Below are 144,179 nucleotides of genomic sequence, written 5' to 3' on the forward strand. Positions count from 1 at the left end.
TTTATTGAAAAGCTTGAATCTTACCACTGGCAACAGAGTCATTGTCTTGACAACCACCTATCTTTCCTTCAAGTGAAAACTGTGTTCCATGAAGCAAGTGGCTAGTTCAGCTGGCAACTCAAACTATCACACAAGTGGTTTTTAAGGTGATGACTGTCAGACTGTCAGGGATAGTATTGATCCCAAGTGCTTTAAGTATATTTCCCATTTCTTACATGGAATACTTCTTTTAAATACTCAAAGTCAAGATTTAACACAATTAATTTTTATGCTTCATTAGGACATTCTGAAATGAAACTGGCTTATTTTCTTCTTGTAGTGTGTGATAGTAGAGAATGCAATGACTATTAGTAGTAGAGTTGGTGCCACTTCCTTGATAGGTGGGTGCTGAGACACCAATAGTTTTGTCCACTGCTACATTTGGTACCAGGCATGTAAATATGAAGTTAGTGAAAAAGGCCAATAATGTCTTTATATTACCATGAAAATAGTTGTGAATTTTTGGCGCCCCAAAAAAGAGTCTCAGGGAATCTTTGAGATTTACTGGTAAATATATTACTGTATTTGTAGTTACATTAGTGATATTCTAAATTTTCAAGCAGGACACTAGATTCATTCCCTTTTTGTACCAGTTTTTAAAATAAAGACATGCTTTTTTAACATCCTCTAAAGGCTACCAATTAGGGTTTTATTAAAATATCATAGGGATTTATGAATTTAAACATATTTGATCAGTTTCAATTCATTACACTTATGATCATGATTGATAATGCTGAAAGTATCTGGTACGCGCTTATTGAGTTAGTTGCTGAGTCCTTTTGGCATGTCTAGCATTCTTTGATAGATAGTTTGCCTTCTGATATGACAAAGCTCTCCAGAATAATCTTGATCATTTCCTTCCCAAATCTGGAGTCAGGCTTTTGTTGTTGCTTTGTTTTATTTTGATTTTCAGGCATTTCTTTAAAGAACCATTGTTCTTTTTAGTGAGAAACAGTATTAGAAAATACAGCTTAGGTTTTAGAGGTCTCATTACCATAGGGTCAGGTTTTTTTCTAAACTGTTTTGTATACAGAGCTAAGAAATTTTTTTTTTTTAAGATAAAATACACCATGAGTTCATATTGACATTGTAGATTAAAATTTAGGACCACAGAGTTCTTTGGTTTTTTTTTTTTTAATTTATTGATCTTATAACTTGTTCTCCTTTCAGTTGTGCCAAAAATATTGGATCTCAACACCAGAAATTACTCATTTGATTTATGCCACATTATATACATAACAACCTCTGCATAATAATTCAAATACTACCAACAACAGTCTCATAACGGAAAACAATTTACTATCTGTCACTGTTCTTTTTTCCACGGCAATCCCATCAGATGTGTGTGGTCAAATTTCTACTTTAAAAAGACTCCTGGATAGCTCCTGTCTATGTAGTTATGCCACTTTATATATAAAACAAACAATTTCATTTATTTTGTTTATTTCTAATTTGGGGAAGTTACCTTTCAAAATTTTAATTTTATGATTATGTTTCATGGTTTCACAGTCAAATCTATGAAACAAAATTATTTGTAGTCTAAGTCCTATCCTCATCCCTTCTACATTTTCTATCCATCCATCTCTAACTGGGTAACCGTTTCTGAAATTATAGGGCATATATTCATACTGCCTCTTCCTTAAATAAAGAGTAGCATGCTATAAGAACTTTCCTCCAACTTGCTTTTTTTTTTTTTTTTCTTCCCCAAATAGTGATATATCCTGGAGATCACTCCATGCTAATGCATGGAAATAAACTTCATTCCTTTTCACAGTTGCCAACTATTTCATTGTGTTAGCTTATTCCATAGCTTATTTTGTCAATCCCTTATCGATGGACATTTGGGCTGGTTCTAATGTTTAGCTAATAAAAGGAGTGCAGGGATGAATAGTCTTGTCTGTACTTAATTAAAAATATTTTTTTCACTAATATTATTTTGGGGACAGATTCATAAAAGTAGGATTGCTAAACTGAAGGGTAAAAAGAACATGAGATTTGCTGGATATTGCCAAATCCCCCTCTATCATTTTTTGTTTTGTTCTGTTTTGTTTTCTCATCTCTCCACCCAGCATTATATCCTCCACTTTGAGATACTGACACTGGGACTCAGCTCACCACATTTCTGCTGTCCCAGTAAGCACCCTGTTCAGTTTTGGTAACAGTGTGGTAGAAACAGACTACATGGCAGGAAAAAGGAGATCCTCTTCCTGTCAGGTCACCCCCAAACAGTTTTTCATCCAGTAAGGGTAGGAGATACCTTCTAACTTTCTATACACCTAGAAACCTCTCTGAGTTTTCCACTCCAGCCAGTCTCCAACCAAACCTTGGCTCGTGGGGCATCCTTTGAACAGCTGCGGTCCCTACACCAACCAGAAAGTGCCCTTTCCTCAAATGTCTGATTCTAGCTCACAGGGTCCTTTCTCCTAACAAATCAGGTAACACACTTTCACACCTTTCTCCTAACCAATCAGGTAACACACTTTCACACCTTTCTCCTAACCAATCAGGCAGCATAACTTTCTCAGGATTCTGGGTCCCAGCTCAGCAAGGCTCCCCTTCCATGTTTCTGCATTCTATCAATCCCAACCTGTTTCCTTGGCTCCTCAACTTTTAGGGATAATAGCTACCTCCCGGAATTACTACATTATGATACTGCAAGATATATTTTTTGTCTTTTAGATTCAATACTTGGTTAACAGTTCTCTTTAAATTAGATAATGTGAACTTTATTTTTCTGAGTCCGACTAGCATAGAAGCCTTATCAGCTTGCATTTTTACTCTTAATCCGTGAGAATGTTTCTTTCTCTATAGCTTGGCAACAGAGTGTGCTGCTAAACTTTCAGATTTTTACGCATCTGTTAGGTAAGCCATGGTTTCTCAGTATAGCTTGAATGTACTTTTCTTTTATATTTGGGGAAGGTGGAGAATAGGTCAAATGGATATCCATCTGCATTATTACTCGGAACTGTCTGTCCCACTTTCTCATAGGTCTTCTGACTTTTTCCTTCTCTATTTTTAGATGTTTTTTTGATATTAACTCTATCAGTCCTTGATTGTCATACATGTTATAAATATTTTCCTACAGGGTGTCATTTGTCTTTTTACTTTGTTAATGGCAGTTGATTTTAAAATTTTTATTTTATTTGTTTGCCATGCATTTTTTTATAATTTATGTAATCAAAGCTATCAATTTTTTCCCTGTCACTTCTGGAAATTGAAGCAAAATTAAGAGTCTTTCCTATGCCTGGGTTATAGAGGAATATACTTATGTTTTCTTTTAATAAGTATATTGTTTCATTTTTAAGTTTCTGATCCACTTGGAATTTATCCTGGTGTACAATATAAAGAATGTTTCATTTGTATTTTTTTCTGGGCAGATCCCTGAAGACCCCCTCTTTTTGCCCATGATTCTAGCAAGTTCTTTGAGGTCAAAAGACCCTAAGAGCATGCTGCCACGACCATGACCATCCAAGGGGGTCTGGGCTCACTCAGACAAGATAGCTGAACAACCCCAAGGGAGAGTCTGAAATTTGACTTTGGTGAAACTGCTATAATTTAAAGTTTTAAACTTGTAGTCAGAACATGTACTATTACCAGATTTGTCAACCACCCTTTTAGGAATGGGGCTTTGTTATTCTAAGGATCTGATGCGCCACTCAGCATTCATAAATAAAAGTCTAAGATTCCTACATATATCACAAATGATCTCAAAAGTCAGAATTTCAAAACTGCAATGCACACTACCTATCTCCAAATCCGGAAAAGTGACAAGAAGTTCTAACTGTGTGCCAATGTCTTCTAAGTAAAGGATTGAGAGTTTTAGAGCATATATTCCAAAAGCAAAAATTTTTTTAAATATTTTATTTTTCAGTGATCTCTACACTCAAACTCCCAACCCCAAGATCAAGAGTCACATGCTCTACCAACAGAGCCAGTTAGGTGCCCCCCCCCATGGCAAATTTAAACAAAATAAGAAGGAATAACGATTTTTTAAAAACCACACGGAATTCTTTTGCCTCAGAAGAGATGAGATACAACCTCTCAGTCATCGGGAGCCAAGTCGCTCTCAGGAAGTAGCCTCCATCAAATTGTGTGCCCCAGCTCCTGAATGGAAGCCAACTGTTAGATGGGAACAACTAATATTTATTCAATTTGTACACCAGATCATACATTCGTGTTGTGATTACATAAAAAAGTTGCATTTGTCTGAAATAGATTTTATTAATATCATTTCACTTGTATGAGATTCTCCAACCTAACTTTAAGGTAATTTTGCTAACTTGGATTAAAAAAAAAAAGAAGACGACGAAGAAGAAAGAAAGTCCTAAGAGCTGTATATTGCTACTTAACAAAATATTCCACCTATCATTTTTACCTTAGGAGACACTGGACTAATGCTTTCCCCCTCTTTGTGGGTGCATTAAAAAAAAAATAGACCATTTGGGGATTACCAGAGATTAGAGGATAAGAATTTTTAAAAATGAATTTTGTTTTATTGTCTATCACTATTAGCTTCTTGCTTGGCTCTCTTTCGGTGAGTGACCTCCTGGTCTCTGACTTCTTGAACATTTTTTCTTTTTTATCCTTTGTTCCTTCCTTAGAGAAAGAAAGGCCTGTTATAATAGAAATGAGTAATCCAGTGGTATCCCGCTGCTACTCCCTACTGCTCCTTGTCTCTCCTTCTTGCATATATGTGTTGTCACACACAAGTATAATGTATACAGCTCAGACATTTTAACAGACGCCTCCACCCAGCCTGCCCCTAATGTAGTTGCCTCACTTCCAGCCGCTGGAGAACAGATTGCTCGTTACATCACTCAAGCGTATTGTTCTCATTTCTCCCTATAGCATATGTTCCTTCTAGATGATTTTTAGCTCATAGTTGGGGAGAGGCAAAACATATTCTGCATTTTAAGATTAATATTATATATCCTTGACTTTTACAAGGATAGACAACCTAGGAACTGACGTTTAATAGATGTTAATGGAATTTAATTTTTACACACCCTATGTAAGAACATTTATCTTTGAAATAAAATGCTACGAAACCTTCCGTGGTACTAAGAAAATTTCAAAACACATTATTTTTCACTCTATATCTTTAAATCAAGCTACAGAATTTGAGCAAAGTGGAAAAGCTGTTTCTTGATATTTAAAACATGAATATAATTATCATTAATTTATTACACTGAGAGTATCAATGGGCATTTTGCCAGAGTTATTACCAGCACAAAACAATTCTAAAGTGGTGCCTAAAAAAAAACTTTTTTCACAACCTACTTTTCCATTGATTTTCATTAGGCAAGAAGTTCTTTCTGCAGTAAATAAATGAATAAATAAATAAATCTGGCTCCAAACATATTAAATAATAAACGGCATGATAAATGTTGCATAAATTTTTATGTAAGAAAAAAAACTCTAATAAAGCAATACCACTCAGAAGTACTTGTAAAATTATAGGTACTTGACAGTGCGTGTTGAGTAAATTAATTTGTTCTAAGGCTATGCCTAGGAGCATAATAGCCACTTGTTTTTATAAGTACATTTTTGTCTGGATGTGAAATATAGTTCAATTTTAGATTTTGGTTAATGTTATGATTCATAGAATTTAGATAATTAAAGATATTAGAAAATATCACCTTTGTAATCTTCCTAATTCATGAATGAATATATAAAAAACTATCTATTTATCCCCTACATATTTAAAATGCTGAAACCTCTCCAGTTCCAATTAATGAAGAAACCCCTTCTCTTTTTCCTTCAGTGACTGGCACTGGAATGCCAACCTAATAAACATTTGATGAATAAATGAATGGTTTTGACAGAAACCAGGCACTTACAGAAAAAACGAGGTAATAGGGCAACCTTGCGAGGAACATACGAGGAAACAGATCTTGTTCTTGTCTTGGTTCTGTCATGGGCTAGCTGTGTGATCTTAGGTAAGCAACTTGACCCTCTTGAGCCTTGATCTCTTCCGTGTAAATGTGGATGTCTGAGATAATCTTGAAGGACCTCCTACTTTTCAAACCCCAGTTCAAATCTTAAAATTAGCCAATCATTCTTGCCAGTTTGACTTTGGACTTTAGCCATGGGTAGAGACACATTTAGGCTATAAAACCTCAGCATTTGAAATCGCATTAGTAGCCTCTAAAACTAACTCTGTTTAGGTTCACTGGGCTAAGGCAAGCAGTAGAAAGACAGGAGCCTGGGTGGCTCTGTAGGTTAAGGGTCTGCCTTCAGCTCAGGTCATGATCTCAGGTCTTGGGATCCAGTCCCACACTGGGCTTTCTGCCTAGCAGGGAGTCTGCTTCTTTTCCCTCTGTGCTCTCCCTCTCTTTCTCAATAAATAAATAAAGTCTTGGGGAAAGAAAAAAGACAGAAGCCTGAGGGTTCACACATAAAAGATGTGAGCAAGTGTAGGAGACAATAGCAGTAGAAGGATATCTACAGAAAGCATCATAGTTCACAAGTCTCCAGATAGCAGGTTTTCTCTAGAGGTAACAGTAAGTTTTATTTATGTCTGATTAACAACTGATTAATTTATAAAAGGTTTCCCTTCCGAAGAGAGCACTAGAATGCTTTATTTCCTAATTGGATGGTGACTTTACCCATAAATAAAAGAGAATCAGTGCTGCTTATTTGAGTATCAGTTTGACATGGTAGGTTTGTTCTTGTCTCCGTCCTGATTTACTGTATGACCTTGGGCCAGTCATTTATCTTCCTCCAAACCAGTTTCACTAATTGTAAAATGGAAATAAAAATACTTGCTGCCTTCACAGAGGATTAATGAGACAAGGTGAATGTCTAAGCTCCCCAGGGGAAAGGCTGTATATAAGTAAGCAGATAACGGCTAAGCAGAAGTGCAGGGCTTTCCACAAAACTTGGGAAAGAAAAAATCCACAACGATAAAACCCTAGGGCTTTAAGTTTCCTAGTCTACAAGAAAGGGGGCTCTCCTCTTAGAAACGGTCCAATTTTTCCTCCAGCATACCCTGGAGCCCGGGAAGGTCAGTTGCCAGAAGACAGGCGCTGAGTTTATTCCTCCAGAGTTCTAACCCTTTCTCCTCCGTGAACAGTGACATCCTGGGAGGCAAATTAGTGTTCTGCTTCCTCAATTTCTTCTTCTGTAAAATACCGGTTATAATACTTAGTCACAGACAAGGAGACGCAAGCATGGATGCCTGACATACAGTGAGCTCTAAATAATTATCTCCTAGGTCTTCAGCAGCATAATTCAAACTGCTGTAATATTTTCCTCCTAAAAATCAAAGGCTCTGATGAAAGAGAGTTGGGGAATAAAGGTAGACGTGATGTAACATTTGTGATTTGAAAGGGGCTCAGGGAACTAAAATAAAGCTTTGATTCAGCTCACTTATGCTGAATAATATGTGTTTGGACAACGCCTTAAAATTCGCGTGTGCGACCGCCAGGGGACACTGTGAGTCTGCTTTGGCGCTGGAGAGGCACCAGCAGCGCGGGGCCGAAAGGGCTGGGCGCTTATAGCATCCCAGCACCCTGGAGAAACACACCCCCTAGTTCGGGCTCGGGAAGGCGTGGCCTTGATGACCCAGCGGGGGGTGGGGGCTGACAGCTCTACGCTCGGGTTCCCCTCCGACTCCGCAACAGGTTTCTTCCCGGCAGGTTCTTCCTGGCGGTTATCGTTCCTAATGTGGGATCCGCTAGTGTCTGAGCTTGGGAACCCAGACACCCTTCCTCTACCACCCCCAAACTGTGGGGAACATTTGGGGTGTGCCTCTGCGTCGGGTGTAGGCAAAAGAGTCAAAGCTGTCTTTTGGTTCTTTAAGAGATCTCTGTCCCTAAAGGGGTTAAGCTCTTCTGATTCAGGAAAAGAGGACCTCCTCTCCCTAAAACAAAACAAATCAAACAAACAAACAAAAACAAAAAGCCCAAAGCGCGGTTTTGGAAAGGACTCTGAAATCACCAGTTGTCCGTCTTCAAGGTCCGGGCCCCCGGATGGCACTCCCCACCGGGATTCCTTCAGGGACAGCGCCCAGTTTAGGTCCTGAAACACCTCAGGTGCGAAGCTGAATCGCCCTTCTGCGAAAAGAAGACAGTGAACTTGCCCCACCGAGTACCTGGACCAAAATGATCTTAGCCCAAGAGGTCAGATGATTAAGGAAATTTAGGCGATGCACTTTATCTGTTCCACCTGCCGATCGGGTCCCCACGCCCAGGCGTTTGCCCAAGCAGCAGCAAGACAGGCGAATTGGGTTGATTCTGTTCCCTAGAGAGAAAGTGCCGCGGGCGGAGATGTCCGAGCGTCTCTAAAGCGAGGGGATGGTAGCGTGTCAATGTCCCCGCGATCCCGGGCGGGAGGAATGAGCTCTTCTCCCCAGGCTCCAGGACGCAGCGCCTGGAAGCGACCCTGGGGACAGCTGCCCGGGGAGCCCGGGCAGAATTCACTGTGGGCGGACCGGACTGAAAGCACAGTGGAGACTAGGGTCAAAGAACCTGGCAGATAGTACGGGGGGAGGGGAGCGGAATGCGCCTGCCGAGGGGAAAGTACGACCCATCCCAAACTTTCGCAGACTCGGGGGGCCAAGGAAGGGCGAGCCAGGTAGAAGCACCAGCTTCTTCCGCAGCCCCGCGCGCCCAGCTGCAGTGAGAAGGGGCGGCACGCAGCGCGGGCTGGACGCGGGCGGCCGCCTGGTCGCACCCACCCGCCGGGCTAACGTGCCACCGCGCGGGGCTCTGGGCCGGCGTCCACGGAAGAAACCAGACCGCTCCCGCCTGCGCGCCGGCTCCGAGGAAGGGGCGTGTAGCTCGGCTTGGGCGAGGAGGAGGGAAACTTGGCCTCGCAGCCTCGCCCGACCAGGTCGGGCGGCGGGGGTGAGCCCGCCGGCTGAAGTCGGGGAGGCTAGGGAAGAAGTGAGCGCAGAGCCGTCCACGACTAGAGAAATCGGCTTAAAAAGAAATGTACAAAGCGATCCAAGGCCGCCGCGGGAGTCCGGCAGCTTAGAAGCCACCCCCCGCGCACCAGGAGGACGGCAGCGACTCGCCCTCTCGAAGACGAGGCGCTCCTGGGCGGCCGCGGGTCTGCGCGGAGGAGCCGCCTCCCCAGCGTGGGGCGCGCATTCAGACGCCGGCGGCGGCCAGAAGCCGAGATGCGGCGCGGGGCTCCCGGCCGGTCCCGGGCCAGCAAACTCGCCGGCGGCCCCGCGCGCCGCTGACCCCGCGCGAGTCCGAGGGCTGTGCCGGCCCCGCCCGCCTCCGCCCCCTCCCGCGCCCGCCGCGCGCCCCTCCCCGCGGCGGCAGCGGCGGCGGCGGCGCATCCAGGGGCGGCGCGGAGCGGCTCGCCCAGCCGCCAGTGCCTGCGAGCTCCAGGCTGCTTGGGGAATTCACTTTGCCGCTTGGACGCTTCTCCCTCCTAGGGCTTCTCCTGGTGGCTCTCCGGCTTCGACCCTCCCCTTTTCCTTTAGACGGAAAACTTCGCTGCTGTTTCTTTTTCCCCTTGGAGGACAGGATTAAAAGTTCCCAGAACTGGTGCTGCCCGTGCCGCTCGGGCGCTGGAACAGCTCTTGCCCGTGGGGTTCCGGTGCCACCATGTGCACCAACATAGTTTACGAGTGGCTGAAAGCGCTGCAGCTCCCACAGTACGCCGAGTCCTTCGTGGATAACGGCTACGATGATCTGGAGGTGTGCAAGCAGATCGGGGACCCGGACCTGGACGCCATCGGGGTGCTGGCGCCCGCGCACCGCCGCCGCATCCTGGAGGCCGTGCGCCGGCTGCGGGAGCAGGACGCCGCCGCCGCCGGCCTCTACTTCACGCTCGAGCCGCAGCCGCCGCCCGCGCCGCCCGCCGTCGCCGTCCCCACCGGCCGCCGGGGGGAGCCGTGCGGCGGCCCGGCTCCGGGACCCCGCGGGGACCCCCGCGGCCAGACGGCCGCCCCCCGCAGCAGGGAGCTGGTGAGCTACCCCAAACTGAAGCTGAAGATCATGATCAGGGATAAGCTCGTCCGCGACGGTATCCACCTGAGCAAGCCCCCGTACTCCCGCAAGGTAAGGAGGCGCCGCCCGGACCGCGCGGGGCGCGCGGCGGGAGGGGACACGGCCCAGCCGCTGCAGCCCATTCCAGGTGACGACGGGGAGGCAAGGATGCTTGGGGTACTTGGGATCTTGTCTCTTTCTGTGTTCGCTCTTTATGCTTTCTTTCCTGGTGTCACCAGCGGCTGGTAAGGCAATATCCCACACCCAGGAGTCAGTTCTAAACTAGGACCAAGACTCCGCTTAATGTCTGGTGCTCTACTGTGGAGAACTGGACGAGCGACCCTACTCCAGGAGCAAAGGGCAACTCCGGATCCCCCCCACTCCCCGTAGCAGGGCTTAGGTCTGAAGGGTACTGGAACGGTTAGTACTACAGGCGTTCCCTATCTTTTGGAGAAACTTCCAAAGGGAAATTGGCCAAGTCTTCAAAGAGTGGGAAATCGGACCCTGTTGCTATCAGTTCCATACAGTCGAATGCCTTCACTGCTGCAAATTTGAAAAGTGAACCGCTGACATGGACATTCTGGGGGAAGAGTTAAGTGTCAGTCCACTTGGGGTAGTTTCTTCAGCTTAAGTACAGGGAGGGAATCCGTGCTAAAGACATTGGACATAATGGGGCCAGTGAGGGAGTACTGCTGAGCTCTTTGCTGGGTCACCAGTTTAGTTTACTATTAATCCAGATGAGACGAAGAAGGCACAACTCTTAGTTCTAGAAAGTCTGAGTGGACTCCCCTTTGGGAGGAGAGAGCACAGCTCAAGGAAGTGAGATTTTCTGTGGCCAGTGAGGAATCCCTGGGGAGGAATCACAGGGAAGGAGCTGGGAGTTTATGGAAGCTACTGAAATATGGACTTGGGCGTAGAATAATTAAGTAACAGAAAGTCTTGTTTTCATACAAGAGCTGTCCCTCCAGATAAGTGTGTAGGCTTCTGGAGTCATCCAAGTAGAGGGTCCTGCCTTGAAAGAGAGAACTAGGCACCACAAGTAATCCCCAAGCCTGCTTGGAGTTTCCCAGGAAAAGGAGCCCCTCACCTGGAAATCATATAGAGAAGCCCAGAGGGAAAAGGTGGTGAAGAAGCTATAGCTGGGGGCGGGGGAGGGGGAAGAACAGCTGTGAACAGGGCACCTGAACAGGGAAATGCGGATTATCAAAATGTTTTGTGCTCATCTTAGTCACTTGAGTTGCTTTATATTCTTAATTAATGGTCAGAACGTCTGGATTTAAGGAAGGGCAAGTGAAAACTTTCTAAAAAGTGGTTAAGGTAGATAAGAATGAAGGGTTTAATATTGTCCATACGTTATCTTGCAAGAAAGGTAAGCAATTCAGATACTGTGCTTGGGAGTATAAATTTGTTTTATAAAAATAAATAGGGCAGGTCTGAAGGACAGTTTGCCTCAAGTTAAACACATATTTCAGTTACCCACTCTGTGTTACTGATGTGTGGCCCAAACGGGAAGACAGAGGAAAGCACACTTTTCCCAAGCGTTAGTTACGGCTGGTGTGGATGGGCGGGCTGGATCATTAGTATAAGGCTCATTCCTGGAGATAGCGGGTCAGAGGAGTTCAGCCCGGTCACACTCTTGTGATTTGCTTCCCAGGAAGTGAATTGGGTGTGAGCTGAGAAAATGTGAGCATGTGGGCACACGGTAAGGGGGTAAGGGCGCAGGTCGAGGTCTGGCCAGAAAGGGCTATAGAGAATAAGGTGTGTCCCTGGGGCTTGCTTATTTTTCAGGACCAGAGCTGTGATCAGGCAAGGGGGGCAGAAGAGAGGGTGGGCTGGAGTGGAGAGTGGTGTTCAGGAAGTATCACGTTTTGGTTCTGATACTTAAAAACACAGGCATAGATAGCAAACTTTAGAAGCTGAGAAAGATTCTTGTATGGACATGAAATGTGTGGGTGTAGGCTTCGGACGGTACCCACCTGCCTAGATCAGCGTGTGATATGGTAGTGCGTTTGAGCAAGTGTGATTTACACAAGAAGATTTCACCTTGTGTCGTAATACTGCTTTCTTTCTGTGTAAATACTTCAGTCAACTTCTATATGAATCCTATTACAATGTTTGATCATAAAGATACACCTAATTCACTTCCTGTACACACTTAATTCTGGGTCTTGAACAGATGAAAGACGAGAGTGGGGGCAGAAGTAGTTTCGTACCTCCATTGGTATTCTGCCCGTGAATCAAAAAAAAAAAAAAAGATGGCAAATTAAATTATAAAAAAAAGAAAAACAAAGTTCTATTCCTGTATTTTCTATATCTGCTATAAGAAAAACCCAGTTTGTTTCAAGAAAAACACAGAATAGGAACTGAAATATAATTACTGTATCCCAAACTGAGCATTCAGGTATATAGTGCCAGATCACATGGGTCATTCTGAATTTGTTGCTTATGTGTGCATTGCCTCTAAAGTTTTGTGTCTTAAATTATTTGAGAATTGTCTTCCGATGCAGCTTGTTTCTGTGTAGATAGTGCCAGGACTTTTCTTTAAAGTGTGATCCACATTATATATCTCTGGGTTCCTTGGCTCTGTCATGATCAGAATGTGTAGCTGTTCATTACATGCATCGGGATTCTGCTTACTTGAGCGAGCCTCACTTCGCCTTTATAGTCATTTGCGTCATCAATTCCTGTGATTTTGTGTGTGTGTGTGAGACTATTGGATGGCTTGAAAGTGGATTTATACCCTGGATGGTCAAGGCAGGAATAGCAAATCTTTATAGAGGAAAGTAAATTGAGGAGTTTTCCTAAGAATGACCAGAAAGGGCTTTAGGACTGTAGAATTTGCTTCAGGAAGAGTAAAGGTTTGGGCTGTCGTGCTGCTGGCCTGGCCTCATCTTACCAGGTGCTGCCACTCTCCCCTCTTAGGTGAGTCGCAGTGTAAGTAAAAGGTAAGTTTCTTTTTGTTTTCCAAAGACAGTAATTAAAATCTAAGTTCAAAGTAAATTCTCCTTTGTTTTTCCAAAGACAGTAATTAAAATGTAAGTTCAAAGTAAGTTCCCCTTTGTTTTCCAAAGTAAGTCTGCAGCTTTGGAAAAGCAGGAGCCTGGAAAGAACTCTGCTTGAAATCAAAAAGCAGTAGACAAGTCCCTTTTCTATCCTGTGTATAGCTTCTGTGACTGCTGTGATTGCTGCCTTAGCAGGATGGGGATATGTTTCCATAGGGTAGGAATTAGATAGAGCTCTGTGCATATGATCTCAGTTCTTCACCAGGCTTCCATACAAGCCTCAAGGCTCTAGGTTACTGTGCTTGGCAGGATGCAGAAGCCCCGCTCTCACGGAACTTGGGGTGTAGCAGGGAAGACCTACAGTGGAATGAACAGTCATGCTAAAGTGGGATGATTGCTTCAGTGGGGAGTGCATGATGCTGTGGGCAGGTGCATCTGACTTCATTTACAGGGAGGTGGGTCGGAGCAGGCTTTCCAGAACTAGCATTTAGTCAGAGAACCGAAGGTTAGGAAAGTTTGGCCCTAGAAAGAGCAGGGTTCTAAGATAGAACAGTATGTGCAAAGGCCAGGAAGGCAGGAAGTTGAGTGGGCAGTAGGAATTGAAGGGAACTCAGTCTGCCTGGAGCACAGAATGCTTGGAGGAAAAGGCAAGAGTTGGAAAGACACTCAGTGGCTGGTCCTGGATGGCCTTGACCTCCTGTTTAGGAATTTGGAGTGTATCTTGAGAGGGAGCTGTTGGTGGATCCTGAGCAGAGGCAGGGTGAACAGTTAGGTTGTTGGAGAGTCCAGGGAGATTTGCAGGTGGCCTGGACTGGGGGAATGAGTCGGGGAGGAGCAGTGGAGGTAATTGAGAGGTGGAATGGACAGAACTTGATGACGGTTTGGATGACAGGGCTGTGAGGGGAAAGCTCGGGGTGACATGCAGATTTCTGGCTTAGGATTGCAATGCTATTCCCTGACGAGGTAGAGGACCTGAAAGAAGAGCACATTTGGGGAGAAAGATGTCGCCTCCCGAGTATGTTTACTCCTTTAGAAATCCACTTGCGTTCCACCTGTTCATCCTCCCCAGAACCCCTGGCAGCCACTGATCTTTCTCCTGTTTTGACGGTTTTGTCTTTCCTGGAACATCCATGGTTGGAAGCATACAGTATGTAGTTCTTTCCCTGGGTAATGTGCACTCACTGGTCCTGTGTGTCTCCTTCTGGCTCAACAGCTCATTTCTCTGAGTCTGAATAGCATCCCATTCTCTGGATGTACCATGACAACCTTCTAATGAAGTCTGGCTGAGAACACGGACCTAAGGCTACGGCTGGAGAAGAAGGGAGGCTAAGTCAAGGGAAGGGTTTTGTGGAGTTACTTTTCTGAAGGATGAGAGGAGCTCAACACTCCTGTCTGAGTGTTGGTGGCAGAGAGCCAGAGACAGGGAGATGTCCCACAGGCCAAGGTCTTGGAGGAGGTGGGAGGGAATCGTGCCCAGAGCCCTAGAAGTGGGTAGATTTGCTTCTAGGGGAGAGAGGTGCGTCCTCCATAGTAGGAAGGAGCAGAGGAAGGATGGCTGAGGTAGGGTGACATTGAAGAGCCCTCGTGTGTCTCTCTGACCATCTGAAACCAGTGAGGGGGGAGGTGGAGGGATTAGAGGTGCATGGATACACTCAATACAAATATTGAGTGCTATGATCTGGTGCGTATGGCTATACCTAAGCATAAACATGAAGCAGTAGTGCTTCTAGGATATACGTAAGCCCACGTATATAGACGGTGTCCTTGTCGTTCTCATGTATGGGGTGCAGGTGGCAGGCTACGCGTGAGGCTGTATCAAGCCCTGGGCTGTGTGGCAGCACTGGGAAAGGCGGTGGGGTAGGTGGGAATACTGCGGGGTTCTAAAGACGTTGTGTTTACTAGCAGACTTGGAAAAGCAGAAAGCAGGTCTTCGGGCGGATAGCGGATGGGGCAGGCTTCTCCACTTCTTCACGTGAAACATATCTCCTTGGCATGCATTACACTTTAACACTCTTTGAGTTAGTATAACCTTATTTAATAATGCTGTAAGAGCATTAGGCTTCATTCCCACCTCTGTGTGAATCTAATTACATAACAGGACTCCCGTGGTAATAGGTCTGTTAATGGGTGTTTGGGGAACAGGGCCCAGGATGAAGGAATATGGAGACAGAGGTGGCATGAGGGCTTCTGTATCTGTGCCAAGGTGAGGATACAGAAGTGTGTAGAAAGACAGAAGCTGGGGAAGAAAACTTTGGAGTTTCGCCTTGGGTCCTGGCAGAGCTGAAATGACAATAAATATTCCTCCCCCAGAATTCCTCTGCCTTCATGATGTTGTCGGAGACAGATGGGAAGCTGGCAAAGTTCAATTCTCCCAACTCAAATCAATATCCTCAAGTATCCTCAGCCTGGGCAAATGAAGATCCTTCTAGGCTTTTGTGGTTCTTAGTCCCTCATTGGAACATGGTGAAAAGGAAGGGCCCGGAAGGAGGCAGCTTTCCACACGCTGTTTGTAGCTGACTTTTTGGAGAGTTTCTAACATTTAGACTCTTAGCCAGCCAGCCATCCGTCTGCCCATTCGCCACCTTCAAGAATGCCAAGCACCCTGTTCCCATGTTGGTTCAAGGCCTCCAGAGTCCCCAGGTGAAATTGGAAACCAGCCCCTGTCCACAGAGGGCAGAGAGAGACCAGAGAGAAAGGCAGACCAGTCCGGATCGGCAGCTGCCAGGTGTGATAAGCAAGGAACTGACGTGAGAGGCTTGTCTGGGGCAGATGCACAGTGAGGAGTTCTCTGGAGCTCCTGGACCTGCCAGCCAGAATCTTTTATTTTTATTTATTTATTTTTATTTTGCTGATCTTTTTTTAAAAAATTGTGTTATGTTAGTCACTGTACACTACATCATTAGTTTTTGATGTAGTTTTTTATTCAGTTTTTGCCTGTAACACCCAGTGCTCCGTGCAATCCATGCCCTCCTTAGTACCCATCACTGGGTTCACCCATCCCCCTACACTCCTCCCCTCTAAAACCCTCAGTTTGTTTCCTGGAGTCCACAGTCTCTCATGGTTCGTCTCCCACTCTGATTTCCACCCCCTTCATTTTTCCCTTCCTTCTACTGATGTCCTCCATGCTATTCCTTATGTTCCACAAATAAATGAAACCATGTGGTAATTGACTTTCTCTGCTTGACTTATTTCACTCAGCATAATCTCCTCCAGTCCCATCCATGTTGATGCAAAAGTTGGGTATTCATCCTTTTTGATGGCTGAGTAATATTCCATTACGTATAGGGACCACATCTTCTTTATCCATTCGTCTTTTGAAGGCCATCTTGGCTTTTTCCACAGTTTGGCCATTGTGGACATTGCTCCTATGAACATTGGGGCACATATGGCCCTTATTTTCTTTGGGGTAAATACCCAGTAGTGCAATTACCAGCTCATAGGGCAGCTCTATTTTTAATTATTTGAGGAACCTCCACATTGTTTTCCAAAGTGACTGCACCAACTTGCATTCCCACCAACAGTGTAAGAGGGTTCCCCTTTCTTCACAACTTCTCCAACATTTGTTGTTTCTTGCCTTGTCAATTTTTGCCATTCTAACTGGTGAAAGTGGTATCTCAGTGTGGTTTTGCTTTGTATTTCCCTGATGACTAGTGAAGTTGAACATTTTTTCATATGTCTGTTATCCATTTATATGTCTCCTTTGGAGAAGTGTCTGTTCATGTCTTCTGCCCATTTTTTGACACGATTATCTGTTTTGTGTGTGTGGGGTTTGAGGAGTTTTTTATAGAACTTGGATATCAGCCCTTTGTCTGTAGTGTCATTTACGAATTTCTTCTCCTTTCTGTGGGTTGCCTCTTTGTTTGGTTGACTGTTTCCTTTGCTGTGCAGAAGCTTTTGATCTTAATGAAGTCCCAGAAGTTCATTTTCGCTTATGTTTCCCTTGCCCTCGGAGCCGTGTCTTGAAAGAAGTTGCTGTGGCCGCCAGAATCTTAAAGGTCTCTAGAGAGGTTTTAACTGGGTATAGTCCCGTACGTCATTCAGATGATCTCAGTACCACATTACGCTCTCAGGTCTGTGTTCTTGAAGTGCCTCCCAGCATGGGAACAGTGGGAGTAATACTCATTTTAAAGGTGGGGAGGAGGTGAGGAGGCTCTGATGGCTGGGGTCCAGCTCTGGGGTCCACTCGTGGTCATGTTCCCTCACTGACCTTCTTCAGCAGCTAGGCCCTAGGTTATCGCAGTGAACCAGGCCGACAAAGGAGATGGATGAACTGGACAGATATGGTTCATTCTTAAAGCTATGGATGTGCATGTGGGGGGCCTAACCCAGTATCTGATGCGTGGGAGGAGTGCCATATAAAAGTTGAATGTGGGGCATGAAGGCAGTCTGGCTGAAACATGTCACCCCATTGATCTCCGGGGTTGGTTTGACTGTTCTGGATGGCTGGGTGGGTGTCCGCTCCCCCCTTACTGCTCTGCAGGCCTCCCTCCCAAAGCCACCAGCACTTGGCCAAGAGAACTATCTTCCCTGATAGAGGGGGACCGTTCTTTGGTCAAGGGTATACAAAATGTTGCGTTCCCCTGCTACAACCTCCAAACAAGCTCTCAAGGTCCATTTGTAGGAGAACATAGGGTAGGTCAAGCTTCTAAGATGCCAAATGCATCCAAATGAGGCCCTGTGCAAGGCAGACTGCCCTTGGAAACAAACAAAATGGTTGAATGTTGTTTCTTTTTTTTTATAAAGATTTTATTTATTTATTTGACAGAGAGAGATCACAAGTAGATGGAGAGGCAGGCAGAGAGAGACAGAGGGAAGCAGGATCTCTGCCGAGCAGAGAACCCGATGCGGGACTTGATCCCAAGACCCTGAGATCATGACCTGAGCCGAAGGCAGCGGCTTAACCCACTGAGCCACCCAGGCGCCCCTGAATGTTGTTTCTATAAATGCCGAGAGTTGGTGAATTTTGCATTTGTGTTTGTTTTAAGTGTTAAAAAAAAGACCAACTTCCATCAAAACTTGAAGATTATCAGTGATGAAATTTAAAATCAAAGTATGTTTATTCATTAAGTATTTTCGAAGAACTGGGAATGAAAATGGTAGTTGGGCAGGTTATTTTTAAAAAGCAAACCTCTGAGGGCACATGGATGGCTCAATCAGTTAAGCGGCTGCTTTCAGTCCAGGTCATGGTCCCACGGTCCTGGGATGGAGGCCTGAGTAGGGTTCTCTGCTCAGCAGGGAATCTATTCCTCCCTCCTATTCAAGTTTGCTCTCTCTCCCTCCCCCTTTTTCTCTGTCAAATAAATAAATAAGTAAAATCTTAAAGGGGGCGGGGGGGAAGCAGACCTCTGAAGCAGAGCCATGACTGCAGAATTTAAGAAGGTGCTCATCATCAGGGGCACGCAAGTCTGGGCCCTGCTTGTGAGCCCGCTGCCCTTAAGGAAATAAATCTGTCATTATGAAATACCAGGTATTTGTGGGCGTTGCCGGCAGCCCTCCAATCACATGCGAGCAGTCACCTCCCATGCTTCAGACCCGTCTGTAGCTGCAGTAGGCGGTGGGCTCAAACGTGCCAAGCCCCCCCACGGGCCCGTATGTTTTCTGTGCGTTATGGCAGCTTGGGGAGCTCCTCCAGGTGGGAGAGCTCTGTACATCGGACAGGTCCTCTCTGCCGACACTGTGCTGTGGTGGTGAAGAGCCCAGGCTCCAAACCAGACTGTGGGGTCCGGTTCCAGCTCTGCTCTGTGCTCAGACACTTCAGCTCTTCTGCAGTAAGTGGACAATGCTAGTGACTGCTTTAGGAGGGCCTTATGGAAGTGAGATGAACTGAGGACTTACTAGGCTATAATTTGTATCGGATCCCAGGGGCTGCTGTCATCAAGTACCACAAAGTAGGTCTATAGAACGACAGAAACGTATTCTCTCACAGTTCTGGAGGCTACAAATTCAAGGTCAAGGTATTGGTAGGGTCTTGCTCCAAAATCCCAAGGGTCTTCCCTGTGATTTACCTATAGGGGCCACCAAAACCTGCAAAGCTCATCTCTGTATCTGCAGCTGCCACTTCAAGCACCCCGGGGTCTGCTGGGGCAGATGGCCCAGGACGTGGCAACACGGCTGTTACTAGAGCCTTCTCTGGTTCCAGCTGCACTCTAAACCAGCAGCTTTCCTAGTGTCTCGGTCAGTGGGCTGGGGTAGGGCATCCCAATGAGGGATAGGGTGCCTCCAAAGTCCAAAGAGGCCCGTTTAGGCCTTGTGCCTCTTTTTTGGTTTTGAGGGGTGGGACAGATGCAACAACTTATCCTCACTTAAGAAAGGATATCTCAGTATGCCCCCCAACCAAGGGCCCCTGAAAATTTCATCCAGGTAGGAGGCCCCTCAGTTTGTGTCAGACGTCTCACCTTCTGACATGCAAATCTTACAATTAAGTCTAGAGTAGTCACTACTTCTTGTTGCCAGGTCAAAGCAGCATACTGTCATCAATGTAATGGACCAGTGGAAGGGAAAGGTGACCAAGAACCCTGCGAACTAAATTGTGGCATAAGATGGAGACTTCATATACCCGCTGGAGGTAGGACAGAGAAGGTAGAGCTGGCCTTGCTTGGTACATACTGAGATACTGAGAAAGTAGCACTGACCGAATGCGTAACCTGGCTCATGGTAAGTGCTCACCCGAGTTAGCTCCTGTTACGCCAGATCTAACCTTGCTCAGATGGTTCAGCTTCCATCCTAGTGGTCTTACGTCAGCTGTGTATAGAAAATCCATTGGCTCAGGTTTCATTCCTGATGATAGGCGTGTTTGATAATTAATCATGACAGATTTTTAAAAAGATTTTATTTATTTGACAGAGAGAGAGAGAGCACACAAGCAGGGGGAGTGGCAGAGGGAGAGAGAGAAGCAGGCCCCTTACTGAGCAGGGAACCCGATGCGGGGCTCAATCTCAGGGTCCCAGGATCATGACTGAGCCGAAAGCAGATGCTTAACCGACTGAGTCTGAACCCAGGTGCCCTAGTCAGTGGCAGATTTTTTTTCCCCCAGTGGCAGATTTTTATTACAAATGATGCCTAGTCATTTATTGCCTGAGGATACAATAATGAAAATAATTTTTTAAAAATAAAAAATAAATAAATATATACACACTTCAGAATTTAGACATTCAAAATGAGATTGTAATCTTCAAAACAGTCACCTGGTAGAGCACAGGATTTCCATTACTCAAAACCTTTCTGAAGGTCTAGTGCCTGTAGAGCACTTTTTAGAACATGGTCGGTGGGGGCAAGCCGTCATTCTTAGGAGGATCTGGTTTGGGGTACACACCTAAAGTGATTTGGAATCAAATCTGAGAACTGTGAGTCATGATAGTCAATAAAATATTGAATGGAAGACAGAATCTGAAAAAATGAATTTTGTTTGGTATGACTTCTAAAGTGGTTTTAAATTTTGTGATATTTATAATTCTTTTCCTACTTTTGGATTCTTAAAAATATGCTCTTACTGTGTTTCCATGTCATAAGTATGGAATACCTCAACAAAACACAAGTCAATTCCCTACATATCTGCAAAGAGCAAGGCATTAGTTAGGGACTCTCCCAACAGATAATTAGTGTAACAGATAATTAGTGCTTATGGTCCTATAGGGGAGAAGTTAAGTAAACTGTGCATAGACATGAGTAAACTGCAGCACTCTCTCAGTTAATCTTGATTTGGGTAGTCTCTTGGTGTTCTTACAGCTTTTCCTTTGCTTGTCCTGCTGTTTTTAGAAAGCTTTGCTATACCCTGTCATCTCAAGTCTTAACAGAGGTCAGAGTTCTCATTTTCTGTCTCACCCTTGAGTACAAAAAAAGATGCTTAAGGCAGGGATACCAGGGTTAAGAATGTTCTCATGGGCATGCCAGGGTGGCTCAGTCAGTTAAGCATCTGTCTTTGGCTCAGGTCATGATCCTGGGGTCCTGGAATGGAGTCTCACATTGGGTCCCAAGCTCAGAGGAGTTTGCTTTTCCCTCTGCCTTCTGTTCCCCCTGCTTATGCTCTCTCTCTCTCTCTGACAAATAAATAAATAAAATCATTAAGAAAAAAAAAAAAAAAGAAGGCCCTCATGAACTTTATATGTGATCTTAGGTTATTGCCTAAGGTATACTATGACAAAGAAAGAAGAGTTAAGTTTTAAAAATACCATTCTTTTTAGATTTTTTAGAATGCTCAGATTTCAGTTCACTGGAAGTATGTTCTGAAATGAATTTTCCTAAAGTAAGGTAAGTCAGATGATGTAGACTTGACCAGGGCCGGTTGTTGAAATAGAGAAGGATATCCTAAGGTATTTGGAAGAACATTGCCTATAGTGAGGGAAAATTCCCCAGGAACCATGATAGTCATAGCCCCTCAAGGTTATGGCCTGTTTAGAGTTAGAAGCAGCATTGAGTCCTTGGCTTATTATTGCTACTCTCTGAGTTTGAGTTGATGGTTTTTTAACAGTTATTTTCTAAGTTTTATGAAAAAAATGTTATTTCAGATCAACTGCTGATTCAGAATTGGGAGGCCTGAGAAGAGTAAGGAGGAAATTCTCCTTTTCAGTCAATGCAAAAACTATTAAGGGTAAATAATTGTGGATCATGCCAAAAGGCATTAAGGATACAATCTGTCTTACATAGAGACTAAGTGACATCTAATTGTTTAAAGAGATTTCATTACTGCTGCTAATTGAAATAAATGGTCTGATGAGTTCCAAAAACCTTACTGTTAGGTTTCCATAAAGTTATAAATACAAACAGAATAAGACCTACTTCATTTGAAACATGTCTGAAAGATAAGGAAAACAATTGATATGCATTTTTCGTTTACCCAAATCATAACAAACAGCAGTTCCAAGTTTTAAGATGTTTGTTTTCCCTAGAACTCAGAACTCTATAGTAAGACTAGAGGGATACCCACTGTATTTGACACAGAGTGTATAATTTTAATACCCACCCCTAGAGACAAAATTATTTTAAGTAGTGGCCATGAGATAAAATAAAACAAATACTTTATTTCTTCTTGAGTTTTAAAACAATTGGCAATTAAAATAAGGAGTACATTTTGATTTTAAAGTATTCGAACCTTACAGTAAATGTATTATCTATGACATAAAATTTGCACTTAACGAAACTAAAGTATTATACTTTATAGTTTGTGCTGTCTCACTGCTTTTGAATTTTCAACACAAATAAAAACTCAGAGTGGCTGCAAAGGAATAATAAAATCGAAGTCCTTCAAATTTTGTTTCTTTGTTTTTTGCAAATCATGGTTCTTTTCATTGTTGATTTCAAACTTACTGTTTACTTTCGGGATATATAATTGTACTATAAGAAAGATTTGACAATTTTCACAAACTTATTCTAGGAAAGGACTCTTGTAAACCAAGTCTGTGGGTTGGTGCCAACTGTGTAAGAGTTCTCTGAACATAGCGCTTATTAAAAGGACAGGTAAGGGGCGCTGGGTGGCTCAGTCGGTTAATCGTCTGCCTTCGGCTCAGGTCATGATCCCAGGGTGCTGGGATCGAGCCCCTCATCGAGCTCTCTGCTCGGCGGGGAGCCTGCCCCCCCCCCCCCGCCCCCAGCCTGCCTCTCTGCCTACGTGTGATCTCTGTCAAATAAATAAATAAAATCTTTAAAAAAGTAAAAATAAAAATAAAAGGACAGGTAATAACAAGATGCTAATTAGAAGTGAATGCACATACCATTAAAACTCAGCAGTAAGGAACTGCAGCATTTACAGTTTCGACCGAAGATTTTTTAGGGAGCAGTGTTTTACCACTCCTATTGTTTAGAATTGTCTGGAGGGCATGTTTATAATTAAAAGGTTTATTTTGTTTTGGGGGACCTCCTTACTGTCTGCAACTGGGGTGAGCTCTTTCCTCTGCCCTGCCCTGGAAGACGTAAGGAAATGTGATCATTTTAGTTTAAGAGAAGCTATTTCTTCTGTAAAGTGGTGCCGGTGTCTCTCTCACAGGGTTGTAGAATGAATGAAATGGGATAATTTCTATCAAGTCATTTTGTAAGTTTTAAAACAACTTTATAGATTTAGCGGGTTCTTATTGATGGGGGTACGTCTTTATGTTTATCAAAACTTGGAAAACATTTCTTTTATTTTTTTTTAAAGATTTTATTTATTTATTTGACAGACAGAGATCACAAGTAGGCAGAGAGGCAGGCAGAGAGAGAGGAGGTAGCAGGCTCCCTGCTGAGCAGAGAGCCCGATGTGGGCCTCGATCCCAGGATCCTGAGATCATGACCTGGACCGGAGGCAGAAGCTTTAACCCACTGAGTCACCCAGGTACTCCTTGAAAACATTTCTGACTGAAAATCAATCATACTGAGTTGAAACTACTTGGAGAACACTGAAGCAGATCTAGAAGAAACTGAAAATGGTCTACATTACAATGTCTAATGCTAAAATGTATTTTTTTTTAAATAATTTAGATATAAGAATATTTGTTTTATACACGGGCACAAATCTCATAGTACCCTGTTAGTGAATGAGGGGAAGGCTGTTTCCTATGTTTCAGGTATCATTTGAAAAATGGTTTTAATACAAGACATAATCTGTCTTAGTTTAGCACCATAATTTAATTTCTAATCATTTCTTATTGGGTTGAAACCTTACCCATATTATTATTGATTATTATAATTTTTTATCATTTGAAAATGTCATGTTTGAGAAATACTATTTCATCATTCTTTGAATTAGATTTCTTAGATTACCAGGTTACATAATTTCATATTTGTAGCTTTTAATATTTATAATTATGTGTTGCCAGTTCATGGTGCTTACCTGTTTTCTTCTGTTGTCTCAGACTACTCCCAGTTGCTTTGCAAGAGCTCTTTATATATTAAAGAAAATAATCATGATTACCTAGAGGTTGCAGAGATTTTTCCCAGAATGTGGTTTACCTTATAATTTTATGGGGGTTTTTTTGTATGCACCAAATTTAAAAACTCATATATAGTCTACCTTATCAATAATTTTAGCAATTTCTTTCAGACTGGAGGAATAAAAAAGTGTGAACTCAGAATTGAGTTTGAATTATTTTTTACCATTTACTTGGACAACTTATTTAATCTTTCTAAACCTGAGTTGTCTCATCTATAAAATGAGTATAACATTACCTACTTCTTAATCTTATGATTATTACGTTCTTCTCAGGATGAAGATCTTATCTTAAATTGTTAGTTCACATCCTTACCAATCTGTTGAGGCTAAATATTCTTTTTTAATTTCAAAAAGCTCTTTAAATCCCCACAACAGATGTAATTTGTTTGCCTGCTATCACCATCAAGAATATTTGGTCAATTTATGATTAGCTTTTTAGGTTTTCCTTTTTTTAAAATAGAGAAATATAGTTAGTTCTATTTTTATGATCATTTTTATCCTTATAAATCCCTTTCTTGAGTACAAAATCAGTTCATAATTGCCTATTTCTCCCATTATTCTTTTGTTGTTTGTTTCATTTCTGCACTGTGCTCTCTCACCCACCTGAAATTTATTTGGGCACATGGCATAGGGCAGAGAGCTCTAATGCTCTACATAATCCTACATAGATGACTGTTATGTCATGTACTTTTCAGGAATTCCAGCTTTCTGCGTTCTTGCCATACTCCAAAATTTAATGGAAATGCTGTAAGTATTTTGTTGTTACTCTGCCCCAGGTTATCAGTCTAAGATACTCCTTATGGTGTTAAAAATTCATCTTCGTTTTTTCAAATTGGGTGGAAATTTTTACTGGGAATGGATATCTGATTCTAGTAAATATCTTTTCAACAACTTAAAGTAATGGAGAGCGCTTTTCTTACTGGGCTTAATGTCGCCATGCAGTATTGCCTTAAGAGATTTCCTGTTGGGGTGCCTGGGTGGCTCAGTGGGTTGAGCCTCTGCCTTAGGCTCAGGTCATGATCTCAGGGTCCTGGGATTGAGCCCTGCATCCCATGGGGCTCTCTGCTCAGCAGGGAGCCTGCTTCCCCCTCTCTCTGCCTGCCTCTCTGCCTGCTTGTGATCTCTCTTTGTCAATTAAATAAATAATAAATCTAAAAAAAAAAAACAAAAACAAACACCAAAAAATAAAAGGGAGAGAGTGATTCCCTAAGAGTTACCATCCTTCCATTGCTAGGAAGATGAAGCAAATCCGGAAGCGATGTCTCCTGTAGCATCCAGAGTTTGAGAGGAGGGATATATCCTCTTATCCCAGTTTATTCTGACATTGTTTTACATTCTGTATCTTTTCTCTCATGCACAATGGTTGACATTTACCTTCAGTTTGGTAACCCCTCTGACGGTAATTGTCATGACATTATTACAGTTGACTCTGTGCCTGGAGCTTTGTGGGAGCTGTGGTCCTCAGCTACATAAGCACAGGAGGCGGCCGCAGTGGGGAGACGTGGGAGGAGCACTGCAGCCTTGTGGCTCAGAAGGTCACAGCCCTGTAGTTGTGGGTAGCTACTTCGTCTTCTGGTTTGGGCAGACATTTTTTTTTTTTTTTTTTTAAAGTCAGAGCTTTTCTTTTCTTTTTCTTTTTTTTTTAAAGATTTTATTTATTTATTTGACAGAGAGAGATCACAAGCAGGCAGAGAGGCAGGCAGAGAGACAGGAGGAAGCAGGCTCCCTGCTGAGCAGGGAGCCCGGTGCGGAACTCGATCCCAGGACTCCGAGATCATGACCTGAGCCGAAGGCAGCAGCTTAACCCACTGAGCCACCCAGGCGCCCCTGGGCAGACATTTTGTATTTGAACCACAGGGTAGAGACCTTGAGGAGGGTGGGGGGTGGGATTTAACTCAAAACCCTATTGGTTTTACTGTTTTTGAAGAGTTCTCCACCTTGTCTACTCACTGGCACCCCCACCCTGCCCCAAGGCACCTGCTCCCTTCCCACCCGCCTCCCCACCCCCACCGCACCAGGCCTTTTAGTGGAAAATACAAAGGAAGGCTGCTTGCCAGATGCCATGTGAAATTGAAAACCTTGTAAAAGAAATTGATAAGGCATTCATTTTAATTTGAGTCTTTGACTTTGCGTAGGAACAACAGCTCCGTGTGGAATAAAAGATACAATTGATAGATGCAATAGGAAATACTGTCCTTGATTTCATTTAAACATTCCTTGACAGGTCAAATAGAAAGATTTTTTTAAAAGGTCATTGAAGCAAGAATTAACAGTGGGGTACAGGAATATTACATTTCTGCAGACAGTACCTCTATCAGGTGCTGAATTCAGCTGGGTTTGCAGAAATGGCTGCACCCAGCGCTTCCCAGGCTAGCCATCAATCTCGAAATAAAGATAGAGCCACTTTAAAGTAACCATGTATCAACACAGAATGGAACACTGCTACATTATGAACCGCTCCTCTGGGAAATTCTTGATTGACAAAAGTAGCGCTGCATTAAGTAGTAGCAATATTTTCATGGCCAGAAAGTAATAAAGCTATAGATAATCTTTATGAAGAGAAGATATTTTCCATAAAGAACTGCCACACAATCTCAAGACTTGCTTCCTACGGTACCCTGCTCAGGTGAAAGGTAGCTCTACCTAAATGTGAAAGAAAAAAACTGATAATTTGAGAAGTTGTTAATTGCATCCAAGGTTGGTGTTATAGTCAGTGTCATTTATGAGGCAGCTCAAGAAAAGATGATATTAGGTGCTATCTGGGATGGCACAAATCCACTGTCTCTCTGGCTTGATTAGGCTTATATAGTGGGAGAAAATTCAAGATATGCATAATGCTTCCATTAGAGATTAAAGTTGTGTCAGAGGGTCTGCAAAGCAATTTTACTCTTTTGAGATCTACTTCATTACAGAAAGGTGTGGAGAGTTGGAGGTAGGTCGGGGGCATTAACTTGGAGTTTTTTGCGGTGTCATTTTAAATCAGAGTTTTACTGCCACTTCTTGGCACAGCAGTTTGGACCAGTGTATAATATGACCCCTTGTATTGATATACTTATCTTGAAAATGGTGGCGAACCAAATCTTCTGATCTTTTTCTGATCATTTATTAAAACATTGGGATAGTAACATGCTTGGACTATTGAGCCATATTAGTCCCTCTCTCTGACAGGAAGTACAGCATTCTTTGTCACCCCCAGTATTGCTCTTTTGGGATGAACACGCTAAATTATATTAAAAATGTTTTGTGAGGAAAGAGGGAGAGTGCTGTTCTTTTGGAAGCAGGCAGACTGAAAATGCAAGAGCTCTTGGGGCAGTGAACTCAGTTCATACTCCCAAAACCTTATCATTGTGCTTTGAGTTCATTAATTACAAAAATTAGATTTATTCTTAATCCAGCCATATGGTCATTAGTTACGGATATTTTGATTCTACTCTTCACATCTGGAGGGGACTTCTCTTCTTACTTGATCCTCCTCCCCCATTCTCCCCGTGGAGCTTAGAAAGCTAAAATATAATCTTCCATGCTAACTTACTTGTTCAGTCAGACTTCCCCAAGTTAGGATAAGCTTCTTGCTGTTGGTAACTTTTTCAGATAGAACATAAGGAAATAGCTTTGAAATACGCAGATAATAATAATAACTGATCATGGTCAGTATTTATGATTTGTTGAGTGCTTTACCATAGCATTTCATTCAGTCCTCATTACAGGCCCCTGTGGTCATGTTTTCGTCATCCCTGATTTATAGGTGGGAAAATGAGGCCTAAAGAGCTTATGTAACTTGTCCAAACTCACACGGTTAATGCATCTTATCTGGGAACCAGGTGTACTGACCCAGAGCCCATGCTCAGTATCACTGTGCCGTTCTGACTCCGACCTTGCTTTGGGGATTTGGCAGCTGTTCTTCAGTTCCTAAAAAACAGCTGTGGGGGAGGGAGTGGGTATGTCTTGAGATTTTTAAATTACTTTTTATTTTTTGTAAAGATTTTATTTATGTACTTGAGAGAGAGTGAGAGGGAGAGCATGAGAGGGGAGAAGGTCAGAGAGAGAAACAGACCCCCCACTAAGCAGGGAACCTGATGTGGGATTTGATCCCGGGACTCCAGGATCATGACCCGAGGCGAAGGCCGTCGCTTAACCAACTGAGCCACCCAGGTGTCTAAGATTTTTAATTTTTTTTTAAACTTAATAACATTGTATTTAGTGTAGATTTCAAAGACATTATGCTAGAATGAATCCATGTTTTATATACCACTTAAAGAGAATTCCTTCATTCCTTCAACATGTATTACAAATAATCATCAACAGAAGGAAACTGGAAAGGTCATATGTAGATTAAATCACACCAATTTGGGGGAAGAAAGTTCCTGTTAAGCTTAAGCATGGAGTGTCTTGTCCCGTCTTCTGTTACACGATGACAGAGTGATCGGCGATCATCAGCTGTGTGTGATTGCTGCTGTGTGTGAACAAATATTGGTTCAGCTCTTCAGGAGTTTTTGCCATTTTAATGCCTCTGCTAAATCCGCACCTTGGAATTTTAGTTTAAAGAACTTCTTAATATCTAAGGCTTGCTTTCTTTTAGATAGAGGGGAGAATAATATAGTAATCAGGCATTTAACTGAGCGGTTCTTTTCTTACACAGAATACTTCTAGAAGCTAATTGGAGTTGCTTCCTTAGCCTCCAGCAGTTTTTCAGTACTCATAATGGCATATTTGGTGTTTGAGGTAAGATTTAGAAACAGTTGAAAGTCATTTTGGTAGATGAGATAGCTCGTGTGTAGTCCTGTTTTTAGTACCACATTGCAAACAATCAAATAAAAATAAAACAAATATGTGGTTACAAAGTGATAAGGCTGCTTTTCTTAGAAATGGGCATTTCCAGGGGGAAATGGTTCATTAATATTTTGATCATGTAGGTGGTTTCACTGTTGTAATAAGCATAGTCTCCCAAAAAAAGTACTTTCAGAGATACTTTTTTTTGGCAAATAAGTCTCGATTTGTTTGCTTAAAAACAAACAAACAAACAAACTACTTAACCCTCTGTAATAAATATCCCCTTTGAATAATGGTCTTATTTCGCTATTAAAATTAAGAATAAATATATGAAATTCAGTGGCTAGCAGTTATAAACCCGGGAAACTCATTCCCTTCTAGGCCTTAATTGTGAGAGGGGGAGTAAGCCTGTTCTGAAGAATTAATTGCCTTGTTGTACAGTTTCAGTAAGGTGGAGGCCCATGTTACATCTATGAGCATACTGTGGGTTTTAGTGCAACTATGTCTACAATATCTTCGGATCATCTGAGAAAAGTCACATGCTGAATAGTGGCTTTATTGTGTTGGGAAGAAAGGAAAGGGGAGTTTCAACATAATGAGAAAGTACTTGGTTATCCTGTTCTATAGAATCAGTACTTACTACAGGATCATTGTTTTAAATGATCTTGAACTCTATAATTCTCCTTTCACACAGGGTGTAGAAAGCCGTAAGAAGACATTTCTCGCACTTTAATCTTGAGAAAAGGATGGATGACCTATAATATCTTGCGTTTTTTCATCCCATCAAAGACCTGAGGTCTAAAAGGAGGCAGATGATCTAAATTCCAAGGAGAGAAGAGACACATCATTGTTTTGTCTTTGGCAGAGCCCAGGAGAGGGAGGGTTAGCAGCCATTAAAGCAAAAATAAGGAAAACAACTAAAATTTTTGTGAATTTTTAAAGGCCAAGTATGGGCTGGCATGATCATTTCAAATTTTCAGGAACCCCAGACATGGAAGGTCTGTATCCACTTGTTGGCTCTTGACCACAGGCCTCCATTAGATGCTTATGAGAGAGATTAGAAGTGCAGTAGGAAACCAGAGAGAGCCCCTCAGTGGCACAGACTGACTCATGATGACAACTACCTTTGGGAGGTGGGTAGAGTCTGCTAGTGTCCTGGAACATTTATCATAGGACATAGAGGCTGTCACACACAGGGGCAGGCAAGAAACCTGCCCAAACACCTGGACTGAGGCAAAGATCAACAGTTATTGGGATAGCTGTAGAAAAACATGCTCTTGCTCTCTGCATTGACACTAGATAGATCCCATCTGTACCAGGGGAGGGGTGGGAAATCATTTGTGCCTGAGATCCGAACTGATATACACAGTGATCTGCTGTAACTGGGCGGGTTGGGGGGTGTGTTTGAACTCAACACCCACCAACAATGCTGGGTAGAGACTGGCTGTCATTCATGCTTGAATGAGGTAAGAATGCCGAGGTAATCTTACTGCTGAAGCTCAGGTCCATGGGGTCTATCAAAGACAGAGGCTGCAGCAGAATAAAGAAAACCTCTCTGACAGGACTATGAGACTTCCATGGAGTAACAATCCAAAGCTGGGGGAAGGACAGGGCCCCTGGGAGAGACCCCCTCTGTGCTATAAGCATGGAGGGGGAACACTAAGGAAAAACCATCTGTCCCTCCAGGCTTCAAACAAAACTCAAGGTGGCTGGTATCCCCTGCTTGAGGAATTCATGGCCTTTCCTGAACTGAAGGTTCCTATAGCAACTGCAAAATCCAAAGCTTCCTCAACTACTTTAATTTTGACACAACCACTCACAAAGCCTGACAGCGCAAGAGATATGTCCATTCCAGAAGTAAATTCATTTTACCTCGGTCTTGGCTGTTCATTGACCATTATGGTCTTTTGCATTTAATAAAAAAATTACAAGACATGCAAAAGAAAAAGGAAAAAAAAAAAAAAATGACCTACTAAGAGAAAAAGCAGCCTGTAGAACGAGACCCAGAAATGGCTAGGATATTGAAACTACCAGATAGAAACTTAAACAATGGCTATGAATTATAAAGTATAGTCTGCTAATGTGAGATGTTAATAATAGGGGAACTGGGTGAGGGATTATAAGGGAATCCTCTGTACTGTTTTTTCAATTAAATCCAGAACTGTTTTGAAAAATAAAGTCAATTTAAAAATTATATTGTTAAAGGATACATTGAAAATATATTGTTAAGGAAATAAAAGGTCAAGCCAGAGACATGGAGAAAGACTTTGCTAAAGCACATATCTGATAAAAGACTGATAAATAAAATACATAAAGAACTTTTACCATTTAATAGTAAGAAAAAAAAAAAAAACAGGTCCACAGGAAATTGGACAAACATTTGGACCTTCAAAGAAGAGTCATGGATTTCAGTTGTGCACATGACACCCACTATCATTAGTCATTAGAGAAAGTAAATTAAAACCACAGTGAGATATCATTAGAATCACTAGAATTAAAAAGCCCATTAAAACCAAGTACTGTTAAGAATATAAAGCAAGTGGAACTCTCACACATTTCTGGTATGGTTGCAGATGATCCAACCACTTTGGAAAACAGTTTGGGACCTTCTCATAAACGTGAACATAAATTTACCAGGCAATCGCTCATAGCCGTCTACCCAAGAGATACTAAAATAGATGTCGCTACAAAGACTTGATGTGTATATACATAGCAGTTTTGCTTAAAACAGCCCCAAACTAGAAACAACTCAAACCTCCATTTACTTGTGAATGGAAAAACATTGTCATATATCCTTTCTATGAAACACTATTGAGCAAAGAAAAAAGGAACAAATCACTGCTACTTACCTAATGTGGATAAACCTCAAAAGCATTTTGCAAAATGAATGAAGCCAAACACAAAAGAGTACATGGGGTATGAGTCCAGTTGTATGATATTCTAGACTGCAGAATGGGACTGTGGAGGGGCAGGTAGAAAATTTTTGAGATGAAAATGTTAATATATCTTAATTGTGGTTATGGTTACATGAATTTATACATTTGTCAAAACTCATTGAGCTGTATAGATAAAACCAGCAAATTATCATGTACAAATTATACCAACAAACCCATTCAAAATATGGTATGAAACTCTAGAAGAACATATAATAGGTTTTCAGAAAATGAGTGAAACGGAATTTTAAAAACTTTGACCATCTCGGATAATGCTATCATCTTTGAGTGAATAAGTTCGAATAAGTTACTTCACATATTAGTGCTTTATTTTCCTTATCTATAAAATGAGATACCAGTCCCACATCTTGGTTTAATTTTTTTTGAGAAGATGAATTAAACACGACACATAAAGGGCTTCGAAAAATTTCCAGAATTTGCAAAGTACTCAAATGATGCTGTCCGTGATGATGTTAATGTTGCTTTAGCTTCTCTGTGTATGAGCAGGCTGAGATGCCTGAGATCTGTGAGTTGCAGAAGAACTGAACTAAAAACTTCGATGATTGTTAGTATTTTAGTTTAAAATTGATGTTTGCTTGTACCATTGCATAGAATCACTTTTGCAATCCATTCAAAGTTCAAATTAAAACAAGGGTTTTGTTTTGTTTTTAATTTTTTATTGAGCACTCTGTATGTCAGACAGTGTGTTAGGTGGTGAAATTACCTTAAATAAGACTCAGCCTGGGCCCTCAGGAACTTTTTGTGAAAACAGAGTGATCAGTAGGAGATTACAATGCATTGACTGTGATAAGCTCCGTGAGGAAGTGTAGGAGCCTGTTCTGGGTCTGTGGCATGGGCATCCAATCTGGAGTGGGGAAAGATTTTATGGGGGAGGTGATGATGTGGCTGAACCCTAGGGAGTGTGTGTTGGAGGCAAGTTGGCTATCATTTTGGCCTTTGTGGGAGTGGGAATACATTTTTTAAAGTCCATGGAACACTAAAACAGAAGGAAATAAAAAAACAAGAAGCCCGCTGAATCTATGTAAATAGTGTTTGATCTCTTAACAATTGATATACAAAGTACAGGCAGCTAGAGGTTCCAAGGGATATGACTCTAACTTTTTCTCATTTGTGACTTGGCATTGTTGTTAGTCACAGTGGAAAGGTCAAACTTAAACCAAGGCCATCAACCTCCTACAGAGAGCTGTTAAGATTTTAATTGAGGTGTGAGCCATGGTGGTTGGTTCCTATGGAGGCAAAATCAGCCAATGTCTGTGTCAGTCTGATGAAGACAGAAACATCCGTCAGCCTGTGTGAGAGAGGACTGGTGATTCTCAGAATGTGTGCTCCACGAATTGTGCTTCTTGGCAGGATCTGTCTGTTGATATGCTTATCTACAGGTGGAAGAAGACAGGATGGAGAAAGCCAGCATGCCTTCTGGAGAGCTGGGTGGTTTTATGATGGCGATAAGGCATCAGTCTCTAAACCAATCTTCTAAGTTCCTAACAAGCAGATACAGGTCCAGCCTTCTGGCTGTTATCCTTGGATATGCCACAGAGACTGCACCTGGCTGCTTTTTGACATTTCATTTGTGTCATCTACACACCACGCTCTTCAGATGGCCTGTTAGAAATGAATTCCTGGGGTAGAGTTCAAGCGTGATGATATAGGCTTGTTGCAAATGGGGGACAGTGTTTTGCAGAGAAAACATTGTAAACTTAGAAATGCTTAGGCTCAGGGGCACCTGGGTAGCTCAGTCAGTTAAGCATCTACCTTCAGCTCTGGTCATGATCCTGGAGTCCTGGGATGGAGCCCCGAGTCTGACTCCCTCCTCAGTGGGGAGCCTGCTTCTCCCTGTCTCTCTGCCCCTACCTTCCACTCCTGTTCTCTTTCTCTTTCTCTCAAATAAATAAAAATCTTTAAAAAGTATATCTAGGCTTAGATTTGGAGAGTTTCATATTTTTGTTTAGTTCTACACCTTAGCATATTACTGCTTATTCTTAATTAATATTACTAATCACATTTAGCAAATACTTATTAACCACAAATGTTAAGTGTTACATAGGGAATTCAAAGATAACTGAAGTTTAATTGTGTCCTGATGGAATTTATAATCTGGAGGGAGATCTTTATCAGTTTCAGTATCTGTATCTAGCCACATGGGTGCGCGTACACATACGTTCAGAGATCCATACATAATAAATATGTAATTAACTAAATATACAGAACATTTCAATATGATGTAAATGCCAGAGTGAGATATAGACAGAATTCTATGGGAACACCAATGAGAAAACTGCTCATTTTGATTGGGGCTTTCGAGGAACTTTGGAGAACAGCTGGAATTAGAGGGATCAGTAGGGTTTCACTAGGCAGAGCCACAGTGCGGACTAGGAACTGGAAGCTGAGGGAACTGGATTGAGTTCTATAAGGATCTTGTCTAATTTTTTTTAAATCTTGTCTATTTTTATAAACTTTCATGTATTTGGTACCTTGCTGCAAGAATTTGTTGATTGAATGAATGCAGGATGCAGCATAAGCAAGTCTCAGAGTCGAGAGAGTACATGCTATAGCTTGGTGAGTGGCCCATCGTGGGTGGTGGTAGGTTGGGGGCCAGTGGTTATATGGTATAGGGTAAAGCATTGGGTGGGTCTGAACTGTTGAGAAAAGTCCCTGTAGTGCTAGGGGTTTAGAATTTTATTCCACTCCGTGGGACCTGTCAGACATGCTTGACCTGGAGAGTTACTTAAACCTACTCATTTTACCAAGCTCCTTCATACTTTTACTCTTCTTTGAATTCTTTCTGGTTCTCCCCTCATGAGTTCGTAATATCTTTTTCCATAGATAACCCCACTGATTGTGTCCTACCCAACTCACTGTCTTCTGGCTTTGGTTTATAAAACTCTGGTGTGTGGCTCCAGTGGTAATCAATTTTCCTGATCAAGAGCATGTACTCAGGAACAGGGTATCCTGCAAAAGGGTGGATGTGGATTTACTTGCTGACCGTATTAGTTTGCTAGGGTGGCCGTAACAAAATTCCATAGTCTAGGTGGAGTAAGCAACAGAAATTTATTTTCTCACAGTTCTGGAGGCTGGAAGTCTGAGATCAAGCTATCAGCAGATTTGGTTTCTTGAGGTCCCTCTTCTCAGTTACGGATGACCATTTTCTTGCTGTGTGTTCACATGGTTGCCCCTCAGTCTGTTCAGTCTGTGTCCTAATCTCTTAATTTCTTCTTATAAGGATGCTAGACCTATTGTTTTTGGACCTACCCATATGGCTTTATTTTACAGGAAGTATTGTTTGAAGGCCTTATCTCCAATATAGTCACGTCCTGAGGCACTGGGTCTTAGGATCTCAACCTATTAATTTTGGAGGGGACACAATTCAGCGCATTACAGTGACCTAAGGAGTTAATTTCATGATATATCACCTGGCAGGAAGTCATGATGTTGTGTTTTAAGCCAATGGGAGTTACATATGGTTGGAATCTGAGCTTGAATCTAAGACTTAAGGAAGCTAATTGCTCTGAAGTTGATGAAACTAGATTGTTGCCTAGTGAAGGTGGTCTCTTCTGAAGACCCCAAGCCCTACCAAATCCAGAAGCAGTCTATGTTATACTAGTATGAAGTAAGTTTGGAAATGATGAACACAAAGCCATAGCATAGTTGCATGACATCTGCTAGAGAATAACTAACTAAACAAGTATGGATGATGGGATCTCCTGCTCTCCAGTCAGATGCCCCTGGCTCTGTAACTTTCATTGTGTATGACCTCAGGCAGGTGTCTTAACCTTCTCTGCCACTCTCTGCTTACCTATAAATCAAAGATAATAATGTATTCTACCTCATGGACTGTTCTGAGGATTAAGGAAGAAAATCCACAGTACACAATATATAGTAAATGCTCAGTAAGTTAATGAATCTAATATGTGTTCAGTGTTGTCTATTAAAGACAAAATGGTAGATCGGCTCACAGTCATGTTAGCTATAGAACTGTAGCAAAGTATTAGTCTTTGGTAGTTACGCTGATGCAAATTGAAGAAATATTTTTCGTCAAGTTGTCAATCCTGTATTCCAGGTGTTTTAAAAATGTCATAACGATTCTTATAGTTTATTTGATAAGCTATTCTATAGCCTTGTCAAATCAAGTGTACTTTTTATTCTTGCTTATACCCCAGTGATATTCAAGAATACTTTCCTCAACCTTAATCCAACAATTTGGTGAATACCAATTTAATTTAATAATTAGCAGAACAACCAGTGAGATGCAGACCTTGCAGACAAGGGCCTTGCTGTGAATGCTGAGAGTGACCAAGGAGATGCAGACAGTAGGCGAACCAAGTGTCTGGGTGGAGGTGAGGTCTTAGTGAGGTGCAGGCCAGCCCCGTGGCTCCCCAAAACTGAGAGAAGCGGCAGGTTCTGGGTTTGGAGCCTGGGAGTTTTGCATAATCAGCCTTCTTTGCAGTTTCTGCTATGTGATGTCTTAATCTGTTATTCTGAGAACTACAAAGTCATGGTGCACAGATCCAAGTTAATCCAAGTTAACCTCTGAATTTGGCCTACTTTCATCCAGAATTAGTCTTACTTAAAATTGTAAACTGTCTTGACTATAGCACATTAAATAGTGCTCTGTTTATAAAACATAGACCTTTTTTCTTTTCCTGCTGTAGATCATTTCTGGCTTGAGAAGTCTATACAAGAAAACCAGAATATATATTTCAATTATCCCAGACATTTAAACTTTGGAGGATTTAAAAATAATTCTCTTTCTTTCTTTCCTTCTTTCCTTTGCTTCTCTTCCTTCCTCCCCACCCCTTTCTTTCTTCCTTCCTCTCTCTCTCTTTCTCTCTTTTTTTCTTTCCTTCTTTCCCTTCCTTCCTTCCTTCAATTGTCGAGCTCAAAGAGGATCTTGAGGCTCTAAAATGCTCAATTCATTTTGTTCTAGTGTCTTAGAAAAACACTTTAATACTTGTTTATATGAATAAAGTTCAGTCCACATGTGAGATCCACACTAAAGTCATGATAGTATACATAATTTATATAGATCCTACAAATTATAACATATATAAGGATCATATAAATTATAGAAGTGAATTTGGCTGAGGATTTATAATATTCTGCCTGAAATTGCAGGTAATTATAATCTTGAACTATTAGCAGGATAATTGCTGTTTTAAGTCTTCTTTGTTCCTTAAGATGTGAGGGCAGGCCCATGTCTTCTTCATCTCTTCAGTCCCAAGGCCAGACACCATGCCTGATACTTGACAGACACCCCATGAGTGTTGCACTGAGTAGAATGTATACAAAGAGGACACTCATGTCCATTTTCTTCTTGCTCGTTTGTGTGAATGAACGTATTAACCAACATTCATGTCACAACTGTTCTCATTGTCTTAGAGGTTGGCTTCTAATACAAGAGTTCAGCCCAAATCAATAAAAGCACTCTGTGGGAATCAGGTGGAGATACGGAATTCACAATAAGGGGTATTCTATATTTTATTATATATTTTTTGTCAATTGTGTGTTACACACCCTTTATATCAGTAAAATTTATAAATATATGAACATGTATATGTGCATATACTACCACCCCTGTCCCTGCAGTGAGTCAGCTTTCAAATATTTAGCACTGCCCTACTTATTATTATAGTTACTTTTAGGATTTTGGGTCGTAAAGGTTAACTTCCATTCTTCTGAGCTGAAATTCAAGGGAGTGGTCTTATTTTACTCTCCTTGCTATATGCATCTGCAGTAGAGCCTGGCCCCAGGACTGGTCAGGCCTCGGACAGGGAAGGAGTCTAGCAGCACTGCCAGAGGCAAGTTGGTCACATTCATGGCTCAGATGCCAGTGTGGGAGCCCACATCAAGCCACAGAGTCCAGCAGTGGAGCCAGGTCTTCTGGAGATGAGGATTATAAAATTGAGGGAGTCCTGTTTAAGGAACAGAGTATGCAGTGAGGTGAAAGGCCTGGGAAAAGCCCAGGTAAGCCCTGAGGCTTCAAATTCATGGCAGACCTGCCTTTGATCAAGGAAACAGAGCATTTAAGAGATCAAATAAGCTTGCAGACTGAGATGGGAGGACAGACCAGCAGGATTCTCAAGAAGGATGGAGCTTGAGGGAGTCACAGTGAACCCAGCAGGAAGAATCGCCCTGTATTACAGAAACAGAACCAGTAGGGTGGGGGTGGCAGTGGGTGGGGCATGCCTGGAAAGAGAAAGGAAGAAGGAGAGAGATTGGTTGATTTTCAGAAATAGATTTACACAACTTTGGGGGCTGGCAAGTCTGAAATCAGACTTCCCTGGGCCTCCAGTAGGCTGGAGGCCCAGGAAGAGGTGATATTGAAGTTTTGACTCTGAAGGCTCTCCAGAGATGGAATCCCTCCCCTCTTTCCTCTTCAATCTATGCTCTTCAGGCCTTCAACTGATGGGATAAGGCCCACCCACAGGATGTAGGATAATCTGCTTTATTGAAAATCTGATTTAAATTTTTTTTTTTAAAGATTTTATTTATTTATTTGTCATAGAGAGAGAAGCGAGAGTGAGCACAGGCAGACAGAGTGGCAGGCAGAGGCAGAGGGAGAAGCAGGCTCGCTGCCAAGCAAGGAGCCCGATGTGGTACTCGATCCCAGGACGCTGGGATCATGACCTGAGCCGAAGGCAGCTGCTTAACCAACTGAGCCACCCAGGCGTCCCAGAAAATCTGATTTAAATTTTAATCACATGGGGGCGCCTGGGTGGCTCAGTGGGTTAAGCCGCTGCCTTGGACTCAGGTCATGATCTCAGAGTCCTGGGATCGAGCCCCGCATCGGGCTCTCTGCTCGGCAGGAAGCCTGCTTCCTCCTCTCTCTCTGCCTGCCTCTCTGCCTGCTTGTGATCTCTCTGTCAAATAAATAAATAAAATCTTAAAAAAAAAATAAAATAAATTTTAATCACATGTAAAAAAGTACCTTTACAGCAACATTTCCACTGTTTTTGACCAATAACCTGGGCACTATAGTCAAGCCAAGTTGATATATAGAATGAACCATCAGAAGCCCAAGGACAAGTTCTTGGCCTAGCCCAGGACAAAGGGTGCTCCCTGAATGGAGGAAAAGGACTGCAGTCAGGTCCCTGCTCTGCTATTGGTACTTTAATTTTGGGTCCTGAGGTAGAGGAGCCCCTTTAGTTTTCCAGCCTGTGTTTTTTCTTGTGCAAAATGAGAGCCTTTGCAGAGACATGTATGTCAGAGGTGAAAAGACTGGAGTCTTCAGTTGTTGTTTTCTGTAGATATGTTTTTTGAGGCAGAATCTTACAAAGAATCTCAAACTTGAAAACAGAGTTAGAAAGAGCTTGTCTGAGGGACTGGTGAGAATAAGCGACAGGAATGACCCTCTCCCCCTACGCCACCCCCAGCAGGTGTAAGGATCTCTGATTTTGATTCTAACCCTGTTCTCCCATCTGGGTTTTCTTTAAGCCTATGAACCAGTGTCCCAATATCATAGAATGACAAAAGCAAGATTTGAAGTCACATTCCTTCCGGCTGAAAATTCTTTTTATTTATGGAAAGGTATAGTTTGCTCTTGTTTGCATTGCTTTGCTTCAACACATGCATTTTAACATCTAGAAACATTTTAACATCTAGTTTCAAATGAGAGCTCATGGCAGACAAGCCTGCTCTGGAGAAAGTACTCATGCAGTAAAATTTGAATTAAAGACATTAATTGAACTGATATGGAAATGAGAAAATTTTAATTTTTAAAAGTTGCTCTTTGAATCTTTGTATTAGTGTTTGTGTGTTTGATTTCTTTGGAGCCAAATTGGGTCTAACTACCAGAATACACAATAGTTAGGTCTACGTAACTTGAGAAAGCACACTTAGTTCTGAAATTATGCAAATGTTAAGTAGTTAGAATTATGGACAGGTTTTTTTTTTTTTTTAAAGATTTTATTTATTTATTTGACAGAGATCACAAGTAGGCAGAGAAGCAGGCAGAGAAGCAGGCAGAGAGAGATAGGAGGAAGCAGACTCTCTGCTGAGCAGAGAGCCCGATGCGGGGCTCGATCCCAGGACCCTGGGATCATGACCTGAGCCGAAGGCAGAGGCTTTAACCCACTGAGCCACCCAGGCGCCCCTAGGTTTTTTTTTTTTTTTTTAATACTTTGACACAGAGGTATGGTCTCTGTTGATAAACTTATAATTGACAAGGAAAGACAGAAATTTGTTAAATATTAAATGCATAAATTAAAAGAGAGCTTAAGGCAGCAAAGATGAGGGATTGGATGGTTGTTAAATGAACTAAATTTAGAATAAGGAGAATGGGGAGCATCTGACTGTTAATTGCTAGAGCATGTGACTCTCGATCTCGGGTCATGAGTTCAAGACCCGTGTTGGGTGTGGAGATGACTTAAAAAAAAAAATCTGGGGACGCCTGGGTGGCTCAGTTGGTTAAGCAGCTGCCTTCGGCTCAGGTCATGATTCCAGCGTCCTGGGATCGAGTCCCGCATCGGGCTCCTTGCTCAGCAGGAGCCTGCTTCTCCCTCTGCCTCTGCCTGCCATTCTGTCTGCCTGTGCTTGCTCTCTCTCTCTCTCTCTGACAAATAAATAAAATCTTAAAAAGAAAAAAAAATCTGTAGAATAAGGAGAATGAATTCTTTAGGAGGGGGTGATTTGGGTATTTCTAACAGAAAGGATGGAGTCAGATATTGATATGAATGGGGAGGAGCAGCAGAGACAGCCTGCAGAGTATAAAATATAAGCACACATGCAGAGTGGGATAGGACTGTTCAAAGGAGCAAAATGCTCTCTTTTTAAAAGGGATAGAAAAAGTATTTAAAATTCAGATGCTTAAAGTAGATTAAGGCCCTTAAGGTGCCAGCATACTGTGAATAGAAAATTATAAGACATATCATTTACAAAAAGACTCCCTATGGTGGCACAACCTTATTGAAAGAAAATTGTTGGTTTTGCAGGGCTGTAAGATCTATGGTGGACATCAGGCAAATTAGTAAGAGGCAAAATATAGAAAATTTGCTTTTAATAGGATGATTACATTGCGTGCTTAGCCAGGTGATATAGACAGTAAATAAGAATGCGAGTACATAGGGAATATAGAAGAAGCAGTTATTACATCATTAGCCATTAACCTTACAAGGTAAGTTATGTGCATAATATTTTCACCCCTCACGATGGCTTCCGGTACATCCTGTGTTCATTTCTCATAGGCACACAGATAATGTTGCCATGATTACCCTTTCATGAATTTAGTGACATACCTTTGTCATTTTTAGTAAGGAGATTAATGCTGGGGTCTGTAATAGTCCCTGTTGTCCCATTGGGGGAGACTTTCATTGGCTGGAGGTGGGTGTGGCACGAATTAATATTTTTTGTGGATGGTATATTTTATTTTCCTTTTTTTTTTTTGTTTTGTGTATTGTGGTTTGCTTGAGAAAGGTAAAATCCTGAATGAATAAGAAACCATCCACAAGTTTTGCTTCAGAACCGACTTCCCAGATTTGGCAGGATAAAATGTTCTTACTTACTGCTCTAGATAAAGCAAACGCTTTCAAAGTTAATTCTGAATAGCTGAAATTCTTTGGCAACAAAATAATTCTGAATAGTAGTAGAAAATTTATGGATTTCAATTAGAGTTTGTAGGGTATCATAATTCCAGTTTTATATTCCGTGCAGTTCAGTGTTTTGGATTTTTAATGGGGCCAGTGCAGTAATAATAAAAGTGATTCAAAATGCACCCAGTAATTACAGAGATTTGCTGTTGCTTTTGCATTAGAAATGATGATGATTTATGCTCAGTGAAATTGTGGTCTGTGGTTCTGTTTAGGATATTCTTGGCTTATTAGTTATGGTCAGTGATTTAAAGCTTCAGAACTATATTAGAGGGTTGTAAAATTATTTATTCTTTAATAGATAATAGTAAATTTGAAACAGACGTTAGGTTAATTATAATCTTGTACATTAAAGAATATGTATTAGCCCTTTGTCACTTCCTAGGTCTTTGGAAAATTCATTTCAAGTAAGTGGAGAAATGGGTGATTGGGTTGGACAGCCTGGCGTATTCACTTCCGCTTCCTGGTTTATAAATAGTTAACACTTTCCTGAGTGTTCGGGAAGATAATTTTTACTTCTTATTGTGTTGCTTTTGTTCATTTTAAACTCATCCTTGCTCCTGGTTCACATTGCAAAAATCAGGCTGAAAAGATCAAAGAGGTAGACCCCCTTGCCTGATTGGGGGGGTGGAAGCCATGGGAGACCAGGAGGGAGTTAAGGAGGAGCTCACTTTCACTTGGCATTGCAAGGAGTTCCTCATTGTTTCTCTTGCTACTCCGTTATTTCTATCCTTAATAATTCTTCTATAGGTGTACATTTACACATGGATATACACACGTTTATGAACACACACACACACATATACATATATACAAAAGATCAGGATTTATATGCTTCACATTATAGTTTTCTGTAAGAAATCATCCAGTGTAAATGTCAGATGTGTCAGAATTTCTTTTTACAGTGATTAAATATGATATTCAAATTCCTGTGTTAACATTCTTGTGTAATGCTTGAGTGTTATACCAAATCAGGAAAAAGTGTAAGATAAAGAGACTCCGTCTAGACCTGTTAAATCGAATCAAATGAGAAAATACATGTGTACTCTTCAGGCTAAGTTAAGACAGTAGGTCTCTCCTTATCTGTGGCATTGCTCTCTGCGGCTTTGGTTAGCCATGGTTAACCGCGGTCTGGGGGTGGATGATCCGCTTTCTGTGGTAGCTTTAGGAGGTTAGTAGCAACTTAATGCCTCACTTGGCCTCATCGCACTTTAGCCTCTCACTTCATCACAAGAAGGGTGAGCACAGCAGAATAAGGTACTAAGAGGAGTCGGGGGAGACCACATTCACATAATGGATAGAGGGACTGGGGTATTATGAAGCTATGGTGTGATAAGAAAATACCCTCCCCTCCAAATCTCAAAACCTGAATAGAACCAATACTTACTCCTGGCTCCTGCAAAGTCCAGTGTATGTTGGTGGAGGCTTTTCTCCATCCAGTGATTCCGAGACCCAGGCTCCCTCCAGCTACTGACCTGTCACCTCAACATAGGGCCTCTTCAGGGACAAGAGAACTGGATGTTGACTCACGATATATTTTTTTTAAAGTGTGGCCTGGAGATGACTTCTGTCATCTCTACTTCCATCCTACTGTCAGCAATGCCATCAAATGCCCCCCCCACGCCTATTTTTAGGGGAGGCTGAGCACCATGGAAAATAAGAGGGTATTAGATGAGCACTCAGCATTTCCCTGGCTGTAGCATGTAAATGCTTTTGAACTGTTTGCATGTGATCATGTGAATTTATAATTGGAAGAATGCCATAAAGTCATGGCAAGGATGTCATGGTAAACAATGTCAGGATCTCCCCTCTCTTTCCCTCTCCCCGCCACGTGCTAAGAATTAGAAAGAAGGTCAGTTGGTTGTATCCAGATCCCTGTCACCTGTGGCTTGATACTTTCTAGTTTATCCTAGATGCTCTACCGCTTTCCATCCTTGAGGGTAGTTGGTGGCCCAGCACTAGTCTAACATGGCAACTGGGCAGGTAAATGATACAGTGTTTCCCATTGGTCTGCTCTGCTTTGGGTTCTGGTTTTCCATCACTGACCCTTCTCTCTTCCCCAGAGAATCCCCTTCCTTTCAGTAGAATGAACTGCACCCATCCCAAAGGCTGGACGCGTCATGCAGTGTTCATCAGTAGAACACTTAAGCTGATAATCTGGAAATTACTGTCCTATTGCTACGTGACTAATTACCACAAACTTAAAGGCTAAAAATAACTCTCCTTTATTATCCCAGAATTGTGTATGGCGGCCTTCTGGGCAAGCCACACTGGGTTCTCTGCTCAGGATCTTGTAAGGCTGGTCAAGGTAACAGCAAGTCTGGGTTCTTCTCTGGAACATTTGGGGAAGAATCTAAGTTTATTAAGTTGTTGAGAGAATCCAGTTCCTTGCAGTGGTAGATCCAAGGTCCCCAGTTGTTTTACTATCCATTAAGCGTGGACCACTTGGCATCAAGAGGCTATGTGTATTTACTCTCAGGTCGCCTCTTCACCTTCCAAGCCAGCGGTGGTGGCTTGGGGCCTTCTTGTACTCTCAATCTCTCTGACTTCCTGTCTTCCAGCCAGAAAAACACTATGCTTTGGTGAAAACACTATGATTAGATTAGGCCAACCAGAAGCATCTGCCTCTTGTCTTGCAATGCAACCTAGTCATGGGAGCGACCTCTCATGTTTGCACAGGGGCCACCCATACTTGGAGGGGAGAGCCTTGGACAAAGGCAAGGGCCCTCGAAGTCATGCTTAGAATTCTGTGTCCTCTATGCCTTTAGGCCAGGAGAGGTTAGAAAGGACATTTTTGTTTAGCAGAACCTGTATTTTTGCCCAACTGCTGTTTTGAAAGGTAAGAAATCTTTCTACAACAAAAGCTAGCTATAGGTAGGGGAAGGGGTGACTGGGATTTGTGAAAAGAGTGGGTGAATTTTCTTTCAAAGGCTTTGTGATATACAGAAAATACTTCAAAAGAAACTTAATTTAGATAACGGGCATATAAAAAGGGTACTTGGTTGATTTTTTAGAACTATAATCATAAAATTGCATTTAATAAATACAACAAGAAAAAAATGGAGTAATGGCCAATTAAGTGAGAGCTTTGGTGGGGAATGAGAAGTGGAGAGAAAGCACAGAAGGTAAAATTCATTCAAGGATCTTAATAGAGTAACAATAGCCCTTATGGGATAATGCTGCTAACTACTTCTGAAAACTATGTTGCGATTTGCCGTAAATGATTTCATAATTTTCTTACATATTGCCTGCTCCAAGAGAACATCATTTAAGAGCTTGGCACCCCACCCCTCACTACCATGTCACTGCTTTACTGTGTTTACAGACATGTGGCAATTTGTAATTATTTTGGTTCTTTGCATGTCTGATTGTCTATCCCCTGCACTCCCTACCCCCTCCCTAAACGGCACACTCCGTGAGGGGCGGGGGCGGGGACATTGGCTGCTTCAGATTTCCCAGCCCAGTGGCTAGAACTGTGCCATGCCCATCGTGGGCACTCAGTGAGCGTGGACTGAATAAATACAGGAATGCAGTGGTTTGCCACCCTTTCCTCATTGGTCTGTGAGGCGGATGGAGTTAGGTGAAGGCCTGGAGGGTTACATTTTTCATTCCCAAATACGGGCTTCCTTTACTTCACTGAGGCCTGTCTAAACTTCTCCCTCTTGGTCATTTCATCGGATACAGTTCTGATGCTTCCTAAGTGTCTGCCAAGAACTTGACGTCTCTGGTTAGCAGGCTGGTAGAAAAGCACTCTGTAGGATGGGCAGGCCAGTAATACTTATCCATAAAGTAAGCTGGACTTTGTCTTGTCATTGTAGTGCTAACCTAGCTATTTAAAATTGTCTCATTGTTCAGGCTAGGTTGTTTAATTTGGGAAAAAAATAAAAGATATTCTGTGAAATACATATACTCTTCAGGTAACTTGAATATAAAGTTATAATCATAATGTTTTCTACCAACTTTGCCCTGTAAAGGGAATATGGGGGATCAAAGCCTAGTCTCAGCTCCATCATTAATCTGCTCCGAAGTCACTTCATTGGTGATTTCTGAGAGCTGACCTATCTCGGCATCTATAAAATGAAAAATAAAATATGGCATAAAAAGTCGAGGATTTCTAATGTTTCCCTGTGAGGAATCACCCATCCTCTTCCCCCCCCCCCCTCATTGTAAAAGATCTGCTTTATTTAATTGGGACTTAGTATTTCTAAATACTGGCTGTCTATACGCTCAAAGGAAAGACGGTCCTATAAGAGAATTTGCACAGGGTTCCCTGAAGTGATTTCCTCCTCCTGCCCCTGGTTTTTCTCCCTGAAAATGAAGGCAGAGTATGAGAGATTGTATCCCTCTATGCTAAGTCATCCCTCCAGCATTGCTCCCCTCCACCCGCTGCCACCCAGGAGTATCCCGTATTCCGCCCTCTGAATGAGCACAGGCACATGGCCTGTTTGGGTCAATGATGAGTGAGTAGAAGGTCTCTTCCAGGCAGAACTTTACAAAAATGTGCATGGTTCACACATTTAATCTTCCCTCCCAAGTCACAGTGACTGGCCATGTTCCTGACAGAGACGGTTGGGTCGGCTCTGGTCCTGGCGTGAAGAACATGGCACAGAACCATAGTAACCCCACACTGGATTTGTGGCTTGACTGAAAAACAAATGTTTGTTGTTGTAAGCCATTGGCATTGTGGAATCGTTTGTTACAGTAGGCACAACGGCCCCACTGGACTGGTACACATGCCTGATACTTGTGTATAGCTGGTTCTCACGATCTCCGCCTGAGTTCATGTTCCAGCCACTGCTAAGCAAGCAGTTCTGCCCAGGCTTCCACTAGCAGCATGTAGGTGAAGCCTGAGTATCTTTCCTTACGTCCAGGGCCTCCTCTGGTTTTGTCGTGCTCTGCTGTGGGAGTGGACTTAGGACTCACGTGTGGAAACAGGAATTGCAGGGAAATGAACACCCACGAGGCAAACCTTGACAGATGGCCAATAAACTCTGAGGGATGAAGGTTTCTCTCTTTCTTCTCAATATGCATGGCTCTGGGATGCATTTCCTTTGCAGGATTGAACCTAAGTGGCCAGCCCCGTGGTGAATCCTCCTGTTGGCTTTCCTTCCTTTATTTCCCTTTCCCTGGCCCTTACTTTTACTCTCCGGAATCACATTCCCAAATAAATTGCCTGCTCACAAACCTTTGTCTCAGGCTCTGTTTGGTGGGGGAAGAGGGCTTCTCACCCATCAACCTTCATTTAATCAAACCAGTCAGAACGCTCTCCACCATTGAGGTGAATTATTTAAGTAATTCAGCGGTATAAAGGATTATACAGTGTATTTTTAGAAACTTACAAGGTATAAACGCTTTGTTACCCAGCCTGGAAGTAATTGTTAGATTTGCTGACCCCAAAATAAGACCTTCTCCTCCAAGATTAACCTCTTTTTATTAGTTCTGGGTCTGTCCCAGTGCCATTACACACAGGTCTTGGCTGGGAAGAGTCCGTGGTTTTTGAGGTTCCTTGATTTTGTGGAATAGCGTGTTGTGAGGCAAATGTTTAAGTGTTAAAGCAGAACTAAGGTTTGGGTTTCTCTGTTGTTCTCTGGTGCCTTGTTGCCATTCAGCCTGGATTCAGTCCCCTGGCAGTGCCCTGTGGGGTGTTTGTCTGGCATCATGGGAAATAACACCTTGTTTAGGAATCAAACCAGCCAGGTTCCCATAGCACGTCGGCTCTGTTCCTCCTTTGCCTCCTCATCAGTCTGTTCCTTAGAAATCTTAAAATAGCAGCATGATAGAACCAGAGGCTATCTTAAGATCATCTAACCAAATACCTATTTCATAGGTAAGAAAGCAAGTCCATAGAGGTTAAGGAAAATGATCCATTTTGGTGGGGCGGGGGGTGGAGGGAGGATATAATCTTGCCTGTTAAGAAGATACCATTCTTTTTTTGACATAATTAAATTCTTGATTGTGTTGCTCCTAAATGAACCATGAAAATCTAAGCACTTACAATGCAAGTGTGATTTTTAACTAAGGCTTTTTTTCCCCTCCCATCTGAATGTTAAGGTGGCAGATGCATGACTAATCTTAGCTGAATCTATATTAAGGAATCAGCAAGGTGTCTTTATTTAACTTTCATGATCTGTGAATATAATGTAGTGTTAAATAGCATGATTTTGCGCATTATGCCCTAAAATAAAAACAATTCCTCCTTTAAAGTGATAGTAAAATGCAGCAATGTGAAAGGTTATTTTCCACTTGGCCTCAAAGAGAATGAGAGGTACCCAAGAAAAGAAGGTGATTGCAGCAGATGTGTATGTCTATTTTAAACACTGTTTTATCTAGGGGACAAAATTCAGCACTTGGACTTGCATTCTGGGTCATGCAGGGGAAACTCCTGTCAGCAGAAGCGGGGCGGGGAGTGGGGGGGGAGTACTAAAATCCCTTGTTATCCTGGTTTTGAATTTTCTGAGAAATATCCAATGCATTGAGCCTCTGTGTTTTTGCTTGGGAATGTTTCCATGGAACTGTATTAGTTCCAGGAAATTTGGGTCCTTTCTATTATCTCTGGAAACAGGCACGGTTCCTGCAGAAACTACATGGGATTATCTGTTTCTCTGTTGAACGTCTTTGCTGCAGTGTGTTGGATTCCTGAAGGAGTAAACAGTGAAACATTCTAAGGTCCAACTGTGGAAGGTTGTATGGAGAGTAAAGCAAGCTATTCTGATTTCAGACATAAAAAATGTTGCCCTTTTCCCTTCTTGAAATACTGCTCTATAGTCTTGCCTGGCATATGGTAACCAAGACAAGAAAGTTGCGACCACCAGTGTTATACTAAAGTTGGTTTTCTGGGGTTTGACTTTTTTTGGTTAACCAATTTTCATTCTAACATACCTGAATGTTTTCAAGAATGCAATTTTAGCTTCTGATGATTCTAAATGGGGCGTGATCCAAAGAACGCAGACCCTTGAGGAATTAATCCAAGAGTCTTGGGACCTCTTTGGGTACCAGACATTCTCAGGGGATCTCTATCTAAATAATATGTTCTGTTTAAATGTGTTTGAAGGTGTTGTTAAATTCTTGGTCACTTTTTTTTTTTTTAAGATTTTGTTTATTTATTTGACAGACAGAGATCACAAGTAGGCAGACAGGCAGGCAGAGAGAGGGGGAAGCAGGCTCCCTGTTGAGCAGAGAGTCCGATGTGGGGCTGGATCCCAGGACCCTGGGATCATGACCTGAGCCGAAGGCAGAGGCTTTAACCCACTGAGCCACCCAGGCGCCCCAAATTCTTGGTCACTTTTAAAGCAATATTTTTTTTTTCAATCAAAGGGCAGTAGGAAAGTAAGGAAAGTATAACAGTAAGATTATTTATTTTTTATTCGCACGCTCTTTTTTATTCACACGCCGTATGAGTGTGGGGGATTATGTTTTTAAAATAATTAAAGATGTCTTTATGCTTGAACAAGCCAAGAACTACTACTCTGGTAGTTATGTTCTATAGGGCATGCTTCACAAAGCTAAATGAAATATTTAAAAGTTAATGGCTAGACAGTGCTTAAAGCATACACATTATTCATGATTTATTCTAATAACGTTTGTGGATGACTAAATGCCGCCACACATATATTTTGTTTTTTTCCCTGAAGATGTGCCTCAGTATCTGTGCCTCCTTGGGGGTGGGTTTATAGAACTCAGTGATTGAAAGGAGAAATCGAGTTCTATGCCTTTTATGGAGTGGGTGTTAGAAAAAACACCCAGACGCTTACATGGGCTTAAACAGCTTGCCAGATACTCTTCTGAAACCGTCTTAAAATATTAGTTTGTGTATAAGCTTACTCTGAGATGGTGGGACTACTGTTGTTCCCATTTTATAGATGGGAAACTGAAGGACAGAATGGTTAGGTTCTGTACCCAAGGCCACCCATACGGAAGTAGTTAACCTGGGGTTTCATTTCAGGTTCAGACTCTGGTCCTGCACTATTTCCCAGCCCTCCCCAACCCACTACCACAGAGGATGTCCCTTCTTTTCTGGAAGAAAGGGATAGGTGGCTCCTGAGGAATAGCTGAAGGGCAGGCTGGTTTGGTTTGAGGTAGGATACCCTATGTGTTGTCCATTCCCCATCCCTAACCCTCAGCATCACACACGCACACACACACACACCCACACACACACACACAGCCACCTGGGCTTTCTGGACACAGTGATCTTAGGACTACCTTGTACTGTAACTGTGAGGTCCTTTGATCTGGGCTTTGCTCCCAAACCTTCTGGAACCGTCACTTCAAACAGCAAGTATGTTGTGGTAAAAGACCTCCAGCGTATGATGGAACTCAGTCGTGTTGCCGTGTTTTGCTGCATCAGGGAACCCACGGATATGTGTCTTCAGAGTTCATCTGGACAAGGCCAGAGTCTTAAGGATTATTCCGATGATGTTCTAAGTCCTGGTCCTTTAAAGTGATCAGTGGAGGGTCACAGAGGCTCTGCCTGATGGCATCAGTGCGTGTGGCCTTTGTGAGACATTTGAAAGCGCCCCTCCTTTCCCTTGCCCAAACCAGAGGGGAGGTGGAACAGTAGCAGACAGCACAGATGCCCCGGACAGTCCTTCGTGCTGGAGGCACTGAACATGCAAATATGCTTTGCGAGGAATTGCTAAAGAGGATGGTGGCTGTTGCCTTGCTTCCCTGCCCATTCCAATTTGGCAGGTGAGGCCAAGGCCGAGTGGAGCACGCTTCAGTGTTCGGGAAGCCGGGATGGGGTGCCAGGAGACCACAGTAATTTCGATGCAGCAGGCTGGCTGTGTTCACGATTGCCCGAGTCACTTCAAAAGCTCTTGTGGTGAAAGCTGGCGGGCACAGTCCCTTAGAGATGCCTCCCCCACCCCCCCAACCCCCCACCACCGCACCGCCTTGGACCAGCTATCTTGGCAATCTCTCTCACCAGACAGGAGAGGAAAGTCAACTTGCTTTCATGGCAGGAAGGCTCCAGTCTTTCCAGTTTCATGGGGCCAAGGCTGATGCAGAGCCAGGAGGGTAAATACAGCTCAATTATTAGGAAGGAGCTTTTATTTCAAAGGGTGGGATTCTGTTCTGGACTGCTGAGCTGGTCAGAGATTTGCCGGTGCTGATTTTGTGACATCTACCTTGCCTCTTGCATCTGTAGGTGGTATGGAGCATTGGTTCCCAAAGTGTGCCCCACAGGCCCCAGGGGTTCTCCGAGATCCTTTTAGGGGTCTGAGAGGTCATAATTATCTCATAGCAACACTGTGACCATCTTTGTCCTTTTTCACCTTGTACCAGGAGCACAAAAGCAAGAGTGAATAAAAATGCTGGCTCATTAGTGCCAATCAAGGCAGGGACACCAAACCGTGTTATTAGGGTTTATTGTGTTCCTTGCCTATACATGCCCAGAAAATCCCTTTTCCTTAAAATATCTTTGATGAAGCCATAGAAATTAGCAAGTTTATTAAATCACAATCTCTGAGTACATTTTTTGAAAAAATATTCTGTGTAACAAAAGGAGAATTGTTTGATGGCAGGGTGCCCCAAAATAGCCGCATGTTGGCATATTGATTACTTTGAATTAAAGTTCCATGAGAAACAGCTGATGCAAGAAGGATGCTCTCTGAGTGTCCTTTGTCTCTCTGAAAACAGAAAATAAATCTCCATGTGAATGGTCCCCTCTGTGTGCCAGGAGGAAAGGAGCCATCCTTATCACCAGAGATTGGGAGTTCAAGGCCAAGAGGGTCTATAAACAAACCTTGTTACTTATTTCCTAAGTTTCTGCCCTAAGCCTGAACTTCTTTGCCTTGTCAGTTCTTTACACATTTATTGTTTCTTTGTCTAAAAGGTATAAAAGCTGCCTACTTTTGTCACTTTTTTGGGTCTCATCTCTTTGGGGCCTTCATACAAAATTAAGTTAAATTAGTTTTTCTCTTGTTAGTCTCATCTTTTATTACAGGGGTTTTCTTAGCCAAGAACCTAGAGGGTAGGAGGAAATTTATTTTCTTTCTCATCCATACCCGTAAAGGCTTCTTCTGCAAATGGAAGTCTGTGTGAACCTTGTCTCTTTGCAAACCACGTCTGCTGTTGTTGGAGTTGCTAGCCTAACCTGCTGCTTTATTCATTGGACATCATTTTCAGTTGAAAGAGTAACTAAGAAACAAACCATGGTTATTTAGACTTTGGTAAATAGCAGATATATTCACACAGTGAGTGAAGAGTATTTGTTGTTAATGGTAAAATTTGAATATTCAAGTAAGAGTTCCATTTTGGAAAACCCGTTTATGTCGCTGTGAGATTGACAGTTTTCCAATTCTTGAAAGCTTTTTTTTTTTTTTTTAAAGATTTTATTTATTTATTTGACAGACAGAGATCACAAGTAGGCAGACAGGCAGGCAGAGAGAGAGGAAGGGAAGCAGGCTCCCTGCCTAGCAGAGAGCCTGATGCGGGGCTCGATCCCAGGACCTCTGGGATCATGACGGAGCTGAAGGCAGAGGCTTTAACCCACTGAGCCACCCAGGCGCCACCACTTGAAAGCTTTTTTGATGAAATGGGCAATCACATTAACAAATTTGCTTTTTTGATATCAAATAATGCTCTGTGTTAAGGTTTAGAAGATCAGCATAATCCAGGAACCCGCCATTTTCCAAATGACCAGTACATGATGTGGGAAAATCATATATGGGAAGAGGTCCATTAACAATAAATAGACCAGGGATATTAACATAGTAGACAGAGTATGAAAAATTCGTTGATGTGGTTTCAGGTTTCACAATGCAACCGACTTTTAAGAAGTTGCTTGACAACTATCTCTTGTCAAGTTTTGGCATGTTATCAAAAATAATACCTACAATTATCTATCTAAAACTATGAAAATAATCTTCCTTTTTCTGATGACACATCTGTGTGAGGCTAGACTTTGTTCAGATACTTCACCTATAAAAACATTGCCACAGATCAAATGTGGAAGATATGAGAATCCAGTAGTTTGTTCCACCAGCTATTAAAGAAATACACCAGAATGCAAAATAATGCCACGCTTCTTATTAATTTGGAAGGAGGGGAATGTATTTTTTGTAAAAATCTTACTTAGGTTAACATGTAATGCATTTTCTATTTTTATTTTTAAATGAATTAAATACTTTAAACATGTCTCAGTTGTTATCTCAAATACAATAAACATCAATAGTTATAACCCACAGAAACAAAAGCTCTTTGGAATCCTCAGTGGTTTTTAAAAATGCAAATGGATCCCAGAACCAAATGTTTTGAGAACTGCTAATATAGAGTATTGTAGGGTTTTCCAGCTAGAGAGATCCTGTCAGACGAGTCAAAAAAATATCTTCTAGGTTAGGAAGAGTGATTGTTTCATTATATATCTTTCAATGTATTAATGAAAATTATTTACATATTTTCCTCTTTAAAATGAAAACCTTGGGGCGCCTGGGTGGCTCAGTGGGTTAAGCCGCTGCCTTTGGCTCAGGTCATGATCTCAGGGTCCTGGGATCGAGTCCCGCATCGGGCTCTCTGCTCAGCAGGGAGCCTGCTTCCCTCTCTCTCTCTCTCTCTGCCTGCCTCTCTGTCTATTTGTGATCTCTCTCTGTCAAATAAATAAATAAAATCTTTAAAAAAAAAAAAATAAAATGAAAACCTCGTAGTGACCAAATATGCTTACCTTGCACATTAAACTCTCATTCGTCAATAACTTATATCAAAACAGAAAAATATGGGCAATTATATTCAATTTGAACTTATTAGAAATACAAATATCCACATACATAGTGTGTTATTAGTAGAGAAATGGTGGCAAATAGCCACTGAAACCTTCTCTTGTCCTGTAATTTAAAACAAATCATAAATATTCAAATAAATAATAAATAAACCTTGGACATTAAGCAAAAAAAAGAAAAGCAAGCATCTCAGATTCTGATTATTTTCTATTTTTGATGCTGTAGCAAGTCATGGTTAAATCTGTCTGATTTTTTATATACACAGAGTCCATGTATAAACATAGTGTATAGTTTTTAATGTATTTTTTATAAGTCCTGTTTTTCTTACATAATTAATTTAAATACTTTGCATCATTTATTTAATATGAAGAGGCCAAGTTTTCCTCATATATTATGAATGACATTAAATATAATATCTAAGTAAGCATTCTGCACAGATTTTAATGTTCTGAATAAAAATACCTTTTGCCTAAAGTCACATTTGCATGTAATGCCAAAAACAATGAAGTGATTAAAAATATTCCTGAGAGCATTTGAGAAATTATATATTTCTGTGAAAGGGTTCTCTATTAGTTTCTGAGGGCTCTGTGACAAAGTGCCACAAATGGAGTGTCTAAAATCAACAGAAGTTTATTCTCACCTTGTTCTGGAGTCCAGAAGTCTGCCATCAAGGTCTTGCTGGAGCCATGCTCCCCACAGAGCCTCGAGGAGAGAATCCTTCCTGGCCCCTTCCAGCTTTGGGTGGCTCAAGGCTTTTCGTGACTTGGTTTATGGCTACGTGTATCTGTGTTCTCTGCCTCTGTCTTCACAGGAGCGTCTCCTCTGTGATGTCTCTCTGCTTACTGTCCTCATAAGGACACAGTGACCGGATGTAGGGCCCACCCTAAATCCAGGATGATTTTATCTTGAGAGCCTGAACATCCTATAGAAGCCCTATTTCTCAGTTCACATTCTGAGTGATGTGAACTTTGGGGAACACTATTCATTTATTACACATTCCCAATCAAAAGTGCTGGGGAGTTCAGACATACTTTGATAAGGGTAGGCTTTGCTGCTGGACAGACCCTGTCTGTCACCAATGAGCCCTTTGACCCAATCAGGTTATCTACACTGTGGAGCCTCAGATCCCTCATCTGTAAAGCTGGGTCCGTGTCAGGCATCACACGGGCTTATGGTGAGAAGTAATGGAGATCACGCATAGATACACGGTATTCTCAGCCCGGTGCCTGGCACAGAGGAAGGTCACTAAATAAAGAGAAGTATTTGCTCACTATTGTTAGGCCAGGAAGGTAATAATAATAATCATAGTATTTACTATAAACTTACTGTTAAGGGCAACTGTATTGGTGATACTTATAATAAGGTTAGCGACTTAGTGCTAATGGTGTCTTCAAAGACCATCAGTACCTAATCACGGATGATTTTACTGTGACACTGTAGATGAGAAAGAGAGATGGAGAGATGAAAACCCTTAAGTGAGCAGCCCGTGAGTTTGGTTAGAAACAGACATTACTGTAGAACAAACATGTTCTCCAAAATCGCTATGTTGAAATCAAATACCCAGTATGATGGTATTTGGATGTGGGGCCTGTGGGAGGTGGTTGGGTGATGAGGGCAAAGCACCAAGATGGGATGGGTGCCTTTATAAAAGGTCCCCCAGAAAGCTCCCTCACCCCTTCTGCCATGTGAGGCCATGGCGAGAAGATGGTGTCTCTGAACCAAGAAGAGGGCCTTCACTAGACACTGAATCTGTGGGTGCCTTGACCTTGGACTTCCTAGCCTCCAGAAATGTGAGACATTTCTTCTGTTTATGAACCACCCAGTCTCTGGTGTTCTGTTCTATCGGTCCACATGGACTGAGACAGTCATCAACAGGACTTTCATCAAGAGATGCACCAAAGGGGCACCTGGGTGGCTCAGTCGGTTAAGCCTCTGCCTTCAGCTCAGGTCATGATCGCAGGGTCCTGGGTTCCAGCCCCACATCGGGCTCTGCTCAGCGGGGAGTCTGCTTCCCCCTCTCTCACTGCTTGCAGCTCTCCCTGTTTGTGCTCTCCCCCTGCCCCCATCAGATGAATAAATAAATCTAAAACAAAACAAAACAAAACAAAAGAAAAAAACCCACCATATGTGTTAGGAAGACCTGCATTAGAGGACAGAACGTTGACACGCAGCGCATTCTAGCATTTATTCTTATTTCTGTTCTGGATTTGTATCAGTCATTTCTAGGCCTGTGTCCTGATCACTATTTGGGGTAGTATTTGGAGACTTTGAAGCATAAACAGAACTCTAAAAGCCCATTTTACTCTAATTCCATGTATAGTCAAATGCAGTGCAGCTGTCATAGTGACCTCGTGTCACAGTCCCCCTGGTGGCTGTCTCAGACTTCTTCCCTCTCCTTAAAGCCCTACCCTGCCCCTCTCATCCTTCGCTGTGCAGATAGCCTCGGCTTGGTGCTTCCTGAGAACTAGCAGTTCCTTGCTCCTTCCCTTTCTGTCCTTCCCATCAGAATGTCCTGGCATCTTTGCCCATCTGATCTTTCCCTCTATTTCTGATGAGGAATGAACCCTCTCCCTTCTAAGAATAATCCCTCCCCTGGGTAGCTACTCTTATCCCAAGTAATAATTTTGATCCCATAATTGCCCTTTTGTTTTCTGGCATTTGGTCTCTCTCCGTGGAATCCTTGCACTCAGTCTGGAAATATACCTTAGCTCCCTCTTTGTTCTTAAAAACACTGTCCCCTCCAGCTACCATTTCTCCTTCTTTAACTGTACTCAGCTTCTTCAAAGTGCGGTGACCTAGCCTCAGCTGCGTGTTGTGACAGCTGTTAATTATTATAAAATTATTGAAAGAACAATACGGAACTCCCAATAGTTAAATCTTGGTAATTTCTTCCTGGTAGAGATAAAATGTTGCTCTACCTCTAGGCAGTGAGGATGTCTAGGGCCTATGAGCCTGGTCTCCTGGAGCTTGCTACTCCTCAGACCACAACCCTGTGTGGTGTTCTCAGTGTGGGGGAATTTCGCATATTCAGAATATTCAATGATGAGTCTCACAGAATGATTTTTAGAAATCGGGAATTTACATAGCTATTCTGTTGGGTAAATTATAAAATCAGTTAATGCCCTGAGGCTAGTATAAACAAAGACACTTTGGTGTTTTAACCTCTGAATTTGTTCCTGAGAGTTTGCTGAATAATAAGCGGGTAGGAAAATTTCCAGCCTCCCTGGTATAGTTTCCATTTGCTGAAAACCTGCAGATAAGTCCTGAGTGAAGTTTAGAACCCATGTGGGTTGAGAGGAGGGAGTGAGAAGCGTGCTTGTGCCGTTTATTTTAGCCTACTGAATTTTTTTTTTTCAGGAACTGGGTAGTAAATCGGTACTTCGCAAGGACACACCACAGATGAAGACAGATAGGAGAACTGCACAGAAGAGTTTATATAGCATTGGGGGTTTGTGTTAAAAGTAAAAAAACAAACAAAACAAAAAAAAAAAATAAAAAAAAAACAGAGAAAAAAAAAACCAATATACGTAGATCATTCTGGATTAGGTCAAACATTTTTTAGTCTTGGACAGAAAGTCCCTGGGAAATTTGCCCTGTATGATTCCTCTAGCAGAAAAAGGACATGGAAGCCAGCTAATTTTTTAACATAAGAGGGCATCCTCCAGCTTAGTGGGGTCTGGGAGGTGGCTTAGGCCTTCCCTAGGGGACCCTCAGAAGCCTTTTGAGGAACTGAAAGGTGACCATTACTGGTAGAGTGGATATATATCGAAAAGTTTTTCTCTGTTGTATAGGCAAAGGAAAATATGCTCCCAGCTGACTTGCTAGTATTTTCCATAGAAACTTAGTTTACTGAGAAATTATACATAAAAATTATACTGTGGATGATTCAATCAATCAGCAGTAGTATATATATTCCCACTGGAGAGACAAAGAAGTATGCAATGAGTTTCTGCGCTTGGAGAAGTTTAGAGTTAAAATGAAGCTGGATTTAAGCCCCCCTCTTCTAAGCCAATTCTAACCATCCTGGGTTCCATAACGAGAGGCAATGTGTTGTGGCTGCATGTTGGTAAACTTAGCTTGAGAAAGTCATGGCATAAAAAAACCTTTCTGTCTTGTCACCGGACCACCCACAGATTCAACTTTGTCCCCTTTGTGTCATCCAGAAGGAGAGAAGGTAGTATTTGTACCATGAATCTTAATTTTTCCTTATGAGATGGTTGTCCCCCGCCTTTGTAAGGAATTATATGGGATATTAATGTACACTCACTAGTTGGGGGTGTTTATCCCAGCAACCAAATGCAGAGAATTTCTGTCTCTTGATTCTATGTCTACAATGGAGCTCTATCCTTTAGAATAATAACACAACAGAGAAATAATTTTTATACGGGATAGCCTTCATATAACTCTGATTGTCTTTAGTTAGTGGTGAAAAATCCCAAGCTAAAAAGAGTAACAGACTTGAAATCAGTTAAAATTCAGAATAATCACCTGAGGGAAAAAAATGTAATCTCATAAATCTTCATTTTTAACCACAGGACAATAGTCTCTTTATTCATTCAATAAATTTTGCTGCCCCTCTCTGTTTCTCAGATTGGAACTCTAACATAGATTAGAATTGGCAAATATCTGTGAAATGAAAGGATTCCCCCACTTCCCCACCCCTTGCCCATAATAGAACGAATATAACTGAGAAAGTCACAGTTCAGTTCAAGAATTAGGTTTGTGTAGCCCTAATATAAGAACTCTGCTTGACACTGCTTTTATTTTATTTTGTTTCTTTTCAGCCTTTCAAAATTCATTGTTTATGCACAGTACCCAGTGTCTTGTTCAAAGACAGGGGGAGAATGAGGCCACTGAGCTAAGAAACTTTTTTTTTTTTTTAAACAATATTTCCCTAGAAATAGGGAGCTATAATTTGGAACATTACGAAAAACCCAAAAAAACAACAAACAAACAAAAAAAAGCAAACTACTGGCCTTCATTATTCACAAGAGCAAGACTCCAGGAGCACTGATAGAACCAAAAATATAACCTGCTATTTATTGTTCCCGAGGTTGGCTTTCATGATTTCGAGAAAGGACCAGAGTTGAGATAATGCCATTCATGATTTTTTTTTTTTTGTCAACCTAGTACTGTATCCAAAGAAGCCTTTTGATAGATACATATAAGCAGATTTTTAGAGAGCTTCTCTCTTGGTGGGCGTATCCCCGATAATTTAGAGGAGGAAAGGAAGTATGAAAAAAAGCATGGTGAGGTGAGAGCAGCTCTGTGGAATGAGGCCAGCCTGGCGGTGCCTGTCTGCCCCTAAGACTTAAACTTACAGCTGTTCTCTCCCGAAAGCCAGCCAGAACTTTAAAAACCTGTTCATTGCTATTCCACACGAAGAGTGGGATCTATCAGGCGACGTTTCCTTGTGATCATGTGGCCACGTGCACTGGGCTCATTACTGCTCTCCGAGACTGTTCTTGCATTGTGAAAACTCTCCTTGACCCAGCTGTGGAGAGCCTGTTTGTCTGCCTCCCACCTTCTTCCCCAAAGTACGAAAAATAGCCAAATGCAAGGCTGGGCTTGTTTAATGAACGTGATTTGTTTTTGTTGAACCAAAGGCACAGGAGGTTTCGCAGGCCATCAGCTTGATGCTAGATTTGTGAATGATTCTGCGGTCCACATCTTTAGAGGGGTTTAATATGGAGGTGTCTGTGCTTGCTGGTGATAACCTGTCCAAAGGCATTTTCTTCACTTTCAGAGATTCCTAGAATAAAAATGACCTTTTAAAGGTAGATGAGACCATCTTTCTGACGTCCAGAGCTCTATCTAGCATGGGCAGGCACCTGAGAATCTTCCATTTTAATAAGATTGTCCTTCCGATTTGGCCTCTTACTTCCCTCTGTGACTCTTCCTTGATCCTGGCTGTGGTCCTCCTGCCATCTCAGAAACCCCTAATACTGTGACCTGAGGCGCTTTCTGCTTTCTCTCTCTCTCTCTTTTTTTTTTTTTTTTCAGTGCCTTCTCTTGCACTGTATTGACTAATACAGTTTTTGGTGGAATACCTTTTCATTCATTCACCTGTTTCAGCATTAGAAACTGGACTGACTTGAGGTGCCTGGGTGGCTCAGTTGGTGAAGTGTCTGACTCTTGATTTTGGCTCAGGTCATGACCTCAGGGTCATGGGATGGAGCCCTGCATCAGGCTCTGCGCTCAGCATAGAGTCTGCTTGGGATTCTCTCTCTCTCTCTCTCTCTCCCACTCTGCCCCTCCGCGTGCTCCTATACCCTTTCTGTTTCTCTCAAATAAATAAATCTTAAAAAAAAAAGGAGTCTTGCCTTCTTTATACTAGGGTGACTTCCCTCCTCTACAAACTTCCCCTTGTTCCCCACCGAAAAGTTAGTTTGTCAAAACAGATTGAACATTACTTTTCCACAGTTTGTAACTGAAGGTGATTTTAATAGAGGCACTGCTTTAGATATGAGTTTATTTGAGTGATTATTTGAATTTAGTAATTAGTGGTATGAATTTATTACTTAATAATATAGAAAAAAAAGACTCATAAAGATCTTGATTCCCTGGAGAATAGATAGTAACACTTTATCCTGAGCATGGATATTAACACTTTTTCTCCATTTAGATGTAGTTGTTGGATGATACTACCCAAACTAATTAATAATGACATATTAGTTAACATATTGCCATCAGCAGGTGGCTATTTGAACAGGGGTGAAAATGGCATGTGCTAAAACAAATTGTTGTACCCTAGAGAAATGTGCAGAATTATTTTTTAAAAAGATTGTCTTTTAATGGTGTCTACAATGTGTTTTTTTTTTTTTTTTTTTTTTTTTTTTCACTTAACACAGCTTTAAGAGATGAAACTGGGGGTAAGACTGGAGAGATAGCGACTAGAAACACAAAACAAAAGACAACAAAATTGATTCAACCTTTACCAAAAGCTTTTCGAATTGGAAAACAAAGTGAAACAAGTCAACAGTGGAGTCCAAGTGACACAGTCCGCCTGTCAGATCAGAAATCACACAGAAGACTCAGGGCCCCTCCTTCTACCATAGCTCTCTCTTGCTTTCTTCCTCCCCTCTGTCTATTCTCAATCTGTCAGGGGATTTGGGGCAAACGGCAACATATGGGCAAGAAACTGTAATCTGTGGTTGGCTTTCAGTTTCCGAGGCATCACCGTGACAGCGAAGGGGTTAAAACTGTCAACACCTATCAGAGCTCGGCGATAATTAGTGTAATAGGAGGCCCAGAACATTGGCACAGATGACCACACCACACAGATGAATTCTACCAGGGTCCTGCTTTGTGGGAAGTCATTCTTCCTTTCTTCCAGCTCGTGTGCAACTATGCTTTTTAAATGCCTATGTGAAGAAAGTTGCTGTTTATGCATACAGATGATTCTAGTTAAAGATGATTGTGACTCTTTTTTATTTCAGAAAGTGCTCTTTGAATTAGTGCTTACAGATAGATCTGTACCCTCTGAGCACAAGATATGTGGCCCGTAAAATGTCTCCAAGTGTGTCGATGCTTGCTCTGTTAACCAAGGATGCTCGGATGTCATAGGGAGGGGTGTGATTTAAGGAGAAAAACTGTTGCAAGATATACTTTTCATTAATATTCTTTTTTTACTTTCTTGTTCTTACAAGAACTGTAAAAGGAAAAACAGAACCTTTTTAAATAAGACAGGTTGGAAAAGAATAAAATACATTTTTCATTTAGTAACTTCAAGGAGAAAATGGATAGATAAAAAACAGAGACTTAAAGCTATTTTTTTCAGGGATGCCTGGGTGGCTCAGTTGGTTAAGCATCTGCCTTCAGCTAAGAGCATGATCCCAGGGTCCTGGGATCGAGTCCTGCATCGGCCTCCTTCCTCAGCGGGAGCTTGCTTCTCCTTCTGCCACTCCTCCTACTTGTGCTCGTGCTCTCTGTCTCTGTCTCTCTCTCTCTGACAAATAGAGTCTTTAAAAATGCTGTTTTTTCAGAAGTCCATGTGGTAACCAGAAAGGGACAATTGTGACTTAAAAATAGGAGCAGCAGTTGGTAGAGCATGTGACTCTTGATCTTGGGGTCATGAGTTCAAGCCCCACACTGGGGGGTCAAGTTTACTTAAAAAAAAAATAGGAGCAGGAACCCATGATGGACTAGGGGAAGAATGGGTAAAGGAGAAACCTCAATAACCCCGATATGTTCAAATCCACAGGTCCCAATGGCTGGCATCCTAGAGTACTTAATGAATTGGCCGAAGTCATCACAGAACCGCTAGATATCATTTTTGAGAACTCGTGGAGGACTCATGAGGTGCCTGAAGACTGGAAATGGGCATATTTAGAAACTTCTTTCAAAAAGGGAAATGGATGATGACCCTGGAAATACTCAACAGCTTAACTTTTTGCTTGGAAAAATTCTGGAATAATCAACTTAGTACACTGGGTAACTAACTTATAATAGCTAGAAACAAGGCAGTAAAAACATCATACATGAAGAGGTACTGAGTTTGGTTTTTGAGATCAGGTCTTGTCCTGTTTTGGGGATCCTCCCCTCCATTCTCTGAATTCTTGATGGCTAAGATGTTTGGGTGATAACTAATTTTAAGTGTAATTCAAGACAAAAAGCAGGTTTCTGGCATTGGCTCATCATTACGTCATTTCCATATGAGCCTTTAACTTGAGAATTAGGGCCTTTACTTTTATATTTTAGCATACATCTTTTTTTTTTTCACTCCATATATGACTGTTTTCATGGGTTGAGATATTTTATATGATTCTCTATAGAATAGTTTGGTGACAGAACTCTTATTTTAAGGTGCTTTTCATAGTTATTTTGTGTATAGGTAGGATCATAGAGCTGATGAATTGAGGAATATCAGCAAGGGGAAAGGGTTTGTTCTGACTTCTAGCGTTTAATTTAACCTGAAGTGTAGTGTTAGGACCAGGAATGGCATCTTGCTCTCACAGACAACTGAGCAAGATCAGCTGTGTAACTTGATCTCTAGTTTTCCTCACTCCTTGGGGACTGTCATGGCCATTGCTGTTCTCCATCCCCCCTCCCCCCACCCCAATCAGGTTTCTGATGTCAGGCCCATGGGGGCAGGGAGGTCAGCAGTGGCAGCCATTAGGAGCCCTGCATAACCACAGCCCAAAAGGAGAGTAGAATAGAGTGGGGGAAGGACATCAAGACACATCTGGAGTCTTTCTAATTCTTACTGTGCCTGCCTTTGGCTGTGGGTAGTTTTACTTCCTGCTTAGAAAATGCAGCCATATTGATGGGACCAAAAAAGTAATTGAAAGGAAATTATCAAAGAAGGTCCAGGTATACCACAGGCTGGGGTGGGGGGCGGAGCACGGCTAGGCAGCTTCAGAGAGCCCATGAGCCATTAGTCCTGTTACAGAATCTTTCCTGCGCTACTCGGAAGTACACACGATCTGCTAAAGTTTATCTCAGTATTGTGAAGCTCAAGACTAGGAAACTCCCAAAGGAGAAGCATCTTATGTTCATTTTCTTCCTGGTGTGTGCTAGTCTCTAGGTGAGCAGTTTAGGTCTCCAAGGTCTTTAAAAATGTAAGGTTTACATAGTTTATCTACTTCTAGAGATTAATTTTGATACTGTAGAATCAGTCTCATTCTTAAATGCAAACGCAAGGAAATGAAGCTTGCGAACATGTATAAATGGTCCTTTAAACTGTATGTAGCTTGCAGATAAGTGAGGATTAGACTCCAATCAACCTTTCATATATATTTTTTTTAATTTTTAAATTTTTTTCAAGTGAACCAGAGTCTTTCAGATTTCCAGGCTGGATTTTTCTTTTTCTTTCTTTCTTCTTTTTCTTTTTTTTTTTTTTTTAAAGATTTTATTTATTTATTTGACAGTGATCACAAGTAGGCAGAGAGGCAGGCAGAGAGAGAGGAAGGGAAGCAGGCTCCCTGCTGAGCAGAGAGCCCGATGCAGGGCTCGATCCCAGGACCCTGGGATCATGACCTGAGCCAAAGGCAGAGGCTTTAACCCACTGAGCCACCCAGGAGCCCCTGGGCTGGATTTTTCTTAAGGAGTGGGGAGTCTGGATAGATTACAGATAAAATTTATTGCGATAGTAAATGGCTTCCTGTTCAAGACCCCATTTCCAGGTGCAGCATCTTGGCAGATTTATTTCACAGATGTGCATTTACATGCATTTGTTGAACTGTTGCTAGAAAGAACCCAATATCTGAAAAATCTATTATTTTCACCATTGGCATTATAATGCAATCTACTGTAACCAAGAAAAGGGACTCTGGTCATTTCAAGTTTTATTTTCTATTTGTGTAATATCTAAGTGCAGTTAACTTGCTGAATTTTGGATTTCTTGGTGTCTGCTATTGGAATTTGAAAATAATGACATTTTAACTAAATTAAGAGTCACAATCTAGAATGCTGAGTCAGCCAATGGACTTGAAAGACCTCTTACCTAAAGCCAGACAGAGAAAGCTTTAAGCAGAGAAGTATTAAAGGAACCCCTCAGTTCCTTTTGCATCAAATCAAGGTCAGGCAAGAGTTAGAAGATTAGAGAAAGGAAGTAGTCTTACCACGAATTGTATCTGAAGACAATTACTGTTAGGATGAGCAATTTTTTTTATAGCATTTTAAATTTTATCTAACATTCATGATATCCTTAATAGGGAAAGGTAAACAAAGTTTCTGAGGGACAAATATGTTATCAGAATTAGAGGAGCATCTTGATTTGTATTTCCTAGAACATCAAGAGACATTAAGTAGAGACTTTTACTTCATGACACTGAGGAATTTGGAGGAGTATAGTAAAATTTTTGTTCAGTTCATCTTTTAACAAAATTTTGGGGGTGAGGAAAGAAAGATTTTATTTACATAATATATCTCTTGGTTCAGGAAATGCAAGGCCTCCTTCCCACCAAAGGAATTGAAGCAAATTAGAATAGCTGTACTCAAGTGGTTTCTTTGTCCCGAGAAACTTACAGCATCTTGGTGGTGTAAAATCAACAAAAATAGTAAGCCTTGAGTTTTGACTTTGGAGATCCTCGGATCTTAGTTCAGATTTTGGAATCATGTCGATTGCCTCTTCAGGTGGTGAATCTGTTTGGAAGATAAACTACAGTGTAGCATGGGGAGTGGTCTTGAATAGTTGTTGAGCCCGTCAAAAGCTTTTTATCCTTGTCCATAAAACAGGGAAAATAAATACCTCCTATAGTTCTACATCAAGCTACATCAAACAGCCGCAGAGTTCTTGGCCTGGTGCTTGACACTTAGTAGGTGCTGAGCACCTTCCTCCCTTCCCTTCTTTACCGTGACCTTCCTTCTTTCCTCCTATATGAAAGAGATTACCTTGAAACTGACGTCAAAACTCAAGCATAAATCGATGTGTGCTTATTGCTGCCTTCAACCCACTAAATAAAGCCCCATTGCGTTCTTTTAGAAAGGAGAGAAAGGTTACAGTGGCCACTCACAGCAGGAGTTCACTGAATGTTTATTGATTGAATGAAAGGAATGTGATTTTTAAAAACAATGAGCAAATGTGTAAGGCCAGCATTTTTCAAGGCTGGGGAAGTAATCACATAGACAAGGTATTTCTTCAACTTTCTTCTTTTTGACAGCTTTGGGTTTATAAATTCGGTGTACTGATAGTGAGGAGCATATGTGTATTTTCATCCGATTTTATGACTGTGATTTACAAATTCGGAGTGCAAGTCGGCATTCCCCCGTAGGTTCTTCTGGGAAAAATCCAGCCAAGATACCAAGCAGATGCTGCACAGTCTTCTATGTGAAGAGAAACAAAGATGTACAGGGGCTAGGAAGCACCTTCCAGAAAACTGAGATGAGCGTATCTGGATTGTTCTCTGTGAAGAGTCTGAGCACCATAAACAGGTTCCTTGCATGGGCATTGATGAATAACAAAAAGAGAAGTTAAAGAAAATGACCTTTTTAGGCAAAATATTAGATTTATGTAACTTTTTACATGTAATATTAAATTAGGTATCAAAGCATCATGTTCAGGCAGATAGGAGATTTCTGAATCTCAAAAGTAAATAAAGGATGAAAAGTAAAATAATATGTCCAGCGACATATACAAGACATGAGCCAGAGTCTAACCTGAAATTGTCAGTTCTCTATTCAGACCAAGGGCCAAGTACGGGGCAGGCTTAGAATTCAGTCAGCTCACAACTTGTGCTTTGAGTAAAGCTGTTAATAGATGCTGTATTAAACATAGTAAGTTGTGTAGAGCAGAGCAAATCAGCAAGGTTTACTGGTTTAGAATTTTCTCATTTTACTCTTAGCAATCTCAGTGGTCATTGGTTAGATATTCCTACATCAGATATTTACACTACCAGATTCTTTGGAAAATACTCTTTAGCTTCATATTATTATCTCTAAGGATATAAAATCAAATTTCTACTCCATGATCACTGTTTTAGATAGGTCTGTGAAGGGCAAAACAAACAAACAAAAAAACAAAAACACAAAAAAAAGCCCAAAATGACACAGTAGTTCAGAAAATGAATAACTTTTCTTTTTCCTACCAACATAGATATTTTCCTTTAAATTGTTTAAATGCCTACAATGACGTTTTGGTTTTTTATTACTGCTGTTAAAAGATAACTTTTAGAAGAAAATGAGAGGTTAAATTCCACATTAAGAGCTGGGTGGCGGGTTTTTTTTTTTTTTTGTTGTTGTTGTTGTTGTTGTTGTTGTTGTTTTGACAATTTGGCCAACATTTCTTCATTGGAAGAAAAGTAAGTCAGCTTTTCAACATTAAGATGAAAAGTGTCTTTTATAGATGCATTCTGCATCATGCCCTTTGTCAGATGAATTTTCCTTTATTACTCCAAAAATAAGATGCTGAATTGAGTATCTTGAGGGCAAAGTGGTGTAGTAATTGGGGCAAATGATATAAATTCTATTGCAGTTGTTGCCTGTTCTCTAAGCTTGACAATTTTCTGAGATACTCTTTGGGTTCCTAGAGCTATTATTCATGGAAAACTTCTGCCTTACAGAAATGTGTGCATAGGTCCAAATAATCGTGTGTACATCCAAGTAGCTGAGCACAGATTCATTCTAAATAAAAGCTGCACTTTGGTTTTTATAAATGTAATTGCAACTGACACTTTTTTCTCCCCGTTTTGTTAATTGTTTTTAAAAGGGACTATATGAGAAGGCTCTATTAAAAGCTTACTTGGAACACCATTCTGAACCACGGATTGTATGCCCGTGCAGCGCCGTGATTTGCAAACATATGTCCGCCCTTCAATAATGTTATGGTTTTCAAAGCGGTTCCGCCTTGGCCTCTTTTGTGATTGTTTTCCATTCCGATGAATGGCATAGAGTATGTGTGTTGTTGAAATTGACGATGTATAAATGTTTGCAGTAAAGGAGCATTATGGTTAGCATGGGAAATCAGAGTTCCAACTTGAAAGAAAGGAAAAAGCAAGGCTCCTCACACTCTGTGCAAAATGCAAATAAATCATTATGATGTGTGCTTGGATGCTTTTGTGTGATTGTTACATGTGTCTATGCTGTGGCTTTCTCCCCCCCTCCCCACTGCTGACTAAAAAGTACCCCCGAGGGTGATAGGCTGTAATTTTGTGCCAGTAATTTCCGCTCACCAGAGTGGAAGGTGGGGTGGCGGGACATATTAGCTGATAGGCGGGGTCACATGTGGAGTTTTTGCCGTGGCTCCTGCAGCCTTTAATATCCATCACCCAAACGTGGTTGTGATTTGTCCACAGATAAGCGATATCTTGGGGGGGGGTCACTGGATCTGGAGGCTATTAGACTCGAATCCCGGCCTCGCCACTTGCCGGCTTCAGGACCTTGACACATGAAATAAATAGAGACCTTAGCACAATCATTAGCCCAGACTAAGCAACCTCCAAACCTTAATTCAAAAAAGTTTTGTAGTCGTGTTATGGGTTCTGCGTACATGACATCACGTATGACGTATGGTGATGACAAGCGGCTGTTTTTATTCCCACCAAATGCAAGGGGAGCAGAAAGTAAATTTAAAGCAACAGAGATGTAGGGTAAATATTAGGAAGAAGTATGTAAAAATGAGGATTTTAGAAGTGAAAAGTTACCCAGGGAGAGCATAATCTGATTCGGAAATTGTGTAGTGAAGACACGGAGCAGACAAGAGTTTGTGCCGTGCCCACAGTCACACGCTGGATTGTGACCGACCCTCTAAATTCCAGCTTTTTGTCTCAGATTCTAGGAAGTATACCTAACGGGATCTGTGGCATCTTCAAAAGAGACCTGTCTTTCTAGTCTGGACTTAATTTCTACTTAGATCCATGGTTTTCAAGTCACAGCCTCAGAATGCTGATTCACACCCTCAAACTCCGCACAGCCCAGGGGGCTCTGCGCGAGCCCCCAGCGCGGTATGAAAACCTCATCCTTCAGCTCAGAAATCTGATGCTTCAAGTCTTCCTTGATCTGTCAGGCATATTTAGAAAAGTCAAAGATATTGGCAGGAACACCAAATTTTTTTTTTTAAATGGGAAGTTGCACGCATGAAGTAGACATCTCAAGAAAGGAGTGTTTGATAAGGAATGGGATGGTTATATCATTAATAAAATCACTTCACATAAGGCAGCTTTGAAAGTCTTTCATCTGAATCTGGAAAATGAATACCTTCTAGTCTCATCCAGGCCTATGCTGCTTCACTGAGGATTCTGTAATTAAAAGAGGACTCTTGAACAATTTTAAATGAAAAACTAACCTTTTTCCCCTCCTCAAGTTACCCCGAGGACAGAGTGTATTCGTGTAATTATGAACACTTTTTTGGCCAAGCTCCTCCACTTTAAAAATATGTCCATGTACCATTAACAGGATGTCTGTGCAATGTCATCTGTTTCTCGGTTGAATAACAAGCACCAGTTGCGAACTGAATACACTCGGCACATTCTTTTACGTCTGTTGAGCCCCATCAATTGAACTTCAGCTTCATTTGTAAATTAACCAATGCACATAACCACATTGACAAAAATAGCCATTTTAAAAAGATTTATTAATTTGAAAGAGAGAGACAGAGTGAGAGGAGAGCATGAGAGGGAAGGTCAGAGGGAGAAGCAGACTCCCCATGGAGCTGGGAGCCTGATGCGGGACTTGATCCTGGCACTCTGGGATTATGACCTGAGCTGAGGACAGTCGCTTAACTGACTGAGCCACCCAGGTGTCCCAAAAAATAGCCATTTTGAGTGAAGAATACACACTGAATTTTTTCTGAATTCTGACTACACCTCAGAAGCCCTCACAGCAGGCGTGGCTTTCCTGGTGAGCAGCTGTCCAGTCATGCACAGTCATCCACAGCTTTGCTGCTGTCCTGTCTGTGACAGTGGCCAGTGAGCAGCATTGCCTAGACACACCTTCGAAGGGCTTGGGCAACCGTATCTGAGTAATATCACCTTCTCTGGGAGAGAGTTCCAGAGTGCTGTGGTCTGGTTTTTACTATGACTCGCACAAGGCTGTGAGCCCATGTGGTCTGCCCCCACTCAGGGGGCCAGCGACTGTCCTTCCCTAGTCGCTGGTGCATTTTCTCTGGCGTCCTTGGTTGCAGGCCGCTCTGTAATATAGTTGAATGAGTGAAGGACTCAATGAACTTTCTCGCAAGCCTGAGGAAACCGAACCCTGAAGTTGTGTGAGTTGGCCGTAGCAGCGCATTTCCTGGTTTTAGAGAACCCCGAGGAACACTGTGGGCTTTGTGTGGGGAGGCAAGCATGCCTTTCACCTCAAAGCCCTGCCAACCAGGTTTCCTTTGATCAGAAGTTCACCTTGGACGTGGTTGTGTTGTGAGTCAGATCCTATGACTTTTCTGTAGTCTTTCATGTAAAACGATAAATGTGAATATTTTTTAAAATAAAAGTATACATACTCATTTAGGTTTTCCAGAAATATATTGAATGTTGGCATTTGTGAAGGCACATGAAAATACTAAAATGACACACTTATTTGAATTATAGTTTTCTTTTGGCCATATTTTCCTCATCTGAATTGTGAGAGAGGGATATCATCTATTCCTGCAATTAAAGCTAATAAAATAGCAATCAATTCCTGCAATTAAAACTAATCAAACAATGATTAATGTATTTATGGCATACATGCTAGCGGATGGTAATGCTGCCAGACAAGATACAAACATAGTTGGATACCCTCCCTACGCAAACATTAACTTATCTTTTAGATTGCACTTTAGACCCGCTCCCTTTTAGATATTTTTAATATAAATATGTGAACCCATGATTTTGTCCCTGGAAATACTTATACTTTCTAATCAATGCAATCACCAAAAAAAAAAAAAAAAAAAGAGAGTGGAGAAATGAAGAAGTGTCTGTCCAAGGCGTTCAGACGTGGGTTGGAATCCCACGGGGCTGCCGAGTGTTGTCGTGATGGCTTGACCTAAGAGGAGACTGGCAAGCATGCGATGATTACATGCCTTGTCTTTCTTTAGTTCTGCTGATATGCATTCCTTATGTGGAAGGGAGGGAAGAACATGAATGGTCTGGACTCACTCCCAAAATCCAGGTTGCAAATCCCAAGCCCCAGCAGCTGGCTGAGTGACCTTAGACAGTTTATGAAATCCTTTCCAGTCTGTTTCACCACCAGAAAAGTGATATTGATAATGCCCCCTTGAAGAAGTCTTATGGAACTTGAACGTGCTAACAAGTAAGATAACCCACAGAGGGTCTTGTGTTGGAGCAATGGGAGTTCTTCCCACATTATCAGCTAGGCAGTGTGGGCAGGGTAGAAGGGGAGAGATGGGACAGAGGGGACAGGTTAGGACTCATGAGCTTGAATTGTTTTCAAGATATTTTAGGAAAAAAGCCAACACTCCTGAATGGATTACAAAACAACAACATGAAAATGTAGAGTTGCCAGCACTTAAAAGGACATTTAATGTGTGCCCAGGACAGTTCAAGGCACTTTACATGTATTTTTCCTCATTTACTCTTCAAAATAACTCTGCGAGGAAGAGGCCATCACTCTTCCCATTCTACAGATGAAGAAGCTTGAGGTGAATATAGGTTTTGTTGATTGACCCAAGGCCACACAGTCATTAATTCCAGCCATTAAGTTGGAATTTGAATTTCAGCAATGTAACTTTAAGCCTGTCCTCTTTCTTTCTTTCTTTTTTTTTTTTTTTAAGATTTTATTTATTTGAGAGAGAAAGAGCAGGAAGGGGGTGGGTAGGAGGGTGGGTAGTGAGAGAAGCAGACTGTCCGCTGAGCAGGAGCCTGTTTCAGGTTCCCTCCCAAAACCGTAAGGTCTCGACCTGAGCTAAAGGCAGATGCTTAACCTACTGAGCCACCCTAGTTCCCCAAGCCTGTTCTCTTAACTTGTATTTATGTTTTGTGAGGCCAAATTCAATATGAGACTAAACATAAGGACCACAAATTAAGAAGTAGGAGAGGGCAGATTGACAAAGTAGTGTTTGTCCTAAAACAGGGTGTTTGAGAGGTCAGCAGACCAGGCGAAGAAGGTCTGAAATACATTGCCTTCCATCAAGTCTAAGAGACCCTAGAGGGCAAGCCCACCAGTGAGCAAGAAGAATGCTTCCAGTTCAGCTCTTATGCAATATGCTTTTCAATTATGATTCTTGTTTTCAACATCTCGAAAGAATGATCTTAGACATATTTATACACAGGTGTTTATGATTTAACACTCAGACAAGCGTAAAAGTAAAAGAACACTAAGTAAACATGAGGTAATCCTATGACTTGTTTCAGGCAGAGTCTTCTGGATCACTTTCCACTCAGGTCCCTTCCATCCCTGCTTCCATGGTCCCTAAGATGTCACCCTCTGGCCAGGAGGAGTCCTGCCAATGCAAGCGGTCACATCCAGACCATTCTATGAGTTTGGATGCTGGCATTTTCTAGGTCTTACTGAAGTCATCTGCAGGTTTTCAGCAGGAACTCATTCTTTTTTCCAAACGGTCGTGATGTGGTTTGTTACTTGTGAAGCTGTGGGCTTACTGCTTGGCCGTCCTGCCACCAGGAATGGCAACTACATGGGCACCTGCACACATGTGGCAACCATATTGCTAGCTGTCAGTCAAAATCAACTATAGTTCTCCACCCTGGTTTCATGTGTGTTTAAATGTAAAAATGTGTGCATTCAAGTCCATGAAATACACTTGCCTGTCCAGTTACAAGGGAGTTGGGAACCCCATCTCATCTTACCTTCTGTTCTTCTACGCTGTTGATAATTTTGTGGTAGTGATTTTGGTCTCTAACAACCTTGGATTCAGAATAAGAATTTCTTTGTTTCTTTTGTGAGTGAGTCTGTGCTAGCATTTTTCTCCAGTGGGTCTCTGACATGATTTATTCTTTAGACACATATTACATATTAGTAGTACTTGGCTCACTGTGTTCTGTATTTCCATGGAGGTCCCTGGCTTGTGGATAGTATTTAAACAATGATTTAAATATTTTATAGAATTTAGCACCTTGCCCCAGAAAACAATAATAATTTATTTTGGTATTTTAGTTAAAAAAATTTATATTTGAGTATAGTTGACTCACGGTGTTTATTAGTTTCAGGTGATTCAACATAGTGATTCACTTTCTCTATATGTGTGCAATGCTCACCACAATGTAGCTGCCATCTGTCACCATATAAGGGTATTTATAATATCATTAACTATATTCCTTATTCTGTGCCTTTATTCCTGTGACTTATTCATATCTCTCACTCTCCTCCAACCGTTTTTTCTCATTCCCCTACCCCTTCCTTCTGACAGTCATCAGTTTGTTCTCTGTAGTGATAGGCCTGATTCTGCTTTTTATTTGTTTATTCATTTGTTTTGTTGTTAAGATTCTACATATGGCTGAGATCATATGGTATTTATCTTTCTCAGTATGACTAATTTCATTTAGCATAATACCCTCCAAGTCTGTCCATATTGTTGTGAATGTCAAGATCTCATTTTTATTCCAGTGTAATATTCCTGGTGTGTAGGTGTGTGTGCACACGTGCTTGCACAGGTGTGCACTGTGTAGGTATTTTAGTTTTTAATAATGATGCCTGATCGCAGAGCACTGGTATACCCCCCCCACAGTTGGAAGCAAGAGGTAATTGTCACCAGTGCTTTAGGGTAATAGAAACTCTATATTGTAATTAGAATTCCAAGTGGCAGTTCAAAATTTATTATTTGGCCTCTAAGCATTGGGATCCTTGTTAAGGTATTTGAAGTTTCTAAATGTCTTCAGGAATTGAGGCTCCCATTCCTTGTGCTTAGAGTATGTGTGGGATAGCAGAAAAAGTGTGGGGCCTTCAGACCAGGAAGAGGGAAACTCTTAACTCCTCACTGCTAGATGGCCTTGGTAAAAAACAAACAAACAAACAAACCAAAAAACAAAACAAAACAAAAGCCTACATTCACAAGTTAGAGCAAGTTTTATACATATTTCTTGTAAGCTTCATAACAACCCAGTGAAGTAATTATTGTTACTACTACATTTTACAAGTAGGAACTAGGGCTTGAAGTATAAAGACCTTATAAGTTAACTTCACCTCTGTTATCCGAGGGGTCTTTATAATTCTAAGAGGTAGACTTGCTCTGGGTATCAGTGATATCCTAGATATAGCATATTGGATAGATCAGGTGCTGGAAATGGAAACTAATTTTTATCACACTGATCTTAAATTGCTTTCTCCTTCCATTCTCTAAAGAATATTAAATTGCTGGTTGAAATTGCCTTATAAATTCCAAGAAGAAAATAACATTTTGGAATTTTTGAAGCCCTCCCACCCACAATCACTATCTGTTACACAAATTGATTCTCCCTATTTTGTCTTAGGCAACTGATAATGTTTAAAAGTTTTTTTTTTTTTTAATTAGAAAAACCAGTAGGCAGTTTTATACCAATGCCTAATATCTCCTACCCCAGGAATATTCTCCATGATGACTTAACTGAAGGAATTTAGAGGCCAAATATTTTTTTTTAGTGGGCCTCTGGGTGAGACAACCTAATATCTTCTGTACTTTTAAGAATCATAACCATCCAGTTGGATGCATACCAAAACCATAACTTCTAATAGTCTGATATGATAAAATCCAGTGTCCAAATTAGAAATATATCCTTCGGAAGAGTATTTCATTGCTTTTACCAAATATAAAAAAAGGGTAATACTTATATGCATGTTAAGGCAAAGAAGTTCATTCAATAATTTGATGGGTATAATTGATTAGGGTATAGCTTTGAGACACATTAGAATTGCTGTCTCAAATTGTGGAGTCCTTCTTCTCTCCCTCCCTCCTTTCCTTCCTTCCTCCCTTTTTTCCCTCTTTCTTTCTTGGAAATGACAACAAAATGAATTGACTATATCTCTTTAGCCCCACAAGTCCTATTCATTATGCTTTATTTTCCATCCTTTAATCTCCTTCCAAGTACATTGCATGAATAAGCAAATATATTTCTGAAAATCTTGGCAATTTCCTGGATTCGGGAGGTGTGAGGAAAGGGTTGGCACAAAAGTGACTTTTGAATGAAAAATCCATACTTACACTTAAAATCCCCAGAGACATCATTGATATAAACTAAAGTAGTTATTTTCAGATAAAGAAAAATAGCCAGGTTGTATGTAATTTTGATGAATGAGTTAAAAAAACAAGCATATAATAACTGAATATATATATAAAATCTAGTAGTTAGTGTTTTTATATCATAAACCATAGTGTAACCTTAACTAATAATTAGAAAAAAATATAACCAATGGAGGCTATATTCTAGCATTAAGTACACTATTACAGAATCCAATTGACCAGAATAATAGCTCTGTTAATGCAATGTAGGAATAAGGCAAAGCCTTTAACTGTGTCATACATTGCGAGAAGTAGAAACACTTGTACAAGCCCTGTTCCATGGAGTAAATTTATTGTACAAACAAGAGAATAGACAAGAAAGAGCTGTGTGATGTCGACATTTATTACCCCATTGCTTTATAAGATTTTATTTTTAAGTAGTCTTTATACCCAGTGTGAGGTTCAAACTTACAAACCCTGAGATTGAGAGTTTCATGCTCTACTGACAGCCAGTCAGGCACCCCAAGTTTTTTAAAATCTTTTCTTTGGATCTTTCAAGATTTATTTATTACTTGGCAGACAGGGAGAGAGGGAGAGATAATGAGAAGGGGGAGGGCAGACTCCCCCACTGAGCAGGGAGTTTGATGTGGGGTTCAATCCCAGGATCCTGAGACCTTTGGATCTTTTGACTCTAGTTAATAGTTGCTTAAGGTTTATTTTATTTTTTTTTTAAGAGAGAGAGAGAGTATGAGTGGGGTGGGGGAGGAACAGAGAGAGACAGAGAATCCAAGCAGCCTTCACACTCATACGGTATCAGACACGGTCTTGATCCCATCACCTTGAGATCATATACGTGAGTGGAAATCAACAGACGCTTAACCAGCAGAGCCACCCACGTACACCACAGTTTAATATTTTGATACTATGCTGCTTAGTTGTGCTGTTAGGATAATGTTTTGGGTGTTTTTATAACATAATTCATGTAGCTTCATAAATAGTTAAATAATACTGAATGATAACTATACTGTACACATTTCCATTCTCAGTTTCCCAAAGAATTCTTTTAAATTAGGAGGGTAACTTGCTCTGGGCAATATTCCTCTTTGCTCACCTTGGAGATGCTGTGGGATCTTTTAAAGCATATCAGTTATAAAAATTATGTGAGAACAAATGTATAATAAGAGAATAGTTTATTCTTTGCATGATTCAAAAATAATTCTGAGGAATATCTAGTTTAAAAATATCTAGTCTAATCTTTTCCCTTGATGGTGAAGTTGGTTATATTACACATGGCAAATGATAGAATATTAATGGTTTGTAGCCTACATTGTATAGTAAAAATGCTATCAAAAGTTGGGGAGTTAATAATCATAGGAAAACATATAGCAGAGATTAAAAATTATTTGTGGGTAATAATCATTCATATCTTATATATAGCATCAAGAATAATGTTTGTAAAATGAAAACAAACCAGTCCATACTTACAACAGATGATAGCATCACTGGAAAGGAAGGAGTTGGATATGGGTTTGAATTGCTTTCTAGCACCTCAATCAGGTGGTCTTGGGCAATTTACCTCCCCTATCTGAGGCTTACATGAATTATTTGTGTAGTGCTTTCCATACTGTAACTGCCCAATAAATGGCTACATTTGTCATCAGTTCATTTTCATGTTCATGCTATTAAGACTGTGGGATAGGCCAAGGCCCAATGAACTTCTACATGAGCCAGTTTGAGAGAAAATTATTGGGCAGTGTGCCTTGCAGGTACTGTACTGGGCTCCAAGGCCAAACACAGGAAGATATGAACAAAAGAACAAAAGGATTACCAATGTTGAGGAGGAGAAGGAGTGTGCAGAGAACCAAGCTCTATCAAAATGCAGTGACACTACTGCCAACCAAATCCTAGTACTCATGGCAGAAGTATGAGAAGACTCATAGAATGTTGGTGATTATCTTCCAAGATGGGTGGGTTGTGATTATGGGGTGCTGGGAGTGGAGCTGAAGGAGGAGGGATTCCCAGATAGGGGATCCACATGAACAAGGCCTCAAGGGATAGAATGTGTGATATTTTGTGGCAGAAGGACATTGGCCAATGACCCTGGAATCTAGGATGAGTAGGTGGGTAAGAGGAAGATACATCTCTTATAGCCTGGAAACGGCCTCTGATTCTTAAATATACTAAGAGGACATACTTACTTTTATAGGCCGGGCATTATTAAACTTTTCCTTTTCTCGCGGTATATGAGTAATGGCATTCTCATGCCCAAAGTATTTTCAGGTGACAGATCATATAGAATCCTTGTGCCCGATACGGTTCTGAGTGTTGGGAAAAACTAGACCTCAATCCTGCCATTGTGGGGATGGCATTTCTAATGAAATATAGATGTGGGCTGCTTAGTTCTGGCTGCTACTTCTCTTTCGTTCAAGAAGACCCATCAGGATGCGAATCCATGATAGTCTGGTTACGATAGAAGAGCCGAATGCATAAAATTGCCAGTCACACACACACTGCCTCCTTAGGTACCTTGTCAGCAGATGATCTGTACCCTCAAAATCACTATGTATGTGACTACTAGGCATTTGGAATGTGGCTAGCGCAACTGAAGATTGCAATTTTAAATTGCATTTAATTAAATTAATTTTAATTTAAATATATTTGTTTTTAAAGATTTTATTTATTTATTGAGAGAGAGAGGGAGAGAGAGACGAGATAGGGACAGAACATGAGTGGAAAGGAGACGGAGAAGCACGCTCGCTACTGAGTAGGGAGCCCAACACGGGGGCTCGATCCCAGGACCCTGGGATCATGACCTGAGCCGAAGGGAGATGCTTAACCAACTGAACCACCCAGGCACCACAATTTAAATAGATTTTTTTAAGCTAGTGTTAATATATTAGCACAAATTTATATGTTCACAAAAATATCCAATTTTGTATTCTTTTTTCTTCATAACATGTATCTGGCAAATTCTTACATTCAATTTTTCTACTTTTTAAAGTATCTTTTTTTTGGCAGCAAATCTATGTTTTTTATTTTTTGGGTTTTTTTGTTTTGTTTTGTTCTTTTTTGATTCTCACCTAAATCTAGGAGCAAGAAAGTGGCAAACTGATCATGCTTGGTCTCCATATGGCTTTCTAGTTACAAGAGTGGGCAGGAAAGAGATGTCATCTCAGGGGTAAAGCTCCCCTCTGGCTTTTTATTTAATCTACCTCTTGCCATTGCCTAGTCAAGGAAAAGAACAGTTTCTTCTCCCTCTCTCTCCAAACAGGCTGCCTGAGGATAAGAACTGCAAGAGAGAAGAGGTAGCTCTGTTTAGACAGAAGTGTACCCTGAAAAGTAATATGGCTCCCCATCACTGACTCCAGGTTGTTAATGGATGTGGGGTGAAGGAAGGGAGGGGTCATGTATGACCTGACAGTCAGCCCCAGGAATGGTGCACTCATTCATGAGTGGTACACAAGAGAAGGGATCTGTTTGCTGGGAAAGGGAGGAAATAAGCTCCATTTTGGCCACTTTGAGTATGAGGTCTTCATGGTGAATGTGTGGTTAGAAGTGGGCTATGTGTCTGCACCCTTGGAGAATGATCTGTTCCAGAGATAAATATTTGGGGGTAATTGGCATGTGCGTCTTAAAGTCACAGGAATGGATAAGATGGTTCAGGGATAGCAGAAAGTGAGAAAAGAGGAAAGGATGAGTGATAGAACATAGCCATCGCATCAACATTTATGTGATGGGTGAGGAATAGGAGCTTTGAGCAAGGTAGGAGGAAAAATCCGAGAGAAGACATTCACCAAAAACAGAAGAAGAAACAATTCTATGAAAAAGAATATTTGAGGGGCGCCTGGGTGGCTCAGTGGGTTAAAGCCTCTGCTTTTGGCTCAGGTCATGATCCCAGGGTCCTGGGATCGAGCCCCACATCGGGCTCTCTGCTCAGCAGGGAGCCTGCTTCCTCCTCTCTCTCTCTCTGCCTGCCTCTCTGCCTACTTGTGATCTCTGTCTGTCAAATAAATAAATAAAATCTTAAAAAAAATAGAAAAAGAACATTTGATAGTGTCCTGTGCTGCAGAAAGGTGAAGGGAAGGTAAGAAATGAAGACTATCCAGTAGATTAAGCCCCATGACATGGAAGGCACAGACTCTGGGGAGAAGAGGTGACATGACTTTGATGGCTGGGTGGAAGGTGACGAAAAGAGACTGTGAGTAGCATTAACCTCTTAGAAAAGGGTAGCCGTGGAGGGGAGGGAGCTGGAGTAGCTATAGCTGAAGAAGGGGAGAGATGGGTTCAGAGGTTTGTGGATTTTGTTTTGAAAGTTAGGTTGGATTTGGATCAAGCTAAGGAGTCCACAGAGAGTGCTGGAAGACCAGATGCAAGAAACAGAGTGAGGAGATCATCCAGAGATGGCGCTCCTGAGAAGGTGTGGTGGGGAGACATTGACCTTGGGCAGAGAGAGGAATGCCTTTCAGTTTAAGATGGAACGGACTAGTGTGCCCAAAATTTAAGTTAATGGACTCAGCAGATGGTGGCTGGGACAAGTCCTCATTGCTGGCTTTGTGAAACCTACTTTTATCTCAAAAGTTCTATATTTTTCTCAAGTGACCTTTATGTGAGGATAGAGCTGATATAAATATGCTCCTAAAAAGAGTCACAGTGCAAATCAGCTGTGCTTCTGAAATTGACACCACGCTTTGGGAAAGTTGCCCTGTCCCTGGCTCCCCGCAGGACTTCCAGCGGCAAAGCAGCTTTGAAGCCCTTGAACAGAGAGGAACTTGAGGTGTCCCTCTTGGGGAAATTAAAAACAGGAAGCAAGCGCAGTCATTGTTTTGACTTTTCCTTTCTGCAGTTTGCATTGCAAGTGTGTGGTTTTAATTTTTAAAAATCTATGAAAACACATCCTTGCGTTTCTAAGGTGCAGAAGCCCTACCCTGGGAGTGAGGCTGTGGGCTGGGTCAGCATTGCGTCCAGAGGTGAAGTGTTAGGAGCTCCTGTTTGGAGTGAAAAGGGTCCAGAGAGCTTGCCTGCCTGCCTTGGTTTACAAATGAAACCCAGTCTTTGCAGGGCCTGAAAAACACACTTTCTTCAGGCCTTTGAGGCTTGTTGGGATCTGGGTGGCATCGGCCTCTGAGAAAATCTTGTTTATGTAGAAGGAACATAGGACTAAACAATGAAATACCTAATGATTTCTTAAAGTCACATAGCCTTTCATTAAATAGGAACAGGATGTATAAAATCCATATCTAGTTTTAAACATAAACATTTCATTTCATGGCTGTTCCCCCAATATGAAACTGAGCAGCTGTTTCTCCAGATGCCACATCAGGGCTCTGAGGGAATAGTTGCTAAATCCAATACCATAGTTAGCTAGATACTGAAAGAAATACTACAAGATGTCTCTAGTCTAATCAGCAAGGCTCAGTGAACTAAAATTTAAACACACGGCATGGAATTAGTGTGAGAATTTGGATTATAATCTCAACAAGGGAAATGTAATTGCTATGATTTTGAGCTTACCACGTTCTAATTTTTATTATTTAAAACCTATTAAGGATCCAGGACAAGAAACTCTCTTTGTTTTTCCTACAATCAGTTGTCATCGTGACAGCCAATTGTTTTGAGAAAGAAAGTAAAACATTATTATTTATGAGAAAGAGCTGACACACGCAATCTATATATTTAGATGACTCTAATATGCCTGGGCCAGCATATTAAATCATATGCATAACTACTTGAAAGATAGATCCAGAAGGTTATAGGTAATTTTATGCAGGAACCGTCAGCCCTATACTGAAATGAAAAAGTGCTCAAAAGCTAGTTCATAACCTATTGCTATTTTGCACCATAGAGTGGTAAAATGAAGGCAGGAGAAATTTATGGAAGGTTCTCCTGCTCTTGAATGAATTCCCTGATAATCGTATTTAAAAATGGAATTAAAACACACAGCACACACACACACACACACACACACACACTGCACACACGCAAATAGCCATTTACCTGGAAAAAAAATATATTTTGGGGGAAAAAGCCCATTGATTCTTGAAATCAATGAAAAATAAGTCTCTGGAATATTCTAAAGGTCTTAAAATACTGTAAAATACTTCAGAGAGTATGCAAAAGTATATATGTAGTCTGTACATGTAGGAACATATTGGAAGATCAGATGGCCGTATGTTAGCATTTGAATCTCTGATTAGTATGGTTATGGGCATTTTTATTATTTTCTTTTATTGATGGACCATCAGCACTGAAGACGTATTGCTTCCAGATCCACTAAAACACAACCGCCAAAAAAAACCCCTAAGTATTTCATGCCCATTTATGGAGTGTTCATAACCATCATTCAGACATTTGTAAGGAAGGATTTCCTTTTGTTTCTCAAAGAACGTCATTTGTCTTTACATTATATTGATAAAAAGATTTATTTAATCTCTCTAATTGGATGCTCTGTTTCTTTCATTCTCTGCTGCTCATTTCCTTGGTTAGGATGCCCAAGACCTTAGTGCTAGTCCTGGACAGTGCTCACTTAGACTGAACTGCCCTGAGCCCATGTCCTCCACCTGCATTCCAGCAGCCAAGGGCTGCTCCTCACAGTGGCGGCTCTGGCCGTTCCTGGCCAATCCTTTCACCTTATTGTTGGATATGAGACATAGGATCAGGCCAGGCAGTGTAGGAACATGGTTTTGGGTGCCATTCATCCCCCTGATTCTACATAACATCTTATCATTGATGAATTACTATATGTATTACAGTTATATACATATTCTGTGAGTGTAAAATATCCCCTCTTGGAACAAGTGAAAGAAGACACATATTTGCTTTAGAGTGTTTCATGCCATGATTAGATGAGCTCTGTGAGTGCCTAGCAAAGTATACTTTATTTTCCTTTCCTTATAGCCGACTTGATATCAGCTATAAAACCTTTATTAGAAAATGTGACCCAGGGGCACCTGTGGCTCAGTTGGTTAAGTGACCGACTGTGGGTTTCAGCTCAGTCATGATCTCAGGGGTTGTGGGATCAGGGCCCCCATGGGCTCTACGTCAGCGGTAAGTCTGAGACTCTTTTCCTCTCCCTCTGCTCTTCCTACACCCTCATGCCCTCGCTCATCTCTTTCCTCGCTCTCTAAAATAATAAATCTTTAAAAAACAAAAAGAAAGAAAACGTGACGGAAAGCAGGAGCTTGAGACAAAATTGTTGTTGATTTCACAAAAGTGGCTGTTGGTAGAAGTAAATATAGCCAATCAGTAGTTTTTAATATATCAAAGTTCCATAAATGTAGGGTTCTATTACAAGTGTTTGGGGCTTCTCAAAATTGCTCCCACCTGTGTTTGCTCTACATGGTTTGTTCCCAGCCTCTGATGCCCCAGCCACTTGAAAGAGCCACGCTTATTTATGGGAGGTGTACGCGAAAGGTTGAGGACCATTGATAGTGATATAAGAATCTGGAGAATGTCATGGCAACTAGATGGAGGACCTATTAATGGAGAGGGATGGAGGCCAGTAGGGCTTTTTAACCATTGACAGTTTCAAATGAAAAGCTATAGAGATAACTCCAAAGGCCCTGTAAATATTATCAGAGGGGAATGGAGGCGGGGAGGGATAGGGCTGATGGAGTTAGCATGAACCTTTTCCCAGTGATTGTTAAGTCAGAAAATAGGCCCCCAAAGTCAATAATTAATCTCCCCAAAGAGATAAGATTTTGCTCTTAAGGGCTGTGATGGGCTCACTACTGCCTCTTAGAAACTTTCTGTAACAGGCAAGAACTCCTACTAATGAGGGGCAATGAGGTACGCCTGTTTAGTGGGAGCATTAAGTCCTCAGGCCACTAGGAATTCATTTAATAAATTACTACTCTAGCAGAAGAAATCGCTTCTCTAATGGCCTGAAAAAAATGTTCCAGAAGAGTAGGCACTTTACTCTGTCTTGCAGGGAGAACCAGCCCCATATACAGGCTTAAGAACATGCCATTCTTTGTTATATAAAGATTCTTATTTGGGGGCTTATGATTTTCTAAAGAGCTTTGATTTCTTAAATCCTAGTGCCATCTCAGGTTGAGAGAGAAAATATATACATATGTTCACACCATGAGGGCTTAAAAACAGCTAGGGAAAAAGTAAAAATTCAGTGTTGACATAAATCCTGTTGGAAAGATGGCAAAAAGATAAGGGTTATAATGTTAAATCAAATTTTCTTGGTGTCTCAGTTCAAACGATGTGATCATGACAAAAGGGAATGGTCCACATCAAGAATGGGGTAGCTCGGAGCTGAAATGGCAGTCGTCCTTATGGATGGCCATCACATGTGCCGTGATTAATTAAGGTATCTGTCAGTCATATGGGCTTGAGTCATTGCTTCAGAAAGGGTGGAAAGCCTTTATATTTACATAGGATCATCCGCTCATAGTCAGAGTGCTGTCACTGCTTCTCTTGGCAGCTTCTGACTTGTTGCAAAATGTCTTCAATTATGGGCAAACTGCCTAGTCTCATATCATCACAAACCAATTTGTCGGGATGTGTGGTATTTGGAAGGCTTTGGAAACAAATATTTTACTTATTTTTAAAGGATGGGGGGAACCCTGTGTACATACATTCAAAATACCAAATTTTATGAAATTTCACTCTTAGATATTTAGTAAAAATGCTTATGCCTTCCACAAGGCAAACAAAACTAGAGAAGAAATATCTGTGTTAATGTTGATGTTCAATAGCTCTGTGGATGTTTACAGAGGGATTGTAGAATAGAGAGACTAAAATATTTCTGCCTGAACCCCACATTGAAAACTCATCCACATTACCAGGTCTTTCTTCAAGCATACCTCAGTGCCTTTGTAAAAAATCATTGTTTCCCTCTCTACTGTGTGATAATAAGGGGGTTAATGGGTTAGCTATGATAATTTCTATTATGATAATATAAAGGTATAATGATGTAAAGATAAATATACCATACAGGGAGTATGGAAAAGATCCTACAGCAGCAAAAATAAAACAAATGCCAATGAATGAAATAAAAGCTGAAATGAAGAAAAACATTAACATTTTTCCGTTTTTCTTGCTCCTCCTCGCCTTTCTCTTTCCCTGATATGCTGTAGGAAAAATTCTAGTAAAACAATTATTAGTACATAAATTATGTTGACGTTAATTCCGTTGCTCCTCATCTATGGTTTATGTTATTTTAAGCTTTGAAGAAAATAGCTGCTTTCCTGTAAAGTTGATTGTAAAGTGAATGCCAGTAAAAACAAATGTGATTTTCCTATTAGATTTGCTTACAGAGTTTTAGAGTATTTGTTTATTTGTGTGTTTACTTGCTTAATCCTTGTCTTCCCTTCTAGATTGTGAACTTCAGAAGGATAAGGCCCATGACTTTTCCACCACTGTATTCCCAGCACTTGCAACAACAGTAGAAGTCTTTTTTTTTTTTTTAAAGATTTATGTATTTGAGAGAGAGAGAGCATGCAGGAGAGAGAATCTCAAGCAGACTCCGTGCTGAGTGTGGAGCCCAACACAGGCTTGGTCCCATGACCCTGAGACCATGACTTGTGCCGAAACCGAGAGTCAGCTGCTTACCAATTGAGCCACTGAGGCACCCCAACAATTGTAAAATTCTTAAAATATTCTAAAAGTATTTGCTCAGTGATTCTTTAAGCCTGCTGTTCAGAAAAAGTATCGTCCAGTATAATATGTCTCACGGTTCATAAAATAATTATTTCTATAAGAAATCTGTACTCACGTCCCAATGAATGTATTAGCATACCAACAGGGATGCACCTGCAGACCACAGAATTTGACGTCAAATTATATTTTTCCTTTTGCAGCATTTCAGGAGTTGGTAGGACTTCCCTTCCGCTGTCTGACAGTTTGCCCTTCCTAGTCTGCTAGAGGGATTACTTTTTATGTTCTTTAAGCTCCTAGAACTTATCCCCCCTCCTCCATTTCATCTCTAGTTTTTAATAACAAATAGAGCTGGACTGTGAGGATTCATTTCCTTGAAGGATGCTCTATAACCTGGAAACGTCCCATGTTTGAAGCTTTGCATTTTTCTAAGTGAATGTTGATCTGCTGTTCCTACTCTTTGAATTTAAACCTCCTAGATAGACTTCTTACAATGAGAGGATACTTACTTTTAAATGAGTTTACAAAACAGAAGCAAAGAAATTAGATGAAATAAGCAATAGTGTGGGGCATTACAGGTAGAATGATGAGAAGCAAAGACTAGGATAGAGTTGCTTTAAATTTCCCCTCATTTTTTATTCTTTGTTTTTTTTTAATTATGTTCAGTTAGCCAACATATAGTACATCATTAGTTTTGAAAAGGAATCACTGTATACTAATTAACAAATCTTGGTAGAGAGCCCAAACATAGATATGTCTCTTAATTTGTTTTCAAGCATTTTAGATAAATGTACAATATGAATAATATTGGCTGGTTTCACGCAATCATTTAAGCTCCCTGAAAAAAAAGATTCTTGCTCTGTGATGTGAATTTGAGTAGATTTTGGAGGATTCCTAAAACCTAGTTTTTTCAAGATAATAAGGATCACTTAAATTAAAGAAATGGTGTATATTTTTCCCCCATGTGTCCTTTTTATTCACTTCAACTATTAAGTCAATGCGCGGAAATGTAGCATGATTTTATTGGAGCCCTATTGCATGACGGTACCTTCCATGCTGTGCCTGCTGTCCTGGCATTAATGGCACCCATTTCACTTTCAAAAGTTTGGACGGTAACTTACATGGTCAATTGATTCTAGAAGGAATTTCAGAACACCCACCTTATACTTTGTACACTTCCCACTTCTCCCCGCCTTGGCTTCTCAAACAACAAGCTTTCCTTCCTCATATATGGCATGGGATACCATATAGCATGGCCATTATACTGTGAGACATAAAGGATTGGGAGCTGGAGCCAGGTGTCCTGGGTCCAAACCCACTTTGGCTACTTGCTGGCTCTGTGAGCCTCTCTGCTGACTATCTCAGTGTCCCCATCTCTACATGGGCTATCAATAACTCTTCTTAAAAAGGCAGTAAAGTGTAGCAGTTGCAAGTCTGGACTTCAATGCCCAGCCTGGGAGTGAGTTCCAGCTCTGAGACAACTTAGGGCCGTCGGTGCTTTAAAACAAGCTGATGCATGAAAAAGTTCTTCAATAAAAGTCTGGCACATGGAGAATGGGAAGGGAATTTGGGAGGTGATGATATGTATGTCTTTCTAATAATTTTATTATGGAAGTGCAGTTGACATGCGATGTTGTATTAGTTTCAGACACACAACATAGGGACTCAACAATCCCATACAAAATAAACAAATAAAAGCCTGGTGCATGGGAAAGTGCTCAGTACGTGTTAGTACTGTTATGAGCACTCTGGAAATTAAACATGGTATCAGTGCAAGCATCTGACTTAACACACAGTCGGTGCTCAATAAATGAGATCTCGTAATATTACTTGATACTGGTCTGGCACATCTCTAGTTTCTGTCTGTGCCTAATGCCAGCACTAATATATGCATCCTAGATGTTTTAAATATGTGCATACATAGTATGTGTATATGGCCCAGAATTAGACACTCTGAGCAGATATTGCTTTATATCTGCAAATAGGTAGTTCAGAGCTGCCAAAGTGCCAGTTACAACATCTAGCAAAAATGCCAGCACATTTCGAATAAGATGCAAATATGAAATTCACTTGCTCTTAGGGGTGTGTAAAGGCTTTGCTAAATTAGAAATGCAGAGAAGGGAGGGTTTATTTATCCTGTTTATTTGAAGTCAGAGCCAGAATCATGATGGTTTAATGGTCCTAAATATTTTGCTGGGATTTTCCAGGAGAGAGCAATTGTATTTATCTCTTAAACAGCCTATGGCTGTTTCCACGTATGAACTGGGAGGAAATGTTATTTCCATAGCATTCCTTGAAATGGTGTAACTCCAGTGGAATATAAGCTCCTTTGGGGAATGACGTACCCGACTGTCCTGTGACCCGCCCATGCCCGGCATGGGCCTTGCACCTGTCTGTGCTAGTGAGTGTTTGCTGAATTAAGGGGGGGTCCACCCCGCCAAAGGGGGTCAGTCACTGGTGGATTTCAGTTCCCTCTCTTTTTTTCCACGTCTTGTTCACTAGGGACAAAGATTAGTAAATAAGTTTTCTCTTGGGCACCTGGGTGGCTCAGCTAGTTGAACAACCAACTCTCCCGGTTTGGCTCAGGTCATGATCTCAGAGTCCTGGGATCGAGCCCCATGTCAGGCCTCCGTGCTCAGTGGGGTGTCTGCTGAGGATTCTCTCTCTCCTCTCCCTCTGCCCCCACCTCAAATAATAAAAAAATAAATCTTTTAAAAATGATGTTTTCTTGACCTCACTAAGTGACACTTTAGGCAGCATGTTCAACTTTTCTCTTTGTGCCAGCTTACATATTATGGCTTGCAACATAAGGATCAACATTCTAGCACACCATTAACTTCAGTCATAGGCCATGTGCGGCTCAGTTTCCATTTGAAATGGGGGATTTTTATTACTTAGAAATAGGAGATTCTCACTAATTTGGCTTACTGTACTTAGAATAAAGATATAAAGATTACTGTGACATTTTTGGAAAATGACAAGCTGTGGCAAGCATTAGCACCCACATTTATAAGTTCCCTCTTCTTCCTGAGGCAACACATGCTCCAGACCTCGAGAAGGGGTCTTCTGTCTAAAAGTCTCTTTGAGGGGCGCCTGGGTGGCTCAGTGAGTTAAGCCTCTGCCTTTGGCTCAGGTTCATGATCTCAGGGTCCTGGGATCTAGCCCCGCATTGGGCTCTCTGCTCAGTGGGGAGCCTGCTTCCCTTCCTCTCTCTCTGCCTGCCTCCTCTGTCTACTTGTGATCTCTCTCTCTCTCTCTCTCTGTCAAATAAATAATAAATAAGATCTTTAAAAAGTCTCTTTGATTTCTTCCTGTCCTATGGAGGTCAGCCATAGAGCCATTGGGAAAAGCAGTTTGGAAGTAGAACCGGAAAGTATTAGAGGTTTCCTTTCTCTTTAGGTCCCAGAGAGCCTCACCTGCTTATTCAAGGAGATGTCCAAGATGTTCCAGATATTTCCCAAACAAAGACCAACCTTGGCTTGGTACAAATATGTCCTCTCATCCAGTTGGTTTTGTTTCACTCTGGTTTAAAGGGAGAATATTCCCCCATAGAAATGCAGAGGCATTGACAATAGGGTAGGGGAAGGGATAGGAAGGAGTGGACCCAGGCTGCATGGGAAATGGAAGAGAGGCACCTGACATGGTCTCAGGCATTCAAGGAAGGCTCCTAGAGGATGGCCAGCATGCCGTGTTAAATTACCAGCCCCTCCAGAATCAGGGAGATTGGTTTCTTGATGATTTAAAGAATGGAGTCTAGATACTTTAAGCTATACTCAATCATTCCCCATCCATATTTCTAGACCTTTTTCTTACTCTGCCCCTACCCAACCTTCCATGCCTATCACCATTCCCCTTGGTCTCCAAACACTTGGGGTCCCATCAATGTCTACCTTCCTCTTCTCTGACTCATAAAGTCCTCACCCTTCACTCAGGTCTAAGATTGCCCATCTATAATGTGTAGAGCAAACAAGATTATCACTCCCATTTTCTTTTCTCAGATAGACTGGAAGCTCCTAGAAGACTGGATACATATGTTAATAATACTCAATACTATGGGCACAAGAGTGACATTGATGAGATGAACTTGAGTTAAGTGCAAGGTCCTGAGCAAAATGCTTAACTTCTCTGCACATCAGAGTGTTTCATCTGGAAAGCAGAGATATAATGTCCATACTGGAAGGTTCCTTGAGGAATAAGAGAGAGAGAACGTGTGGCAAATATCCCCTGGTGTCTGCATCGAGTGGCACTCAGGGGTGGCTGTGATACTGTTGGCAGGATTTGTTGTTTGCACACTGTTTTCAGGATCTGTGACACCGAGCCAGTGCTGACATTTGAACCTCCTTCAGCAGAGGTAGAACCAAAGCCTCCTCCTGACGTCAGATGAGACCTTCAATACATGTGGTCTGGACAGTTGATTTTTTAAAAAATTACATAGTGGAGTCTTAGGATTCTATCTAGAGAGTAAGGGGTCGGGTGTGTTTGTGTTGGTGTCCACATTGCCAAGTCGAGAGAGCAACTTTGCTTGGTCATGCCAGACATTAGTGGCCAGGACTGAATTTAGCTGGACCGAACCTCCTTTTGACTGAGGGAACAAAAAAGGCCTTGTATACAAAAAATAATTATTTAATGGTGCCTATATTGGTACTATAAAATGTTTGGTCAGTTCTTGTGTTATATTCTTCATAGTTAATATGTTTGACATTAGCTAATAGCTAATTCCCAGCTTTGCACAGAGGTGCTGGGTACCAGGTGTTTGCAGTGGGCTAAATGCAGCACTTTTCAGGCCACTTGTATCTGAAGGTTTTTCACAGACACTGACATGACTTGAACAGGGATTTCAAAATAATTGCAAAATCATGATAGACATTGGACCCCACTGTTCTCTCTTCTCTATAAGTATCTCTCGGGTTTACTTTCCTTCCCCAAGGCTCAAGTCCGAGAGAACGCATCCATTGTAGGCGGTCTACTTAGTCCTTATGCACACTAGTTCCCAGGAAAGGAGAGTAAAAAGCAACAGGAGCAAAAGAGTAAAGTGCAAACATGAGAGCTTCCATTTCCAATCCTTAATTAGTCCGTTCGTGCGTTGTCTCAGCACTTTGATCTTTTATTCTTCCCTTTCTTGCTCATTTTTGCTCCATTTCTTGCTTGTTAAGACTCCATCGGAGGTTAGGCAAGAGCAGAAAGAGGGGAATGCAATAGTCACTTTTCCTCTTTATTAACAGCTCCTATAAAAAATTTGGTGGCTGAGAAGATTGAAAGTGAAATGAGATATAATGACATTTATAGCTAATGCCACTGACTTTAATTATGCCACATTCTGAGCAGCAGAGATCATGAGACTGAGTTTATTTGACAAGTTTTCATCTAATCTAGTATGTTACAAAAGCAGGTATTGACAAAATAGCCATTTCCCTTTAAGGTATATAATTAAATACATTTTGTAACATTATGATGATGACCAGTTCGTTTTTAATAGTGAAAGCAGAAAAGATACTAGGTGGGAGATGGAGCCAGGGGGGAATTCTGAGCCCATCCAAACTACAGCCTTATCTCCGGACACTTACTGTAAACACTGTCCACAAACAAATGGTGAACTAGGGTGTGGTCACCACCTGATGCATCTCCCAACTTTGGCCATGCATGGGGTTCAGTCTGATGGTGTTCAGGTAATTCACGAGCTTGAAACACCGTCTGAAGCCTCAGAGGAAATGGAAGTAACTTCAGTGTCCTTTTGTCAAGTATCAGGCTATCTTTCCTTAGGAGTTGGTGATGTGTGCTCCTTAAATGTGACAATTCTGTTTACTGGAATATTACTCAGCTGGTCCGTCTGGTCCTCCACCCCCAGTGGGGAAAACAGAACTTATTCGCTGGCCAAAAGCTCCAGAAGAAAGCTTAGTGAACCTATTAATTTTATATGGTAGAGGGTGCCATGGGTGGCTCAGTGGGTTAAAGCCTCTGCCTTCGGCTCAGGTTCATGATCCCAGGGTCTTGGATCAAGCCCTGCATCGGGCCTCTTCTGCTCGGCAGAGAGCCTGCTTCCCTTCCTCTCTCTCTCTGCCTGCCTCTCTGCCTACTTGTGATCTCTGTCTATCAAATAAATTTTAAAAAAGTCTTTAAAAATTTTTTTTATATGGTAGAATAATTTCCATTAACTGCCTCAGAACTTGCTCCACCTCGGAAGACTACCACCTAATGTCTTTTTTTTTTTTTTAAGATTTTATTTATTTGACAGACAGAGATCACAAGTAGGCAGAGAGACAGGCAGAGAGAGAGAGAGGAGGAAGCAGGCTCCCTGCTGAGCAGAGAGTCCGATGTGGGGCTCGATCCCAGGACCCTGGGATCACGTCCTGAGCCGAAGACAGAGGCTTCAACCCACTGAGCCCCTCAGGTGCCCCACGTAATGTCATCTTGAGAGTCAGTCTAGCTCTGAGACTCATCCATCTTGAGCAGCCCCTTAAATATTCCCAATATATCTGGAATGCTTACATACACTGTGAAACCTCTTTTCATACTATACAATAATAAGCATTACAATTATTAGCACAGTGCAAACAAAAAGCTTTATGGGCAAGAAATAACTTAATGTTCACATGAGGTAGGGTACTATTATTTCCCCACATTTAACTGTTTGCAGCTTGGAATAACTTTCCTGAGAGTCGGCGAGTGGGGTCCAGACTCCAAAGCAGGTCCTCAGCATAGCCTTTATCCCCTTGCTGTTGCTGCTTCCTGGGCCAGGTGCCCCCCCACTTCCCACCCATCTTTAGTAGCAGGCGGGCTTCACTACTGAGTCTTATTTTGTAAGCAATTCATCCATACTCTCCATGCCCCTGTTTTCTTATCCAGAAAGTGACAACCCGCCTTTCAGATAGTTCGGTATTATTCTTATTTTTTATCATCATGACGCGGGTGAACGTGATATAGACTTCTGGCTGTATGGCTTTTGCTGGCCAGGATATTGAATGCAAGTATATCTGGACTATATCTGGTTTACACTGTGTGGTGCTGCTGTGACCCCTTCCTTCTGTGTTTGCCAGATTCCCAGTTACGTAAGATACTCTAGCCATGTAAAAATAACTCAAAGTTAATCTAAAGAACCAGATTACTTTAGTATATCTTATATCTTCATTAACCTTTTCCTTCTTGTTAGGATCATGTATTTGATTTTTTCTCGGTATGGTTTTCTGAAGCAGCCCCTCCGCTTTGTCAAACAACATATCATTGCGTGGTTGATTTTATTGGTTCACGACTGTGTCAGTACGTTTAGTACTATGTACTTTCTTCTAAATATTTTCAAGTTTTTAAACTTAGTATGCTTTGAAAAAATTGATTAGAAGGTGTATTTCTGGTTGGCTATTGTTTTTAAACTACTGGCATTTAATTGTGGCAATAATGGCGACACTGGCAACATTTGGCTTGTGTGTGTATTCAAATGGTAATTGGAGACTATGTCCATTTTCTAAATGCAGATTTTCCAGAAAAATGGAATTATTATTTGCTGCTAAGAATGTCACCTGAAAATTCTATTTGAATATGAGTTATCAAACACTCCAATGTTTCTCTTTCCCTAATTATTAATGAGCTGCTACTCAAAACTCCTTAAATTTACAAAACGATTTATAAACATCATTTAGATTTACTATGGTCACTTATATTTCATTAAAATAATATTTCTTTACAAGTATGATTTTTTTTTGTTTACTTGCCAGACATGCATTTACTAATATTGGTACATTTCTGCTTTATCTCTTAGGTCCTATGGCAGAAGGACCATGCCTTTATTTCATTTTTGAAAAATGTCATGTGGACCAGTCATATCAGCTGGTGGTGACCTTTCTTTAATTTATTAAGAGCCTTATTTCTGGGAAATAACTTACTTTTTGTTTCCATATCCTTCAAGTTTCAAGTAAATACCATGTGAGACTTTCCTCTTCGTGCCATAAGGACTGGCGGGGCTGGTTTTGATGGTGGTGGTGAGGGGTGGAGGTGAGGGGGGTGACAGGGGTGATCCAACCAAAAGTCACCTGGATTCCTGATGTCACTTAGCGTCCTGGGTGCCACTGTCTAGTTAGCTGGTAAGTATTGGACAAGGATATTTGTCATACAGATGGTTCTTTACAAAATCGGCATTCTCTCAACTGTAAGGTTGTTGATTTTAGGATTAATTAGTAGGGTTATTAATCCAAACAATTAATTCTCTCCTAGGATTACAGCCGTCTGATAATTAATCTATTAATTAATCAGTGGCTTCTCCAGATGTTGTTGAGATACTGTCCCTAGAGCATTGCTGAGATGTGTTTTTCAGACCATGAATTAATCCCTTTCACTTATTCAACTTTACAGTAAAAGGAGACCTATTTATTAAGAGAGCTTGTTGTGGGTTTGCTGTGAGCAAAATCTATTTGTAATTATTTCAGGTTATCCTTCTCACTCACGTATGTGACACACTTCTGTGTCATGAATTGATAACGTTTGATAAAATCTTAATAGCTTCTCAGATGCATTTCCTCTCACCGATCTGGAAAGTGTACTTACAAATTAAACATTTCAGCTCAAAAGAGAAGAGTCATCAACATTCTAAAAACATGATTTATTTATTTCAATAAAGCAAGAAATTATACCAGTATTTCTAGTTATATAAATTTCATGACCCGTTCAAGAGCCACTGTTTTCAAAAGGCAAAACTTTGTGTGGCAACTCTTTCTTCCTGCATCTTGCTTCAGACTCGTGTGGTACTCTAGGTCCCCTGGACAAGCCCTTTGGTGGTGATATTTGGGAACCCCAACGAAGTCATTGTCTAGAGGTTAAGAAAGTGATTTCCTCTTTTGGGCATGGCTGAATTATTCTGTCATCTGGTCACCTAAATACTGCCGACATAGAACCACCTTCTCTCTCCCCTATAGGCCACCCAGCACCTCAGCCCTACTTACCCCTGTCCTTCTTTGGTAGCTGTCTCCTTCCTGGAGCCATATTACTTTGGCTGGATTATGCCAAGCTCTTCAACACAGCCTCTCCACTCCACTATTACAATAGAGTCCTTGAGGTGATGAAGGCTGCAAGGTATTCTTTTGAAAAGTGAGAAGAATGATTCTCTCTCCCCACTCTTGTGTGTGTGTGCCAACAAAAATATAGTGGAACACAACATCAGTTTATAATCAGAAAGACCTGAATTTGAATCATTCATCAAGAGGATGATGATGATACTGACTTCACAGAGTAGTTCTTGAGCTACTGCATTTGAAAGACTGAATGTAATCCAGGCTTCTCCTTCAGAAACCCAGCCCCTGGATCTCCTAGCAGAGCTAAGAACACTTCTGTACATCAGATGTACACATCCATTCATTCACTCTTCAGTTGGTACTTAATATGCATATGTGCCCAACACTGTGCTGACTTATGTCTCGAAGGTGCATTCCAGGCACAATAGGATGGAGAAGAAAATGGGTGAAAAGAAAAGCTCAGAGCAACAGTTGAGGCTGTGGACCCATTTGAACTCACCAACATGATGTCTGCGAATTAAAAAGACAAGAGTTGAGAAAGAATCTCTGGGGAAGAGAGACAATTAAAGGGAGAGCAGAAGGATAGTTTGTCAGTACTGAACATGGAGGAGGTGTGATCAGTGGAGTGGGAGGAGAATCAGGAGAGGAAGAAGAGCCACGTGGGTGGTGTCGTAGAAGGCAATGGGGGAGTTCCAAGGAGGACGTGGACAATGTGACAAGATGGGTCTAAGTATCTCTTGGCTTGGGCAAGGCTAAGACATTGGTGACCTTGATGGAGTCACGACACAAAGAATGCCAATTGCCATTGCTGGAGAGTGAAGACGAAGGAGAAAAATAGATTTCTTGAAAGAAGCATGGGTTTGAAGGGAATAAGCGTACAGTAAGAGGCAAGAAGGGTTAGGACAAGTTCATTTTTTAAAATAGAGGAGACGGAACATGTTGTGATATGTTCCAGATAGTTTTACTTGCCAAAACAATTTAAAATTTGCAATGAAATGAGATTTCAAAAACTATTAAAATGGAAGTTAATCTGTCACTTCAATTTTAATTATTAAAGTAAGGCATAAATTCTGGTCTAATATAGCTCTAGTGTTTGTCAGAATTGGAGGAGAGCTGCATCATTTTGATTTTTTTTTTTAATTCTCTTTTTCCAGATTAAACCTGACATTTTGACTAGTGAAATACTTTGGGGGGAAAAGTACTTTCCAGACACTTTCTTGTGAACATCTTTGATGCCTCAATATTCAGTTCAGTGGTTTCCTTCCTGAGCAAGCTTTCGAAGCAATGAGAACCAGACCCACTGTCAGATCACATTTCAGTCAGTTTCTCTCGTCACAGGAAATTTGTAAAAATGAGCACATCTTTGCCTGACTGCTTGGTAAAACTAAAAATCCCACCACATACATCAAGCTGGGCCTGGGCTATTTCTTTCAGTCATTTGTTTAAAGGCCTTATTTCCATGTATTTTTACTGGACTGGCCTGACCTGTGAGGCAACAGTAGATGCCAAACAATCCTTCCCCCTGCTTGGTTTTTTTTTTTAAGTCTTCTATTCTTCAGAGGGAGAGCCACTCCTATTAGCAGAGAGTGGAGGTAAACTGACAAGGGATTATGGACTCTTCCTCTCCACAGTGTGGCCAGAAGTGGTGCTACAGAGTCACCTCTGGGGTTCTTGAGCCCCTCCCTTAGGGTGGGGAGAGCCCAGGGGAATGGCCCCTCTTGGATGCTCCATCTAGCAAAGGACTATAATGAGTTTTGCAGTGATTCTCCATGATCCTTCCTTTCTAGCTCTCTCTGCTTTCCCTCCAGCCCTGCTTTGCAGAGTTCATGTATGAGTCAGTGTCCTCCTGCATGGGAATGAACTAAGAGTTGGCGATGCCAAACTTTTCCTTTTCTTTCTTTCTTTCTTTCTTTCTTTCTTTCTTTCTTTCTTTCTTTCTTTCTTTCTTTCCTTCCTCCCTCCCTCCCTCCCCTCCCTCCCTCTTTCTTTCTTTCTTTCTTTCTTTCTTTCTTTCTTTCTTTCTTTCTTTCTTTCTTTCTTGGATTCAGACAAATTCTCTATTCCTTGATAGATAAAGGAAGTAACTGAACAGAACTGAGAGATGATTAGCTCTTCATTTCCTTCTTTTTGGGGTGTTTCACTTGGGATTTCTCCACCACCCCATCCCTTCCTCCCCCCACACCCCCCATCTAGCTCAAAGCACTCCCTGCCCTCAGATTCGTCTCTCTTTCTCTTTAATTTCAACATTAGGTGAATAAACATATCTATTCTCGGAGTACATTACATTCCCCCACTTCCCCTCTCCTCATTTAGAATCTTATGTTTTGACATGATTTATCATTGGTTGTCACCCCGATGATTAGAAAAGGCACTAATGAGATGGAGCTTGTCAATTCTTGATCACAGGGTCTCTACGTTCTGTGGGATGGTAATAGGACACCTTAGAGAGACTTGGAGAAAGCAGAAAGTGTGAGAACAAGTTATGGATTCTTGTGGATGAGGGCAGAGGTGAGGTGAGGTTCCTCCAAATCAAAATTTCTTAAGGAAATCAAATACTACCATAGCAACTCTCTTGTTGACTATGTAAGCAGTGCACCAAGTGATAAAGGTGAAATGCTAAAACTTTGAAGACGCTATTCATGTGACCAGAATTTTCAGTAATAGAGATGGGTGTCTCTTGCTGTAAAGATTGTTTTATTTGTGTGACAAACATAATGTGAAAAACCAACAGATCGATTAGCTTTTCGTGGGTTTTGTGTGGAATGCTTGAGCTGACCCCACGACAGACAAGACTGAATTTACGGGCTCCTCTGACAGGATGTCTTGTTTAAGATCCAGCTCTAATTCTGGATCACCACAGTGTAGCTGGCGAATTGGCAGCAGTTCATTAGGAAATGAATATCCAAAAATAAACACATCGGGAAATCCATCAGGTTTCTGCCATATGCATTTATAGATTATAGATTTAGAGTATTGTACATCCACTGAGTACCATAAATTAGAAATCTTCTGTTGGTCTGCAGTGCAACTATTTCGTTCAGATGTTTAGATAATCAGGTTCTTTTTATATCCAGAGCAACTTCTCTAACTCAGGTAGGAACTTACTTTAACATAAGGTTTGTATTCAACCATAACTTGTAATTTATTATTAAAAAAAACCCAGCAAACCATTGGACACATGTCTGTTTAATACTGTTTTTAGAGAGTTAGAACTTCAGTACATCCAAGGACACACTCCAAACCTTTGCAATTGAACACATGTCCACATTTTATGGACACAAACGTACCTTGGATTATAATCCTCAATCCTTGTCATGAATCAGAAAACTCATTAGGAAGGTATACAGTTTTTTTTTTTTTTAAATTAAATAATTAAGCCAAAGCTTTAGTTTTGTCTTGCATTACTGTTATCCTGGCCTCAGATGGTACTAAAGGATTAATCATGGTCTGCTGCTGGTCGACTGGTAGATTTGACACAGCTAACTCCACCGTGAATGCGATTATGCATTTCAGAATTTTCATGAAGAAACAGCTGCCAGAAGGAACATGTGCTGGGGAGTGTTCATATTTTATGAAAACTATCTTGGTCCATTGCCTCCTTCCCTTGAATTAGCACTCAATTATCCTAAAGGAAGAGGCTGAAGACTCAGCAGAGCTGGAAGATAACCTCCAATCTCGTTAGCCCAGCAGCAGCTGCCTGAATTTGTTCGCACCAATTTGCAGCACCTTGTTTCATTTCATTTGCGCTGTCTTACTTTGTAAAAGACACACATGTATTTTACATTTTTAAAATGTCTTAGCACAGATTGAGTGGTACATAACAGCCTGAAAACTGGTAAAAATTTCTCACTTAGGAAACATCTTTCATACCCATTTGAGATTGGACAGGCTAAAAGGCTACATGCTCTCTCTCTCTCGTTTTGTCCCTTAACTTCTGGACTGAAAAGGGTGACAGGGTTGAGTCAGTACCATTAATTCTGTAGTGGGTTTTTTTTTTTGTTTTTTTTTTTTTTTTTAATTATACTAACCTAGGGGTGCCTGGGTGGCTCAGTGGGTTAAGCCTCTGCCTTCAGCTCGGGTCATGGGCTCAGGGTCCTGCGATTGAGCCCCGCATTGGGCTCTCTGCTTCCCCCTCTCTCTGCCTGCCTGTCTACTTGTGATTCCTGTCAAATAAATAAATAAAATCTTTAAAAAATAATAATAAATTATACTAACCTATTTCTTTAAAAAAATTATGGAGATAGTCAATTGGTCATATTCAGGAGGGGTGTCTTTACTATGTTTGTAGGGATTCTTGTGGAAACAAGCATAATCACAAAAAATTGTCATCCAATAGAATAAGAGTAGTTCCAGAATAAGGTAAGTTATTAGATAATTTAAAACAGAGAAAGAGAAGAGAAATATTGGGCCACGGATATGGAAACAAAATGGCGTGGCTGGGGCTGTGGGGGGCTCTGAAATCACGTGATTGACCAGAACTACTGGAAAAAAAGGCTACATTATCTGAGGCTGATAAGCATCAACCGGGATGAATGTAATGGAAATACATTTTCTAAGTAGGAAACAAGTTACGGTGCTATAATTTTTTAAAGTCACATAAAGGTAAAGATGAAATTGAAAGATAAGACTGCTTAAGTTCAAGATTCACATTCTTTAAAAAAGAAACTGATCTTCCTGGGGATTACATCAGATACGTTAACTGAAGTGATTTCTAGGTGATTACAACAGAAATTAAATTGAGTTTTAGGGAGGAAAAAATCGCAGGTTATTAATAAAACAGAGTCTCTTGTCAGCGTAATTTTAGGCCCACTGACACATGACCCAGGCAAGTATGATATTTTTAGCACCATATACATTCTTTTGTGCATGGAGGTCTATATATAGATGTTAATATAAGTTAGTATTGACAAACAGAGAGATATTTCTGGTTTTAGCTTGTCTTTTTTAATTAGAGTCACAAATTCCCTGAAGGCAATCCTGACTTTAAAGCTACAGCAACTGAGGGGCGCCTGGGTGGTTCAGTCAGTTCAGTGTCTGCCTTCAGCTCAGGTCGTGAACTCCGGGTCCTGGAATTGAGCTCCCCATCAGGCTCCCTATTCAGTGGGGAATCCGCTCTCTCCCTCTGCCTCTCCCCAGGCTTCTGTTCTCTCTCTCTCTCAAATAAATAAAATCTTTAAAAAAAAATTTAAAACCCTACAGGAATCCAAACCAAGACCCCAAAGATCTGCACTCCCATGTTCATTGCCACATTATTCACAATAGCCAAGATATGGAAACAATCTCACTGTCCGTCAGTGGACGAAGAGGTAAAATGTGGTAGATACACCCAATGGAATATTATTCAGCCTTACAAAGGGGGTAAATCCTAAGTATGTGACAAAATGGATGAAGCTGGAGGACATCATGCTAGGTGAACTGGGTTGATCCCAGAAAGTCAAACACTGCATGATTTCACTCATGTGTGGTATCTAAGAGAGTCTTGTACCCATGGAAGCAGAGATTAGAGCAGTGGTTGCTGGAGCTGGACAGAGGGGGAAGTGGTAGCTGCTAAACCATAGGTATAAAATTTCAGTTGTGCAAAATGAAGTTCTAGAGATCTGTTGTTCAACATTATAACTATAGTTAAGAATAGTGTGTTGTAAACTTAAAACTTTGTTAAAAGGATAGGACTCAGATTCAATGTTCTTACTACAATAAAAAAAAAAAATCCTGCAGGAGTCAGTGTTTCAGATTTGCTCTATTTAGAAACTGAAAATAATATGTAGATGGAGTTGAGGGAAATGAACTCTCTCATACCCGCATGGCTCTCATACCCACATGGTGCCTCCATTGCTGTCCTCTTTAGCGCTTTGGGGACCTAGCAAGAGTATGTGAATTGCTGTGTCACAAAACTAGTTATGTGGAAAGCTAGGTCTGGGATACAGGTTTCCCAATTCCCTGGCCAATATCTTTGTACTAAGCTGTTGTACCAAGATTTTCGGTAAATTGGCTCTTAGCATATTTATGAATGGAGCAAACCCATTTGATATGATAAACCACCTTGCTGGGAGGTGAAGTTTTCGATTTTTCCATGTTTATGAAGGACTGGAAAGCTGGGTAGTAACTTATGAGGAGATATCTATATCTATATCTATATATCGATATATAGATATAGATACCATTAGGCCTTAATTTTCCATAGTAGCTGGATTAAAAGGCACAGGTTTAAATTTAATAAATTTGGTTCTTGATCTGGGGTATATGCTTAATATTAGAAAATAATTTTTGTTTCTAACATGAAGATGGGCAACTGGAGAAATTTTGGTACTTAATGAAACCACCAAAGTGACTTATGCCAGACTGACAAAATTGCTTTTTACATAATATGGACTTGGAATGCCTGGGTGGCTCAGTTGGTTGGGCGCCTGCCTTCAGCTTGGGTCATGATCCCACCATCCTGGGATCGAGTCCTGTGACAGGCTCCTTGCTTGGCAGGGAGCCTGCTTCTCCCTCTGCCTCTGCCTGCCACTCTGCCTGCCTGTGCTCTCTCTCCTTCTCTGACAAACAAATAAACTAAAAATTTTAAAAAATAAAAATAAAAATAAAAAATAATATGGACTCACTGTTTTTTTTTTTTTACTACATGATGTTCCAATCTCTGCATCTCAGTTTAGGGCTTGTGGTAGTGCTTAGATCATTTTAAATATTGCCTTTAATTCTTCCCACTATAAAGACCTAGCAGGTTCTAGTGAATATAGTTTAAAATGATGGGGCACCTGAGTGGCTCAGTGGGTTAAAGCCTCTGCCTTCAGCTCAGGTCATGATCCCAGGGTCCTGGGCTCTCTGCTCAGTGGGGAGCCTCCTCCCCCCCCCCCACCCCCCGCCTGCCTCTCTGCCTGCTTGTGGTTTCTGTCTGTCAAATAAATAAATAAAATCTTGAAAAAAAAAAAAGACAACTGAAGATTTCAGCAGTTGGTATGATATTGTGAGGAAATTATGCCCCCCGCCCAAGTAAATCTGAGCCAGGAGATAGTTTCCCTGTTAGGTTAAGTGCTATGTAATTATAAAATTATTTTCAAGAAGAGGGGAGAGACAGTTGGCAGATTTGGCGAGTTTGGAAACACAGGAGTCTATGCCAGCAGTATTAGATGGTTTTGAAGAAGGGAACTAGTTTTGACTCATCTTGCCTTGAAGTGCCAAGGATCCTTTACTCAGCTTGTTTGGAAGAATTCTTTTGATCCTCTGACATGCTGACTTAATTAAGCCTCAGCATCATGGAACTTCTGAACCAACGTTGCCAAATTAACCGAATGAATTCACCTAGTGTGTAATTGGCTTAAGGATAGCTTCCCATGTAGGTCTAGAATAACTTTTGTCCACATCAGGCTATACCTTATTGGAAGACTAGAGGATGGAGAGTAGAATAGTCATTTAAATAAGCAAACAAACAAATAAATAAATGATGGAGAACTTAACATGTTTTGCTGGAAGACCTTCTGAAGCTCTAAAGTATAGTCCATGATTTATATCTTAGTGTGGGATAAAATCAGAGCCTTGACTGCCAAACTATGGTCTGGTTGTGTTTCTGCATCTAAGATTTATCTGACACTATCTTGCTGTCACTCTCAGTACTAGGTCAATGTCCTGCTCTTCTTGCTGTTTTTAGCACCATTTTTAATTTTATAAAATGATTGGTAAGAATGGATGGTGAAGAATCTGTAAGTAATCCTTCTGCTTTTAATCCTACTCTGGAAACCAAAGAATCATGTAAGGTAATTGAACTAGAAATATTGTCAGATTTTTTTCTTTTAAAAAAAATTTTTTTAAATTAACATATAACAAATTTTTTAAATTAACATATAATGTATTGTTTGTTTCAGGGGCAGGGGTCCGTGATTCATCAGTCTTACACAATTCACAGCTCTCACCATAGCAAATACCCTCCCCAGTGTCCGTCACCCAGACACACCATCCCTGTTTCGTGAGATTAAGAGTCTCTTATGGTTTGTCTCCCTCTCTAGTTTCATCTTGTTTCATTTTTTTCCCTCCCTTCCCCAGTGATCTTCTGTCTTGCTTCTCAAATTCCTCATATCAGTGAGATCATATTTTAATTAGCTTTGTCTGATTGACTTATTTCACTTAGCATAATACCCTCTAGTTCCATCCACATTGTTGCAAATGGCAAGATTTCATTTTTTGATGGCTGCATAATATTCCATTATATATATATATACACACACCACATCTTCTTTATCCATTCATCTGTTGATGGACATCTAGGCTTGCCATAGTTTGGCTATTGTGGACATTGCTGCTATAAACATTAGGGTGCATATAACTCTTTGGATCACTACATTTGTATCTTTAGAGTAAATATCCACTACTATGATTGCTGGGTCATAGGGTAGCTCTGTTTTCAACTTTTTGAGGAACCTCCATACTGTTTTCCAGAGTGGCTGCATTCCCACCAACAGTGTAGGAAGTTTTCCTTTTCTCCACATCCTCACCATCACCTGTCATTTCTTGACTTGGTAATTTTAGCCATTCTGACTGGTGTGAGGTGGTATCTCACTGTGGTTTTGACTTGTATTTCCCTGATGCTGAATGATGTTGAGAGCTTTTTCATGTATCTGTTGACCATTTGGATGTCTTCTTTGCAGAACTATCTGTTCATGTCCTCTGCCCATTTCTTGATTGGATTATTTGTTCTTTGTGTGTTGAATTTGGTAAGTTCTCTATAGATTTTGGATACTAGCCCTTTATCTGATATATCATTTGCAAATATCTTCTCCCATTCTGTCAGTTTTCTTGGTTTTGTTGACTCATCAGATTTTTCTTAACAAAGCAACTTATAGAAAGCAGGGTGAACATGAAGGATGTTTTATAAAATATTAACTCATTTTTAAAAATCTGTTAAAATTTCATTAAAATCAACCAGGTGCCCCTTTATGTTTTCTTAAATTCAAGAGAATTTATAGTAATTAGATTGCAACATTTTGCAAATTTATCAAGCAATAATCTAAGACAGAATGATGAGTTGAACCCCCAAAGTAAAAAAAGTAATCATTAAGATTGTATCTGGTTCTGGGCAAACATACTTTAAAAGGGGGAAAAATTTTTCTCTTTTTTGAACAGAGAAACCAAAATGGTAAAGAGAAGAAAATTTTTTTACCATAAGAAATGTTTGAGGCACAAGAATGTTTATCGTGGAGAAGAGCCTCAAGTCTAAGGCTCGAGGCTGTGTCTTCTACATAGTGCATACACAGCTCATACTTGTTGAATGTCTGAATGAATCACAGGTCTCAAATACTAGGGGTATTTTTCTGTGAAAGAGAAATTAGATTCTGTTTGGTCTCACAGATGGAATTATGACCCACTTTACTGAATATAAGAAAGAACTTTCTACCTCCCAGCTATTTAAAGGAGGATGGACAGCCTCTAGGATGGGTCTGCTGCCTGGCACAAACTGGATGAATCTTTCGTGTGGGTGCTTTGGAGGGACTCAAGAAATGTATGGAAGGTTGAGTCAGGGGACTTTAGTGGCTCCTTTTGATTCTGACATGCTGTAAAATAATATTTTTTGTTTTCTGTTTTTTCTTGATTCCTACTCCATATCCTCATTCTGTTATGGCAAATGTTGAGGATTTAATAGTGCCCCTGGATTTATTAAATCAAGACCAAAGCCTTGAGTCAGAGAAGGCAGGCTTGAGGTCCAAGGTGGGTCTTCCGTCACAAAACTGTGTATTTGTGGCCTGAGGGGAATATGTTGACGTTGTGGTAGCTTTTAGAATTATTAACTCTAATGGAATTTTGAAATTTCTTTTGAAAATAGAAACCAGGGGCACCTGGGTAGCTCAGTGGGTTAAAGACTCTGCCTTCGGCTCAGGTCATGATCCCAGGGTCCTGGGATCGAGCCCCACATCGGGCTCTCTGCTCAGCAGGGAAGCTGCTTCCTCCTCTCTCTCTCTCTCTGCCTACTTATGATCTCTGTCTGTCAAATAAATAAAAAAAAAAATCTTAAAAAAAAAAGAAAATAGAAAGCAATTACTTCTTAAAGAAAGCTTGTTTTCCTATATCAAATGGGTGAGAGCTGTCTTTAACAGCTATTGATTTTTAAACCTCTCATTATGAGTTTCACAATGTTTCCCTAAAATTCATATGCTGAAGTCCTAATCCCCTGTATCTCTGAATGTGACCTTATTTGGAAATAGGGGTTTACAGAATGAGGTGTCCTTTGGGTAGGTTCAGTCCAATATGACTGGCATCCTTATAAAAAGGGGAAATTTGGAGACAGACACACATTCAGGGGGAATGTTGAGTGAACATGAGGATGGCCATCTACAAGCCAAGGAGAGAGGCCAGAAACAGATCCCTCCCTCACAGTTTGCAGAAGGAACCTATGATGTCAACACCTCGATCTTGACCTTCTAGCCTCCAGAACTATGAGACAATAAATCTCAGGCCACTCAGTTTGTGTTACTTTGTTATGGCAGCCCTAGCAAATCAATACACTCTTTAAAAGACTTTACATATCTATCAGGTTTGCTAAAAGGAGAACATATTTAGAAGATCAGAGGAAACATTTACCTCATATAAAACATTTATTTTCTTTTGTGCACCTGGGCTTAATTTTCTAACAGTCCAGTTCAAGTCCACACACCTCATGGCTTTTGTCACTTTCATTAAACAGTTGGGAGACAAGCCATCAACAAAGCATGAAGATCCCACGTTATGTTGTCTGCTGTGCTCTGTAAACGGTGAACATAATTTTCTCACTTATGAGATACTTTCCATGCTGGGCACATACCTCTTGTTACATATTTTACATTGCACGTGTTCCGGATTTCCATTTTCATTTATATGTGAAAAATATTTGGGCTGGCTGATAAACACACAGGGAAAGGAAGGAAATGGATAATTTACCTGAAGCATTTATAAAGCCCATCTCAACTTTTATCATTCTGAGCTACCTCATTGGAGTAAAAAGAGGAGAAAAATGTCCCCTTTAAACAGAGACTTTATTCAAGACATGACTGGCTTTGGTGCAGTGACTACACTCCTGGGAGCAGTTGGCGAGCTGGGCAATGTTGTGTGTAAGCAGACCTCCAGGGATATGATTCCTAGCCGTCTCTCTCCCCGCCACCATCTGTTGTGTAATATATTTCCTGTAAAATCGTATCCAAGCGTGGAATTGAAATTTGTATCATTACCAGTAGTTTACTATGAGTAAGACACTTGCTGGACATGTCAAAGAATATCAGAATAGCTATGAAATTCAAATCACCTGCTACTCCTTTCGATCAGACCTGTACATACTCTCTTAGGGAATCAGGGTCAGCCTTCGTCTTAAAAGATTGACCAATGTTCTTGAATTAGTGATCCCAGTGAGGGTTTGGCCTTTGTTTCCCTCATTGTTGCAGAAGGTTTGAGCAGGGTTTTGGGTTGGGCCCAGAAGGACGGTCTGGGATGGGTGACCTACTGGAGAGGGACTGAGTTAGGAAGAGCAAGTGGTGGTCAATAAAAGCCAGAGTTCTTTGTAAGAAGGCAAGCCTTGTTCTGGGAGGGGCTGGGTACATTCTCCTCGATGGGAAGTGAGAGAAGAGGGAGAGAATGGATTAAAGTGGAAGCTGGTCAGAAATAACCAGGGTGAGGGCGGGGCAACTGTTGTGACCTCCAGTGGGGTTTTCTGTAATGCAAAATAGGAAGGGTGCTTTGGACAACTCTGAAGATTTGGAATTGAGCCAGATAGTCCTCAGCTTACCTGCTGGTTGAAATCTTCAGTTAATTTATCAGACTCCCTGAAGTCACCTGAAGTGACTTACGGCAGGAATCTCACCTGGGTCACCTAGAGCTCTGGGAAGAGTCAGATAGTTGAGCCCCATGGAGCTGAAAATGTCACCTGGGGAAGAGATACTTATCATCATGCCCTGAGACAGCTGGAACTTCTGTCTTCCCATAGCCTCAGCACAACAGATACCTCTGATCCTGTTTTCTTATGTCTACGTTTTGGCTTTTACTCCCAACACAGATTGCTTATCTATCACCGTTTGTCCCAAGTTCAAACTCTCACAAAGCAAGGGAAGTATTGGTTTAGTTGGTTGGACAATGGCCTAAGTGCTATAGGGCCGAGCCAGTGACAGGACTCAGCGCTCTTTCCTCTTTTCCAAAGACACTGCCTTTAAAGTCTCAGCTTTTCTTGAAAGTTCATTATGTCCTGTAATCTGCTCCCCACCTCCTTGCATGCCCTAAAGTGGGCAGAAAGTGCACAGAGAGGATGTCTAGTTAATGGTTCCTGCTCTGTGAATCTACAGCTTTCCTTCCTTATTGAGCTCCGATTGTCCTATATGCCTTCTTATAAGGCATATGTGGGGAGAAGAGTCTGACTCCTGGTTCAAGCCCTTGGGCACTTACCTTGTTTCCCAACAGCAATTATTCTTCACACCTAACAGCCCTCTTGGACTGACACACTTGAGTCAGTGATCTTCTCTTCCTGATTCCCTATTCAAGACCCCCCATTAGCCATTGTCTTGGCAGAAGGATAATTAAATTTATGGGAACTCAGTAGCCTGATACTCCATTAAATGTGTTTTACATGGATTAATTTACATAAGAATAGAACAACTGAACATACAAGGCCCAGAAAGCAAGGAGAAGGAGATTAAGAGAAACAGTGGGGGAGCTGGAAGGAATAAGGAAGCAGGAAGAAGAGCTAGAGGAGGAGGGGGAAGGATGGAGACGGCAGAGGAAAAAGAGGTGGCAGAAGAGGAAAAAGGGAAAGAACATCTTGAGAACAGGTCTTTGCCAAATAAACATTTTTCTCAATCAGCCGTCCCTGGCTACACCCATTTACACTCATCCACTGAGTGACCATCCATCTTGTCTCCTTTCCTTCTCCTGGCAATCGCTCTGTGGAATGGGGGCACCATGCCAAAGGAAGCAGACTGGGAAATGCTTGAAGGAAACCATGAACAGGAGAGGGACTGCTGGGAAGATCAAGAAACGGGAGTTGGAGAAGATGGCATTGACCGAGCTCCACTGGGATGGGAGGGTTGGCCAAGCAAATGGGGGGCGTCTGAGACTAACAAGACAGCCTATAAAATGATATGCAGATCAGATAAGAAACTATTGATTCAGGCAACAATGCAGAAGAATTAAAGCAACATTGTGCTGAGTTCAAGAAGCCAGACAGGAGGAGCAGGAGACATGCTTATGACCCTGTTTCTAGGGAGATGAAGAGGAAGTAAAAAATAATCTATGGTTTTAGAAGCTAGAAAGTAATCACCTAGGATTAGAAGGTAGTTTTGTGTGGGAAGGGGCACAAGAGAATTTTCTAGAATTGTGTGTTTGTTCTGTGCCAGTTTGGAGAGTGAGTAAATGAGAGTGTACACAAGTCAAGATTCATCAAGGTGCACACTCCTGATTATAAAAAATATACTGCAATTGGGAAAAAAAAAAAAGCTTGGGTGCTTGGGTGTCTCAGTCAGCTAAGCGGCTGACTCTTGATTTCAACTCAGGTCTTGATCTCAGTGTCCTGGGATTGAGCCCACCCCCCACAAATCAGGCTCCGCGCTCAGTGGGGAATCTGCTTGGGGATTTCTCCCTCTCTCTCCCTTTGCTCATCTCCCCAATTCCTGCTTTCTCTCAAATAAATAAATAAAAGCTATATATATTTTAAAAAGTAAAAAGCTAAGCAGAAGAAAGTATATATGCAAAACAGTATATTTAAAATACCAACACAGGCAAACAAAGCCTCCTAGACACTAACCGTGATTTTACAATTTATATTTCTGTTTTTTTAAAGCTTGTTGAAATTTAACACCATGTGAATACATTATAGGTCTGATTTTAAGATGAGATTTAATAAATGTGTACCTTTAAATATGTATTAACTTAAAAATAGATCACAGGTACGGCTTGTCTCATGCCTTTTTGGCGTCTGCTTTCTATCATGGGAAAAAGCATTGATTTTTATTTATATTAAAAATTAGTAAAATTAAGAAAAACTGAGATTTTATTTATTCGAGGGGAAAAGTACCCATTATTTTATTCATGACTGCGAACTTGTTTCTAAAAGCCCTCAAGAAATAGCTGAAGAATTTGCTGTGCATGCTCTACTAGCAAAATAAGTGTTTAGATCTTTGAAATATGCTTGAAGTGAGTGTTCGTATAAACATACCTTCCTTAACTGAGTGATATGGAAATATTGGCTGAAATGATTCATATTTTTTTGAGCCAGAATGCATGCATATTGTTTGAGTAAGTAAATTATGTTAACTACCGTTTGAAATATACCAAAAGACATCAACTGTTTCTTTATAGTAACTTTCCTATTCTGGACCAGAGGTCAGGACTTTCATCTTGGCTTTTATGTTGTTAAGAGAAAATCGGGATGCCTGGGTGGCTCAGTCATCAGCTCAGGTCTGCCTTCAGCTGCCTTCAGCTCAGGTCATCATCCCAGTGTCCTGGGATCCAGTCCCACATTGGGCTCCTTGCTCGGCGGGGAGCCTGCTTCTCCCTCTCCCTCTGCCTCTGCTGCCACTCTGCCTACCTGTGCGCTCTCTCTCTCTCTGGCAAATAAATAAATAAAATCTTTTAAAAAAAAAAAAAAAAAAAAAGAAGAGAAAATGCTGCAGGGGGCCCAGGAAGTTGGTCACAAGGTGGAGTTAAGTTCAGACACTACAAACTGGGAGGCTGGATGGCCTCAGGCTTTTGCAGAACCTTTCTGGTGCTCAGTACCCTCATCTGTAGAAGCCTATCTAGTCTCATCTGCTTCTATGTGTAGCCCTGTGAAGAGTGAATGATCGGACACTGAAAGCCCAAGGTCTGTTGTATAATAGTTGCTCAGTTAATGCTTTCCTCCTCCTCCCTCCTCTCCTGGGGATTCTCTGTTCACTGCAATCCTTCTGTTAGGTGGTAGCACCTTTACATAGTTCTGTTCACTTGCTAGGTGGTAATTTCACAAGAAGAAGAGAGGGAGTGATCTTTAGTTCAGATCCTTTCCCCCTTGTTCTCGGTCTTACGAAATACATTCTAGTTGGACAGAGCAGGTTGAAATTAGGGGATAAAAGTGACTGGCCTGTGAATTTGAACTATTGGGATCTGCCTGGTTGAGGCTCTTTTCTATGTGTGGATCTCTCTGTTTCCTGATAGTCCTTCTCTAGGTGAATCTTACACCTGCTGCAAAAAGATGCGATCCTCAGGATGGGAGATTTGCACAGGCTTATGGAAACCTGAAGGAGTATTAAGAAGAATTAATGGTGTGTCTTGAGGAGCACGTGGGAAATAGGAGTTCAGGAAGAGCAGGATCTCTTGGGAAAGTTGTGTGCTCTGCCCCCATCGCCGTGCCACCGGGCCCCACGGGACTGCAGAGATGCCTGGGAAAAGCAACTTTTCTGATTCATTGGCCTTTGGAATTGGTTTGTGGCTTATCAACTCAACTTAGAACATAATTATGTCATTTTCCTCTGCGCAAATGTGGCATCCTCTCAAATCTAAGCTGCAGGGATAGCTTTATGAAATGAAATTGCTCCGTAGTGCTTTAAATGGAAATTGCCACATCAGCTACATGGCCGTGTCTATTCTGGAAGCTAATTGAAATTGCTCTGGCAGATGCCGGAAACAAATGCTGGGTTACATTAGCTTATGGGGGTCACTTTCTCCGTTGTGTCACATGTTAAACTGGTCACACAGGCCTGGATTCTAAGAAAGAGCACAGGGCTGAGAGAAAGGGGATTTGGCCCCTGCCTTCCATCCGGTCCACGCTTCCGGGGGCATTCCAGTTCTATGGTGGGCATGTGCCCATTACATAACAATACAGTACCCGTGACCCCTCACCCACCACCCAGGTTTGTTGACGTGAGTTCAGTGAGAGAGTATTTAAAAGACAAAACTTACTGGGCACGTGAATCATTCAACTTTGAATATTGATTTTGTCATTATATCCAATATTTATTTAGTCTTTTACTCAACAAACATGTAGCGAGTGCCTGATAATGGTTAAATTTTATTGAATGCTTAGAATAGGCCAGAACTCTCTTTTTATGTTTTAACTGCTTTAATCCTCACGGTAGCCCTATAATCTCTGTTTTATGGGTAAGAAGATGGATATAACAGAGGCATTTGAGCACTCTGAATGTGCTGGGCATGGCTGGACATCAGGAGCACACAGATGGATAAGATACAGCGGAACTGCAATGACTTCAAAGTCCAGTTGAAGGGGGAATGAGAACAGAGAACAGAGACACTGGCCTCTGTTTAAGCCTGAAGGTGGACAAATGGCTGGGTGCTGGGGGAGCCCTGTGGAGGGACACTTGGTAGCACTTCAGACTGTGTGGTGGGAGGTGGGACAGATTCCAAAATGATGGGAGGGGGGTGGATTAACTGGAGCCTGGGGCATAGACTGGGAAGCCGGCTGGGAAGCAAGTTGGACCTATGAGAGTTTCGGTTAAGATATCAGAAGTCAATGTAAAGCAAGTTATCAGGAACTGAACACACAGAGCAAGGTAAGGTCAGAGACTTGGGGAGACAGTCCACCCCAAACAGCCAGCTGTGAGGAGACAAAGCACTAATGCTCAATCCTCAATAGAAGCTCATGATCTAGTCATCTTTAGGTTCTGCAGAAGTTCGGAACCAATTACCCACTCAGTCAGTGTAGGGCGTCTCCTGAGTACAGAAAGGATATTTAAAGAGAACATCCAAACTTGTTCTTGGGAGCATTGCATTTTTCACTAGGTCCTTTGAACAACACACGTCTACCTATGAGATTCATGTCTTTGTAGGATTGTGTTCCTTTGGTACATTCGGATGGTTCACTGATGTTTTTAAGTCACTTCATCTTTTGGGGAGAGTGTGTTTCTACCTAGGAAGTTGAAACTCCTAGCAAAACAAACAAACAAAAAAACCCCCACCCCCCCCAAAAAAAAACAGTAAAATGCGAGAAAGGCTTTCAAACCATTCAGAAATAACATTGTCTCCATCCTTATTCAAAAGAAATAGGAAATAAAAACTCTAAAGTGAAAAAAATAATAGAAAAACACCAGGTACTTGAAATGAAGTACTTAAGTAGAACAATGAGTTTATACTGAATTTCCTAATGGCCAAGCTAAAGAAGGAATTGCATCGGGTTATTTAGTTCGGATATCCTGACAGAAAGAAGCACACACTTTGATGTGGAGAGAAACTTTCCTGACCTCTGTACGTGACAGATGTGTTACTCCTAAGGAAATAGTTAAGATGTTACTGTTACTACTCCTAAAGTCACAAATTAATACAAGAAGAAATCCTTCACTTGTCTCTAAAGAAATGCATTGGAAGGGGAATTTGTACCATTTATGCTTAACTGTGATTTCTAAGAGTGAGAAGAATTGCCCCTTCCGATGTTCTTGAGAAACACAGCCAACAGCTGGGAGAAACCTGTCGGCAGCATCAGGAAGTAGAGGTGGTCTCAAAAGCGTTTGGAACATTGGGGCATCTGGGTGGCTCAGTGGGTTAAATCCTCTGCCTTCGGCTCAGATCATAATCCCAGCGTCCTGGGATCAAGTCCCGAGTCATACTCTCTGCTCAGCAGGGAGCCTGCTTCCTCCTCCCTCTCTTTGCCTGCGTCTCTGCCTACTTGTAATCTCTGTCAAATAAAATAAATAAAATCTTAAAAAAAAAAAAAAAAAAGAAGGTGTTTGGAACAGACATTATGATCCAGTGTCTAGAGAGGCCTGCCTCCTACAGCGGAGCTAGGCTGCCTGGCAATGGAAGGTGCTATCTAGTGGTGATTACCCCTAAATGACTGACACCCAGGTCCTTAGGATGCCACAAACCCTTGCAGCTGTGCCCGATGGCTCTATTACAGAAGTTCTCGTGGAGTCCGAGTAGACTGAGGGAAGTTTCAGCTGCGTTCTTTGCTGGTTAATGGTCTAGTGATACATTAGTACCATTTGAGTTGTTATGGATTCTATATGAAGTATAAGGTATGTAATCAAAATCAGAGGAATCTTGGTGTTTTGTACTTGGAACCACGTATAATCCTTACCTCAAAGAGCAAGGATCTTAAAAAAAAAAAAAAAAGAACAAGGACCCTGGTCTTCCTCTTTGCCAGGCAGCCCCATGGATTTCATTTTTTCCTTCTTCAACTTCAGCAACTCAGAGCACTATCCTGCATAGTTCACTTGTTCCTTTTCTTCTCTGTGCCTTTTATGGCCCTTCTCTTGCCTTTAATGCCCACAAATTCCAGCCTGAACCCTACCCCTGGAGCACACCTTCACAGCCAACTTTGACCACATCTCTACTTAGCTCTGCTCTCAGAACGAAGATCACAGTTCACAGCATTTGCCATGCACCAATTATGGGAAAGCCTGGGCAGGAATTCCACCTGCAAGGAATTCACAGTTTGGGGGAAATGAGACATAGGCATAATTAATTTAGCTTCAAGGCAGAAGTATTAAGCGTTGTAAGAGCCATAAGATTCTTCCAGCCGGACCCAGAGAGACTCCATGAAGGAGACTGTGTTCCTGCAGTGGGACTCCCTTACGGGTGTGCTGAGGATAGGAGGCTGCTGAACTAAGCCACTATCCCCTTAGCAATCAGTCAGCTGGAGGATGTGGCCAGCCAGAGGTCACCAGCAGCTCTGTTCACCTTGCAGGCCATGCAAATAGCATCGTTTCCCATGTGTGTCCTGATGTGAAGACGGTGAGTACACTTTCTTAAAGAGGGTTCGATTTGGATGCTGAGATTGTGCATGGGGGGGAACTCAAGGGGAGACAAGGTTGGAAGAAGAAACCATGTATATTTCTGTGTTTGTATGTGTTTGTGGGTGTGTGTGTACTGGGGACAGCCCTTTGGCAATAAGGCTGAAAAGATGGATCGGAAAGCTGTCACACAAGGTCTTATATGCCCGGCTACGGAGTTTGAATTTTATTCTGGAATCTGAGGGGTTGGTGAAGGTTTATGTAGCAGAGTAATACAATGTAAGTGAGGTTCTTATGTACTTATCTTTACTTCTTGGGTTAAAAAAGGGGAGAGACGCTGGAAATAAAGAGTCCTAGGGAAAGATCTAGAATTGCTAAATTCTAAATTGTTAAATTGTGAATGGTTAAAGACACCTGGAACGTTTTTCTGTCTCTCCTCCTGGTGTAGGCTGGCTTTCTTCACTTCATAGGCCATATGGCAGGAAGGTCACCCAGCAACATTTCTTGTTTGAGAGACCAACCCGAAATGAAGAGAGTCACTTGGTTACAATCTCACATTTTTGGATGGATGGTCTGCCCTGGTTTATTGAGCTTCCCCGGATTGTGAGATTATGTCTTACAATCATGGCAGCTGTGTGGGTGTGGGGAGAAGGGCAGGGGGAAATCAAGAGGGGTCCGGAAGAACTGCATAGACTCCTCAGAACATGCCTACTACTCTTATTGCTTATTTAGCTATTATTTTCAGTAAGTCCTCACACACAATAGGATTAATGAATAGTTAGCCACAGAGGACAAATGTCAAAGATCATTTGCATATGGAAGGACTTTGACACAAAAATGGTACATTTATATCTGAGGACCTATGCTATGCTATTGAACTGTAGCAAATATTAAATTAGCCTTGTAAGAGGTAGAATAGGGAAAATGGAGTAATCTGAGATTATTTTTGCCATTTCCATGATCTGTTTTCCTGTTAGAACATTTTCATTGAAGAAAATAATATAACTCAGCAGCTACTTGCAACAGTTCTTCCTCAAAACCAAGTATATTGTGAAAAAATAAGCTTTCGCTCATCATAACTCTGTGTTATGCCTAGTGTATCTGAAAACTTAAGATCTCAAAGGGCCATTACATTTAAGTAAGATTGAATGCATTAGAGAAATGAAGAATTGGCAAATGGTGGATGCCAGTTAAGATGTTTCAATTAGACTGAAATTTAACCAAGGCCATATGCATTTGTTTTTTATTGTATTTATTTCCTGGGTACATTTATTTTACGTCCCAAATTTCTGTAATTCTAAAATCAAAGGGAGAAAAGCTAAACCCCTCCAGTGAGGTTCATAAGGAACCTAAAAGTGAAGCTTAGCCCGCAGGCCTAGCCATGGGTCCCGGCCAGACCACGCATACTGCCCCAGCCCCCAGGACCTGTGGGGGTTCCCCGGGAACACAGGCCACGGGAACCACAGCTCATATTCCTGGAGCATCCGTTTTGCTTAATGTGAAGTAATTAAAAACATTATTTTCATGTTAAAACAAACAGAGGAAGATTATGGAAAGAGTTCAAGAAGAGCTTGATTTCTTTAATTAGTTTTTTTGGTTTTTGTTGTTTTTAAATTAAAAACTGCCTGTTTAGGACAGTTCTCCAGTTGTGCATTTGGTCATGGTGGGGAGGAGGCAGGGTGTTGTTGGACAGTTAGAGTGGAGATTGAGCACGGAGATGAAGAGAAGTGGGTAACTTCTTTCTAGACCAGTTGTTCCACTGGCAGGGGTTTTAGGTGGGGGCTGGGGAGGTCCATGTGACTGTCGGTGACCATCCCTTGCCTGCCAAAGGAGACCTGGGACTGTAGGCTCATTCACTAATATTCTGTGGTTAACAGGGAGGCAGTGTGCTCACTGTTTAGGCTTTTCGTCATTGTGAGAAATGCTGTTGTTTTCCTGTTTTATGTTTTCCTGATGTTCGAATCATTCAGTATTAGAGCTGGAAGGGGCTTGTGGCTCGGCAAATTGACCTTTCTTTCACTCTGTAGAATTCAGCCTGGCTGAAAGAACTAAATTGAATAGGGGAGTTACTGAAATGACTTGCCTCAGTTATTAATTGACACATTTATTTATTATTTATTAGGCTAGGAATCTGGTTTTCTGAACTCCCATTCTTAATTCTTCTGAGAAAATAAAACTATAGATAGAGGGAAATGTTAAGGCTCAGAGTGGCCTTAGCTACTTAGATTCCTTAGTATCTGAAGCCTTATCCTGAACCTCTGACAAACTACAGCCCCGCTCACAGCTGATTTTTAGAACACTAAGGAGCTAAGAATTTTTTAAAGGTCATTAAAACAAAATAAAACAAAAGATGAATAAGTGGAGAAATTATATGTGGCCTTCAAAGTCTGAAATGTTTACTCTTTGGTTCTTTACTGAAAAAGTTTTCAGATCCCTAAGGAACAGTGGCCAACCAAATGAACTCCAAATCCAGTCCCAACTTGCTCATGGAACCCCATTTCAGCTCCAGGCAGCAGGGTGCTTAGTTCCAGATGGTCACAAATGGTCAAACCAGTTACCACAATCTTATTTGTATTTCCTTGCCTATTTTGCAATTAAAAGTAGTCCTGTGACTTAGTTCTGACCTAGGAGAGCTGGAAGTCTTCTAATTGGGAAAAAGGTAGTGGTTTGGGGAAATCTTTTGCTTTTTTGACATATTTGACAGCACCTATTTCACTTCTTTGACTGATGTGATGGCTGGAGTTGCAGCAGCTCTCTTGTTACCATAAGGAGATGGCCAAGAGTACTGCAGTGTCACTGGCCTAAACATTGAACCAATACCAGCAACCAACTATCTCAAGATGTCCTGCTGCATTTAAGAAAATTAAACCCATGTTTACTGAAGCCACTGCAATTGTTTTGTTACTTGCAATCAAATATCTTCCTATTGATAGAGGTGCTATCCAGCCTAAAAACATCAATTGCTTCCATTTTTTTATTCTAGGAAGTATTTTCTAGTCAGCCAAGAGTTACTAGAGGTCTTCTGATCTATATTTTCATTCATAATTGTTCCACCTCCTTATTACTTTAATATAGATTTAGCTTTTGTAATTAGTGTTACTTTTATGCATTTTAGATAAGCTATATAACCTTGGAAAATTGTCCTTTCAGTTTCCAGATTTTTAGAATGGAAATAATAATAGTATGTACCTCATAAAGTGCTTTTGGGGAATAACAAAAATCATGCATTTGAAACACTTTGCAGAGGGCTTGGTACATAATTTGTGCTAAAAAATGTGAGTCGGTGTTGCTGTTATTTTTTTGTAATTCTATTTGTCTTCCTCTTCCTCTTTCTCTTTCTTCTGGGTTTCTGGTAAAGGTTATATATGGGACTCCATCCCTTTACTAATGGCACAAAAGCAATGGCTTTGGAACTATCGGGAAATATTTACCTAAGAAGAGAGACTTTAACCCTTGAAATTCAGTGTTGGAAATAATCTGAAGATTTCTCATTCCTGGATGTAATTTTAATTTGAATATCAATATTAGACCGACTTGGAGTACAAAAGATAGCAGAAGCATTTTCTTTGAGCTTCCCAAAGTTACCCGGATAAACTGGGTAACGATATTTAGAAACGCACCTCCTGACTGACAGGAGGCTCTTGCTTATGTTTAACACAGTCTGATGATTTGAAAGGATCTGTGTAGTATGGCACCTGAGCCATATACATTTTATGTAGGAATTTTTTATTATACCAATTTATATTTCTCATAAAGAATCCTTGGGGTTTTGACAGGGAAGAGAATCTATTTAGTAAAATTAGGGACAGGGAAAAAAATGCCTCTTTTTAAAATGATGCTTCAAAAGGAATATTTCTATTGCAATAAATTATTTTTTGATTGCCTCTATACCTCTTCCTGCTCCATATCCCCATTCTGAATGGCATCATTAAACAGTGCCCGATGTGAATATTAATGTGAGTCAGGAGAAGGCTGCCAGCCACACACAATGCATTCAAATGTTGGCTTTACATAATTATCCTTCCCTTTTCCTGTGCTCTTTATGATGCCCAGTCTAGAATTTGCAGTGCTATCTAGTAAATCTGCGTGAAAATTTCTTTATATTTGGATGACAGCCTAAAGTATTGCCAGCCTTGTACCTAAATGAAATTTGGCTCAAACAAAAGCAAGCTACTGGGAAAATGAAATTTTATTAGAGTTTTAAAGACACTATTCACATTCATCTGTTTTACATTTTTTTTTTTTCCTGTACAGATGTCTCCTGGCACTAAGTCATTGTTCTATATCTTTGATAAGTACAAAAGGGTTAATAATTGTGGCCACCCTAGCCTAATGCCTAGGACTTTGTTTAAAATAGTTACTGAAGGGGCGCCTGGGTGGCTCAGTGGGTTAAACCGCTGCCTTCGGCTCAGGTCATGATCCCAGGTCCTGGGTTCGAGCCCCACATCGGGCTTTCTGCTCAGCAGGGAGCCTGCTTCCTCCTCTCTCTCTGCCTGCCTCTCTGCCTACTTGTGATTTCTCTCTGTCAAATAAATAAATAAAATCTTTAAAAAAAAAAATAGTTACTGAATACTAAATGAGAAGCCTAGAAAAAAATTTCTTTAGTCTGAGAAAACATACAGTTCTTTATGAAGGAAAATATTATTAAGGACAGTAGATATTGCTGATAGATTTGCTTATTGTTTGTTTCCTGGATGTTGATGAACTTTCTTGAATCTACTCATAAGCTTTAGGTAAGGGAGAATAAAGTCCCAAGTAGAAACTTAGAAGACAGCTTTTGGCTTCCTTAAATGACTCTAACCCCTTAGTATGAATTACACTCTAATATACAGAACAAATGTAAATCCTATTCATGGACCAAAATTGATCATTTGTAAGGATTTGTGGGGGGAAAATATGATAATTTCTAAAATTCTGTCATTTGGTTAAGTGTGGCCCTAATTTTCAAAAATAATAAACTTAGTGCTCATTCCATCCCAGTATAATTTCTTAAAAAAAACATATTTTGAGAATTTAAAAAATTTAAAAAGCAGGGGAGGACTAGGACCCAACATGGATTTGCTAAGATTGTTTGATCTTACGGTAGGATTACAGGAGTGCTGGTGAGGGAAGGTCAGTAAAATCTCACCGAATTTCAAAAGATGTTTGTCATAAGCTCTCATGATGTACTCATAGGAAATAGAAAATTTTGGTCTCAATCACTGGTTTTCAAAGGTTCATTTGAACACAGAATTTTTTTTTTTTTTTAACAGAAGATCATGAGAAAAGCACTATGCAAGAAAGAAGGAGAAAGAAAGAGGAAAAGAGTTAGCTTAGGGAAAGGGGAGAGCACCCTCTCTTTGCTTTCTTCTTTACCCCTGCAGCCCCTAAAACTCACAACTCTTTGGAGAAGAGGTGGAAAACTACTGACTCCTTTGATAACATCTTTGTTTGGGTTCATTAATTGATTGAGTGACCGTCCTCAACAGGGCTCCTTATTCTATTGATGGCATTCTAGAATGCATTCTTCAGTGGAATGTCACAGAGCTTCCTCTTCTGTTTCTTATGTTTTTCATTTTCTAAATTTCTTAGGTGAAGATAAATATATTGGTGCTGATCATATTCCTGAATATGAAACTAGGGAAAATATTAATGGGAATAGATGAAAAGCCTTGCATTTAGGTTATTCAAACCAGTCATATATGTATAAGACAGAGGATATAATTTAGCATCAAGTATGAGAAAGGCTTGAGGGTGCCAGTTGGTTTTAAAGTAGATAGTAAAAAAGAGAAGTAAAAGGATATCTAGGACAGGGCAACATATGATCTCACATTTTTGGATGGTCAGAGCCAGCGTGAGCTATGATATGCATTATGGTAAAACCACTAGCCACTTGTGCTGGGTCACAGAGTTATCCACTTTTACTTTGTGTATGGATTGTTATCCCTGTTTCTGACTACATGGTTTCTTCTCGTGGTGGTGCGTCAACAATCTTCTCCCTGGGCCACTTCTCCATTTTAACCATCAGCGGTGCTCTGATGTGCTCTGAAATAGCTGAAGTCCAACTTCTATCCACTGAAGAGGGTTTTTTTTCTTAAAGATTTTTTATTTATTTATTTGACAGTCAGAGATCACAAGTAGGCAGAGAGGCAGGCAGAGAGAGAGGGGGAAGCAGGCTCCCTGCTGAGCAGAGAGCCCGATGCGGGGCTCGATCCCAGGACCCTGGAATTATGACCTGAGCCCAAGGCAGAGGCTTTAACCCACTGAGCAACCCAGGCAACCCACTGAAGAGTTTTTAATGAGTCATGATCCTTGGTTTTTCATAAGACCAAACTGCCCGGTTTTTCACCTACTCCTTACACAAGAGGGATCCAAGGCTCAGGAGGATTCAGACCACAAGCTCGATGAGTATCTGGTGACAACACTCTTTCTTGGGCTGTTTGTTCACTTCCAACCTAGTACTGAATAATAAAATTCGCAAGTGTGTGTAAATGGCTAATGTGCTTTTAAAAAGAATAGACCTGGAAATAATATTCTTTGCAAATTGATGCTATGACAGGTATTAGATTAGTTCCCCTATTTGAGCATCGTGATTTAAAATTTTAACAGTGTGTTTAATACTAATTAAAGTGTCCTACAGTTCATATAAGTTTTTCCTCCCTCCTTTCCACATTCTTTCTCTTCCACCATCTTCGCATTCCTCCTCCTTCCTTCTATATTAAGAAGGAAGTACTCTCTATTAAGAAAGTACCATTAAGTACTTTCTATGCCACAGGTACTGTGGAAGGAAAAGAATAAAAACACAGTGTCCCCCTATAACCCTTGGATGAAGGGGGAAGTTGAATGAAGTGACAGAAGGACTGGCATTCCTGTTTTCTGGATGCTCTTTTGAAAGCGACCATCTTGGGGTCCCCGGGTGGCTCCGTTGGTGAGCATCAGACTCTTGGCTTCAGCCGGGGTCTTCTTGGGGTGGTGGTCAAGCTCCAAGACGGGCTTCATGCTCAGTGCGGAGTCTGCTTGAGATCCTCTCCCTCTCCCTTTGCCCCTCCCCCCACTCATGCTCTTTCTCTCTCTCTCTCTCTAAATAATCTTTTTTTAAAAGATTTTATTTATTTATTTGACAGAGACAGAGATCACAAGTAGGCCGAGAGGCAGGCAGAGAGAGGAAGGAAAGCAGGCTCCTGCTGAGCAGAGAGCCCGATGTGGGGCTTGATCCCAGGACCCTGCGATCATGACCTGAGCTGAAGGCAGAGGCTTTAACTCACTGAGCCACCCAGGTGCCCCTAAATAAATAATCTTAAAAAAAATAAGAGACCATCTCATTCAACATCTGAGGCTTCATGAGGTTTCTTCCAAAATGTACCAAATATAGCATTTTTGAGGCAAAAGTATCCAATTGCTTACTTTAAAATTGTAGTAATTATTATAGGTAAACTTTCACCAGGGTTACATGTTACTTGGTTTGAAAAGATGAGAAATTCCAGCTGGCACCTTCTGCTGTCACTACTCTATAAGGTTTCCTGACCTGAGGCCTGCAGTTTCTTATTCCCTGTCACTGGGAGCAAAATATCCAGTGACATTATTAGCTTTGCTGGTTGCTGAATGGAGTGGGAGTGACTGAGGACATTTTCTGCTTGCACAGTGCAATCTGGCATTTTGTGGAGATAGCCTTAGGGAAGAAGCCTATACCCCCAAAGGCTGACAACTGCTCTTTTTCCAAGTAAAGGAAAATACTGGTATTGGTGTGGAAATGATTTCCTCTGGGGGCCAACACACACTGCCTCTATGCAAAGCACTGAACTTGATCTGGCAATTTAAATATAATTAAAAAATTTCAGATAATGAGTTTTTATTACAACAAGATCTGCTAATTCCTCCTTTCTTTCATGAATTCACTTTTTTGTATGTGCAAAAAACTACATCCATTTTCCTCTTTAAGAAAATAGTTTGAGGGGCGCCTGGGTGGCTCAGTGGGTTAAGCCTCTGCCTTCAGCTCAGCTCATGATCTCAGGGTCCTGGGATTGAGCCCCGCATCGGGCTCTCTGCTCTGCAGAGAGCCTGCTTCCTCCTCTCTCTCTCTGCTTGCCTCTCTGCCTACTTGTGATCTCTCTCTGTCAAATAAATATATAAAATCTTAAAAAAAAAAAAAAAAGAAAATTGTTTGAGTTGTACTCCATACCTTACAAATCACAAAGTATACAGTTCAGTGATTTTTAGTATGTTCAGAATTATGTAACCACCACCATAATCAATTTTAACACATTTTCATCACCTCATAAATAAACCCTGTATCCCTTAGCAGTCACCCCCCCATTTCTCTCCGACTTCCATCCCTGCTAGCACTTGGCAACTAGTAATTTACTGTCTCTCTTTTTAAGATTTGCCTATTCTGGACATTTACTGTAAAGGGAATCATACATATGGTCTTTTAGATCAATATATGGTCTTCTTTGATGGGTTTCTTTCATTGGGCATAATGTTATCAAGGTCTATCCATGTTGTAGCTTGAATCAGTATTTCATTCCTTTGTATAGCTGAATGATACTCCATTGCGTGGGTATATCTCCTTTCTATTCTTTCATTTTCTGGAGGCATTGAAGTTTTATCTCATCTGTTGGATAAGTTTTTTTTTTTTTTTGGAGAGCGAGACAGGGAGAGGGAGAGAGAAAGAAAAAGAATCTCAATCTGAGCCCAAATCAAGAGTCAGACGTTTAACCCAGGATTAAATGTATTTTAAGGAGATGGATTTCTTTCCTTACTAGTCTTAGGTCTTCTGCAACATAATACAAATATGATATAATTGAATTGATGCTAAATAGATATAAATGTAGGGGAAAAAAAATGCTTGGCATCTTTTTAGCTTAGCCAGAGGGGAGCTTATTTAGGGAAGATATGAAAGGGAAAGTGAGAGAGATGGTTTGGCATAGTAAGTTGAATGAGTATGAAATAGAAAAGGATAACATAAAGGAGAAGAGCTAAACCCCACAGTGGGATGCAGAGGACCTTAGAAAGAAGAAGGCTCAGAGATAGAGTGGGAGTAGCAAATGGATATACCCAGAGATACACAGAACCATTTTAGGAGCCAAAATTTTATAGTACTCACCATGTACTACATTGAGAATTTTGGCAGAGCCAACCATGTACATAGTTATGTTTGGTTGGTTTGTATAATATCCTGAAATTGTTTCAATTTATATTAAAAGCCAGTTCATTGGTAAGTAACTGAAATTTTTTGTGGCTTATCACCATCCTCCTCCTTCTCATCCCTACTACCACCACCACTACCATCATCATCACCTGGACATTTACTGCATACATGTTAAAATGGACCAAAATGGGTCATTTATGATATTCATGACACACATTCCAAAACAATTTACATGGATTATTTTATTAGTCTTCCTAACCATTTTATGCAGTAGGACCTATTCATACCCTCAGTGTTACATATGAGAAAAGTAGGGTATGAGGTTGGAATTTGAACTAGAATTGATCTACTCTGATATCCTCATATTCTTCTAAAGTCATTTCTAATTGCAGCTCCCAAACATTTAGTCTTAATTCTGCTTCAGTCCATTTTAATTTAAGATGATTTTATAGTTGTGGTGGTTTAGATTATTAGCAAATAAACCCACGGACCCCCCTCTACCCCCACCCCAGCTGCTCTCCATGTGGGTGGCATGTGCTTCCCACCTCATTAATTTGGGTTAATGTGACTGGCTTTAGTCAGTGGAATGTAAAGAGATGTAAAGCAAGTAGAGGACTTAAAATGTGCTAGCACTCTTTGACTTGCCTTTCATGCACCAATGATCTGCCATGAAAAGAGGATGCCCGCATAGACACTGTCCCTTCAGTCTGGGACCTAGAATGAATACATATGGAGCAGGCCAGAGCCAACCTGCCTGGGGCCAAGCCCAGCTGATCTGCAACCTTGAAGCCCACTCAGATCTGCTCAACTGTGCAAATCTATGAGCACAAGAATACATGTTTGACCTTGCAAGCCACTGGGTTGGGGTCCTTTGTGATACAAACTTATTTTTGATGATATTATTACAGTAGAATCTGTGTGGGCTTTCACTCAGTAATTAATTCAACCAAGAGTAATTTGATTGTCTACCATGTATTGGCCACTGTAGTAGGTGCTGGGCATATAGAGATGCGTTGAGTAAAGTCTTTGGTGTCTTAAGTTTGGTGTTTAGTCAGGAAAAATTATATGTTCATATATTATTAGAAGGCAGGATGAAATCTGGCAAGGTGCCCAGCAGGTGGCTACATCTGTGCTCTGGGAGTTTTGAGAAGAGGACAGCACGAATGACTGGTGTATCTAGAAAGGTTGAGGGGCTATGAGAATGCAAGAAAATTTATGTAATATATAGGAGGACTTACCTCCTCCGAACACCAAGAAATGTCCCTTTTCAGGAGGTTTTCAGTCCTGTTTGAAGCAAATAGAGATGACAGCCTTATCAAGAGTTAAGAAATTAGACATCCACCACCAAAAATTGAGAAATTAGAGTCTCTCCTGAGTAATTCATTGTTATGAGCATGTAGTCAAGATACTTGCATGAAACCATAGGAATGAAATGACAAAATCCCCTCATTTTCATTTTTTTTGTCAGCTGGCCTGGATTATCAAAAATAAGATACCTTGTTATGATATTCCTGTGTCTGTCACTTTTTATCGGTTTTATTTACTTCTGTGGCCAAGGTAGCTGGGGGTGCTGCTGCCCAGTGATTAAGTGTTTGGACTCTGGGGTCAGGTAGACCTGGGTGAAGATCTAGCCTCTCAAGTTATTTAGCTTTTTTACACTTAATAATCCTTCTAAAGGGTCAGTCATGTGGCCGACCACCACCCAGTGTTAAATCTTACTGTTCATGGTGTGAGCTAAACTCTAACCCCTGGGACCTATGGTCTCTTGCTGCTACCTCATGTTAGGAGATGGTCAGCAGATTAATTTTAAATATACTTATAATTCAGACCAAGCAATAGACTTAGTGAAGAATACATACACACACACACAAACACACCCCAACAATAGCAACAACACTGTCTTGGATAAATAGAGGGATACATCTTAGAATTGCTCATCCCAGGCAGTAATCTTTCAGCCACATGGAAATAGCAAAGAGAGAGAAGTGGTTGAGCATCAGGTTGAAAGTGGGTGCTAGAAGACCGTGGAGAATTGTTCATCTGGTACAGAGAAGCCCAAGCCTGGACAGCCATCATTTTCTGGGGCCAGGAAGACACTCCAGGCAACAGGGTTCCATCTGCCAGACCCTCCTCATCTTAAACGGAGGGGAAATCCCATAGCCACAAGGGAGGGAGTCCAGGAAGGGCGAGGGGTGCCCCTCTATATTCAGCTCAGTGCCAAAGAGTTGGGGACATAAAGGACTCTTCATAAACATTACATGTAACAGAGTAAACTAATTTCAGATGCCTATTGAACCTATGTCATCACGGGCAGGTTATGACTTTGTCTCTGAACCACAGTTTTCCTATCTATTCAGTGGATAATACCTACTTCTCTCCCTTGGGGCCATTTCACTGATAGAATGAAATGCTCCAGGGGCTCCTGGGGGGCTCAGTCAGTTAAGCATCTGCCCTCGGCTCACGTCTTGATCCCTGGGTCCTGGGATCCCGCCCCATGTCAGGCTCCCTGCTCAGCCAGGAGTCTGCTTCTCCCTCTCCCTCTGCCTGCCATTCCCCTTGCTTGTGCGCACATTCTCACTCTCTGTCAAATATAAGAAACTGATTTTTCCCTTATAAGGGATGAAGGACCAGAAGGTGGCTGCCATCTTGAAACTCCCCACAGTGCCCAGGTATTAACGTCTTAGCAGAAACTGATTTTTCCATTGACTGTCTTCTCAAACAGAAATGTAGTCTAACTGAAAACCACTCAGCTTTGTACACCTTTTCATTTTGGGGGAAAAAAAAAGAGAGAGAGAGAGAGAAACCCTTAATCTCATCAGTGTTTTTAGCTCCCTTATATCTACAATAGTAGGGGAAAAAAAAGGATTTTTCCATTGACTGTCTTCTCAAACAGAAATGTAGTCTAACTGAAAACCACTCAGCTTTGTACACCTTTTCATTTTGGGGAAAAAAAAAAAGAGAGAGAGAGAGAGAGAGAGAGAGAGAAACCCTTAATCTCATCAGTGTTTTTAGCTCCCCTAGATCTACAATAGTAGGGGGAAAAAAAGGATGTTCACCATGATGGGGACTTGAAGCCTTCTTTGTTATCACTCTTCGGCAGAGCAGCTGTTTCAGAAAAATGAATGGTGGTCCGTCATCAGAAGGCTTTCCTGTGGATGATTTAAGTGTCTTCCTTTTCATAGGCAAGTTCTGCTTTTTTTTTTTTTCTTTCTTAAGCCAGTTTAATACTTTTGTTCAGTACCAACCATTATTAATTTCTCTCATGCACATATTTTAAATTCCTCGCATGACAGTTTTGAGAAACTAATGAAAATTAGAGTGTGTTAGCATATCACATTCCTACAGAGACCTGCTAATACATTCAATTACCTTTAGTAATGGTAATGGGGACTACAGAGAAAAGCATTACCATTTATACCTGCTTGCTCATGTGCTATCTCTTTCCACCAAATATTTGGGGGAGGGGGGGAATATCGTGTAAAGCAAAGAAAAGAATCACATTTGATGCTATTTTAAAAAATGACTCTCTGAAAATGCTTTGCCTCTTGATAAGAGATAGGATGGTTATGGCACATGTAACTTACTTATTATATGTCAGTTAGGAACATTAGTCCATTTATCTACACTACTGAAATTTTTCCATTTGTTCACCAAAGGCTTCAAAGGAATTACATCAAGATATTTTTCTGCCTAGACCTATACTTTGGCAATTTGATTTTGTTTTAAAGTAGCATAATTACATTTTCTTCATCCATTCTATGAATCACAGCCAAAGGGAACTGCTTTGAAAAACTTGATTAGGAATGTGAGATGTGAGTGTCTGGTATGTGCTGGTGTTGATGTTCACCTGTCTCCCAAGCTTGCTTTAAAATTCAGCTGGGTCCAGCAGGGCTTACCTTAGGCTGTGTGGCACTATTTTGTGACATGTGGGCCCCAGGTGACTGTTTGTGCCGTGACACACGTGACTTGGTTGGCCAAGTCATCCTTGAGCAAATAAATGTGGGATGTTTCAGTCCTTGATGCCAGACATTTTTATAGCCCTATTACGGACTCAATTATGTGCACAGTTATTCTTCCTGAGTCTGTCAACTTGAGTATGTTCTGTTGTAGATGGTGACCTTCTAGAATTCAGGGATAGTGCTGTTAAATTTATTTTGTGTTACTTGTATATGCATCTTGATAGAAAACAAATATATTAATACATTTTTTATCTGATGAGTTGATAGGCCAATGTATTGAAATATATTTATTAATTTGTGTCACACCAAATGCTGACTGATTTTTCCCAGTAGGATAGTGTCATTAGCACAAATACGTAAACATCAGTTGACAAGTTCCGTGCAGGCAGGATGCTATGTGTTCTGGTAAAGATAGACGAGACAAAGTTAATCACTTAAGCTGTAAATTGCAAGTACTTGGCAAATGAAAGTTACTCAGTTTCTAACCTCTTTTGGATTTTTATAGTCTTGGAATCCATGCCAGGAAGCCAGAATCGCTAACTAGAAGGTAGTTACCATTCTAAGTATCATACTATAGTTATATGAATTATTAACAGAATACAAGAGCACAATTAATGAAGCTTCTAATTTTAAAAATGCTGAACATTATCCAGTATTTGGGTCTATGAAAATGCATGTATTTTCAACATTAGGATATTAGTTTTATTCCATATAGCCAATGTATATGTTCATGAGTGTGAATGGCATTTTCAATAAGACCTGTCTCTCCCTAAGCTGCCTGTATAGTTCAAAGCTAGGCCCACACTGGTCACGAAGAATGGAGCTTCTGTCTGGGGATCCCGGAGAAGTTACCCATGACTCATCTTCATCTTTGTGGGCTCCTTGAGCAAAGTGGGGGCGCTACCTCTTCCAGATTCTGTTAGCCAGAGGCCTATAGGAATAGTAGAGGTTAGCATAAGACTTGCATTCCCTCACAGCTGCCTCCTTTCTGATTAAGAAGAGTTGAAAATGTGCTTGTGAATGTTTTCTTTGCATCTTTCTTTGGAAGGATTTATATATATTCACTCTTGGAACATCAGGAGGTAACAGTTACTCAGGTTTATCAATTTGAACTTCCATTCTATTTGGGTTGGCAGCCTATATCCTAAAACCTCAAGTACAGGTCATCTTTTTTTTTTCCTAACTATAAAAAGTAAATTTTGAGACAAAAATATTTGAATTATAGTTTTGATACATCGTAATTGCAAAAGAATTATTAAATTTTTGTGAGTCTATAAGAAAGTGTTCATACTGTTCATCAAGGTGTGCTAAAGTATACAGGGATAAAAAAAATACAATGTTAGGAGTTTGCTTTAAGATACTTCAGGAGGGAAGAAATAAGTGAAGCCAGTATGTTAACATCTCCAAAGTTGTTGATTCTGAGTGATGAGAGTATGGTATTCATTATACTACTCTATTGTGTGTATGTGAATAGTTTTATAATAAGAAATGTTTAAAGAGGCATGTGAATGTCTTCATCCCCTTTGCACAAGTGGAAGTAAGTGAAATGAATTCCCCACAGTCATAAAACTGGAAAATGGTAGGGTCAGAATTAAATCTCATCCTCCTCTCTCTCCTTCCATGTATCCTGTGTCTTCAGAAATGAACGCACTTATTTGTTTATACATTTATCTTCCAATCTTGGGTCCCCATGCTTTTTTTTTTTTTTTTTTTTTTTTTTTTGCATATGATTGCTTCTTGACACAATCTCATTGTTCCACTTCCTGCTCTTTCTTGTTTTATTATGGTATTAGGTAATCTTTAATAACCATTTAGGAGAGACAACTTCTAATTGAGATAGTTATTTATTGATTTATATTTATTAGAAAAGGTTGCTGCTGGCAGTAAAGGCCAAGAATACTGCAGGTTCTTTTGTAAGGGTAGAGAAGGAACAAAGAAGAGCTTATGATGGAAACTGCATATATTATAGCTAAAAAGGCTTAATGGTAAGAGATGATAAACATAAAATGAAGCAAAGCTCTGCAAAATCTAGCCAATTTTCATGGAGGAACCAACCCTAGAATGTGTTTAAAATGCTAAAATCTTCCTCACAAATTAGAGAAACACACATTTCAACTTAAACATTTACCCAAAGAAACCAGTATCCTTGTGTTCTTTCCATTTAAGATAGGTTCAATGGGAAGTATCCTTATTAAAAGAAATACATTTCTAGGATGTCATTTCCTTAATATTGAAATGGAAGCATATCTAGAAAAGTTGTCAAGAAAATGGCCACTGGCTTTGCAAGATTTTGTATCAAAGCCATGACCTCCAAAGATAGACCTGGGGACTTTGTCTTTAAAAAGATCACTCAAATGCTTATCTTGTAGCTTAGCAATTAAGTATTTTTCAATTTAATGTTAGCTTCCTTTGTTCTGCCTCTTCAACTCCTCCAATAGCCCTTTGAAGATTCACTGAACTCTTGTTGAAACTTAAAAATTGAGTAAGAGGTATGCCTGGGTGGTTCAGTGGGTTAAAGCCTCTGCCTTCGGCTCAGGTCATGATCCCAGGGTCCTAGGATCAAGCCCCACATCGGGCTCTCTGCTCAGCAGGGAGCCTACCTCCTCCTCTCTCTGCCTGCCTCTCTGCCTACTTGTGATCTCTGTCAAATAAATAAATAAAATCTTTAAAAAAAAAATTGAGTAAGAGTAGGTTTGGGCTCCTTAATCCTCTGTAAGCCTGCTTTCACTTCCAGTAGACATTAATAATAGCTGGACAATGATAAATGAGCATTTCTAGATATAGCACCCAGAAGTCCAGATTTTTAACCTGAACCCTGAAGTTTTTTGCCTGGAACAGCCTACTCAATGTTCAGCTCTTACAGCTAAGGTATTTGGTTCAAAGTTGGAAGTCCAACCTTTGGAGAGTTCCCCCAAGAATTTCCTTTCCCCCATTTCGCCATTAAACTGTGCATCAGCAGTACATGATACAATCCCTTGTCCAGTTGCTAGGGAGCTAAATTTAGGAGCTGACTCATTGGCAATGTATGTCATCAGTGAGTGTGATCAAGAAAGTCACCCCCATTTGGAAGGTGGACCTTCTAGACATGGTAGAGTGCAGCATTCAGGAGGAGGAGGCACGAGCTGGAGCATATGTTAGTATTCTGCATATCAGGCTGCTTCTCCAACTTGGTTATTGCCTGATGCAAACTCTCCAACACTCTTCCTCCCCCTGCCTTTTGCAATATTTTTTTGCTCAGAAATTTAATGGTTGGATGATTAGACTCTCATCATAAAATTTCAAAATGTCTAAAGAGAGAGTGTGTTTTAAAATGATGATTCAGATCCTAAATTTTTAAGAGTTTTGTACATGATTAACATCCAGCTGTCTCAAAACCCTGCTGTGAGCTTTCTTTGGTATTCTGCCCTGCGTGCTATTGCAAGACTTTGGCCGTTACATTTTTAGTGTTTGGTGGGAGGCGTGCAATACAGAATCTATTCCCCTTACCTATTAACTTTGAGTAAGTTTTAAAATTCTTGTTTCACTGGAGTTTGAATTCATGATATGTTTACTAAAATGATTTTTCACTTCAGTTATAAGATGCTTAGAAGAAAATCCCATTTTTAGGGTACTTGTTTTTTGTTCTAATAATGACAGTCTAACATGAAGATGTTTGATTTATTTTCCTATGTTATTGTTCTGTTTAATTTGTATGGATTCGGAAATAATGAATTGTACCTTTCGTTAAAACTTTCCTTTTTGTTTTCTGTAAAGTGAACAATGAGGTTATTATATACACATCACACATTTTTTTTTCTTTTTCTTTGTAGGAAAATAATGAGCTAGACTGCAGCCCACTGTAAGAATGCATGTAGCACTTGTAATTATTTCTTAGTTAAAAAAAAATCCAATTTTTTTAAAAACCTTCTCATTTTAAGGAGCTGATAAAAAGATTTTAGTTTCCAGCTTTTCTCGTGTTCCTCATTGTCCTTCTTAGTGCATTTAATTCTATATATGAGCTGTGAAAAAATGCCCTGAGTAAGGGCCCCATTAGTAGAAATGTCACCTCTCTGGGCCTCAGATTCTTCAGCTGAAAAATGGGAGCCTTCCCTTAGATGATTCTGAAAGTCTTTGAAAGTCCAAGTTAGATGACACTGTAATCGTGGCAGTGCCCAAGGTTAATAAGTTATTTATTCAGCAGCTGAATGACCCTCCTCATGCCCTGCGTTTTTAAGATGTGACCTTTACATTCAAGTTTCAAGGTTCTCATTTGTATGTTCCCTGAAAGACCTTCTTTCTGAGAGAAGTCTACCAGCTCCCAGGGCCAAGGTCATTTAGCCCCACCCTTCCTTTTTACAGATCAGGAAAACAAAGCAGTGTTTTATTGAAACATCGATGTGAGAGCAAATAAACTGACTTTTTGTCGTCTTTCTAATAGCTATGCCAACCCCAGTCTTACTACAAATAATCCCAAACTGAGGCTGCAAAACCTTACAGCCTGATTCTGTAAAACCTTCCTATGGAAGGTTGAAACCTACCCATTTCCTCCAGGGCCACCCCTCCTGGCTGGTCTGGTATGTGGGAGCTCAGCGCCCATGTGAGCGGCATCCCAGTGGCTAGCTCCTTGCCCTCAGCACCTTTGTCACCCCAGAATAAAGTCACTGGAGAGAAACAGAAAGCACAGACCACTTAGGTGTGCCTAACTCTGCAAAGATATTGATTACTTCCCCAGATACAAGAAATTTAGCAAGTAAACGCATCATGGCATAATAACAAATGTATTCATTATTCCATGAGGAACACTTAACAGTCTCTTATCTATTTCACACTCTCTGCTTTGACATTCTATTTGATATTGCAAATCCTTGTGGTAATGGACACGTGAATGATTATTTACTCGCCTTTTTGGAGAGATGGAGATACTTAGTGCTGGCATTTTGCACCTGCAAGAGATTGATATTTTGCATGCAGGGCTCCGTGCTTCGTCCCAGGATAAGCTCAAGAATACACTGGAAGGAAAGAATTGTTTGGCGGAGAGAAATGAAGGTGTGATGGAAGAGGGCTGGCCAGAGATTGGAGTACAGGGTCAGGGTCAGGCTTTTGTCACGCATCTTTCTTTCGGAGACTTTCACTTTACACCAATGAGGGCAACTCCGCCAACTCAAGATACTGATCATGGCAGCATTTTTTCATGGTTAACACTAGTTTTGCCCGTGGAGTTGACTTTCTTTTCAGGACCTAGATGAGCAGGGAGGACCCTGAAGTGAGTTGGGCCAGAGGTGGACCTATCCTCCTAACTCCAGAACCCAATCCTGACAAGTTTTATTCAGATTCCAGAGATATTCCCAGTCTCCCAGATCCCTCCAGCTGGGATGGAGAAAAATAAACTACAATAAAATCTTCCCACCATCATAGCATTCCATTTTCCCACCATGTTGGATATGTCCTACCATTTTATTTCATGGGATTTACCCAGAGCCTTTGCAGCTGAAGTAGCACGTTGCCGCCAAACATGCAGCAACCTGAAATTGCTTAAATGGTCTTTTGCAATGGGACCTGTGTGGGATTTCAGGATGACATCAAACCGCACAATGCCTATTGCAACAAGGCTCACCCTGAACTACTGAAGGCTGAATTTTGTTGTGTGTCAAGGGAGAGAGGTCTGCTCAGACTTGTACTCTTGAGAAAAGGGTTTTCATAGATTCTCAAATATCTTTTTTTTTTTTTTTTAAAGCTGTTAAGAGAGAGAACAAGGTAGCTGGACAAAAGAAAAGATCTTAGGTTTCATGTGGGGACAAATGAAAGCATGCTGTTGCCTCTATGTAATCAGCTACACCAGATTTGCGGTTAACCGAGAAATAGCTTGAGGGTATGGGTCCACAAACTTTACCACCACTGGTGCCCCGTGAGCCACAGCCAGTCTGTGGGCTTTTTATACAAATGCAGGACCAATGGAAAATTCTACCTATTAACCAGAGCCTGGGAATGGGGAAAGAGAAGAGTGTAATCGCTTGTGCAATGTGCATGAGTAAACAGTATGTATTCAGTAAATATCCATATACTTCTGCAGTAGCAGATCAGTTTTCTGTTCTGATGGGACCAGGACACAAAAATAAAAAACCAGGTGATTTAAATAGGGCAGCGGGGGCTGGAGGGAGGATGCATAATCAAATGACTAGAAAACACCTTTATGAAAAGGATAGAATAGAGGCATCTTCTGTGAAAGGTGCTCAGTGAAAGGTATTTAGCAAAATGACCAAAGCAAGTGACATAATTATACTTGAGAAGTATAGACAACAAAGCCTGAATAATAGTTTAAATGTAATACATTGAAAGCTTCTGAAAATTATTGGTCAGTTGAAAAGACTGTTTCATTCCATTTGTTAATGCTTCCTTTAAAAAATTAAGAAAATATTTTTTGTTTGTTAACTCAAGTATATCCTCTATATTTGATATTATAATATGTCCTATACTTTATATATACACTGTATTTTTCTCTATACTTGATATATTTTTTCTAAATATGTTTTTATGGGCTTTAGCATTCTATCGAATCTTTAAAAGGAATTAAATATTTGCTAGTAATGAGATGTCTTTCACAGTCCTTTTAATTTTGTAGATAGATTTTGTTTCTTAATTATCTAAGGTAATGGGGATGAGATCAACTAAAAAACATAGTAAAGAAGCTAATTTTACCCAACTATATAGTAGTAGTTCCAGTCCTTCATTTGACTTTGATATAGTTTTAAAAAGACCACTTGTCTGATTGGAATTTTACTTCTCTTACCCTGGGGAATCATTTAGAGGGAAGAAAATAAAATCTCCAACTGGAAAATCATCCCAAATTCATTATCTACCAATAAGAAGCAATTTTAGGTTGTGTTTTTCTGCATGGGTAAAGTATATTCTCTGAAGCATTTTGTCAGGCAGAATTTGGTATACTTTCTTGGCAAGCTTTGCTAAAAAAAGGAGAAAAAGATTATGAGGGCCTGAGGTATTAGCAAGGGTTTGTTTGGGATCTTAATTTGCCTGGGGTTAAGTAGTGTTGTAGGTCCAAAGTAGTTTGGTTTAAATGTCAAATATAATGACAAGTAGGAAAATTGGGACGTTATTTGCATGTGAATAGGGACAAAGGTGACTGGATGTTGATTCATTGCTTGATGAATGTTTGCCCTTGGTGAAATGTTTTACCTTCCGTGAAGTTATAAACAATATTTCTTATTGACTGTAAAATGTAGACACCAAGCCCAGAAGTCTTTGCTCCTGAAATGCTGCTCCTGTTAGAAAACTATTGTTTGTTTTTTGTTTTTTGGTGTGTGGGGTTTTTTTTGTTTTTTGTTTTTATTTTTGTTTTTAAACCCAGAGGAGACAAGGAGACTTGGAATTCTACCCTTTTGCGATTAAGATTTCCCTTTAATGTGTCTTTGTTTGGAAGCCATGAGAGGGGAATTTGGTATTATATTCCAAGAAGCATTAGAGATTAGTGGACAAGGACAGTTTACTCACATTCCTTAGGAAATATTTTAGAAATCTTTGGAATAAATGAGGTCCGTTCTTATTTTGTCATGAATATTTCTTTATTGATCTAATGTACTTTATTTATTATGTTAACACTTTCGTGGAAATAAATACAACCTCTACTATGAGACTGAAGGAGAAAATTTTTCTAGACACCACCAATATCTCTTCAAGATTTAGGGAGTCTTAGAACTTGGTCAGAAAAATAAATTTCTGATTTTTTTTGTGGAAATATTATCAAATACATCCATTGGTTTTATCAAGACCACTATGCTTCCTAGTCCTTACATTAAACTGGGTCATAGTTAAAGCATGATTTTATGTGTGTATTTATAAACCCTCTTATGTGCATATATATTTGTGTGTGTGTGAATCACCTATTTTTTTTTCTTTTTTTTTTTTAATTTTATTTTTTATAAACATATAATATATTTTTATCCCCAGGGGTACAGGTCTGTGAATCACCAGGTTTACACACTTCACAGCACTCACCATAGCACACACCCTCCCCAGTGTCCATAATCCCACCCCCCTCCCAACCCCCCCTCCCCCCATTAACCCTCAGTTTGTTTTGTGAGATTAAGAGTCACTTATGGTTTGTCTCCCTCCCAATTCCATCTTGTTTCATTTACTCTTCTTGAATCACCTATTTTAACTCAGGAGTTGACCAAAACATCAAAGAGGAATGGGATTCACAAAAGCCCCTTGATTAGCCCTTGGTCAAATCATGAATTAGGATCAGAGTCAGAATTAGCGTTGACCAGCAACCCTGAATTCTGAGCTTGTTACTGAAGCATGCTGGGTGTAGTTTGATCTGCAGAGAAGCCGACATCAGGCTCCTCACACAGGTTTCTGTACTCTGAAGAGACACAACGAAGCCAAACATCAGAGACCACATGGGAAAACCCCTTCAGACTGAATGAAACACCAGCATCCCAGGACTTTAAGAAGGAGATCCCACAGTCAGAGGCTCTGCGGGCTACGAGCCTGGGGTGCCCCCACCCTGCACAACAGGATGCCTGGATGATTTGAAGAAATGCCACCAGCAGCTGATGGCAAGTGCCAGGAGGAAGACTGATCTCCCTCTGGGGCTCACTGGGCCTGACATCTTTCTTTTAAGAAACTGAGCAAAGGCCAACTCCCCTGGGCTATGTGAGGTCAGCATACCCCTCAGCACCACCTGTGGAAGCTGGTTTGGAAATTGTTTTCCAAGAAGCACTCTCCAGGTTCATTTCTCTAAGTTCATACAGTCTGCTTCTAAAACAAAAGGAACATTGTACCTTCCTCTGCTTGAGGTGATAGATAATGCTGACCCCCGGGTTAGAGTCCTAGAATTTTTCGATAGTTGAAAATATTTGTAAATTAATTGCTGCTTAAACATGTGGGCCATCTGGAGAAAGAGCTAGTTACACTGAATTCCAATGTAGTAGGTATAATCTTGTACATGTGTTGATATTTTTCATCTCAATGGTCTTCCATAATTTTGTACAGCAAAGGTCTTATGCACAGACAGTCTAAAACTGAGAAGAAGGTCAGGGTTAAGATCACAGGGATTAGTGAGGCCTGTGGCAAACTGAACCCCGTGTTTTGTTCAGAGAGGGTTGATGTTCTTGGCTCTGGCTGAATGTTGCATTCATTCGTGGCTGTCAGCCCTTAGCCTTGTTTCATAATAAAGTAAAACTTCAAGTTTTTATACGAAACTATTCAAAGTTAAATAACAGTCTGAGCTTAACAAAATACATCTAACAGGCCAGAATTGACCCTTGGGTCACCAGTTTGTAGAACAATAGGTTCATTATCAATGTCAAGCACTATGCCAAGGGTCCTGTGTATGTGAGCTCTTTAACCTTCAGCATAATCTTGTGAGATGGGTATTATTATCCCGTTTTACTAAAAGGATACTGGAGTTCAGTGTAGTGAGGTAACTTGCATAGGATTTAATAACTACTATATAAAAGGAAAAGGATCCAAGACTCAGACTTTGATTTAGTGAACATTTATTGGATAATAATGTTTTCCAGAGACTTGCTAGGCCCTAGGAACCCAGTAGGGAGTGAGACAAATGTGGAAGGTATATAATCTATGTAAATTAAAATTCAGAAGATGAGGGTAGGGATAAGATGCTTTGGGGGTACATACAAGGAAGAAGCTTCTAGGAAGTAACATGATCTGGGGCTTGAGGGATGAGTAGGAGCTGACCAAGTGAAGAGAGTAGTGATCGAATATATGACCCAGAAGTGAGGGAGGATAAGAAACCTATAAAGTGGTAAATGTTTTGTGTAACTGAGAATAGAACTCAAGATAGAGATGGGAAGGGCAAGAAGAGAGAAAAGTAGACAGATAAGGCCGGGGGCACAGAGTTGGTCCCCCCACCAAGCTTAATTGAGGTTTGACTGACCAAAATTGTATATATTTAGGGAAAAAAAAGAGAGAGGTAAGCACACTATGAGACTTTTAATGGTAGAGAGCAAACTGGGGGTTGATGGAGGGGAGGTTGGTGGGGGATGAGTTAGAAGGCAGGTAGCAAGGAAGGCACTTGTTAAAATGAACACTGGGTGTTATATGTAAGTGATGAATCACTAAATTCTACTTCTGAAACCAATATTACACTATATGTTAATTAACTAGAATTTAAATAAAAATTGGAAAAAAGGGAAAATGTATATATTTAGGTGGTACAATGTGATTTTTTTTTTTTAAAGATTTTATTTATTTATTTGACAGACAGAGATCACAAGTAGGCAGAGAGGCAGGCAGAGAGAGAGGAGGAAGCAGGCTCCCTGCAGAGCAGAGAGCCCGATGTGGGGCTCGATCCCAGGACCCTGGGATCATGACCTGAGCCGAAGGCAGAGGCCTTAACCCACTGAGCCACCCAGGTGCCCCCAATGTGATTTTTTTAAAAAGGTGTAGAACAGGTTTAATAAATGTATACATTGTAAAATGGTTACCATAATCAAGTTAATTAACAGATCTATCACCTTGCATAGTTACTTTTTTTGTATGTATGTAATAAGAACACTTAAGATCTACTCTCCTAGAAAATTTCAAATATATAATACAGTATTATGTACTTTAATTCCTATCCTGCATATTAGACTCAAGAATTTATTCATCTTATAACTAAGAGTTTGTATCCTTTAGACAAGATTTCCCTACCTGCACCCCCTCCCCAGTTTCTGGCAAGCATTATTGTTTCTTTGGTTCTATAAGTTTGACTTTTTTATTTTTTTTTATTTATTTTTTTTAATTTTTTTTTTAGATTTTTTTTTTTATTTGTCAGAGAGAGAGGGAGAGAGAGCGAGCACAGGCGGACAGAATGGCAGGCAGAGGCAGAGGGAGAAGCAGGCTCCCTGCCAAGCAAGGAGCCCGATGTGGGACTTGATCCCAGGACGCTGGGATCATGACCTGAGCCGAAGGCAGCTGCCTAACCAACTGAGCCACCCAGGCGTCCCAAGTTTGACTTTTTTAGAGTCCACATGTAAGTGAGATCATATATTACTTGTCTCTTTGTGTTTGGCTTATTTCACTTAACATAATATCTTCCAGGTTTATCCATATTTTGGCAAATAGCAAGATTTTCTTCCTTTTTATGAGTGAATAATATTTGTGTGTGTGTGTGTGTGTGTGTGTGTGTTAACACCACACTTTCTTTATTCCGTCATCCATTACAGACATTTGGGGTTTTCTTATCTTGGCTGTTGTGAATGGTGCTTCCTACCAATCATACAGTAGGGTTCACTTTTCTCCATATCCTCATTGACATTTGTTATCTCTTGTCCTTTTGGTAATAGCCGTTATATCATATGAGGTGATATTTCACTGTGGTTTTGATTTGTGTTCCTTTGATGATTAGTGATGTTGAGCACTTTTTCATTTCCTCGTGGACTATTTATATGTCTTCTTTGGAGAAATGTCTATTCGGTCCTTTGCTCATTTTTTTTTCTTTGTTTGTTTTTAAAATTGGGTTATTTGGGTTTGGTTTTTGTTTGTTTTGTTTTGTTTTTGCTATTGAGTTGTATGAGTTCCTTATACACTTTGAATATTAACCCCCTTTTTGGATATTTGGTTTGCAAATATTTTCTCCCACTCAGTAGGTTGCCTTTTCATATTATTGATTATTTTCTTTGCCGTATAGAAGCTTTTAGTTTGATGGAGTCCCACTTGTTTATTTTTGCTTTTGTTGTTGCCTGTGTTTCTGATATTGTATCCAAGAAATCATTGTCAAGGAGCTTTTCCCCTATGTTTTCTTCTAGAAGTTTTGGTTTCATGTCTTATATTTAATCCATTTCCAGTTCGTTTTGCACAGAAAGTTTTAAACTGGGGGATGACTTGATAATTTGAGTGTTAATATGATCACTCTGCCCATAATATGGAGAGCTCAGATTGAGGAGGTCACTAGTTATGGAGATGATAAAAGAGGCAAGGAGACCTTTAGGAAGCTAATTGGAGTAATTCAATAGAGGGGATAGTGACTCAAAATGGGAGTGGCATGGAATTAACATTAGATGATGCAAGAAACATTTAGGAGGTAGTATTAGATAAATTAGATATATTAGATAAACCAAAATGGTGACTACATTGGTTCAGGGAGTGTGAGATAGAGAAGATAATCAAAGATGAGGTAAAGATTTCTGGCTTTGCTAACTGTGCACATGGAAAAACCATTCACAAAGATTCAGAATTTGAAAGAACTGGCTTTGAGGTGGGGGCTGCTGATTAAGTCATCTGGTTTAGATGGGTGGAATCTGAGTATGAAGTCCCAGTCAGATATTCAAGCGGAAATCCCCAGAAGTCAGTTGGTGATATCAATTTGATGCTCTGCGGAGCACTCTGTGCTGGACAAAAAGTATAGAGAATGTGACAGAAAGTGTGAAAGAGGGTAGGTATTGAGAAAACGCAGCCTCTTTCTCAGATATTGGTTCCAGATGTTGTGATTCCCTGAAGAGAGCCCGGACTTCAGGACTTCTGGAGCCCGGGCAGGATGTCACTCTGAGCGGATGGACTATCACTGCCATCAAATGAAATTCATCTCCCAAGGGGAAATTTAAGTGAAAATGTACATTTGCGCTTATTCATATATTATGCTCTATACTTTAGGTGATGGACTGTTGATTTAACGGAAACCCAGTGTTCTGTAGGAACTCTTTAAGAGATTTAAGTAAATTGATGAAGGTTATGTGACAGAATTTAAATACATATTTCTGTAACTTCACATTACCTTATCATCAGAGAGTTATCTTGATTCTGGTTAGTGGGGGAGACTTCTTTCTCTGAGGCCAGCTTTCTATCTGTTTTAAAGAAGTAGATTGTGGAGAGCATTGCTATGTTTCCCAGTCCACTGCCAAAAAAGGCCAAAGCCTCTGACACACCAAGATGTAATCCACCATCATCCCCCTTCCAGTTGATGTACAAGACCTACTAACCATTCATCTGCGAGGAATTGTCAACTCTGGAAGAGATGTAAGCAACTGTTTCAACTTCAGATCTACAAAGCTGGAGGTGATTTCTTAAATATCTCTGTTTAGGCAGAACAAATGGGCTTGTAGTGTTCGCTTTTTGATGCATCTGCAAGTCAGCTAGAAAATAGAAGAAGAGAACTGAAAGTAATTGGTCCGGAACATTCTCTGGAATTGTAACTTGATCAAAAATTTATTATTAGCCTATATTTAAGTACCAGCTAAAAGTTCTTAACCAATGATGCTTTGCCATATATGTTTAATGACTATAACAACTTGATAGGAAACATGATTACTTTTCTTCCAGACTAACATTCTATTAAGCTTTAGCTGTTTGAAGGGATAAAAGCCATTGCCCTGCAAAATAGAATTGATTGTGGAAGCATATTCACACAAGAGGATATTTTTTAGATTACCTCTTTTGGATTCTGATTAGCAATGTTTATATTCCATTTAATGTTTTCCATATGCTGTTACTCTTTGAAAGTTTGGTCCGTGCATTTATTCTCATCACCAGCTGTGGAAGTCGACCCTATGTGGCTGCTTCCAACCAAATGTCTGGATATTCTGGCATTCTGACCACCAGAACTGTTTATTTTATTTTAGTTTTGTTTCATTTTTCTTGGAATGAAGTTTTGGATGACATACTTGTGAATATAATCACAAACTTCAGATGTCCTTTATCTTTGTGATGGGACCATTTTGTCATAGGCTTAGTTGACTTAAAATTCAAAGAACCTTGGCATTTTCCATAGCTGTGAAGATAAAGCTGAATCTTCTTTAAAAATTCACATGAAATAAATTATATGGTGGGCTTTTTCAAAGTAGATTTATTTTGGTAACAATGATGCATATGCAAGGAATGAAAGAAAAGTCAATTAATAAAAACAAAAAAGAGGAAAAAGTCACCTGAAATTTTAGCACTTGGGCAAGGACATAGTTTGGTGGTCATCCTTCCCAGATTTCTCCCTATGTATGCACTGATAAGTCTTTTAAATGATATTGGTAATTAATAAGGCTAGAAGTATACCTTGTATTGGGACTGATAGACAGTGACCCTTTAATTTATTGTCCACATGTGGATACTTTTATGAGTGAAGAATTAGGCAGGGACGGGAGGGATGGACCTGAACTGTTTCAGGTACCTTGGACTGGGATTACTCACCTCCTAGACCTGTTGCCCCATACAGATTTGTTCAATACATTTATTGAACATTTATTCTATGCTGGGCATTAATCGATAACATAAATAAAACACAGACAGTGCTATTCTGGCCTCATAGTCCAATAGCAGTTAAATGCCATATAGTGAGGACTGTGCTAGAAGGATGCCTATCATATTATAGGAAGATAAATGTTTAATCCATGAAGGCTGAGGCTGAGCAGTAGAAGGCTGAGTTGAGTTTCAAATGGAGTTAGCCTGGCAGGGAAGGGAGCAAAGGACATTCCCGCTCAAAAGGGATGATCTATGCAAAGACTGTAAAAAGGGAACAAAGCATATGGGATATTAGGAACTTGCCAAAGGCTCAGGAGGATGAGAACTTTTGGTGGGAAAATCATCAGACATTCACTTTAGAATGCTGGATTAAGGTGTAACCCGTAGGAAAGATTAGATTGTTTAGGATGATCTTGAGGGTCTGAATCAACAGTATTTGGGGCAATGGAGAGGAGAGTGTCATGGAGCCACACTCAGGCACCGGGCTGGATTATGGAAACATTCACAGAAATCCAGAACTCTGGAGGAGGAGCTAGTTTGGGAGGGCGGGAAGAAGGTGATAGATATATTTGTGCAGTTTGAGTCTAGGAAGGCATCCAGGTGGAGCAATCTGTCTTTTTGATCTTGGAACTCTGTAGAGAGATCTAGGCTGGGGAGAGAAATTGAGGAATTGGTAGTTTATAGTCGTATTTGAAGCCATGGTAACTTGAGGCCAGTTTGATTTTTATTACTTATCATGAATTTCTATTAACTCTGGTTCAAGGTTATTGAATTTGTAATAGAGTAGAATAAATGGTAGCTTAAATGATGACATTTTGAAATTCACTCATCCCCACCCATTTTCATGAAAGAAACATTTGTCTGGGAGATCTAAAACACCACTATTCAGAATTTATTGTCGAAAGGAATTGGCAAAGAGTCTCTCAGCCAAAAATCAAATTTAGAAAAGTCAGTCTTCTTTCTGTTTTATAATAAAAAGGGTAATTAACAGTTCTCTGGTTAAACACTGCAAATAATTACAGTCCAGCATGCATCCTAGGGACAGAGAGACTTTGAACCCTTGAAATCCACACAAATCCTGACCTTTTCTATAGCCACTACCACTTTCTTTCTTGCTTATCATTAATACCTCTCCTCTGAGAGTTGTTTGTCTTTTGAGAATTCAGCATTTTCATAAAGAACAAAAATACAAGGGAGAGAATAATGGAAGAATAAGGGAGCTAGAAGAGAAACTTTAGAGATTCTTGATTCAACCGTGTCAGTGTTTTAGAGGAGGAAGCTGAAGACCAAAGCATTTTGTGCCCCAGGTCACCCAGGGCCCACCGGCAAGCAGAGGTCAAAGTGCTATAGCTCAATCATTCCCATCCCAGCTTAGCACCCCCTGGCAATGAAGGAGCAATCCCTTCGTTATTTAATAAATACAAATTTGGTTTTACTTTTTGCCATTTATTAGCCATCAGGGTCTCAAAATACTGATAAATAAAAGTGTGTAATAACTACATCTTAATTGCATGACACGTAAGAACAGAGAGAGAAAGGAGACAAAAGAGCATTTCCCATTGAGTTGCTTTGTATTTTTCTCCTTAATTGCAAATGTACAAAGTGTGTTACCCTTCTAGTTACATGTCCTTTATTTAATTGCACTGAAAGTCATAAGGTCCAAATATTACCTCTGATTTAATAAACATTATTATTACCATATTATAGACATACTACTTCATAAGCATTTTATAACCATTGCCATCCTCCTCTCAATCTAGCAGAAACATATACATAAGAAAGGGCAAAGAAGTAGAGATTCTGATGTCTTCTGCTATTTTTTCCCATTAATTTTCTGCAATCTTACTGAAGAAAAGTTCACTGGGTGAGTGGGATCTAGGCATTGGAGACAGTGTGGCTCAGTGGAAATGGTGAAGAAGGCAGGGGCTCTTCAGCCCGTGGCCTTCAGTGGCCGCTCGTGGCTCCAACCCCGATTCATTCTTTAATATGGGAGAATTGGGCCGGATTGTTTTTATGGCTCTTTGCAACTCTAACAGTCTATTATTCCAAAGTCCAGGCAGAAATTTTCATTTTCCTTCAATTTTTGACTCCTCATACTTTTTCTTATCCTATCTAATGTGTTGGTGAATCCTGTCACTTTATTGGGTCAACATTAATTTACTATTTATTATTTATGTCCTTGATGCCAGCCGATGTCTTAGATGCCTTTTTTTTGCCTGTCATCTCTTACATTCATTAGTCCTGCCTCCCCTGAGGGCTGAGAACTCCCAGTATCTGTGACTTCCATTTGTTTGCCTCCCAGAGATTAAGTATACCTTTCTAGTTCACAAATGAAATGCCCACACTTAAACACACACTCTACCATATTCCTTCCTGAAAAGTACAAATATGCCTCCTGAGTAGTCCAAGGTATTAATCTTTGACTCTTTTAATTTAGCATTAGAAACTGAGAAGCAAGTTGAACAAATTATGGCACCTATTTAAAATCCACATTATTGGGGTACCTGGGTGGTTCAGTCATTGGACGTCTGCCTTCAGCTCAGATCATGATCCCGGGGTCCCAGGATTGAGCCCCACATCTGGCTCCCTGCTCAATGGGGAGTCTGTTTCTCCCTCTCCCTCTCCTACTGCTTGTGTTCCCTCTCTCGCTGTGTCTCTCTCTGTCAAATAAATAAAATCTTAAAAAAAAATTAAAATCCACATTATTTCCTAGATACACCAAATTTTGGTCTAAATAGGAAATAACAGAATGGTCTGCAATAAATACTCCCAGATGTAGTTTGGGTTGATTTTATACGCAGAGATTCAAGGATTATCTGAAGCTTGCTTGTATTGCTTTTTAAAAATTCCATTTTATTTGATTGTTTCATTTACAAAATGGCAGCCAGAGACATTTAGGACAGTGGAAATGTATGTCTCCATGGCACATATCACAAATAGAAAGTGTGTACATGTGAGGACTTCACACATCCATATGCATGTTATCCAGTGCTCTGTCGAGCCGTCCTCTTAATTACGCCTTATATATGCTTTGTGCAGCCGGGCATTGATCTTTCAAGTATCGTTGTCTGGTTCAAAGACTTGTAATTAGGCAGAAAGATCTGGTAAAATGGATTCTATGGAATTATTCAAATGTTCTGTGTGTATGAAATTGTTCATCTTTAGAATTATTTATCTGGAAAAAGGCACTTTTAAATATGCACCGAGCCTATTTCAAAATTTCTATTCCTCTCCATTATTTCCTGATATATCATGCATTTTTTGGACAGTTGCAAATTGCAGGGCTTTTCTGTTTTGATATGAAACTGCTTTGTGCTTTCCTGGGCTTGTTAATTGGTGAGCTCTTTATCCATGAGATCAAGAATCAGTGCCTTCTTCATTAACCCGTTGTGAGCTCTAAGGTATTCCCAGCGGTGTGGAGAAGAGGACTTGCCTTTGAGACTTCGTTCTGTCCCTATTCTTTTACAAGTCGGAGCACAGCCTGGAAGATGCAAGATGCAATTGAGAATGACAAGAAGAATTTAGTAAATAGCTTAGAATAGAATCTCCTGATACTGAAGACTATAATGAGCCTTTTTGTCTTTTTTTTTTTCCATTTTTCCATTTGCATTTGCAATTCCTTCTACTTATGGAAACTTTCTCCTGCAGGAGGAAACAATCCAGATAGGGATTTTAAAATATATAATTGAATTTTGCGTTGCAGTCTGAAAACCCATGAAAGGTGCGGTGTTTATTTTTCTAGAAGGCATTGTCCTGGTCTGTAGGTGGTAATGTGAAAATTCTTTGAATTTTCTCTCTTGAAAACAGACCAGTAGATTCCTTGTTCCTCCTTCACACATAAACACACCATCATCACATGCCTTCCTATAAATGTATGAATGTACCTTCTAAGTAGTCTTGAGAAATTATCTCTACACAAAGAGCTCCCTGGGGATTTACAAGGTTTGGAACTGGGGAGAGAGTGAAAGAAACCAGGCACAGTTTCAATGACTTGGGGATTTAAATTCTCCGTTGCCACAGGACACCCCTTTTCTAGGACACGGCTGTTGCTCCATTGGAGCATTTTTAGGGTATGGTTTTTTTCCTTCTGATTAGCCTCTGTTTTTTGCTCCTGCTGCTGCTGCTGCTGTAAGTGCCTGTGAGTAAGCAGGCGAGATTTTTTTCTACACGACTCTTTAACAGCTTTTACCTCAGAACGATTTTCAGTCTGGTGGTTTGACTAGTTTTTCTTAAAACACACACACATACACATGCACACGTATGCGTGTTGACTCACGATCCATCCTCCAGCCTAAGCCAGTAGGATCTTCTTGGTCAGCCTGGAAATCGGTGGTGATCACTTCAGGTCCTTTAGATTGACTAGAATGACAATCCCTAGAGGTGGGGGCTTCGAGTGCCCACACACGTATCCCCTGCCTGTTTAGTCATCGTTATAATGGCACCCAGGGACTATTTTCAGGCGGTGAAACCCATTTTCACCCATTCCCTCTGTTTTCTCCTTGCCCATCCCCCCCCGCCTTTTTTTTTTACTGAGGTGGGTACACTTTGAATATTTCATTTCTTATATAAATGGCCCATGAAAAAAGGATAAAAATAAAGCATGTTGTGTGTCATATAGGCTTGTTTGGGCACACAAATTTTCCATTTACTAAGGTATTCGTGAGGTGAAGATGGCCCTCTGAGGTGCACAGTAATGAATACAGAAACATGAAAAGAGCACTTGACAAGTGAAACAGCCTGCATGATGGGAGGGACTTGGGGCTAACTAGCTGTGTGATTAGGCAAGCCCTTTCACCTTGCTGAGCCTCATTTTTGTCATATCTAGTCTCTTCTAAACTGAAAAATTCAATTATTTTTATTTCTATGAATTTTCCCTTATGAAAGAATAATGATGCCTGCCTATATACTTTATCCTAGTTTTCTTATAAGATCTTTAAGCTTCTCAAAAATCATACTACATGAACAGAAAAACAAATCTCTGGACAAAGACATTCAATTGACTATGTTAACTAGACTTTGTATAACCAATTTAACTCTTTTACCATACGTAATTATAGCCACCACAAATAATGCAAAAGAACATTTAAGAAGCTTATTCACTGAAATATCTCCTTGCTTCTCTAGGGTTACCATGCCGTATACACAGAGGAGTTGCAAACTCTCCACGTCATGCTCCAATTAATTACTTGTCATTGTATGCTTCTAGTACAAAGCTGTGCTAGTGATCAAAAAATGTGTTAATCAGACAGTACAATGAATGTGACATTTAAAATCACATAAGTGAAAAAAAAATCACATAAGTGCAAAAACTCTTACAGGTTTTCAGACAAAGTGAACTTCAAAAGGCGTTGAATAAGACAGAAAACTCTCTATAACCTGAGAAGCCATATTCTACAGTGGTTATAACAATTATGAAGACCTGTGCACCAAAAAACACAGCATCTGCCTACATAAAACAGAAGCCACTAGAACAGACTACAACTCCAAGATAAACCAATTATTTATAGAAATCCAATATAGAATAAAATTAAGTATCTTAAGTCATGGACATGAATAGTTCTTTGTATGAAAATTGGTGTTGAGAAAACTGAATAGCCATATTCATATTCCTCATACAATGTACAAGAAAGCATACTCCAAATGCTTCAGAGCTCTAGAAGTTGAAAAAATTTAAAAAATTATATGTATACTGAAGAAAACATGACTGAATCCCTCTAAAACCTGGGTGTAGGGAAAGGCTTTTGAGTGATTATTAAAAGTTCTATTTTTTTAAAATGTAAATTCAATTAATATATAGTATATATTATATATAATGTATAGTGTATATTCAGAGGTAGAGGTCAGTGATTCATCAGTCTTGTATAATACCCAGTGCTCATTACATCATGTGCTCTCCTTATTGCCTGTCACCCAGTTACCCCATCCTCCCACTGCCCTCCCTTCCAGCAACCCTCAGTTTATTTCCTATGATTAAGAGTCTCTTATGGTTTGTCTCCCTTTCTGATTTCATCTTGTTTCATTTTTTCTTCTCCTCCCCTATGATCCTTTGTTTTGTTTCTTAAATTCCACATAGGAGTGAAGTCATATGATAATTGTCTTTCTCTCATTGACTTGTTTTGCTTAGCATAATACCCTCTAGCTCCATTCCCATCGTTGCAAATGGCAAGATGTCATTTTTTGATGGCTGCATAGTATTCCATTATATATATATTTATATATCCCACATCATCTTCTT

General features: G+C 40.7%; 1 protein-coding gene across 2 annotated transcripts; it reads left to right on the forward strand.

The window, feature by feature from the left end:
* The first annotated feature begins 8,780 nt into the window (after positions 1-8,780).
* SAMD5 (sterile alpha motif domain containing 5) lies at positions 8,781-62,793 on the forward strand. 2 transcript variants are annotated; one of them, XM_047732177.1, is made up of 2 exons: positions 8,781-10,058; positions 56,265-56,377. In XM_047732177.1, exons 1-2 carry the CDS (start codon positions 9,603-9,605, stop codon positions 56,364-56,366), a joined length of 558 nt encoding a protein of 185 aa, XP_047588133.1. In that variant the 5' UTR covers positions 8,781-9,602; the 3' UTR covers positions 56,367-56,377. The 2 variants fall into 2 exon arrangements, with proteins under 2 accessions (XP_047588133.1, XP_047588134.1); XM_047732178.1 differs by lacking the exon at positions 56,265-56,377 and adding an exon at positions 61,111-62,793 and having other exon boundaries at positions 9,287-10,058.
* Positions 62,794-144,179: the final 81,386 nt, after the last annotated feature.

The sequence above is a fragment of the Lutra lutra genome, chromosome 6 (genome assembly GCF_902655055.1).
Source record: "Lutra lutra chromosome 6, mLutLut1.2, whole genome shotgun sequence".
NCBI classification, from domain to species: Eukaryota; Metazoa; Chordata; class Mammalia; order Carnivora; family Mustelidae; genus Lutra; species Lutra lutra.

Coding starts and splice junctions, on each gene's coding strand:
- SAMD5 (XM_047732177.1), top strand. CDS start 9,603: ATGTGCACCAACATAGTTTACGAGTGGCTGAAAGCGCTGCAGCTCCCA. Junction 10,059..56,264: donor AGCCCCCGTACTCCCGCAAG/GTAAGGAGGCGC, acceptor TTTTTTTTTCAG/GAACTGGGTAGTAAATCGGT.